The following is a 143,570-nucleotide window of genomic DNA, read 5'->3' as shown; positions in this document are numbered from 1 at the left end:
TGCAGGCTGTTTATGTTTGCAGTTCAGTTCCCAAAGCCTTTGCTGTGTTGCTTTGGGTCTGTGCTGCACAAGCACAGTTCACGGGCAAGCTGAGAACTTGTGCCCATTGATACATAGAATTAGGAGCTCCCCTTCTCCAGCTCTCTCCTCTCTGTGATTCCCTGAACACTCTCTGGCTCCCAGGGGCCCCTTTCTCAGTCCTCTGGCCAGAAATCCAGACTTTCTCACTGAATTTTAGCTGCTCTCCCTGCCACCTTGTAGATCTTCAACTGGGGTTGCTCTCAGGGCAGGGCCTAGAAAGACAAAAGAAAGAAAGAAAGAAAGAAAGAAAGAAAGAAAGAAAAACAGAGATTTTCCCACCCTCTCTGGTTTGTGAGGACCCCTTTTCTTGGCTCTCTGGCCAAATACATAGACCTGCATAGTTCTATGCCTGGGGCTGCCCTCACGTCAAAGCCAGGAAGGAAAAGAGGGAAAACCAGGAGAAACTCACCCCTCCCTCCCACAGTTGGCTCCCTCTCCCAGTGCCCTTCCTACTGTTTACTTTTCACAGTTCTTAAGTGGTTGCCCTTTGTACTTTGATTTCTTCCCTTCAAGATGAATTGTTTGTTAAGAGGGCTTAACAGTCACTGGAGTTGAGACTTTAAAGAACAATCCTGTTGGGCTGAAAACTGATGTTTTCTTCCCTTTTTCTTCATGGATTTCTCAAATAGTAACATTTGCATTCAGAACACAAATGAGTACACCACACACATACTCACTCTTTTGCCCAATTTGTAGACCAGATTCAACCTCTGAGTAGAGACGCTCAAGAGAACAATTTCCTTACACGAACAGTTAAAAAATAACTAAGCCTGAAGAATGAGTCTGCTGTTCTTTTGACCTTTGCAAGGTCAATCTCATGTTTATTCTGCATCCTGTACCTCCTCATTTTGTTGGCCTAAATATATGGGGGAGTATAACTTAATCAATGTTAATTGAATTGCATTTAGAAGAGTAGTGCTTTGTCTGCTTTAGAGTGTAATTACATTACAACGGGAGATTCCATTTCCATTAAATACAACTCCTGATATTATGTGAGGTCTGTATTAAAGTCCTTCTGGCGTGAATGTTGGGGTTGGAGGTTCATTCCCCAAGTCTTCCCCGTATGCAGGTCAGTCGCGTTAATTATTTGGAGAGGCCAAAGTTTTTAGAGGGAAAAGCAGAGACATTGGTTTGAAAATGAGAAATGTCAGGTTGTGGCTGAGGAATTTGATGATTTCACTGAGCCTGTAGGTTTCTAAGTGTGAGTAGGTCTTACAGCTCAATCAAATAGTACATTTTACCTAAGATGAGCCAAACCTGTTATGAAAAATGACTCTAGCGTGCTTTTTTATTCTCTTTCTTCCTCTTCTTTACCACTTAACAACATGGCAAACATTAATAACAGTGTGGCAAACAGTATGGTAAATATTAATAAAAATATAATTTATAATCTGAGAGGCATTATTTTTTTAAACATTTCTTTCTAAGAATCGTAACTGTTGGAACTTGTTTTGTGTAGATTGAGAATACAGAATTCAGTGTAGAATTGTGGTGGAAGCTCAGACTCTGGGGTCTGATGACCCACTAACTGGGTGGCACGGACAATTTCTTAGTCTCTCTGTGCCACAGTTTTCTCATCTGTGAAAGGGAAATTGTAGTTGTACTTGTTATTCTGAGGATTGAAAGAGATGATGTGAAAAAGTGCTTAGCGTGGTGGATGGTGTGCAGCGAGCACCAGGCACATGCCAGCTCCCTGGATGTGGAGACCATCGCCATCATCCCTGTGACAGGCAGTGCTCTCGATGTGCCGAACGCTGGTACCAGCATGCAGAACAAGACACAATCCCTGCGGCATATCCTGGTGGGGGAGACAGGCACATGAACAGATCTTCATAATGCTGCATAGTGGATGCAATCACAGAGGTGTACCTGGGAGTTACAGGCAGCAGTGGGCATGTAGCCTTTTTTCAGTAAGTGTATTCCTGGATACGGTGGGTTCCTAGCCTGGGACTTAAAGGATGAGCAGGAGTTAGTTCCACACTAAGGAGAACTGGGGGAGAGGGTAATACTAAGCATGGGAACAGCATGGTCAAAGGTGAGATGGAGGATAATATATGCAGGGAACCATTTGAAAGAAACTCTGGAAAAGAAAACCAAGTTTTTAATAAAGTAAATGGTGGCAGGCCAGTTTCATCAAGAACTCTCTTTTATTTGACCAGGTCAGGATCCAGGATTCTTAACACATGCTCGTTTTACATTAAGAAGAACAAATAGGGGCCACCCTGTGGCCAAGTGGTTAAGTTCGTGCACTCCGTGTCAGTGTCTGGGGTTTCACCAGTTTGGATCCTGGGTGGGGACCCAGCCCTGCTCGTCAGGCCGTGCTGAGGTGGTGCCTCACACAGCAGGGCCAGAAGGACCTACAACTAGAATGCACAACTGTGTACTGGGGGGCTTCGGGGAGAAGAAAGGAAAAAAAAAGAAGAAGATTGGTACAGATGTTAGCTCAGGTGCCAATCTGGAAAAAAAGAAGAAGAAGAACACATAATGAAAGCAGGTGCTTTGCTATGAAGCTTCCAGAGAGTTGTTACTTTTTTTTTTTTTTTTTGCAAGGATGGGGAGCAAAATAATTCTTTATTGTTCCTTTGTGAATTAGAACAGTTTCAAAACGTGTCCATAAATTCTTTTACACTTTCCCCATTGACAGGTGGGGTGTACATGATCTTCCCTTGAGTCTGGTCTGGCCCTGTGTATTAGTCATCAATGGCTGTGTAACGAGTTACCCTAACACTCAGCAGCTTAAAACAACAGATCTTCATTATCCTAGTTTCTGAGCATCGGGAATTTAGGAGTGGCTCAACTGAGTAGTTTTGGCTCAGGGTCTCAGGTTGCAGTCAAGATGTCAGCTGGGACTGCAGCCATCTGAAGGCTTGATCCACTCTATTGACTGTTTGTATCCCCAAAATTCATATGCTGAAACCTAACCCCCAGTGTGATGTTATTAGGAGGTGAGGCCTTTGGGAGGTGACTAGGTCTTGAGGGTGGCGCTGTCACGAATGGGATTACTGCCCTTATAAGAAGAAACAGGAGAGAGAGAATCTCTGTCTCCACCATGTGAGAATACGGCAAGAAGGCGGCCGTCTGCAAACCAGGAAGCAGGACCTCGCTGGACACGAAATCTGCTGATGCCTTGATCCTGGACTTCTCAGCCTCCAGAACTGTGAGATAGAAATGTTTATTGTTTACGACCCCCAGTCTATGGTATTTTTGTTTAGCAGCCTGAACAGGCTGACAATCTGCTCCCAAGATGGCAGCTCACATGGCTATTGGTAGAAGGCCTCAGTTCCTCACCATGTCGACCCCTCTGTAGGGCTGTTCAAATGTCTGCGTGACATGGCAGCTGGCTTCAGTGATGAGAAAGAGAGAGAGAGAGAGAGGGAGGGAGATTGTGTGTATGTGAGAGAAAGATTGTGAGAGAGAGAGAGGGAGAAACTGCCTTTCATTACCTAGTCTTGGAGGCCATGCACCACCACTTCTGCCATATTCTACTCATGATAAGTGAGCCACTAAGTGTAGCCCATGCTCAAGAGGAAGAGAACTGGGAAGTGAAGCATATCAAAGAATTTGTGGACATACTTTAAAACCACTACACTCTGTGACTTGCAATAAATATAATGTGAGGAAGTGATGCTGTGATTTCTGAGAACAGATCATAAAAAGCGACACAGGGGGCCAGCCCGGTGGTATGGTGGTTAAGTTCGCACATTCCGCTTCTCAGCGGCCCGGGGTTCGCCAGTTCGGATCCTGGGTGCAGACATGGCACCGCTTGGCAAGCCATGCTGTGGTAGGCATCCCACATATAAAGTAGAGGAAGGTGGGCACGGATATTAGCTCAGGGCCAGTCTTCCTCAGCAAAAAGAGGAGGATTGGCAGCAGTTAGCTCAGGGCTAATCTTCCTCAAAAAAAAAAAGAAAAGCGACACAGCTTCTTCATTGTTCACTGGGACAGTCCCCTTTGGAGATCTGAGTGACCATGTGAGAGGTTGACCACCCGAGCCACTGTGTTGGAGGAGTCCAGGCCACACAGAGAGGCCATGTGTAGTTGTGTCCACTGAGAGCAAGCATCAGCCGCCAGATGTGTGAGTGAAGAAGCCTCCAGATGAGCCCAGCCCTGAGCTATCGCATCTCTTCCAGCCACAGAGTCTTCCCAGCTAAAGGCCCAGGCTTTGTGGAGCAGACAGAAATCATCCCCATATGAATTCCTGACCCACAAAATCCACGAGCATATTAAAATGATTGTCTTCCACCACTACACTCTGGGGCTGCTTGTTACGCAGCGTTAGTAACTGGAATGTGGATCAGTTTTCCGTTTGCACAGTCTCAGCTGCCGATGGGTGCCCAGAAGTTGCTCTTCCCATAGATTTTCCCCAGCTCCTTGTCTGCTCCTTTGGCTCTTTCCTTTGTCCCTTCGGATATTTCTAGCAGATGAGCTACATCTAAAGTAGCGACTGTGATAGCTTCTACAATCCATAGAGAGGAAATCTCGCAGAAGCCAAGTTGGTGTTCTGCATACAACAGGCTCAGAATGAATATTGCTAACAGGCTCTAGTTTGACTAGATTCAGAAGTAGTTAAAAATTATTTAACCAGACTAGTTTTCCTTTTTTCCATTCTCCCATTTTTTAACAAACCTGCACACCACCTCCAGGAGTCCCAAAGCCCGTGTGTAACCCTCACACAGGCAAGAACGCTGGGGAAACCAGTCTGCAGCCACAGTGGGCCGGTCCCACCCTGAGCCCAGTACTGAAGCAGCTGTGGAAACTTCTACCTTCAAAGAAAGAGAAGCAGTAGCATCTGCTTTCTTATAGACGTGGAGAAATCAGTAGCCACTGTAGAGATACATGTTTTCATTAAAAGGCAAGGCTGACGGACGAGCTTAGGGGAGCAGGTCCTGCAGAGGGAAGAGAAGCTGATGGGTCACCAAGGACCTATTAGCAGCTGCCCAATAATGAATTAAGTCTTCAGACCTTGGCATTAACCCTGGAGCTTAATTTTTCCTGCGCTTCAGTCCTGCTCTCGCTTTCAGCTTCAGTTCTTTCGTCAATGCAGCCATTACATCATTCAGTAACTCTCGCATGGCTTTTTTTCTTTTAATTGTCAGAAAAAAATTGCAAAACAAAGTTCAAATCTGGCGATTCTTATATGCCGCCAGCCTGTATTTCTTTCTCTCTGTGTTGTCCCCGTTCTTTGGGCCAAGCGGCACTTGGTAGGACTTTGTCAGCATGACTGGCAATATCGCAAAAATCGTCAGGCTAGTTTTTTCCAGTTCTTCAGAGGTTCCATTATGGAATGAAGTTGCTGGAGTGGCCTTTTCCATGTGGGGCACCCTGCAGTGGCCCCTCATGCAGGCAACACCCCATAGTGTGCCTCTCTCCATAGCTCAGGGTCTCATGCGGCAGCAGTGTTAGTATCCAGAGGAAGCCCTGCGTTGCACGTGAACTTGGGCTCATATTTACGATCTGGAGGCTAAAGCAGAGATTAAGGAAGCAGAAAGGTGGAATTCTTCTAATACCGAAGGTGATCACACATAGCATCGAGTTTAAGTCTTTATCTGCCACAATAAATGCATTGTTAAAACACCCTGGAACTTCGATTAGAAGTGAACTTGGGATATTCATCATCACCTTGGGATATGATCATTTCTGAAAAACGAAGTCACTTAAATTGATATTTTATAAGATTGACTGTCGGTTAAGATCACAGGCAAAAATGAGCTGCCACAGGCACAGCGGGGTCTCTTTTCAAAGCCTAAAATGCAGGTGCAGAAGATGTTAAGGATTCTTGCCCTGACTCTAGCCTAAGTGGACGAAGATTTTAGGGGAACATACAAGGAGTGTGCACATTAAAGGAAGTCAGACCTGAAACGCTTCATTCTCTCCATCAGGTGAACAGACCAAACCAGCCCCGCCTCCTGAGTTCACTCATTGCTTCGTTGGGCTGTCCTTAAAGTCGGTCTTTAACTTCTCCGTCTGTGTTTATGATCCACGTCTGTCTCTCTAATATCTTTGTCTCTAACACCCAAACTGTGTTTCCAGCCACACAATTCATTCTCACAGAGATGGCACCTTGCCCTGAAACGCAGCAATTCTAGAAGAGCACTGGCACCTTCAGCCTTTGTCACCGCTCGCTCAGGCTGGCTCTGCCTCCATGCCGCTCACCCCCACCCACCCCAGTGGGACCAGCCTCAACCTTTGGGAGTCCTCTGGGAGTCACTGCTCTTCAGCCAGTGTTCATTCAATGACGAGGTTGGGGTAGCATTTCCTGAAAAATGTCTGTACCTTCTCTTCATTCCTTCTCCATTTTCAGCGCCGTTTCTACTCCAAGCTTTCCCTTGTTGGCAGGAGCCGACACAAGGATCCAGCTGCTAAAATCAGCATCTTGTCCAAGATACGACGTCTAAGACAAAGGCGGTTAAAATGCTGTGCTCCTACCTCACCAGACCGCATATAAAGTGTGAAATTTAGGCATAGCTTTTGACAAACCGAATGCTTTCCGGATGATGGCTGAGTGTCTGGAAACCATCTCTTGGACTGAGGAATAACTGAGGCAACAGCTGGCTGTGGCAAGTTTGGAGGGACATAGCGGGTATTTGTTAACATTTTGAGGGTTGTCCTGTGGATGCAGGTTAGACCCATGAAGCTCTGGGCAGACTTTCTGGGTGTGAATCCTGCCCTGTATCTAACCGGCTGTGAGACCCTGGCCGAGATCCTTCCTTCTTCCTCTCAGGCCCTCACCAACAGATGGAGATAATAATGGTGCCCGCCTCCAGGGCTGGTGTTAATCAGCTGAGGCGCTCACCACTGTCAGATGTGGTAGCGGTGGTGGGCTTTTTGATTGCAAAGAGGCCCCAGCGAGCACAAATGTGTCCACTCAATGGAAGGTCTAGGAAAGTAGATTTCAACTCAGTATAAGAGATGTCCTCTAAGTACAGCCTGCAAAAAAAGTGCCTCTCCCCACCCACGCCCTTACTTCCTTAGAACAGCAACAAAAATGGTCACAACAAACCCAGCCACAAGACAATTTTTTTTAAGTGCCCTCAAAATCTCTCCCAAATCCTTCTCGGTCTCAGTCTGCAAGTACTCAGCCTTTCTCTCTCCTGCTTTAACTGATCCAGCTGACTAATAATCAGATTTTCCTCTCCCTCAAAGCCCTTTCCAGCAGATATCTGAATGTCCACCCTCGTCCCAAGGGCCATGGGGGCAGAGGGGCACCAATACCAGGCCAGAGGGCTCTTCTGTCTTCATGCCAAAATTTGGGAATATGGCTCAAAAAGTCTTTAAAAAGTAGATCATCTTTGGTGCAGCAACTCCACTCCGAGGAATACATCCCGAGAAGATAATCAGAAGGTAAGCAAAAACGTGTTTACGAAGAGGTTTCTGGAAGCATTCAGATGAGGAGGCATATTAACTATTCACATAGAAACATGCTCACAACATAGTGTTAGCGAGAGTAGATTAGATTTAAAAAATCATATTGCATATCTGTTAAACAGTTATACATTTACCTACCATGTGAGCTAACCATTCTGCTTGTAGATCCTTATTCAAAAGAAAATATGTCCAGACAAAGACTCGCACACAACTGTTCATACTAGCTTATTTGTAATAGCCAAAAACTGTAAAAACCCAAATGTCCATTGACAGGTGAATGGACACACTGTGGTATGGCCATATGATGGAATATTACTCAGCCATAAAAAGGAATGAACTATTGATACATGCAACAACATGGAGGAATCTCCAAATCATTTTTCCGAGTGAAAGAAGCTGGGCCAAAAGAAAGAGTACACACCGTACTGTTCCATTTATATAAAACTCTAGAAAATTCAAACTCAGCAGAGTGACAGCAGGTGAGTCAGTGGTTGCTTGGGGAGGGGGTGGTGCTGGAGGAGGTGGAAGTACCCAAAGGGACAGAAGGAACCCTTTGGGGTGATGTGTATGTCTGTGGTCTTGATTGTGCTGGTGGTGTCACATGCGTGTACACCTGCCAGCTCTCTGCCTGGAACTCCCACCCATCCTTCGGGATTCTGGTCTGTGTGGCCTCCTCACAGAGATCTTTCCAGGGGCCTTCCCCGAGCTCGAAGCTCACTGTGAAATAGGTGTGGCTCCTTCGTGCTCTCTCAGTGCCCTGAGCACACCTGTGTGGCTCACTTGTCACACCGTATTGTCATGGTCAGTGTCTGAGTTTCCTGGAGCTCCTGTAACAAAGGACCATGAATTTAGCAGCTTAGAACAACACCAACTGATTATCTTACAGTTCTAGAGGTCAGAGGTCCGAAATGGCTCTCCTTGGGCTGAAATCAAGGTGTCCACAGGGCCGCATTCCTTCTGGAGTGTCCAGGGAAGACTGTTTCTTGACTCATCCAGCTTCGAGGGGCTGCTGCACTCCTTGGTTCCTGGCCCCTTTCCCCATCTTCAAAACCAGCACCACGGGATTTTCAAATCTCTCCCTGTCTCCAACAAAGACTCTCCTGCATCCTTCTTGCATCCTAAGGACCCCTGTGATGGTGCAGGGCCTGCCTCGATGACCCGAGATCGTCTCCCGTCTCAAGAGCCTTGATTTAGTCACATCTTCAGAGTCCCTTCTGCCGTGTAAACTCACACAGTCATCTGTTCTGGGGGTGAGAATGTGGGCATCCTTAAGGGCCGTTATTCTGCCTGCCGTTTTCAGCTTGTCTTGTGAAATCTCAGAGCAGAGACCTTGTTCATCTTCACGTTCTATCTCCCAACACAATGACTTTAGTAAGTTTTTGCAGGCTGAATAAATTGATAAGTGAATAATATTGAATGCCTATACTATGCCCATTTAAATACTTTTTTGTCTCTTTGAATACTTTGTCAGGATCTTGTAATCTTTGAAGAGAGAGTATTGGCTCATAGCAGGAACAAAAAAAGTGAGACCTGGGAGTTAAATACTTCTAGAAATGCCATTCTCGCAGACACGGGTGGTGACACAGTTTGGACCCAACAGCATCGCCAAGTGCGAGAGCAAACATCTGGTGAGGAGTCTGGGCCCATGGGCTGGATGTTTTCTGGCTGGGTCATCTCTGTGCCTGCTTTGATGCTGGTCCTGGAGGGCACAGTGGCAGGAATTGAAGTGAGTGCCCACCACTCAATATTGTCCTCAGACCTACCCACCCTTCGGTTACTTATAATAGGAGTATATTTTGTTCTAGTTTTTAATGTTAGCTTACAACCCACTAAAATGTGATCATCCTGTTATCCTTCACCTTGTATGGAAGAAAAAACCCTTCCAATTACTTGCCCCTGAACTTCTGTTGGGAAATGATCAATTATTTCTTGTCCAAAAGCCACCGAGTGAGTCAGAGGCAAAGCTGGAGGTTAAGTTTGGGTCTGGCGGCCATGATGGTCTCTGCGGGAGATCACAGGCCTCCCCGCCTCCCACCCTTAACTGTTGCTCAGTCACTCCATGGGCAGCCAGAATAAACTGAGATATTTGAACTCTCCCCGTAGACTGGCCTTTCTGGGTTTGTGCCTCTTCTCTGGTTTCTTAGTGCAAAGGCTGATGGAGAAAGCGGCTTGCTGGTCCTCTGCCCGTGTGCTGCAGGATGAATAGTGTGAGGTCTGGAGGCACATGTTCCTCTGGAACCATTGACAGAGGACAGGCAATCTTTTTCTCAATTATTAATTTAAAGATAACGATCATATGATATGGTCGAAACTGAGAATAGTCCTTCATAATAAGAGCCAAACAAGGGCTTGAATTGCCCAACCTCGTTCCTTATTTAAGAATTGTTAGAGTTCATTCAGAAATTTCCTTTTGTAACTGAAATAAGAGTTGAATATACATCGTGGGATGCTCTCTCCACTTTTCAGGCCAGTGTTTGATAGACTAAATCTCAGAGGCAACATAGATTTTTTTTGTATCCGTGCTCGAGATAATGACATTCTGTGTTTCTGTCATCCAGACAAGACACTAGGTGTGGAGAAGTGAATACCACTGTCCCCACTTCAGTTCATTCTGAAAACATTTTCCAAGGGAAATATCACAAGTGCTGAGTGGAATTTTTTTCTAGGCTTTATTTGAATGTTAATGTGTTAATTAAGTGAAAAAACTGTGTTTTCACTTCATCTGTAATTAGTTACTTGAGTTTTCAGGAGTGACATTGCAGATAAGTGGGGAAAGTTTGGTTATCCACGGAGAGGAAAAAATGGAATCCCTACCTCACACCAAACATAAAAATCAGTTCCGGATGAATTAATTAAAACAGAAGTAAAAACTTTCTCAAATTGAACCCTAAACGCTGATGGCTTTACTGGCATAAGGTTGCTCACGGTCTCCTGTTACAGGACCGAGTTCTATCCTACATCGATCACTTTAAATGTCGTGTGGAGCAGGGATGAGAGGCAGGCTGCTGGGAGGCTGGTGGGACAATCCAGGAAAAAAGTAACGAAGGCATGAATTAGGAGACTGCCGGTAGGAACGGAAACACGGGACTGGATTCTGGAAATACACACTGGGATTTGTTGACTAGTTAAGTGTAGATGGTGAAAGAGAGGGAAAGTTTAGGGGTGCCCGTCTGCTTTCTGCCTTGGAGAGGAAGTGGCTTATGGAAGACGACGATACCACTCATTGGAAAAGCTGCCAGTCATTGAGGTGTTCTACGGGTCAGGCGCTGTACTACATTATCACATAGACTTAGTTACATGTATGTTGTCTCATTTAATCCTCAAAAAGCCTGCAATGTAGGTATTACTGTTTTCATTTTACAAATGAGGAAACTGACCTAGAGATGTTAAGTAACTATTCAGCCATCATAGCAGAAGTGTTGGGGTCCATCTGGTGCCGTCAAACCCAAAGCAAGAACTCTTAATTGGTTGGGGATATCTTGAGTTTGAGACGTCTGTGAGGATCCATGCAGATGCAGCCAGCAGACAACGGAACGTACCTTAAATAATTGAAGGAGGTTTGGGGGTTAGGTCTGGGGAAAAAAGTATTCCAGGCAGAAGGAACGGCAAATTCAAATGCCCTAACGCAGGGAAGACTTTAGTGGGTTCAAAGAACAGAAAGCCAGTGATACTAGAGCAGAGTGGATGAGAGGAAGAAGTGGGAGATGAGCAGGGAGAGAGCGCGGGGGGTGGGGGCCAAGGCCATGGGGCTCTGTCCTCCCAGTAGAGAAGACCGCAGGCGGCAGCCGTCCTCCTGGGGAGGCTGTGTGGACAGAGCATTTGGGCCCCAGGCCCTGATGCTGCCCGCCATACAGGGGCTATAAAGACCTGACTCCTTCGTAGAGTTTTGTCCTGAGAGACCGCACACCTGCCTCTGCCCACCTCCACCAGGGCCTTTGAGAGGAGAGCTGGAAACCGTCTTCCCGGCTCCCTGGGTTCTGGGCAGGATGCCCATCTCCTCAAGGCGCCCACCAGCTGGTTCTAAGAGGGAGGGGATCATTCTCTGGGGCTAGGGTTGGGTCAGGGGAAGTCCTGACAATTTTACCATTTTGGTGAAGACCCTGGAAGTCATTTCCATTGACATTATGTCATATGTGCCCACAAAATGGCCTTGGTCGTTAGTGCTGCTGTTTCCCTATTATTTTTCTTTATGAGGAAGATTGTCACTGAGCTCACATCTGTGCCAGTCTTCCTGTATTTTATGTGGGACACTGCCACAGCATGGCTTGATGAACAGTGCTATGTCCATACCTGGGATCTCAATCCGCAAACCCCAGGCCACGGAAGCAGAGGGCATGAACTTAACCACCACGCCACTGGGCCAGCCCCTGCTTTTTCCTTATTTTTATTTCCTGTCCATGAGCATAAATTTTCTTTCTTCTGGTGAGTTGTACCTAATCATCGGGCTACTAAATTATTGGGGAAGGGTGTCTCTAATAAGGTCCCTCCTATTTCATCCTCTTTAATTTGGGGGTGAGTCACCCTTTGAGGATAACAGACTCTGGCGGCCAGCTCTGTGATCTCAGGCTGGCGGCTGAGCCCTGCAGCCGTCCCTCTGTCCGGCCAGCCAGCCGAGAAGGAGATTCCAGGATCTCTTGGTGCCTTTCCCGCCCACTGCTGTCTCCCCTTGATCCCGTCCCAGCCGTCTGCACCGTGTGGTGTTTACCGCCCTCTTGTGGTAGAGGGGTTTGTTCTTTCCAGCTCCTTGTCCGACTTCAAAGGCCCTAATAAAATCTAAAACATCAAGTGTTGCAGGAGCAAACGCCAGTACACGAGCGTTGTTATATTTATATCTGAGTGTCATGCTTAGTGATAGCAAGAGAAAGGAAGGAAGGGAGGGAGAGGGAGAAAGAGAAGAGGGGAGGGAGGGAGGGATGGAAGGAAGGAGACAAAAAAGCCACAGGCTTTTAGAATCTGAACAGGTTTAACATTCTCTGATACTCAAGAATCAAAAGGGCTCCAAACAAATGGATGCCTTGCTTCTCCTTGACTAGAACCCAAAATTTATATCTGAAAAATGAACCTCATGTGTTTCGTTACTCGCTTGATGTACTTTTCACACAAGAATTAGGTGAAAGATGTTTGCTACCCACAACTGCTGAAGTTAGAATTTTAGGGTCTTGTGATTTTTAAAATTCAGATCTTAGAATACACTTTTTTCTAAATTTATATTAGAATTTATTTTCCATCTATTTCATTATAATTTAATTTTTTTGGTTATAATATATATTTTTATATATCTGTTTTTATAGATTTTATACTTGCTTTTTAAGGAATGTGTCTAATGTGCAATTAACTTTTTTTATCTTAGTACTTGATTTAAGAATACATTGTGATTATTGCTATTTACTACTTACTCTTAAATTTGTATGTATTATGCAATATTTAAGACATAGAAAAAGACTTCAAAGAGTAATTTTGATGAATACCTGCATATCTACTGCCTGGCTCAGAAAATAAACACAGTTAACACCTCCGTGATGGGTACTTTTGTGTGTCAGTTTGGTTAGGTTGTGGTACTCAGTTTTTGGTCAAACACCAGTTTAGGTGTTGCTATGAAGGTTTTTTTTCTATGATTAAACATTTAAATCAGTTTAGACTCTGAGTAAAGAGATTACCCTCCATAATGTAGGTGGGCCTCATCCAATCAGTTGAAGGCCTTAGAGAAAAAGACTGAGATTTCCCCCAGAGGGAGAAGGAATTTTGCCTCCAGACGGGGCCTTCAGACTAGAGACAGCGACATCAGCTCTTCCCTGGGTCTCAGGCTGCCAGCCTGCCCTGCAGAATTCGCACTTGCCAGCCCCACCATCGTGTGCGTGTGAGCCGATTTCTTAAAATAAATCTCTCTCTCTCTATTTATACGCACGTATACATCCTATTGGTATGTTTCTTGGAGAACCCTGACTGACACAGGCCTCCTCCAACCTTCCTCTACTGCTTCTCCCTCTCTCCATTACAGAGAAAACATCTGTCTGATACTCACACTGACTTTATAATTTTACCAAGGAGCTGTGTCTGCCTACGTAATGCAGAGTATTAGTTGCCATTTGTAACTTTATGCGAATATATCATCTTGTATGTACTCTTTGAAATGGCTTATTTCTCCTTAGCTTTCTGCTTGTCAGATTACTCCATGTTGAAATACGCAGCCATCGTTTATCCATTTTCACTGTTTATGGTATTTCATTTGATGAATACAGCTCAGTTTATCCATTTTCCTGTAGATGAGCATTTAGTCTGTTCACAGTGGTTCCTGCTTCAAACAACGTGTCCTGGTCATTCTGTACACACCTGCTGGTGCACGTGCACCAGTGCTTTTCTAGATTGTGCAGGCAGAAGTGGAATTTCTGGGTCAGGGACCTGCCTGGCTCCAGCCTCATCAGGTCTTCCTGAATGGCTCTCCAAATGGATTCTTTCTGTTTGTACCCTCACCAGTTTCCACTGCTCCAAATCCTGGCCAACGCTGGTACTGTCTGATTTTGAATTTTTGCCAATTTGCTAGATGTAAAATAACAGCTTTTTGTTGTTTTCATCTGTGTCCACCTTCTGACTAGGGCAGTTGAGCACCTTTCTCGTGTGTTCAAGGACCACTTGTGTGTCTTCCCTGGTGAATTGCCTCTTCACGTTGCTGGCTCACTCCCATTGTTGTGTATCCTTCTCTTATTGATCGCTGGCCAGGACCTCCAGCCCCACATGGGGTAGAAGCAGAGGTAGTGGGATGCTTGTCTTATTCCTGATTTTAAAGGAGTTATCAGTAATGTTTCATCATTGTGCACAATGTTTACTGTAGCTATTTTGGTAGATGTTTTTGGTAAATATTTTTTATTGACTTAAAAGCATCCTTTTCTATTCACAGTTTGCTAAGAGTTTTTATCATGGATGGATGTTGAATTATATCAAGTGCTTTTTCGGCATCTGTTGAGAAAAACATGCTTTTCCTCCTGTAGCCAGATAATTGATAGGTGAATTATCTTAATAGATTTTTTTATATTAGACTATCCTTACATTCCTGGGATAGATCCATCTTGACTGTTCAGTATTGCTTACTCCTAAATATCATTCGAACAGCCTTTGTCTTCTCCTTTCTCATAAAATAACAGAAAAAATTGCAAGAATTAAAAGAGGCTATGCAATGTCTTTAGAGCTTCTGTTCACAAGATATAAAATTCTATGGGGATGGCAAAATAATCCAGCGGGGAGATGAGGTTAGTTTATGGCTGATGTCATTTCCTCATAAATAAATCCTTTCGTTAACATGGACATAATTAGTCTTGTTGCTTTATCTACCTAAATCAATGATTTTTATTAGACCAAGTATTTTTTAAAGGTAATAAACAACATAATATGAACGTTAATGTACTTTCCCATAACTGTTAAAACTTCTGACAAGCAGCTACCTCTTGCCTGTTGATAACCCAATGTCAAACAAATATTAGGGAGCAACTTGGAAATAGCCAATATTTCTTTTGTTCAGTTGTTTATTTGTGTCTGGCCATGCTTGGGGTTGTGACCGAGTTGCATACCGTTAACGCAATTATCATCCGCTCATAAAAGATTTCGCGGTTCACTTAGCGTAAGTGAATATGCTGGGACGACATCAGTGCTTCCCGTTCCATGTTTGCTGTTCGGACCAACACTGCCATGGCTTCTAGACGCCCTTCCACTGAGTTAATTTGAAGAGGCCTGGTTTAGATTAACAGACTCCTGCAGCAGCATCCTTTGAGAACTACATGGGCCTTAGGAGACCATGATAAAGTGTTAGGCAAGCTGAAAGGCCCACGGAAATACAGCCCTTTGTCCACGGCAGTCCGTCTGGCCAGGTGGCCCGGGGTCAGCCTTGGAGCCACTTGGCCAGCCAACTTACAAAAGCATAAACCTTTACGATATCTTATCATGCTGAGACAGATCCTAGTGTGTTACAACGACATAAAAATTAAAATTTTATTTTTCCTGCCGAGTTAATAATTAGCCAATGTCAGTGAACAAAAATAGTAAGAACCCATCAATTTTTTTGTTGTTTTGAAAAAGGGAAAAGGGAGATAGTCTTCCTGTCATAGCACAATGAATATTGCCATGTGATGGTGCTACGATAGAGAGCCGTGAATTTAGAAGTGAGAAGCTCGCGATAGTATTGCTGGTCCTATTTTAGGAATTTAAGAAAGTAAATGAGATCTTTCATTGTATTTCACCGTGGGGCCCTTCCCACCACCCCACGTTGACCCCAGTGCAGTGTCCTAATGATATCGACCCTGATATCAGTTTCCCCACATTAAACCTAGCATATATGGGTTAAAACCAAAACACTCATTCCCTGCTTACTCTCTGGCTTCCTGGCTCCAGAATCCACTATCCTCCATGGAGACAGACACCGTCAAGGACAAGCACCTGGACTATCTCCTCCCACAAAGAGATACAGGCTGGTGGGAAAGCTGCTGACCAGCAAGGTCACGGGCTCCCTCCTCTCTGCAAGTGTCTCAAGGCCAAAGACAGGCTGGTGGGAAAGCTCCGACCAGCAAGGCCATATGCTCCCCCTCCCCTACCTAAAGCCCCAAATAAAAACCCTTCCTTTTAGCTTTTCGGGGAGTTTGGGATTTCAGCGTTAGCCGCCCTCTCTCCTTGCTCAGTGCTGTGCAAAAATAAAATTCCTACTTTCTTCCACCGCCCCCCCCCCCCCCCCCGGTGTCAGAGATTGGCTTGCTGTGCAATGGGTGAGTGAACTCACTTCAGGTTCGGTAACACTAACCCATTACAGCCCCTTTAAGAGTCTGGCCAAGGCTACAGACCCCTCCTCAAAATGACTCATATCCCCGTACAGCTTTACACACCTTGGGAAGTCCATGGGGCTCAAGCCCATCAGGGGATGCCAAGAACCTGGTGCTGACATTTGGTAATGACTCTGCAGGCCCCTGGATGGGCTGCCACTCCTCCCCTTTCCCTTTCTTTCTCTGTTAAATGCACAGCCACAGCCACTTGGCACTCCGTTACAGTCTCTCTTGCTCTTTTTAGAAAGCCTCCCGCAGCCAGGCACTGTTTCAGGACCTGGGGACACAGCAGAGAACAGACAGTTTGCCTTCTCTTATGAAGCTTGCATTTTACTCTGGGAAGATTGTCAATAAACAAATACCGAAGTAAACATGTGTTAGCTGATGCAAAGTGCTTTGATGGAAAATGAAACAAAACAGGGGGATGTATGGTGGACAGAATTCCAAAGATGTCCCCCCGGAATGGAATTAAGCTTACTAATCAGATGACCGTAACAAGGGGGGCTTACTCTAGATTATTGGAGTGTGACCGATGTAATCCCAGAACAATCCCCCATCACAAGCTCCTTGATGTCGTCCCATTATGGGAGGTGACACGTGCTAGATAAGGCACAGAGTCGGGGTTCTGGGGATCAGGATGAGGACATCCTGGAGGGCCCGTTATTCAGCCAGCTAAAATTCTCTTTTGAGTCTTGCTGCTTTTTTCAATGAAATAAAATGGTCATCAGCTGAGAGTGAGAAGCGAGCAGAGGCCTTCTAAAGTTTAAGAAGAGAGGGGAACATGTAAGATGGTCGTCTTGACGCAGCAGAGAGACACTTGACCGGGACAATGTCGGGTGGATGGTAGCGATGAGGGCCCCCTGAGACCGGCGCAGAAAAATGTGGTGAGGAGCAGGCGGCAGGCGGGGCCTTTCTCCAGCCACGCCACATGCTGGGGTGCAGCGCAGGGCGGTCAGCGTGGAGTTTAACTGGGGTGAGACTTCCCAGGGAGTTAGTAGGAAAGGAACATGCAACAGAGAGATTCTCGTGGCGGGCTGTGGACTCTAAGCTGGGCAAGAAAGAACAAGAATGGGTTCTGGACAGGGAGATGTGATGTGATGCGTGGACTGTGGCCAGATGAAGAGTTTTTGGGGTGGCGGCACTAGAGAATGCGAGCTGAATCTGGAGGGTGAGCCGGGCGGCGGGGATGTGGAGCCAGTTCAGTCCACTCCAAACAGAGGCACCGTTCAAGTCAGTCCTGGGTGGGGAAGAAACCCTCTGAAATCGACTTCTGCAAATTATGCTGAAAAGGTTGTGATTGAGATACTTTTAAAATCTGGAAGTTAAACTTCTTAACTCCCTATCGGTTTCCTAGTCCCTCCAAGGATCACGTGGGCAAATCAAAAACTGCGGGCTGGCCAGCCTCGCTGCTGCCTTCTGTTACCGGAGGAGGGGATGCACGGAGAACGAGGAGGGGATGCACGGAGAACGCTGCGTCATAAAAGAGTGTAACTGGAAGAGCGAATCTGCTAAAACTTTAATCAAATGCCATCCTGGGTCGAACAGAATTCAAATATAAATCACTTGGATTCCCACAACACTGCTCTTTCTTCAGTGCAGATAGTCGAGAAGTTCCTAATTCCGTGGGAGAAAACTGCTCGTAACTGTCAAAAATAACCAAAAGTTTAACTGGGCAAATAAATCTTTTCTACTGTAGTGTCCCTTAGGATGAAATGAAAAATTTTCCCCCTCTGTTTTAAAGGAGACATTGAGAATACGCTGGAAGCATTTATTAAGTGCCTACGGTGTACCAGGTCAGTCTAGGAAGTAAAGATTCAGAGATGAGTAAGCCACAGTTCCTGATCTCAAGGGGTTTTCGGCCAGGGGAGGAAGACGGGCGTAGAGAGATGTGCAGACCCCGGGGTGGGGGCGCAGGAGCAGGATCATGGAGGAGGCCCCAGGGGAGCACCCAGGAGGGAGAGGGCGCTCTGGGGAGGGAAGCCAAACTCCTGGAGGAGGCTGCTTCAGCAGACACTTAAGGAAGATCAGGATTTTGTCAGACAGATAAGGGCACTTTAAGCAGAGAAGGAAGCCTGTGGACCAATCTGGAGTCATGAAACAGCATGGTGTTTGCTGAGAACCCTCCCCCACCACCCCACCCCTCCCCACCTCTCCCCACCCCTCCCCACCTCTCCCCACCCCCCCACCCCTCCCCACCCCTGCCATCAGCAGAAGACTGGCCGGCTGCGAGCTTCGATGGGGGACCTGGGATGTTGACCTTCACCCTGAGGGGGCTGGGAAGCCCTTGACAATGGTAGGCAGCACAGCAGGGGCACATCTGTGCAGCTAGAGACATGTTGAAGATGTGAACTGACTTGATGGTGAGGGTGAGGAAGAGAGCCCAGCTGACACCCAGGCTTCTTGCCTGGGAGCGTTGGGGTGGAGGTCTCAGACAGACAGAGAGTGCTGCAGGAGGAGTGTGTTCCAGGCGACAAGATCATGAATTCAGCTTGACATCCAGGTGAAGATGAAACCTTCTGCTATTCAATGGACTGGAGGTTTTATCTAATCCTTCCCTCCATCCATCCATCTTCTATCTATATATCTATGTATCTATGTACATATCTGTGTATTATTAAACAACAAAATTCAACTGAGTAAATTTAAATATCTTATTGGCTTTATTCGATGATTCATGAATCAAGCCGCATCCCTTCTAGCGGATAGAAGGGAGCTCGGAGGATTGTTTGTGGCAAGGTCACCTTCCTTTAGGAGACGGCAGGGTCCGTTGGGCAGGTGACCTCACTAGTGCTGACCAGGTAATTCCTGACTGATTTAAGATTCCATTCCTGTGGGAGGCTGACACTATAATTAAGTTAGGTATTAAATGTTGGTTTGGTGACATGTGGCTTAGCACAAGTGACTCCATTTGGGGCCTGTTGTCTCTTTTTCAACAGTATGTATGTATCTATCTATTTTGAAGTCTGCATTCACTTTTATCTGATGGTTTCATCCTTTTTTTTTTTTTTTTTGAGGAAGATTAACCCTGAACTAACATCTGCCGCCAATCCTCCTCTTTCTGCTGAGGAAGAGTGGCCCTGAGCTCTCATCCATGCCCATCTTCCTCTACTTTATATGTGGGACACCTACCACAGCATGGCTTGACAAGCAGTGCATAGGTCTGCACCCAGGATCTGAACTGGTGAACCCCAGGCCTCCAAAGCAGAACGTGCACACTTAACCACTGCGCCACCAGGCCAGGCCATGATGGTTTCAGCCTTGAATGGTCTTTGTGTAAATTCATTATCTCATTAAGGGCCATATAATGATGGGCTTTTTCTAATGTCGTAACTTGCCTCCTCAATCAGGGGTATTTGGTTGCTCTGAAATATGACATGTATGAGACACGCAGGATAAATGTGTAATCCTTCCCTTTGGGATTGGAAGGTTTTTTGTTTTTGTTTTTGTTTTGGTGAGGAAGATTTGCCCCAAGTTAACATCTGTTGCCAATCTTCCTCTTCTCTGCTGAGGAAGATTAGCCCTAGGCTAAAATCTGTGCCAATCCTCCTCTATTTTGTATGTGGGATGCCGACACAGCATGGCTGCCACTGAGTGGTGTAGGTCTGCACCCAGGAACCGAACCCAGGCTGCCAAAGCCGAGCGCACTGAATTTAACCACTAGGCCACAGGGCCAGTCCCATGGTATTGGAGGTTTTTAATTCAACATTTAAATAGTTTATCCCAGAGAAAATTTAAAAATATGAAAGATATTTTTTCTTCTCTCATCAACAGTGATAGGGAGATGCCCAAACTGTTACCGAACCTGAAGTGAGTTCACTCACCCGTTGTGCAGCAAGCCAATCTCTGACACCGGGAGTGGTGGAAGAAAGTAGGAACTTTATTTTTGCACAGTGCTGAGCAAGGAGAGAGGGCAGCTAACGCTGAAATCCCAAACTCCCTGAAAAGCTAAAAAGAAGGGTTTTTATTTGGGGCTTTAGGTAGTGGAGGGGGAGCATATGGCCTTGCTGGTCGGAGCTTTCCCACCAGCCTGTCTTTGGCCTTGAGACACTTGCAGAGAGGAGGAAGCCCGTGACCTTGCTGGTCGGAGCTTTCCCACCAGCCTGTCTTTGGCCTTGAGACACTTGCAGAGAGGAGGAAGCCCATGACCTTGCTGGTCAGCAGCTTTCCCACCAGCCTGTATCTCTGTGGGAGGAGATAGTCCAGGTGCTTGTCCTTGACGCTGTCTGTCTCCATGGAGGATAGTGGATTCTGGAGCCCGGAAGCCAGAGAGTAAGCGGGGAATGAGTATTTTGGTTTTAACCTCATATATGCTGGGTTTAATGTGGGGAAATTGATATCAGGATCGGTATCAACTCCCCCCTCTTTTATGTCCATCCTTCAATCTTGAGGGATTTGGGGTGATGACCGATCTAGCTACTTCCTGCTGAAATGGGGTGTAGGTTGTTTCATCTCATTGAACCAGTCTTTAAATAAGGCAGTGATGCTGGTGGGCTCCTTAAGTTAGGCCTGTATCATATAAGTAAGTAACCAGTTATTTAATAAGAAGTTTTTCTAAAGAAACAAAAAGAGAAAAACAAGGTTAATGGTTGGAGCAAATTATAAACCAGCTTTTGAGCCCAGGGGGCAGCCAATCAAGATTCCTAGAAGTCAGGGTCAAAGCATCTTTTGCAGTTTGAAATGTCTCTGATGGTGTCATTGGGCACTCAGGTAGCTTTTTGAGTGGCTTACACAGCAGTAGACATGAATCTCTCTTAAGTTTATATTAGGTCCTCCAGCTTCAGTTTGTAAGGCTTTAGGAAAAAGGGCAGATTTAGTTTTCAATGACTCCAAATGAAAATAATGGGGAAAAAACCTGAAAATGTTAGTTTGGACGTTTTTAGCCAGATATTTCAGGAGATGAAGAATTCAAGATCCAGTCCAGTTAACAGAAGTAAAACAAAAATTTCAAAGATAGTTGAAAAAACTAAGATCCAATATTTATAAACATGTATTATAGTTTCTATTGAAACATAATTTTCCTCCTGAAAATCACCCTCAATTTTACTAGACATAGCCAAATTAAGACTAACTGATTTGAACAATGTTTAGTTTTAATAAATTTGGCATAATTATTTACATAAGTACAGCAAGAATAGTAATTGATCACACAGGCTCTTTTAAATCTGCTTTGCTGGAATCTTATAACGAATCTCAGGTTGATCTTTAAAGGCCTCTCAAGGAAAGCCAAGCAAAGGACCTGTTATCAGATTCTGCCTGCAGTACCTGCAGATTTGGGCGAATCCCTCTCTTCATGAGGTTCCCCAAAATATTGAGGTTCCTTGTACCTGCCAAAAGGAGCGACATTCTTTGCTCAACCTTACCAGGTTACAGAACCCATAAGCACAGTACCAGGCCAATATTTTCAAGTGGCTTTATTCCAGAATGTCAACCTTCATTCCTCAAAACCTGTCTTGTTATATTTAAGCCTGTATGTTTTTTCAAATATGATGTTCCAGTCAATGCCTTGGTAATATAAATAGTGTTTCCAATTGTGTCCTGTTAAAAGAAGAACAGATTCTTATTGTACTTATGCAAACAACTATATTGCCATAAGAATAAGAATACTTACTCATCAGGGGTTTTTACGTTTTGGAGGGCTCAGATAGGGAGGAAAAGACAAATGTTTCAATTTTGTTTATGAATTCCTGTAAGTCATAGTTCTTTAAGAGAATAGAGAAAAAGGTTTTCTTAACTCTGAAAAAAAGCAAAACATCAAAAATCAGCAATATCTCAATCAAAAAGTCATAAAAATTATAATCATCCCTATCAGTTTATTCTGTCCTGTGTAATTGATTCTTGATCTTAATCTTCTGTCAGCAGTTTACGAGCTCATCAGTTTCTCTGTTGGAGTTCTGTAATTTTTACTCAGTTTGTTTTTACAATCTGAATGTTTATTAGAAACCTGTATTCTAGAGTGTCAGAGTCCTTTCCATGAATTTCTCTGCAGATGAAACATATTTGCAGAAACATCAAAGTAAAACAGCCACTATTTATAAATAACAAAACATTCAAAAATGGTAATTGAGAAAGGCATTTGACCATGTCTGTGATATGTAACATTTTGAGATAATAACCAGCATTATAGCCGACAATCAGAACAGATCAGATCATTTTGAAAATACTTATATCAATAACACTAATTTACATAATACCATTTAAGAAAGTTTATGATTACTTATTTGACAACGCTTCCCATGTAATTTAACATACAAAATAAGCCTTATTAGTTTAGCATTTTTTTTTTTATAGGAAGAGAGCAAATTTCTCCGAGAAGTCTCAGGGGCCCTCTGAAAATCCCCAGAGAAACTTTCCCTTGTCTTCCAGGTGAAAAGAAAGCTTTTATTCAAGACTTCAATATTTGTGTGTATGGGGAAGCTTGTCAAAAATATTAAAAGCTTTAAAACATTTGTTTAGATAGGAAACAAAGCTCACTGCGAGACCATGCTCAGGTATCTATTCAAAGTGACAACAGAAACAGTCAAGGGGAAACAAGGTTAAAATAGTCAAAAAAAGCCTTTTTATAATCTTTTTATCAAGAGCAGATTAAAAATTTAGGAAAATTAACCTTTTAAGAAAAAGGAAACCAAGTTTTAATTTTGTACCACTTTACCTTTGACATATAAGTTTATTTACTTAATTGGATTTACTTTAATCCTGGGCAACTTGACCATACATAAATCTCTTTAGGGCTTTACTTTTACAAACCTTTGGTTACTTTTTTTACCTTCAGAATTTGTCCCAGCACTTTAGGACAAATTTATCTTTCTCAACTCAAGAAACGAAAGTATTTCCATTCTTTATATCTTTTTATTGAAAGCATATATTTTACTCTCTTTGTATACAGACCTTTTAGAAATATATGTTTTCTCATAGAAACTTTCTCAGCATACATATAAGATGTTTATTAATAAACCTAAGCACTTTTCAGTCTCTTTGATATAAGAAACCAAAGGCAGACAAATATATGCTTAGTAGTTAACCTTTAATATTTTATCTTATGTGGAAATGACCTAGATACCCAATAAACTGTTATTATTTAATTTAATTTAGTAAAGCTATAAAATTTGTTTCCAAAAAGATTTTGGAAGCTGTTTTTAAGTATGCAGCCAATAAGACATAATTATTGTACTTAAAACTCCTACCCAGTTTTAATAATTACTCTTAAAAACTTCATGTGACACTACAGCAGTTAACTATCATCCTCAGTTGTTTTAAGTACATATATCATAATATAATTATTATACATATAATTACATATATAATGATTGTTAAAAAGTTTTTCCAAAAACTTTTATTTTTTTACATTTATTTAATTTACCTGTTCTTAACAATTATATTTAGATCGTCTAGAAAAACTCCATGAGACATTAAACAAAATTAGCTATTATACTGAGTTATGAGTTTTATTGATAAATTTTGTAACAGAGATGACATGAGCTCATTTGACCAGTAAACCCAGGCTGTATGTCTGCATTATAGCCAATGCTGATAACTTTGAAGACATGTTCATTTTAAATGAAACCAGCAAACAAACAGGCTTTCATTCATCAAAGATCATTTTATATCATGTTAAATAACTTTGTCTCAGAAGTTTTTGCATATTCGTTAAAGACTGCATTCCATTATGAGAGATTTTGAATGCTCTTCTGAAACACGTTTTCAGAATGGCCATTACAATTCCAAATTATCTCAAAAGTTTACTTATTTTTTCTCGTTCAATTTTAGATCAGGAATTTTGGGGGAGTTGAAGTGAAGCTCAGCTTGCTGGGAAGCTCAGCAAGAGAGTAGAAAAAAGCAGCAGATTTGGGTTTGGCTGCTGGCATGTTTAATTATTTAATTATTTTCTCTTAAAGAGGCAGTAAAGTATTTCTAATTTTATTTAGAAGCCTCAAAAGATTAAAACAGGCTCCCCGTTGTTGCAGCTGGCTTTTCCAATTGCATACATCAGTTTGGGTGAACTGAAATTGGCCTGTTTAAGTATATCAATTTTTACAAAACTTTATCTTAGTTTTACTAACCCTTATACTTTTAATTATAACTTACATTAGAATTCTATTAACAAGTTTTGGTATTACAATATTGTTCAGGGGAAGCATTCCCAGTTAGACATAACATTTATTCCCAAAGAAAACATCCAGGCAAAGTTGACATAACCTCTTCATATAATATTAGCTTAAATACTTTAATCTTTATAATCTTATTAATCTTAGTAGGCTAACTGTTGCCCCAAACAACTGTTGGTCAGGTGTCTCACTCTGACTTTTGCCTCCTGACCTTTTAAATGTTTCCAACTGGGGTAAATAGAACAGATTTGTCTGATGTCCTTTAATATTGGGGAGCCAATAGCCCATCCAACCTTAGGCAGTATTTTATTATAACCTTTGTTTTAACTTCATTTATATCTGTTCCATTTATCCCATTGGGATGAGTCCTGTGACTCTTCCTTTCTGATTTTTCTTTGTTAACTTAACATTTTCATTAGCATCTGTAAGACTACGAGAAGCTGAGACCCCAAGTTTGATTAAGTTCTTAAGACTAGTCATTATAATTTCTTCTTAATTTGGTATTTACATAGGTACTGATAAAACAGTTGCTTATCATAAGAACTCTCTAAAAAGTTTCCCAACTTGAGGATCCATCATTTGGCCATTTTTTTCTCCCCGGAGTCTAAAGAATATTGTGGCCACGTGGTGTTACAAAAGAAAATCATCCCTCTTTAGACATTGCCTTATGGCTATAGGTCGACCATCAGCCAAAGTTTTTCCCAATGGGCTCTTAGGTGGAATAAATGAGCATCTCCCATGTTAACACTTTTGAAAGGACAGACAAACAGACAGATAACAACAAATACCAAACAAGCGCACATTCCCAAAAACCCGCGGCCACAAACGGAAGCCAAAACAAAGACCAAAACTAGAAACCAAAGTGCTTCCAGTCCCAGCTCAGTCCGTGCCCTACACTCGGTGGGCGCCCAACAAATGAACATCTGCCATGCAGATCCTCCCAAATGCGCAAGGACAAGGGACCTCGGTTGTGCACACCCAGGGGACTTACCAAAATTTGGCCGGGGCGTCGCGGCGACTTCAAAACAAACAGAGCCCAGAGGGCTGCCAAGGTACCCATTATTTCCGGCCGGTCCTGTTGGAAAAGGTTAACACAAAGACAAAGATAAAAACTACCAGCTACTTACAAGAGACGTCTTCCTAAGTCCTAAACCCAGTTTCTTCCACCACCAGAGCAAAAGCGCCATGGGCCAACGATATCTGGTTAGCAGCCAGTCGCTTGGGGCTGTCCCTGAGACAAGGGGCTCAGGCAGCTGCAGGACAGCTTCCAAGAGAAGCCTTTAGCCAGAGGCCGGTGTGCCACAGGCGAGACGTCCACCTGGGACATTGTCCCATCTGGGTCGCCAAATTGTTACCGAACCTGAAGTGAGTTCACTCACCCGTTGCGCAGCAAGCTAATCTCTGACACCGGGGGTGGTGGAAGAAAGTAGGAATTCTATTTTTGCACAGCGCTGAGCAAGAAGAGAGGGCAGCTAACGCTGAAATCCCAAACTCCCCGAAAAGCTAAAAGGAAGGGTTTTTATTTGGGGCTTTAGGTAGGGGAGGGGGAGCATATGGCCTTGCTGGTCGGAGCTTTCCCACCAGCCTGTCTTTGGCCTTGAGACTACTTGCAGAGAGGAGGGAGCCCGTGACCTTGCTGGTCAGCAGCTTTCCCACCAGCCTGTATCTCTTTGTGGGGAGGAGATAATCCAGGTGCTTGTCCTTGACGGTGTCTGTCTCCATGGAGGATAATGGATTCTGGAGCCCGGAAGCCAGAGAGTAAGTGGGGAATGAGTGCTTTGGTTTTAACCTCATATATGCTGGGTTTAATGTGGGGAAATTGATATCAGGGTCGGTATCAAATCCACATGGAGGCGCTGCACGTGGATCGTCTTTAATAGACCGTTCCTCTACTCCAAAGCCGTGTGGGTGAAAGGAGGGTTTTATTATTTTTTAAATTTATAGGTATTTCCTAGTTGTCTACAAAAGTTACTTGTGCAATAAAAAATTAAAAGTTATAAAAATAGAGCTATGGCCATAAAGAAGCCCCTGGCAGTGTGGCCCAAGGCCCCCGGGGAAGGGCAGACGGCTGAGCTGGAGGCTCGAGGGCAGCGGCTGCGGAAAGATGGACAAATGGCTGGTGGGCGAGGAGGCAGGAGGAGGGGCAGGCTCCTGAAGCGAGAGTAGACAGGTTCCCAGCCGGCACGTATTTTTCTTGAGTTTTTCTTCTGTGTAACATGTCAGAAAAAAGTGTCCTCTGACAAGCTGGATAATTTTTAGTGATTTCTCCTGAGCACCGAAGTAGAAAAGAAAGTAAACGAAGAGCACAGGATGTGGGGGCCTGTGCGGCCAGGTCACTGGGTTTCCTCTGGCGCCTGTGACTCCCGCGTACATCCAGTGACGTCTTCGTTTATCTGTTCCTCACGGCGTTATTGAGCACCCACCGTGTGCCAGACACTGGGCTGGGTGCTGGAGACCCCGCAGAGAACAAAGCAGTCTCCGTCGCTGCCCTCATCGGGTTTTTTTTTTTAACTTATTTATTTTTAAAAATTGTGGTAAACTATACAAAACATAAAATTTACCATTTTATCTGTTTTTAAGCGTGCAGTTCAGGGACGTTACGTACACTGACCTCGTTGTGCAACTGTTATCTACCCCCGTCCACAGAACTCTTCTCATCTTGTAAAACTGAAACCCTGTCCCCCAACACTAATGCCCCCGCCCCGGCAGCCTCCCTTCTGCTTTCTACCTTCATAGACTTGGCTCCTCCAGGGACCTCCGCCTTCATCAGGGTGTGCATTCAAACGGGGGGAGGCACAGGCCACGGGGGCTCACTCCCGCGCTCCCTGCACCCCCACTGAGCCACCTGCCTTCGAGGGCTCTGCTCCCTTCCCGACCTTCAAAACATCCTCCAGCATCTGGTCTCTTTAAGACATTGTCAGTAACAACAAAACCTAAACAGCTCACAGACAGGGAGTTCCTCAGTGACATGTCAGAGATTTTTGTATTTCTGAGACTCCCTTAGGCTTTTAATTCAACAACTCTCAACTCAGAGTAGGGGAAAAAAATACGTGAATGTTGTTGCCTCCAGAATATTCGATTTTCGAAGCCTGAAGTCCACCTGTAGCGAGAAGAGAAGCCAGGAGAGCTGGGCACTGGCCAGCTCGGACAAGCTGCATAACCTCGAGAGAACCACTTCCTCCCTCCGGGCCTCGGCTCTTATTTTCTTTCCAAGTTAAAAATTCTGTGACTCTACATTGTTGGTTGGCGTGGAGATTGGCATATCTTTTTGAAGGGCAATGAAAAAAAAGGTGTTTTTTATTGTGGTAAAATATACATAACATGAAATTTACCATTTTAACCACTTCTAAGTGTACAGTTTAGTGGCATAAAGATCATTCACAATGTTGTGTAAACATCACCACTGCCTATTTCCATAACCTTTTCATCACCCTCCCACCAGGCCATGTTAAAGGACAATTTTGCAATACCTATAATTGTCCTAAATTCACATACCCAGTTTCACGTCTAGGACTCTGTTCTATAAAAACACTCATAAGCATGCAAGAAGAAATTCATTGCTGTATTAATATTCCATTTTATAGTTCATAATTGTATATCGTAGAGTAGTATGGACTAATTTTTAAGAATCATTGCAAACGTATCATTGAAGATAAATTTGTTTTTACTAATTATCTATAACAATTTAAGCATTTATCATTTGAAACAGTTTTAACACTCTTATTCCATAACTTTATTTAAAATTTACATCTTAAAAATTATTAAGGCCAAGCATTGATACCTAAAACTTATAATAAAGCATTATTTCTCCATAGTATTGTTTATGAACATTTAAGTTTATTTATTTTAGGAATGCCTCATATTTGAGATCTATAGGCCAGAAGCAGAATTCTATTTTTAAAAACATATTCTTCAAACAGTGCTCTTGTGGCACCAGAATAAGCACAGTATAGTGTAATTTCGTTTGCAAAACATTTTTATTTGTTAGCATAAATGCCATGCAGGAATTTGTCTTAGAGTAGAGAACACTGTTTCACTGTCAAACATATACGCAGAATTCATTTGTAAAGTTCAATACATGGAATGTTTTACATTAAAGGGAAGCCTATGCTAATTTCAACTTCTGTATTTTTTCAGTGAATGAGGAGGAATCAGAAAACAGTGATGGTTATCAGACTGCAACGTCGCCCCGTCAGTGAGCAGGCATCCCCACATGGGACGGCATGGCTGAGACTGATTTTTGAGTCCTCTTAGAACTAGCCCAGCCAGTGTCTATATTTGGAAAAATCACAATTGCAGGATGTGTGATTATAATTACACTGAGTTATCAGCATTTGTTGCAGTCAGAAATGTTCAATCACTTAGTAGAAGCGAGTGTTACTTCGCTGAGCATGGCTGATTGTGTTGATCCTGCTTCTTTAATAAGAACAGGACGAGATCCTTTCTTGAGCACCTGGTTTGTGAGGGCGCTGTACTAAACAGCTCATTTATTTCATCTTTGCAATGGTTCCATGTCATGTTACAGAGGAGGAAACCAAGACTTAGAGGATCATGTAAACTCCGTCACAAACGGGTGGTGGCAGTAATTAAGCCTCAAACTGGCTGTCTCCAGTGCCCATAAACTCAACCTGGATGCTATATGGCCCCAGATGGTCTTATTAAGATGGAAAGTTTTCAAGAGATTCTGACTTGTTATCCACCTTTACTAAATAACAGGGCTGAAGAGAACTTTTGAAAAAGTACAAACTGGGATTTCTTAAGCATGTGCCTCATCTGACCTCTCTGTGTCTGACAGGTTCAGTTGTCTCTTCCATGTTGGAGCAAATTGTTTACTTCACAGGAGATCGCCAACACCAAGAGCAGAAACTGAAATCCCGCCTCGTCTCAGATCCGCTCAATAGAAGCAAAGTAGGAACATGGAGGGAATCTGTGTTTCCCAAATGGAAGGAAACATCCTTAACTTCCCCCCACACTACCCCAAAGTGGAAAATAACACTTACATGGTGCTCAGCCTTCTCAGGAGTCCCTCTCCTGGTATGACCAGCAGTCATTTTGAAAGCTGGAAGAAAATAAACCGCTATCAGGCTTAAAGCTCCAAGTAACCATGGTGACCAGCTCATCCAGCCTCAGCTTCACCTGGTAATAGGTAGAAGAGAAGTTGGTAGAATCTTATTGTCATAAGTGAAAAGAGTTTGTGTTGCAGAAATATTTTCTTACCACATAGGCCAAAATTGGATGGCTACCAGTGTGTCTTCTTGATCCCACTCCTTCCTTCATTCATTCAACCCAGAGTTACTGGCACTTTCCAGGGTTACAGCAGAGAATCTGACAAACCCCTGCTCTCAGTGGTTGGCAGACAGCAAAGTAGGAATAAATATACAATGTAATCTCAGGTTCTGGTGCGGGCATCTGGTTACTGTGAATTCTCTGCAGTATACAATGTGTACAACTGTCTGCATAGCCCTGTCTTTGTCATTGTCGAAACCATTTTCTGGTAACAAAGCCTCTGTGCCTTTTCTTGTCCCAAAGAGGTGGGGGCAGGGAGGGAGGTGAAGAGGGAGCACATTTCGGCTGACATCTGCCCTTCGTTGACGTCCGTCCATTTCCTCTTTGAAATTCTCCTTCACCAGAACAGGTTGTTTTAGAGGGTGTTGCTGGTGCCCTGTCATCACCCCAGGCATTTGTCCAGTGTTACGGTTAACCTGTTTTCAGAAAGATTGAATAGTGTATTAAAATGGCTTTTATAGTAAGTACATAATTCACGTGTAAAATCTGAACTTGGAATCCTTTTGCCACTCTCTTGCCAATATATTCAACTTCCTCATCCCACTGACGTCTGTCCTTCCCTTCTGGAAAACCCCAGCCCAGTGGCAGTCCACTCCACCTCATCTGAGCTCTTGCAGGAACCTGGGCCTCATAGTGAATCTGGACCCACACTCCTGCAGGGTGAGAGACTCAGCTGGAATAAGCAACCTACAGTTCCGTTTGTTAAAAAGGACAACAGGCCCAAAATGGAGTCACTTGTGCTAAGCCCCGTGTCAGCAAACCAAGACTTCATACCTAACCTAATTGCAGCCTCAGCCCCCCAGGAGTGGAATTTTAACCAATGGCTCTGGAATTTCCTGGGCAGCACTATTGAGGCCGTCCACTTGACAGACCCCTATCGTCCCCTAAAGGAGGGTGACCTTGCCTGAAACAATCCTTATCCTGGCCCCTTCTGCCTATAGAAGTCTTCCATTATGTACAGCTCCTCGGAGCTCCCTTCCATTTGCTAGACAGGATGCTGCCTGATTCATGAATTGTTGAATAGGGCCAATTAGATCTTCAAATTTACTCAGTTGAATTTTGTTTTTTAACAGGTTCTGTCCAATAAAATGAGTTCTTTATTCCCCCATCCTCCATCCCCTCCTCCACTCTCCATGCCAGCAGAGGACACCAGGTACCCCCTCTCCTTCCGTCCGTCAAGCCCAGCAGTCTACCAGCATCTGCATTCATCTGGCCTCATCTTCCTATTAAACTGGAAACTTCCGTCCTCCTCCTCCTGTGCCCTGGGCCCCATCCTCTCTGCCCTTCAGGCACTGGCTCCCCATGATCCCATTCTAGACTCATCTTTAACATCTGAATCTAAATCTTTAATGCCTTGCTCAAGTCTGTCCAATTAAGAGAGAACCCAATACTTCCCCTTAACTAGGTTTGTCAGATTTAGCAAATAAAAATAAGGGACGCCCAGGTAAACTTGAATTTCAGATAAACAACAGATAAATTTTAGTAAAAGCATGTCTCAAATATTGCATGGAACCTGTTTATACTGAGAAATTACTCATTGTTTATCTGAAGTTCAAATCTAACTAGGCTTCCCATGTTCTGTCCTATGACCCTACCCCAAGACTCCATGTGGTCCCCCAGTTCCCACACCACCTCCTTTCTTTCACTGTCTAACTTTGGAAAGGTTTGAGTACACTCACTGTCACTTCCCATGCATTCCTAGGTTCCCATGGTCTAGCTTTTGTAATTAGCACTCCCCTGAAAGGGCTCCCGTTAAGGTGACTGCCTTGTTGCTAAACCCAGTGTACATTTTATTGTCACCTCTCTGGATTCCTGATGGCCTTTGGCCATCTTGACTCTACTCTCACCTGCTGGATTCCAAAGACCCTGGCCTAGGCCTCTGCGATGCCAGTTTCCCTGTCCCTCACCCCCCCGCAGTGTAGCCCCTCTGCTGGGGCATCACATAGAGTCATTCACCGACCCTGGACCAGCTCCTTCCTCCCTCACCTCCTCCTCCCAGGGTTTCTTGGCTTCCCCAGTGGTACCACTACCCTTCAGCTGCCCAAGCCAGGAACCAGGGCCTTATGCCTCACCCCAGATCAGTCTGTCTCCTGGAGGAGTGCCCAGTCTTTGTAATCCATGTTCCTCACTGTAGTCAAGGAGACCTTTCTAAAATGCAAATCCAGTCAGATCCCTTCCCTGGCTCCCCAGTCAGCGTCCACAGTTCAAAGTCTGAGCTTCTTAACTGTGCTTATAAAATGTGGATATCTGGTCCCTGCTGACCTGCAGCTTCCTTCCTCCTCTCCTCTCCATCCCCAGCCCCCAGCCCTCCCTCCCATTTGCCTGGGCCCTTTGCTTCTCCAGGAAACACACAGCCTGAGTAGATACCTGCTCCTCATCCCATCCGTCCCCATCATCCCCAGGAAGGCCTCCCTCGGCCCCTTCCAGCGTGAGCTTCTCCCCCAAGCACACAGGCCCCTGGCGCTCAGCTGTCCCTTCACCAGCCTGGAGGCTCCAGGGTAGCACGCTCACCCACTGCTTCACTGTCTATTCCTGGCATATAGTAGGTCCTTGGTAACATTGTGTCTCTTATCTGGTTGTACTTAGTCGCCTGGACTGAAAGCCCTCAGGTGGGAGTGGGTCCTTCATCTTTGTGTCCCAGCCTGGTGCCTGACGCAGGGGCCCTGCAGCCACGCCAGCTCAGTGAAGGGGCCGTTTGTATTTCAGAGCCAGCCCCTGCGATAGGTTTGTCAGAATCAGCCTCTTCAATGAATTTGTAAAAAAGACATGTTGTTCGAAAGCCTTTGATGACTTAGTTAATTTGAAATACAGCTATCGGAATCACTATTGATATAAAAACAGTATTCATTTTTCTGCAACTAATAAGTAAGTTGCTGGGAGCAAAAGCAATCCCAAACTCTGACTCTTTCACATTCCTTGGCACTAAAGTCCAAGTTTCCATGGTTTCCAGAGAATAGCATGTTATTTCACTGTCACCCTTTATGATTTGACGTTGCAATAGTAATATGAAGTTTTTAAACAATAAGCTATCTTTTTTCTTATTCTTTTTTTTCTGTGCAGATGATAGATTTGTGTTTTATTATAGAGCTCTTTCTAAAAATATCAGTTAATGATCGCTCTCCTAGCCCTACCACACGCAGACCACACATACCTCATTCGAGCTGTGGTCCACGGGTACGTCCCACCCACAAATGGAAAGACCTGCTCTGCAGAGGAAGACACCCACTTTAGTAGCCTTATGCCCCTCATATCAAAAGTTTCCATCAGAGTGATATCTTCCACCACAGAAGAAAATCAAAATTTGTTTCAGAAGTAGCCTAAGCTTGTTTTTAAGCATTTAGAAAACTGTTTCCAACTTGGATAACCCTAAATGTGTTCATTTATTTTGAGCATAGAAATTTACATTCATTTCTAATAAACAATTATTGGATTTCCTAAATTAACCCCCAAAGGGGATCATTTTATTCTGTCTTGATTTTCTTTCTTGTTAACTGTCATTTAGGGGGAAAGATGACTCATACTCTAAGTTCCTGTGTTTTTCATATAACTTTTACACATTATACCAAAATTCACTATGATAAAGTGTCATACAGTCTGTGTGATAAACACAGCCTCGGTCAGATGAATACAATAAACTGGATTTTCTGTGGTTATAATCTCGGACAAATGAGTTTAGTTGAGTTACCATGGGTGACCCAAGTCTATGGGGCACGACCCGTCCCTTCGTGTGTGTGGATCGTGGATGATGGAGAATTAAACACAGGTGTCCGAAGCCGAGGGGGGAAGCTGCATTAGAATGCATAGGATCGTGGTTTGGAAGGGAAAAAAAAGTTACACCTCGCCCTCTTCCTGCAATGGCACTGGGAGCTCCCTACGCTTTGCTTTGCCTCCTGTTTTAAATGGATTGTACCACCAGTGATCATTTTCTTATTCTTGCCAGAACACCGGGTCCACAAGATTAAAAGCCAAATGAAGGTACTACATCTATTTAAATTAAAACAACAACTTTTTTCTGAACACATATAATTATATCATACACCAAAGCATAAAAAAGTACATGCTTTAAAGAGGGGAGGTAAAAAGGAATACCTATGATTCCATTAAATTTCTTTCAGGCACTGATTTTCTTGGAATACTGCTGAAGTTTAGATCCCAATCAAAGACAACAGAACCACTGGCTGAGTCATCTGCAATCAAATGTTTTTTTTCCTTTTTTCCAGAAAGATTTCAGATAAAATTCAACACCCATTCATGATTAAAAAGTAAAAACTAACCCTCTTCACAAATCAGGAATAGAAAGGAATTTCCTTAACCTGATCAAGTATATTTACAAAATCCTGAAAGTATCCTCTATAAATAGGATAAAAAACAGACTATTACATTGTACTGGAGATCCTAGCAATAAGTCAAGCAGTACGTCAAGCGAAAGAAGTAAAAAACAAAGGAATAGAAAAGGAAGAAACTAATATTATTGCAAATAACAGGATTGTCCATATAGAGAACCCAAAAGAATCTACACACATATTGTTAAAAATAATAGGAAAGTTTAGGGAGAAAGCTGGCCATAAACTAACATAAGCAAATCAGCAACATCTCTATACTCCAACAACAAACAGAACCATCTAAAAAAGCAACACAAAGCAAAATATCTAGAAATAAACCTAATAAGAGATGTACACACCATTTCTGGAGAAACTTTACAGAACTTTGTTGAAGGACGTTAGAAAGACTTGTCCTACCAGGTATCAAGAGCTATTATAAAGCTACCAGAACAAAGACAGTGTGGTACCAGCAGAAGGACAGACAAATTGAGCAACGGAGCAGAACAGAGCCCAGAAACAGACACATGGTTGCGTGGAAATTTGATAAATGATGAGACGGTATTGCAGATCCATGGGAAAAGATGAATCACTGAATTAAAATGGCACTAGATCTAGTGGTTATCCACATACAAAACTCAAAACTGGATCATTACCTCACAACACACACAAAAATCATTCCCGATAGATTAGACTTCACTATGAAAGACAAAACTTTTACAATAAAATGTGAGGAAATATCTTTACGATATTGGCACAGGGAAGGATTTCTTTAACCAGGAAACCAGGTAAGAAAGCAATGTAAATTTAACCAAATTAAATAAGAGCTTTTCCACTTACTACCAGAAAGACACAATGAAAAAGAGAAAAAACAAACTGCAAACAAAGCAGATACTTATGACACATATAAGTGACCAAAGATTATTACCTAGAATATATAAAGAACTTCTATGAATCAATAAGAAAAAGATAAACAACCAAGTTTTAAAAAATGAGAAAAAAACATGAGGAAGCATTTCACAGAAAAGAAACACAAATGGTATAAAAACACGTGACAAGGGGCTGGCCCCGGGGCCGAGTGGTTAAGTTCGCGCACTCCGCTTTGGCAGCCCAGGGTTTCACTGGTTCAGATCCTGGGCACCGACATGGCACTGCTCATAAGACCATGTTGAGGCGGCATCCCACATGCCACAACTAGAAGGACCCACAACTAAAATATACAACTATGTACTGGGGGGATTTGAGGAGAAAAAGCAGAAAAAAAAAAAAAGATTGGCGACAGTTGTTAGCTCAGGTGCCAGTCTTTTAAAAAAACAAAACATGGGGCTGGCCCTGTGGCCGAGTGGTTAAGTTCGCGCGCTCCGCTGCCGGCGACCCAGTGTTTCGTTGGTTCGAATCCTGGACGCGGACATGGCACTGCTCATCAAACCACACTGAGGAAGTGTCCCACATGCCACAACTAGAAGGACCCACAACAAAGAATATACAACTATGTACTGGGGGGCTTTGGGGAGAAAACGGAAAAAATAAAATCTTCAAAAAAAAATGTGACAAGATGTTCGTAAGTAATCAAGGAAATGCAAATAAGGCCACAGTGAGCTGCCATCTTAAACCCACTGAATTGGCAAAATTAAGAGAATCTGATAATACCAGAGGGTAGCAAGGATGGGGATCAACGGAACACTATGCACTGCTGACAGGAGCATATTAGCACCATCTCGAAAAGCGTTTCAGGACTGCAGTAGACTCTTCATTGATCAGAAATGTTTTCTGCCCCTCCCTGTGTGAAAATTGTACTTTCTGCCCTATTGATGCCCAGCTTGGCTTCGTGACTTGCTCTCAAAGTTGGAGTCTAACCAACTACATATGGGCAGAGTGACGTGAATCCCTTTGCCATGAGACAGCCAATGTTCCAACAGAAGCTGCTCCCTCCACCTAAATCCCAGAGTGAAACAGCGAGGAGCAAAGCCACAGCCAGCCTGCAAGGGGCACGTGGTGACAGCAGGAAAGGCGCCTCTGTTGTTTGGTTGTAATCTGTTAAGACTTGGGAGGTCATTTGTTACTTCTGCATAACTTAGCATATCCTTATTGATATGAGTACTGGCTCATAAAGTTGAACACTCATCTGCCCCAAGAGCCAACAATTCCAGTTCTAAAGAAGTTTCCCTGGAAACACTCTTGCCCAGGAGACACGTAAAGGAACATTCATAGCAACATTGTTCATAACTGCAAAAAACCGGGAAACACCACCAATGTCCTCAGAGAATGGATGATAAATTATGGTATATTTGCAAAATTATATAGCAGTCAAAATGAATGCATTCTAGTTGCATATAATAACATGCATGAGTCTTATAAATATAATTTTGAGTGATTAAAGCAAGTCATAGAGGTCTCCATACAGTATAAACCATTTTCATAAAGCTTAAAAACAAACAAAACTAAATAACATAATTTTAAGGTACATAATTACAAATAAATGACTTTTTTTTTTTTAAGCAAGAAAATGAGAGACAACATTCCCCAGAAAGGTCGCAGGGTGGGTGGTGGTGGAGGGAGACGGAAGTTGAGAGAGGGAGCAGCACACAGATGGATGCACTGACCTTGACTTTGACCCTATAAAGGGTCAGATAGTAAATATTCTAGGCCACACAGCCTCTGTCAGAGCTGCTGACCTCTGCTGTTGTAACGCAAAGGCCGCCTTAGACAACATGTAAATAAATAAGTGTGGCTGTATGTTCCAATAAAACTTCATTTATGGACTCTGAAATTTGAGTTTCATATAATTTTACATGTCGGGAGATATTATTCTTCTTTTGATTTTTTAACCATTTAAATATGTCAAAACCATTCTCAGCTCCTAAGCAGTACAAAGGCACGTGGCGTCTCAGAGCTGGCCCTTGGGAGCTGGTGGCTCCCACTCTGTTGCTCTGGTTGGGCTCTCGGCTCTTCGTTCCAGGACGCGCTTCATACCTATTTCATGCATTAGTTTATGTGCATCCAATACTATTATTAAAGTTTTTAAGGATAAAAAAACATAAGCCCTGGCTCATGGGGAGCAGGACAAAAGCAGACAATGTGAGGAGGGAGGGACCACGAGGTGTGCAAGGACATCCGAACTCCTTCCAGAACTCTTCCACAAGGTCCGAGATTTTTGTCCTTGACCCCAACCTTGGGCCGTCGTCATTCTCCCCCTCACGGTGGGAGAGGTCACTGTGTTGAATGGCTGATCCAGTAGATAATTTGGTTGGGGATATTTTATGCATCTTATGGCTTATTGTCATATGTTATATTAGCACACACAAAAAATGGAATTGATTTTGATTATAATTTTAGTCAGACCACTGGCCTACATGATTAAATTTAAAATAGAATTCTCTTTAGATTTAACTGAAAAGCTAGCTCAAGCCTGTTAAGCAGTGTCTTGAGCATGCCCCTCTCCTATGAGCTCTGTTTCCTACTTCTCTTCTGTTAGAAGCGGTCGTTTTTAAAGGCCAATTCATTAGCATTTAAAAAAAACTTGTAGGGGGTTCTCCTGGGTATTACGCAAGACGTGTTTTCAATTGGAAAGGTAAGACGGCGCGTCTGGCATTCCTCCTCGGATCCTCCTCGAGAGCCCCAGCGTTTCCCGGATCCCGCTCACAGTCCACCTTCTCCCTCTTCTTCCTCCGGAAATCGGCAACTACAGGCATCTTCCTCTTGGGCAGTTTGTGCTGGTCGCATAAACGCTAAAAAGGAATTTAAAAGACACTTATCTTTTGCTGTCTTTTGTTTTAATCATTTGGCATCTATTTTCCATAAATCACAGTTGGAGAACATCTCTAAGTAGCAAACGTCCTCAACTTTAATTTGAACAAACTCACTAAAGAGAGCGGTAATAGCACGAACTTTTTCTCAGGCTTATTTAAGATTTTTCTTTTCACCAAATACTTTTATTTGTCCTGAAAAACTATTTTCTTTATTTCCTACAATGGCTAAAACAGTCTTGAGCGCGCATCACCACAGCATAAAACTTGTTGTGTCTGAAACGTAACTACAGTTTCAACTCAGCTGCACGTATTTCAGTCTTAAGGTTACTTAGCTTACACATTCCACAGTTTCTTTTGAATGCTTATGGATCCAAGATATTAAAGATACTCACATCACTTCCATCTATTAGTAAGTGAAGAAATGATTGATGCATTAGCTTCCAGGTTTTCTTTTACATGTTAGTGTGAAGTTTTTGTGTTACTGCTGAACAACTTTTAATCCTAAGCAGATTTTTTTTATAGCCTGACAATGCAAAAGGCCCTACCCCCATTTTACATGCTTGTTACTATAAAAAATAGCCAAAACCCAACAACCGTGCTATCTCCAAGAACTTATGAAAAACTGGCAAGACATTCAGAAATACCAATAGGATGTCTTTTTCTTTTGAAATAGCATCAAGGATTAATTTCAAAATGGAAATCTGCTTCCATAAAGATAGAGTAGTCACATTTTTTCCTATTCTTCCTGCTAGGTATTGCTGAAGACTCTGGACATTTTATATACAACAAACATAAGAAAAATCGGGAAAGTGGAGAGAAGAAGGCAGACCAGCTAAGGATCTCAGGATCCAAGAATAACATAGACTTGAGTTCCCTGGGTTTTCTTTCTGCCTGATATGCCCCAGACTGGGAACTGGAAAAGTCAGCAACCTAGAAATGCCGATGAGCATAGACTAAAACAACGTCCCAAGAAAAGTCTGCTCTCTCCAGCTACAAAACCAGGAAAGGTTAGCAAGGCTTGCAGCATAGCAAGACTGAAAACTTTTAGGGAATCACTCTCCTCTAGCAAACACCACAGAAAAAACTGTGGCCCCACACCCAAGCCAACCAGTAAAGGCGAAGTAGAATGCCCAGAATTCCACTCTCACCAAGCTGTTTCAAGGTTCGGCTCCCTCTCCTCACGGGGATAGTGTCAGAGGAGGCCTAGTGGAGAGCAGAGATTTCACTGCCACTCAGGAGTAATGAGGTCACCCCCACCCCCACCACTTTGATGTTGCTGGAGGCCACCCAGGGAGTAGTAACAAAGTGTCTTTTCCCATTCCAGCCAGAGTGGTATCAGCAGAAACTTAATGGGGTGCCTGAACTCCACACATGTCTAGCAATAACAAGGAGCCCCTCACCCCCGGGGACAACACTTGTAGAACCTGGTCTTCCAACCCCGCCTAGCAGCATCCTCCTTCCTCTGCTGGAGCAGTGTTAGAGGAAGCCTGAATAAATACAAGCTTCCAGTTAGATCCAGAGTCTGATGACATCATATCCAAAATGTCTGGGTTGCAACAAAAAATGACTTGTCATTCTAAGAACCAGGAAGATCTCAATCTGAATGAGAGAAGACAACAGATACTTGCATCTAGATGATATACATATTGGAATTATCTGGCAAGGATTTTAAGGCAGCCATCATAAAGATGCTTCAATTGGGAACACATTTGAAACAAATGAAAAAGAAATAGAAGACATAAAAAAAAAGAACCAGGTGGCAATTTTAGAACTGAAAAATTACAATAAGCAAAATTTTAAAAATCAGTGAATGGGCTCAGCAGCAGAATGGAGAGGACAGAGGAAAGAATCATTACCTAATCTGAACAACAAAGGGAAAAGACTGGGAAAAAAATGAACAGAGCCTCAGGGATATGTGGGACTATAACAAAAGACCTAATATTCATGTCATTGGAATCCTGGAAGAGGAGAAAGGGAGTACGGCTGGACAAGTATTGAAGAAACAATGGCTGAAAATTTCCCAAATCTGGAAAAAGGGATAAGCCTACAGATTCAAGAAGCTGAGTGAATTCCAAATAGGATAAATCAAAGAAATCCACACCAAGACACATCATATTTAAAGTTTTGAAAACAAAAGACAAAGAAAGAAATCTTGAAAGCAGCCAGAAAGAAACAGCACAATACTTACGGGGGAAAACAAATAGAATGAAAGCGGATTTCTTGTAAGAAATCATGCAGGTCAGAAGTGGCACATTTTTCAGGTTTTAAAAGAAAATAACTGTCTACCCCAAATTCTATATCCAGTGAAAATATCTTTCAGGAATGAAGGGGAAATCAAGACATTCTCAGATGAAAGAAAACTAAGAGAATTTGTCACCAACAGACCTACCGTACAAGAATGGCTAAAGGAAATTCTGTAAACAGAAGAAAAATGATAAAAGAAGGAATCCTGGACTATCAAGAAGGAAGGAAGACCAATGGAATGAACAAATACATGGGTAAATTCAATAGACTTTCCTTCTCTTGAGTTTTCTAAATTATGTTTGACAGTTGAAGAAAAATTATAACATTGTCTAATATGGTCCTAAAAGTATATAGTGGAAATATTTAAGACAAGTATATTATAAATTGGAGGAGGTTAAGAGGATGTAAAGGGTGGTAATATTTCTATACTTCATTCAAACTGTTAAATGTTGATACTATGATAACTTATGCATAATACCTAGAGTGACCATTATAAAAGCTATACAAAGACATACATTCAAAAAACTATAGATGAATAAAAATTGAATTCTAAAAATTGTTCAAGTAATCCACAAGAATGCAGAAAAAAGATAACAGAGAAATGAAAACCAGAGAAAGCAAACAGAAAACAACAAATAAAATAGCATCTTAAATCCTAACATATAAATAATTACATTAAATATACACGGTTTAAATACACCAATTAAAAGACAGAGATTAGTAGAGTGATACCTATACCCTGCTTACAAGAAATTCACTTCGAATATTAAAATGTAGGAAAGTTGAAAGTAAAAGGATGAAAAAAATACTACATATATAAATATGCTATATTTTCTATATAGTATATATACTATATATATAAAGCAGAGTGGCTATACTAATATCAGATAAAGTAGATTTCAAAGCAAAGAAAATTATCAGACACAGAAAGTAACTTCACATAATGATAAAAGTCAATTCATCAAGAACACATAGCAATACTAAATGTGTATACACTAGTCCCCCCTTATCCACAGGGATACATTCCAACACCCCCAGTGGATGCCTAAAACCATGGAGAGTACCAAACACTATATAAACTACCTTTTTTCCTATACATACATACTTACAATAAAGTTTAATTTATAAATTAAGCACAATAAGAGATTAACAAGAATAACTAATAATAAACTAGAACAATTATAACAATATACTGTAATAAAAGTCATGTGACTATGGTCTCTCTCTCCCAGAATATGTTATTGTATTGTACTCCCTCTTCTTGTGATCAGGAGAGATGGTACAATGTCTATGTGATGAGATGAAGGGAGGTGAAGGATGGAGCAGAAGGGCATGGGATTTCATCATGCTACTCCCTGAACAGTGTGCAATTTGAAACTTATAAATTGTTTATTTCTGGAATTTTCCATTTAATATTTTTGGGCAGTGGTTGACCACGGGTAACTGAAACCATGGAAAGTGAAACCACAGGTAAGAAGGGACTATTGTACACCAAACAACAGAGCTGCAAAATAGGTGAAGCAAAACCTGATAGAACTTAAAAGAGAAATACATGAATCCACAATTATATTTGGAGAATTAAATGGCTGCCTCCCAACAGCTGATAGAACAACTAGACAGGAAATCAGCAAGGATAGAACCTGACAACATCATTAACCGATAGGATCAAATCAACATTTATAGAACACCCCACCCAAGAGCAGAACACATTCTTTTCCAGCGTCCACAGAACATACGGCAGGACAGACTGTGTCCTGGGCCATGAAACAAACCTCCACAAACTGAAAAGAACTGAAACCATCAGGAGGGTGTCCTCTGACTATAATGGAAGTAAATTAGACATCACTAATAGAAAGAAAACAGGAAAAGCACCAGACACTTGGAAATTTAAAAACACACTTTTAAATAATCAATGGGTTAAAGAGGAAATCTCACGGGAAATACAAAAACACATTAAACTGAATGAAAATAAAAAAAGCAACATATCAAAATTTATGGGACACAGCTAATTAGTATTGAGAAGAAAATTTATAATGTTATATTCTTATATTAGAAAAGAGGAAAAGTCTCAAATCAATAATATAAGTTTCCACCTCAAGAGAAAAATAAGTCCAAAGCAAGTGGAGAGAAGGACATAATAAAAGTAAGACCAGAAAATAGTGAAATAAAAACAGAAAAAGACAGAGAAAAATCAATGAAAAGAAGAGTTGGTTCTTTGAAAAGATCAATAAAATTGACAAATCTCTAGTAAGACTGATACGGAAATAAGACAGAAGACACACATTAACAATATGACTAGGTGGCATCACTACAGACCCTGCAGATAACAAAAGGAGAACAAAGGAATACTGGGAATAACATAAACACATGTGATAACTCAGACGAAATGGACCAATGCCTCAAAAACACAAACTACCACAGCTCACTCAGTAGGAATTAAAGAACTTAAATAGTCCTATAATTATTAAGGAAATTACATCTGTAAATTTAAAATCTCCAAAAAGAAAATCTCTAGGTCCAGTGAGTTGCACTAGAAAATTCTACCAATTGTTTAAAGAAGAATTAACACCAATTCTATAAATCTCTTCCAGGAAACAGAAGAGGGACCATGTCCCGACTTATTTGATGAAGCTAGTATTACTCTGATACCAAGATTAGACAAAGACAGTACTAGAAAATAAAACCACAGACCAATATCTTTATGAATATAGCTGCAAAAATTCTTAACAGAATACTAAGAAACAGAATTCAGCAATATATAAAAAGAATTATATACTATGAGCAAGTGGCGTTTAGTCCAGGGACACAAGGCTGGTTCAATATTCAAAAATAAGTCTATGTAATCCACTATCTTAACAGGCTAAGGAAGAAAGATCAGATGACCTTATCAACTGATGCAGAAAAAGTATTTGACAAAATTCAACACCCATTCACCATTTTTAAAAAAACCTCAGAAAACAAAAAACAGAGGAAGAACTTCCTCAACTTGATAAAAAAAAATATCTACTAAAAACCTACAGCTCACATCATACTTACTGGTGAAAGACTGAAGCTTTCCTTCTAAAATTAGGATCAAGGCAAGGATTTCACTCTCATCGCTGTTATTCAAGACAGTACTAGAAGTTCTAGTCAGCACAATAAGGCAGGAAAAAGAAGTAAAAGGCATACAGATCGGAAAAAAATAATAAAACCATGCCTATTTGCAGATGACATTATGGTCTCTGTAGAAAATCCCAGTGAATATACAAAATACTCCTAGAACTACAAGTGAGTTGAGCAAAATCACGGGACACAAAATCAATCTACAAATATCAATCGTATTCCTATATACTAGTAATGAACACATGGAAACCAAAATGATACAATACCATTTGCAATTATCAAAAAAAATTAAATACTAAGGCCTAAATTTAACAAAACATTTACAGGACTTGTATGCTGAAAACTACAAGATGGTGATGAAAGAAATCAAAGAAAATATACATAAATGGAGAGAGATCATATTCATGAATTGGAATACCTAACAAGGTAACAATGTCAAGTCTCCCCAGTCTGACACACAGGTTTAACACAATCACCATCAGAAGCCCAGCTGACTTTCTGTAGATATGCATAAGATTATTCTAAAATTTATATGGAAATGCAAAGGTTCTTGAATAGCCAAAACAATTTTGAAAAAAGAAGAATAAAGTGGGAGGAATAATTCTCTTCTCTACCCAATTTCAAGACTTGTTTTATAGCTACCATAATCAAGACTGTGTGCTATTGGCAGAAGGACAAACACACAGATCAGCGGAATGGAAGAGGGAAACCAGAAATAGCCTCCACACAAGTACAGCCAGCTGCATTTTGACAAAGGCGCAAAGCAATTCAATGGAGCAAGGATAATGTTTTCAATAAATGATGCAGAAGGAATTGGATATTCATAGGCAAAAAAATCTTGACCTAAACTCTCACATCTTATACAAAACTTAACTAAAAATAAACCATAGATTTAATGTAAAACATTTAGAAGATAACAAGGGAGAAAATCTAAATCTTTGAGACCTAGGACTTGGTGGAGTCCTTAAACCTGACTTCAAAAGTGGAAAAATTGGCAAATTGGACTTCATCAAAATTGAAAACTTTTTCTCTGCAGAATACCCTGTGAAGAGGATGAAAAGGCAAGCTCTAGATTGGGAGAAAATATTTACAAATAACATATCTGACAAGGGACTTATATCTAGAAGATATAAAGAACTCTCAAATGTCAACAGTAAAACAAACAAACAATTCAATTAGAAAGTGAGCAAAAGACATGAAAGAGCATTTCACTGAAGAAGATACACAGATGGAAAATAAGTACATGAAAAGATGTTCAACCCTTAGGGAACAGCAAATTAAGACCACAATGTGCTATTACTGTATACCAATTAGAACAGCTGAAATAAGAAATTGTGGCAATGCAAAATGCTGGGATGAGGAGAAACTGGATCTCTCACACATTGTTGGTGGAAAGTTAAACGGTACAACTCCTCTGGAAAATAGTTTGGCAGTTTCTTGAAAAAATAAACATACACTTGCCATACGACCCAGCAATTGCACCCTGGACATTTATCTTAGAGATAAGAAAACTTATGTCCACAAAAAACCTGTACATGCTTATTCATAGCGGCTTTATATGCAACAGTCAAAACCCGGGGGGCCAGTCCAGTGGCGTAGTGGTCAAGTTCATGCACTCTGCTTCAGGGGCCAGGGTTTGCAGTTTCAGTTCCCGGGCACGGACCTATATACTGCTCATCAAGCCATGCTGTGGCAGCGTCCCACATACAAAATAGAGGATTGGCACAGATGTTAGCTCAGGGACAATCTTCCTCAAGCAAAAGGAGGAAGATTGCTAACAGATGTTAGCTCAGGGCCAATCTTCCTCACCAAAAAACCCACCTGGAAACAACCAAAATGTCTTTCAGTAGGTGAATGGTAAAACAAACTGGTATAACTACACCACGGGATACTAGTCAGCAATAAAAAAAGAGTGAATTATTGGAACACAACTCTAATGGGTCTCAATGACATTAAACTAAGAAGAAAAGCCAATCTTAAAATTTATGGACCAAAATTTATGGATCATATTTATGACCCATTTATCTATTGTATGATTCCATGTATATAACATTCTTGAAATGACAAAATTGTAGAGATGGAAAACAGATTCATGGTTGCCAGGGGTTAGGGATGGTAGGGGGAGAGAGAGTAGGTGTGGCTATAAAGACCTAACAGGAGCAGATCTTTGGGGTGATGGAATAGTTCTGTATTTCAACTGTGCTGGTGGTTACACCAATCTACACATGTGATAAAAAAAAACATACATTATACACACACAATGTGCCAATGTCAATTGCCTGGTTTTGATATTGTACCATACTTACATAAGATACAGCCCTATGAATGGCACATGAGAATTTTCTGTACTCTCTTTACAACTTCTTGTGAATCTACAATAATTTCAAAATAGAAAGTTTTAAAAAATGACCTAAAAATGTTTTTAAATGGATTACAGTTCCATTGCAACTCACTAATTACTCATAAATACTTTTGGAAAGCATTTTATGAAGAACTTTACTGTAGTTTGGGGTAAAGATGGGAATGATAGTTCTTTAAATCAGAGGTTTAAGTGAGAGTTTCCAGGTTTAAATCAGAAACTTAGACCTCAAAAAGAGAATCAAAGAGTAACCCATAGAGCAGAAAAAGCTATTTGCAGCAATGAACAATAGACTAAAGAATACCTATAGATTAACATGAAAAGAACGGACAATCCAACGGAAAATGCTCAAAAGCCTCGATCAGGCACTTCACAAGAGAGGAAATCCAAATGGCCAATATAACATGAAAAGAAGTCCAATCTCACTAGTAATCAGGGAAATGCAAATTAAAACCACAACGAGATACTACTATCCACCCACCAGACAGAGAAAAATTAAGTCTGGTAGTATCAAGTGTTAGCAGGGATTGTGGCAAAAGGAACCCTCATATGCTGCTGGGGAAGCGTAAATGGGGTCCCACCATTCTGGAAAACAGTTTGATATATCTACTAAGGACCAAGACTCACATTCCTCACACCTCAACAGTTTTATTCCTAGGTTAAAAAAAACTAAACAGAGGGGCTGGCCCCGTGGCCGAGTGGTTAAGTTCGCGCGCTCCGCTGCAGGCGGCCCAGTGTTTCGTTGGTTCGAATCCTGGGCGCGGACATGGCACTGCTCATCAAACCACGCTGAGGCAGCATCCCACATGCCACAACTAGAAGGACCCACAACGAAGAATATACAACTATGTACCAGGGGCTTTGGGGAGAAAAAGGAAAAAATAAAAATCTTTAAAAAAAAAAACAAAAAAACTAAACAGAAACATGGCCTTGCGTGTCCCGAGACACATAGACAAAAATATTCAAACATCACTGTCCGTGATAGCCCCAAACTGGAAACAACCCAAGTGTCCACCAATACTGGAATGGATAAACAGACTGCGACAGTCCTTCAGTAGAAGAGTATTCAACAATGGAAATCAACTAAAAATAAATGTAGCACATGAATGAATCATACAGATACAGTGGCGAGTGAAAGAAGGAAAATACAGAATAGAAACAGTGTGGTTCCACTTGTATGAAGTTCACAAGCAGCCAAATTAAACGGTGTTGTTAGGTAGCAAAACCATAAATAAGAGCAAGGAAGTGAGTACCATAAAGATCTAGATGTGGTTAGTGCTAGCGGGGAGGGGGGCTTTCATCTGGAAGGAGAACACGAAGGGCTTCCGGGGAGCAGATCCTGTTCTATTTCTCAACCCGGGTAGGGTTACACAGGTTTTCATTTTACAACGATTTGTTAAACTTTATATGTATGCATTTTTTCTGTATATTTCACAATGTAAAAAGGTTTTACATTGTTTTCAAAGGAACCTTTATACAAATTAGTGTAGTGCATCTTTAGATAAGACTTTACTAATAGTTTCCCTCATGTATTTTAACAACCTCCAAATAGACACTCTCCAGTCTTATTACGACGTTTCAGGTTACATCACAGCGCTAAGCGCTCCTCCTGTATACGAATCCCTCTCAGGACGTCTAGCCTGTTATCCGTGGTTCTGTCCTCCAGGAAGACCAAAAACAGATTGCCCCCATCTATAGACTTTTTTCAATAAATATTCATTGCTTTCGTTTAGTGAGTGCTGCCTCTGTGCCAGGCAATTGCTGAGTTCTTTATTATTTAGTGTCCTGTTTAACGAATAGAATCCATTATTGAAATTTCTCATTTAATTCAGATTGTTGTCATAATAACCCATTTCTTTAAACCCACTTCAAACTCCCTCCTAGTTCACTATGCCTTCCTCAAGTCGTGGATCTAGCTCAGGTCAAGGCCATTTATCAGCTGGAAGAGCAGTACTGGATGGGGCAACCATTATTTTCTGATTCCTCTTCGCCAGTATCCTGGATGCACAGTGGACTGGTGTGCACACACACACACGCACACACACACACACAGGGTTATCCAAGACTGCAGTATACTTAAATTGTCCTTTTTCTAGAACCCTTTGGTTATATTCTTCTACCAACAGCTCTCTCCACCTGAGCACCATTGACACTGGGGGCTGGATAACTCTGTGCTGTGGGGCTGTCCTGCACACTGCAGGATGTTTAGCAGCATCGCTGGCCTCCACTCACTAACTGCCAGTCGCACTTCCTCCCCACTCACCCGGGTTGTGACCACCTAACCCATTTCCAAATGTCCCCTTGGGGGCAAAATTGCCCCTCTTCAATACCACTGTGCTCTACTAACCTAGTTTCTATAACTTAAAAAAATAATCATAGTTTCCTTTCTACTACAAATCATAGTTTCCTTGCCTCCAAACACTAATATCTAATACTTTTATGTTGGTCTTACGTTGTTTGAATATATATAGGAGTTTCTTTCTGCTCTGTTTAACAACAGAGAGACGGAGCACGAGGAAGAACACCAGGAACAACGCTGCCGTGGAGGTCAGTGCGAGAAAGAGGATGATGATCCGGGGGTTGTGACCTCCTGCAAAAGGAGAAATGCATGCAAACATATAATTTTGCAAATACGGTTATATTTATATTTACATTTGTAAACTCCTAAGCACGAGAAGAGGTGCCTTGGGCATCTCCAACCAGTTAACTTAGTAAACTTTCCTGCTTGGTAGGAAAACTTTACAAAACCTCCATAACTTTGCTAGAAGCCCACGAAAGTTAAGTGTTTTGGCCCTTCTAGGATATAGGAAATATGGGACTCTATAATCCCCTTTACTTGGCGTTAGCAAAGGTGTAGTATCTGCTTGGGTCAAGCCTCACCTTGTTTTGCTTACTAATGTGTAACACAGACTGGGTGACAAACACCTGAGAAAAATTGATGGGTCCCTTGATGCCAGGGTAAAGGAAGGGAGGGCATGCCAGAGGTGCCTGTTGTAGGCAGAGATGTAAGACATCAGGATTTAGATTCCAATTGTAATGGCCATGGTACATTCACTTCGATTAAACAGCAACAAATCAGCTACCTCGCTCTCTCGCAGGGGCAGGCATAGCGATGAAGGATGTACCTGGAGAGAAGTCGGCCAACGTTGGTCCACACACCACATCACTTTCCTTCGTCCCATTCACAAGCACAGACTTTCCATCCAAAGAACAGCTTAGACAGTCCAATGAAAAGAGTTCATATAATTAGTTCAGGTACAGCTCATTCTAATTAAAAACACTGACATTTCCACCAGGAAAGCAGCCAAGTGGCTGAATGTGTCAGTCTAGGTTCATAAAGATAGATTTTTTTAAAGATTTTCTTTTTCCTTTTTCTCCCCAAAGCCCCCCAGTACATAATTGTATATTCTCAGTTGTGGGTCCTTCTAGTTGTGGCATGTGGAATGCTGCCTCAGCGTGGCTTCATGAGCGGTGCCATGTCCGCGCCAAGGATTTGAATCAGCGAAACCCTGGGCTGCCGAAGTGGAGTGTGTGAACCCAACCACTCGGCCACGGGGCTGGCCCCATAAAGATATTTTGAAAAACTTCCATTTGACCCTCTCTCTCCCTCCAGCTTTCATAGCTCTCCACAGTCTGCCCAACTCTATCAACCTAACTGGATTCTTCTTTCTTCCCAGGCTGGGGAGCCTTGCTCCACGACAGCTCAGTTCAAAACTATTTTGCCCAGTTAGTCTCTCACCCCTAACTTCTTAAGCGTACTTGACTATCTCCGGCACACAGAAAGGACAGATGACTTAGCATAAGGGTTGGAGTTCTTAACTCAGTGATGTTTTGGCCTCAGACAGACCAGGGTTTAGCCCTGGGTCTGTCTCTTTGCAGAATGACCTTGGGCAGGTTAGGAAATCTCTCTAAGCCTCAGTTTTCTCATCAGCAAAATAAGACATACACCTCCAAGGACTGTTGTGAAGAGCAAATGAATGACCCTGGGGACACACTTTCACATGCCTGACTCACTCCCAATAAGTAGTAGCTATCACCATCATCATCGTTGTCGTCACCATCACCATCATCATCATCGTTGTCCTTATGTCTTTTCCCTTGTCCCCTTACCTAACCCAAACCTACCCATTCTCCAAAGCCCAGTTCAATCCCACTTTCCATGCAGACTGACTTTGTACTATTTGTGTTGAAAGACCTTTTCTTAAAAAAAAACAAAACTTTCCAATCTGTTATGAACTAATACTTCTGTAAAACATCATAAGAATGTAAATGTAAAATGATAAGAAAAATGATTTTCTGGTAAGAAAATCAAATGAAAAAAGAAGAAAGGCATACAAAATACAAGATCTAAGTTTTTCTTATTAGAGTCAACAGACACATACGACTGTGCCAAATTGCCTTGACAGTTCTCACCGCTTACTCTCCATGTCTGCACTGCTCTTGCTGTGGACAGACAGCAAACCGCTCGTGGGCCAGCACCTATCCACAGACCACACTTTGATAGCTCTGCTCCAGGTCGCACAAGTCAACAGGAATATTCCTATGCGCACTGTTGCCTGTTTTACTACCCATGATGGTCTTGTTTTCCCAAGTACATGTTACATTTTTGAGGGTAGGAAACATATACTTCCTCCTCATTCTATATCATTCTCAGTGCTGGCACTGCACACTCCAAGATGGGCTGATCGATTGGGAAGGTAAGAGGCAGCAAAGAGACGGGAAGGAAACAAAAGAACCCTGTGGCAGACAGTAACAAAGTTGCACCAGCAAATCTGATCTGGATGCTCTGGGCGTTATTTCTGGAGAAGATGCCCACTTTGCATGTCAAGTCACTATTACCTCATACTCTTCCCACACTGCCTATTAGTTTGTTATTCTGTGTCTGCACTTGATAGATTTTAACAACTTCATTATAACATTCCTTGCCTTTAAAAAAGTTAACCCAGATTCTTTATTTTGTAAGCAAAAGGAAAGTATACATACTTTGTCCAGGGTCGACAGATGCCACTTTTCTGATCATTAAATGTCCCAAAGCAACAGTCTTTACAACCTTGCATAAAAATTAAAGAATAATAAAAAAGGAAGCATTTTTGTCATTTCATAACTTTCCCTGTGATGAACATAATCACATAATAATAAAGTTAACACAATCTACACAGATTGTTCAACAATTCTTGAATTTTATTAGTGATGAATAATTCTTTTTAAATATTATTATGTGATGAACATAATCACATAACAAAATCATTAACTTAAGACAATCTACACAGATTGTTCGAAAATTCTGCTTGAAATGAAACCCCAAGATGACTAAAGTTTTTATTCTAATTGTATGTAGAATATGGTATATATATATATATCTATACATTGTATGAAAATGCATGGTCTTGGTGAATAGCAAATGTTGTGACTTCAAATTATTTCCATCGATTGAAAAATAATTTCGTACATGTCATATACTTGACTCAGTAGCTCATTGCTTGTTACTTTAAGGTTCTACAAATAAATGCTTTACTTTGTATTCAAAGGACCAAGACCTAAGCTAATGACTTATGTCTAGACAACAAACTTGTATTGGATTGAGGAAGAGCAAACCTACCCTCTTTGGTTAATTCTTGACCTTGTTCACAATCCTGTTCACACATGGTGCATCCTTCCCCGAAGCAGTGGAACCCCGAGATGCACTCACATTCTGCATCGCTGGTGGGGAAGCATATCTTCTTGGTTCTGAAAACACCTACAAAGTCCCCCCAACATTACATTACACTTGACCTCCGAATCCAGGAAGCAAATTCGCATTCTGCAGTAAAAACCATGCTCACTCTACTTATTATGTTCCTAATGATCTTAGAGTTTAAAGTTTACTTTTAAATCTCTATAAAAGACAAATTTACATTTTGCAAATTAAAAACTTCTCTCTTGTCAAACGAATGTTTCCTCTAATATTTAAAAAGCTCAATCCACAAATAATTCTACTATAGTAAATTATGTTACTGGACCTGCCTATTGACAGAGGAACCAGTATCTCCGACACTCAAGACTTTCAGTAGAGATGAGTAGACTAGGAAGCTTGTCTTCCCAACACGTATCCAATGAAGACATCTTGTAAATCATACCTTCACACTTCTTGCATATGTCACAGGCCTCTTGTCCACTTCTGTTGGAGAAACTGTTTGCAGGACAGGGAAGGCAAGTCTGATTGTTGTTTTTCCCACAGTAAGTACCTAAAGAGGGTAGATAATAGCTGTACATGTTTGACAATGGACAATCATCACCTAAAGCATAATGAAGGTCATGAGATGAGAAAACTAGAATAGGAAACAGTGATTGGTTTCCAGGTGTCTCAATGATAGACTTTATTTTGTTGATTGACTTTTAAAAATTATACATTTGCAAGATTGCCCTTAGCATAATCACAGAATTAGAAATAAGAAAGTGTAGATAGTGCACCAAATAAACCAACAGATAAGAAATCATTCCCTTTATTGAATAAAATAGAATGATTTCTCTTGATTGATCCAGGAGATCAATATGACTGGATTCAGGAGATCAATCTCCTTCATTCATTAAAATCTAAATGTCTGCCCTTGCCCACTCTGTTAAGCCTCCTGCCACCTATTTATTGCCTGCTGTGCCCCCAGACTGAGCACAGGTCCACACACACAAAGCTAACATTTATTAAGGTCTTGCCATGTGCCATGCACTGTTCTGAGCCTGTCACATGATCCTCCAAGAAATCCTATGAGATAGGTTCTCTCCTATCTCTCCTATTTCATTCCCAGATGAGGAAACTTGAGCACAAGAGATAAAGTGATGTGGCTTCATTCACACAGATAGAACGCAGCATCCAAGAAATATTTGTAAATGAATGAACAAAAGATCATTAAAACAGGGCTCATTAGCCCTGACTACTAGACTACCTGAACCATGTTTTCAACAGAACAGATCAAACACACACATTACTTTGGTCCTTACCAGCTGGACAGTTATCACAGGAATCCTGCCTTATTGATCTTGTCCTCTCAAAATTCATGACCAATAGCACAGTAGCCACTATGTTGTAATAGCCATTTCCCATGATGAAATCTTGCATCGATATGATACTAGCAAAGTAGACTCCAAAAGAATTTAATCAAATTAGCTGGTTTCACAAATACCACTCTGCAAAAAGTGGGAAAAAATTTCCAAGAATGAGGTGGTTTCTCCTTTTAGAATTATCTATATTTCAACCATTACCTATACAATCCCACAAGACCGTATCATAACTAAGGGTTTTTCGGGAACAATTAATGATGGAATATTATGGAAAAGGTAGCAAATTCATAGAAACTTTTCTGATAAGACAAGCATGACTAAACACATAGCTTTGTACATGGTTGCCAAAGCCTGAGCATGCACTTTCCAAGATGTTCTGCCAAAATGCAGAAATAACAATAGCCAGAACTTTTGGGGACTTCCATAGCTACCAGCATTTGCATCCAGATTTCAAAACTGCCAGTTGCTTGCTGCCCCTGAAATACAGTCCTTAAAAAGAGAATCTGTCAGTGGAAGCATCCGACAGTTCAGCTCAATGAGAACACATCTTATTATTACTATTTGTCTGAAGAGCTGGTGGAAATTTCAACACCTAATTGCTAAAATGTCGAAACAACTCTCTGCTCAATTCATTATCACATTTTCTTAACAGACACGTATTTGCTCATTTGGAGATTGCAAGCTCATATAGTAACAAAACTGAGGAGGGAAAAAGTCTCTTTAGCCAGGTTCTTGATCTTTATTTAATGGGTGATGGAATGAAAGTTATTAGAATTAGAAGGCAAAAAAGTCCAGAAATGTACAAAGGGAATAAAGCTTATATCCTCACTCCAATTCAGTTCCCCCGATCTGCCCCAAATGAACAAACCTTGAGATCTCAGGGCTGGTGGAGAACTTTCCGCTCCTCGATCTTCAGAGCAGTGATGGATCAGCAGCTCGAGGACAGCAGATTAAACCCAGGAGTTTCAGTGACTCAGCTGGGGGCGGGGCCTCATGGGAAATCCCCGCCACAACTCTGTGGTAGCTCATTTGATATTTGCTGACCCCAAAATCCCCCAGAGCCCCTGTCCCCACTTGATAATGGCACTTGAAACCACTTCTTGGAATCAGCTCTCTACTCCTAGGACATTTCTCAGATGATTTTGGGAAAAGGACTTTGTTATTTAAAGTAGTGACCATGCCAAAGATTTTAACACGTCCTTAAAATATTTGACAGTTGAGGGATGAAACCCACTCCTAAATCAGTATCAGCACTTTTGCCATATGCTGCCCCCAAACTTGATAATAATAGTGATGCTAGAGCTATAATTTATTGAGTGCAGCTGACGTACCAGGCATCAGATAAGCACTTTATTGAATATCATCCTCGAAAGAACCTTAGGAATGGATATTATTATTATTATTATTTTCTGCTTTATCTCCCCAAATCCCCCCGATACATAGTTGTATATCTTACTTGCAGGTCCTTCTAGTTGTGGCATATGGGACGCCACCGCAACGTGGCCTGACAAGCAGTGCCATGTCTGCGCCCAGGCTCTGAACCCTGGGCCGCCGCAGCAGAGCACGTGAACTTAACCACTCGGCTACGGGGCCAGCCCCTGGATATTATTATTGTAACAACATTATGCAAATGACAACACTGAGGCTATGCCTCTAGCCAGATGATCAGCAGGATGGGGAGCTGGGATTAGAGCCCAGGACATCCTGACTAATTTTTACTGTGCTTCTCGCCATGTGGGTGAGATGGGAGAAGGAGGGAGAAATGGAGTGACATGCAGACAAGAGAGGCATAGAATTTGTATGGTGGGGTGACATTATTGGGTAAAATTGAGGTCTGTGAGAGCTTTTTAGAAAACCATTATTTCAATTTTTTTTTTTTAAAGAGGAAGAAGAAGAGAAGGAGGAAAGGGAGAGGAAAAGCAGAAGGAGAAGAGAAAGAGGAAGAGAGGAGGAGAGAGCAGGAGGAGGAGAGAGAAGAGAAAGAGGAGGAGGATGCTTTAGAGAAGCTAAGATGAACCCGTCTGGCATGGAATGGCTCAGAACCCTCAGGAAGTCAACCAGGCAGCCTAATAGCAACAGTGGTTTTGACTAAGACAGACGGTCTTCCATTAGGGACCAAACAGAAAAGAGATATTTTTCCACAGGAGGCATAGCAGCTTGGTCTTGAATTGGGGGATGAAGGGAGAGGAGAAGGGAGCTAATATTTACTAAACACTTGCTATGTGCCAAGCACTTTACATGTTTCCATGACATCTAGCATGCCACCATCCCCCTCAGAAACTTTCAGTGGCTCCCTGTTGTCCACAAAAGAAAACCTGGACCCTATAGTCCAGTATTGAAGGAATTCCCAGATCTGACCTGAAGTTGCCTTTTTTGAAAATTAAGATATAGTTCACATAACACAAATTTCACCATTTTAATGTGTACATTTCAGTGAATTTTAGTATATTCACTATGTTGAGCAACCATCACCGGTATATAATTCCATATTTTTATCAGTCCAAAAAGAAATCCTATACTCATTAGCAGTCACTGCCCAGTCTCCTTCCCCCCAAGTCCCTGGTAACCACTAATCTTCTTCTGTCTCCATGAATTTTCCTATTGTGGACATTTCATATAAATGGGATCATACAATATCTGGTCTTTTGTATTGGGTTTCTTGCATGTCACATAATATTTTCAAGGTCCATCCACGTTGTAGCATTCATTCCTTTCTATGGCTGAATAATATTCCATTGTATGGATAGAGCACATTTTGTTTATGCATTCATCAGTTGACGGACATCTGAGCTGTTTCTACTTTTTGACTATTATTAGTAATGCTGCTATGAACACTTGTGTACAAGTTTTCATGAGGGCGTGTGTTTTCAGCTCTCTTGGGCGTACACCGAGGAGTGGGACTGCTGCACTGCATGGTCATTCTGTTCCACTTTTTGAGGAACTGCCCATTTTCCACAGTAGCTGCACCATTTTACATTCCCACCAACAATGTACAAGAGTTTCAATCTCCACATCCTTGCTATCACTCATTTTTCCATATTTTTAAAAATTAAATTGTTTTGGCGCTGGCCCCATGGCTGAGTGGTTAAGTTTGCACGCTCCACTCCAGGCGGCCCAGTGTTTTGCTGGTTTGAGTCCTGGGCGCAGACATGGCACTGCTCATCGAGTAACACTGAGGCGGCGTCCCACATGCCACAGCTAGAAGGACCCACAACTAAGAATATACAACTATGTACTGGGGGGCTTTGGGGAGAAAAACGAAAAAATAAAATCTGTAAAAAAAAAAAGAATCATAAAAAAAATTAAATTGTTTTATTACAGCCTTTCTAGTAGGTGTGAAGTGGTATCTCATTGTGGTTTGATTTGCTATCCTAACTCCAATTTCATCACCCCCTCCCCACCATGTAATGGGAGCAGTGGAGTATGGCACACGGTAAAGCGCCCAAGTTTGGCAGAACCTAGACTCTGCCATTGATGGTCATGAGACCTTGGGCAAATTTCTTACCTCCCTAAGTCTCAGATTTTCCACCCGTACCTTTCAGATACAGTAACACTGTGCCTTATCCTCATTTAGTGAGGACTAAATGAAACAATGAACATGAAATAGTTAATTCAATACCTGGCACATAGTTCCGAAGAGTAACTTACTATGAGACATTGTTTTGAAATTTGCCTTCCCTAGCCTCCCACACTGATCATCAGTAGAACAACCCAGAGCAGGTAGCAACTGAGGAGAAGAATGCATGGGCTGTCTACGGCATTTACTCCAAATTCTGAGAGTCATTTTACCTGTGATAATTGTGGGATCCCCTCCAACAGCTTCACCGGAGCTGGCCAAATGCAGGAGTATCATGCCATAACAATCACACTGCTGATCACTTTCAAAGTCATGATCTAACCAAGCAGCCTCCTCCTTTACATGTGGTACTCTGTGTTTAACATTGCAGCATGACATTTAACCGGATTATATTTTCATTTAACTAAATGCTACTTAGTAATCTACTTTTTGCTCTTCTGTGGGCAGAGCAATTACCTCCCCTGAAAGTGACGTATGTAGTTTCCCAGCACAGAAATTAGCTCATTCTTTTAAGCTGAGCCAGTGACATAAAAGTCTGTACTGACCTAGAAGATTCTCAAGATTAGTTGCACCAGCCTACAATTAAACAAAATCAACCACTTCAGAATTGTTGTGCTGAAGGATATGCAAAGTTTTATTCGGGTGTTTAAAGAGTTTTATAATGTTCCTGTTACTGCATTCTTGTTTAATAAAAGCATCATAGGAAGCTAAGGCAAATTCTAAAGTTAACCAGATGCATATACTATTGAAGCTAGCCAAAGGTGTAATACTCTTTTAGTGCAATTTTCATTTGCTTTAAAATATGCATCACATTGCTTTATCCATTTTAGCCTCCTAATCTTTCAAACACAAACAAACATTCATCTCTTGCAAAAAACAGTCTTCCCAAACTAAATCAGAGGTGATCCCAACAGAACATCAACATTTTAGCAATATCAGCAATAATATTTGTTCCATCACATTCTCAACATCTCATTCCAAGCCAAGGAATAGATTTCCTTTTATTTTGATGGACTCTGGATCTAATATTGAATATCTCAAGTGAATATGCTTTGAGGCTAAAGCGCATGAAAGTTCAACTACTCTAAACAAGATAAAGACGATATTTAGAAAGAGAAACAGGCCCTCAAAATATGCTTCCTATAAAATATGTCCCCGTCCTCCCAGGACACATCTTAGAGGCAATCTCATCCAGGGAGTATGCACTATTTACACTCGCTATTTCCTGCAAGATCGATTCTTACAAGATTCAGCGTCCCCACCCCTACCCCAAGCATCTATCCAGTCCAGGCAGCTGCTGCTGTTAAAGATTTCCACTGCTTGTGACGCCAGTAGTTCTGAGGCATAAAAGAAACAAATTAAAAAGGAATTAGAAAACAGAAAATGAGTGTGAAATCAGAGAAAAGGAAGGAGGTAGGGTAGGGGAGAGAAGGAAGCACACATTGTAAGGAAAGATGAGATGTTAGCAGTTATCAAATTTGCTCACTATTTCTCCCTGGTCACACTATCTCTATGTGATACCCACTTATATGTTAATGACTCATAAATACTTACCTCCAACTTCAAACCACCTCTAACACCATGGAGCACACAGGGCAAGAGTGTAAATGGCCCCTGTGACATACGTCCAAATATTTAGAAGTTACCCATCAAGCTAAATATACTGTTAAATAAAATATGTTCCATCCAGGGCAGAGCCCCACAAATCACAAACACACACAATTAACAATTGGTTGTCTCCGTGACAGGGGATCTGGTGCTTCACGCTAACTTAGAGGATACATAACACAGGCAGTCCCCAGGTAAGCACTTCCCACAGCTCTTGTTCTGTGTCCTACAAACATAAGGTGACAGCACCTCTGTGCTGTGCTACTGCCAAAGAGAGAAGTGCGGCCTCAGAGCGCAGGGAGAGTATAAAGCCACAGAAGGGCTGGGACAGGGAAAAGGCACATTAATCTGCCAAATCCTCCTCAGATACTTCGGATGTAACAGATTCTTGCATAATCTATTATTATGTAAGAATATTACAGAAAGTATAGTTTCCCAGAAGTCCCAATTGTCCATTTTCTTCATCCTATTCATGTTCCCGCTTGCGGTTCTGGAAGTCCTTGTGAATTAGCATGGAGTTCACAACAGTTGCACAGGAAGTCTGAGGAACACCTTGCAATGTTAAACAATTTGTATTACTCTTAAATATGCATATAGGTAGCATGCAGCATGAGAACTCTAATACCTGTTCTTTACTAGAATCAACCAGAAGGACATTGAACCCAGGATTGCAAACCATTTTAATTTTTATAAAAACATTTAATTAAATTTCAAAAATTAAAAAGTCTCAGGTATATTTAAACAATTTTAGATATTTGATATTTATCAATTACGCTTTTAAAATTTGAATAGATAATTTTGAAACTTTTAGAAGAAAAACAACTTTTTAAAAAATTATTTTATTGGGGTCATATTGGCTTACAACACTGTGTAAATTTCAGTGTTCACCGACAGTCCAGTTTTTATCTGTCACCATATCTATATATATATATGTCCCTTTCCCCTTTCCCCCTCTCTCTACCCTCTTCTCCTCTGGGAACTACTAATCTGTTCTCCTTATCTATGTGTTTTTATCTTCCACATGAGTGAAATCATATGGTATTTGCCTTTTTCTGTGTGACATTTTACTTAGCATAACATCCTCAAGGTCCATCCATGTTGTCGCAAATGGCACAATTTTGTCTTTTTTATGGCTGAGTAGTAGTCTACTGTGTATATATACCACATCTTCTTCATCCATTCATCCATTCATGGGCACTTGGGTTGCTTCCATGTCTTGGCTATTGTGAATAATGCTGCAATGAACATAGGGGTGGACAAATCTTTTTGAATTAGTGATTTCATGTTCTTCGGATCAACATGCAGGAGTGAAATAGCTGGATCATATGGCATTTCTATTTTTAATTTTTTGAGAAATCTCCATACTGTTTTCCCATAGTGGCTGCACAAGCTTGCAGTTCCGCTAGCAGCAAACAACGGTTCCCTTTTCTCTATATCCTCTCCAACGCTAGTTAATTGTACTTGTCTTGCAATTGTCTTGTTAATTAAAGCCATTCTAACGGGTGTGAGGTGATATCTCACTGTAGTTTTGATTTGCATTTCCCTAATAATTAGTGATGTTGAACATCTTTTCATGAGCCTGTTGGCCATCTGTGTATCTTCTTTGGAAAAATGTCTGTTCATATCCTCTGCCCATTTTTTGATTGGGTTGTTTGTTTTTTTGTTGTTGAGTTGTACGAGTTCTTTATATATTTTGGAAATTAACCCCTTGTTGGATATATGATTTGCAAATATTTTTTCCCAGTTGGTCGGTTGTCTTCATTTTGTTGATGGTTTCCTTTGCCTTATAGAAGCTTTTTAATCTGATATAGCCTCATTTGTTTATTTTTTCTTTTGTTTCCCTGGCCGGAGCAGACATGGTATTTGAAAAGATACTGCTAAAACCGATGTCAAAGAGTGTACCGGCTATATTTTCTTTTAGGAGTTTTATGGTTTCAAGTCTTACATTCAAATCTTTAATCCACTTTTTTTTTTTTAAGATTGGCACCTGAGCTAACAACTGCTGCCCATCTTTTTTTTCCTGCTTTTTCTCCCCAAATCCCCCGAGTACATAGTTGTACATTTTTTTAGTTGTGGGTCCTTCTAGTTGTCACATGTGCAATGCTGCCTCAGCATGGCCTGATGAGCAGTGCCATGTCTGTGCCCAGGATTCAAATCAGTGAAACCCCAGGCCACCAAAGTGGAGTGCGCGAACTTAACCACTCAGCCACGGGGTGGGCCCCCTTTAATCCATTTTGAGTTAATTTTTGTGTATAGTGTAAGATATTGGTCTCCTTTCGTTCTTTTGCATGTGGCTGTCCAGTTTTCCCAACATCATTTATTGAAGAGACTTTCCGTTCTCCGTTATATGTTCTCGGCTCCTTTGTAGAAGATCAGGTGTCCATACATGTATGGTTTTATTTCTGGGCTTTCAATTCTGTTCCACTGATCTATGTGTCTATTTTTCTGCCAGTACTAAGCTGTTTTGATTACTATAGCTTTGTAGTATATTTTGAAGTCAGGGATTGTGATGCCTCCAGCTTTGTTCTTTTTTCTCAGGATTTTTTTGGCTACTAGGGGCCTTTTGTTGTTCCATAAAAATTTTAGGATTCTTTGTGTTATTTCCATGAAGAATGTCACTGGGATTCTGAGCAGTGTGTAGGTCCACTCCCGGGATCCGAACCCACAAACCCCAGGCTGCCGAAGCAGAGCACACCAACTTAACCACTACACCATGGGCCAGCCCCTAAAAACAATAATTTTTGATTTTGTCATTTTGAAGATTTTTCTGTTGAAGTAGGAGAACAGAACACATTTAACATTTCTTTAGTTTGATTTGCCACTTTTAAATATGCAGACATATATGATCTCCATTTCTACACTTGCTTCAGGCCGCACAAGTGTTAGTGAAGGTGTTGAGAGGCATGTAGTGGGCATTCGAGAAACCATTATTGAAGAATGAATGAATGAATGAATTTGTTAACTCCAGTCTCACAGTCTGCCTACCTCAAGACCTACTGTTTTAGTTCTTGCCCTCCTCCTTGGGAAATCACTGGTATGTATACCCAACCCAAGCTGTGCAGTTGCCCTTTCTCAGGCCTCACATAAAACACTTCTCTGCTAATGGTGACAGTACTAGGGGTTTCCTACGTGCAAGGCACCGTTGCATGTGTTTAGTTTCCTCAGTCACACCTTACAACAGTCTTCATCCCTGCGATGAGGAAGCTAGAGCACAGAGAACCTGGGCAGCACGCCCAACGTCACCAGGTTGGTGATGAGGAGAGAAAAGGTTCCAACTCACCTGTCTGGCCCCAGAGCCCATACTCTTCCCAAGGGCTCTCATCGTTTCTGTGCCCAGGACCCTTCCTCTTGTGGACCGCTTGCAAAATAATGTCTTAAGTTTGTAAAACATAATACAAAGGATTACAAAGGAAACCAATTGTATTGAAATACACTTACCAAACATTTAAAAAAAATTGTGATGTGGGAATATATGTACTTCTTCATTAACACATACCTGTCATAATTTCAAATTAATCATGAGTATAAATGATATTTCAGAGTACCTGTGAGAACTGTAATGCGATACAAAAATAACTGATTTCTATTGGTGCAACACCACAGGTACTGTGCCTTCGGCCAGGCTTTGTAAATTTTTAAATTCGAGATTGAAGGAAGTGCTAGCTGTCCATTAGAGGTTAGTGAAAATAAAAGATGTAATTTTCCCCATCCAAGTTCACTGACCTCTGAATTTTATCTGTGCCCCTTGGGCATCTGTGGACCCCAAGATCACAACCCCTGTACCAAGTTTCTTCGCTGCCATTCATGCATTCATGCTAAGATAAATGTCTTGTTTTGAGATATATAATCAATGCTTAAAATCGTTTTAGCTCTGGGAATTTGCTTTTACTCCAAGAAGAGCTATTTGGACTTTGATTATTTCTTCTTTTGAATCTTTCTATTAGATCTTGTCACTTTATCCTAAGCAAAAACGCTATCTATATAATTTCTATCCCTCATCATCTTCATCCAGATGGCACATTTTTAAGGTACACTGCTTTATGTTCCTCTCCGTGGGCCCTTCATCACTGAATTAAACAGATTGTGACTACTGATAAATAAATGTTTCTCATACAGTACTTAATAATAGTTAATACTCATGGGTTGCTTCCTGCACTGGAGATGTTATGCTTAGCACATTAAACATTTTATTTAGCCTCTTATCAATTCTATATGGTAAGAAGTATTGTTACTATCCTAATGTTAAAGAAACAGAAGCTGAGAGAGTTCAAGTAACTGAGCCAAGTATTAATGGCAGCATTTGAGTGTTTACCACAGGCCAGTGTTCTAGCTTCACCTCCATTAACTCCTTCCATCCTCACAGTAACTCTTTGAGGGGACCCCTGTTTTATAGATGGGGAAGCTGAGGCACGAAGCATAAGTAATGTGTTCAGGGTCTCTTAGCGAGCATGCGGCAGAGCTGGGCTTAAACCCAGACAGGCCAGAATCACTGTGCACATATCTTCCCACCACAAACACCGCCACATTTAAAGAACAGAGAAAGCAGGGATGGAACCCAGGTCTGCTTATTCCAAGGCCACCTTCACATTTGGCCAAGTTATGACTAACTGAGGAGCTACTCGTAATGGAGCTACTCATGCCTGTGAATGAATAACAAGATGTGTTGACTCAGCAGCCTAGAGTGAGACCGCCAATTAAGTGGTTTGAGAGCTGAATCGGAAACCACATTCGATCTCATCTACGTGAATGATTGCCAAGAAACTGACAATTTAAACTTTAAATAATTTAAACTTTGTAACATCAACAAAAGTTACGAAGAGCAGAACGATAGCCCATGGTAGCCACTTTTTCCAGGGAGGCCAGACTAACTAAAAAGAAATTTTTTTAAGAGCATGTAATAAAAAACTATTATGTAAACAAGTGTTCTGTATTTTTAAGTTCTGTTGGACAGAGATAGCTGCCACATGCCACCAAGGGGAAAATGTTCTTTGGGCTGCAAGTACAACTATGATCAAAGCAAAATCACCCCAAAAAGTAACATTACCCTGAAGTTTATGACTTCGTGCTGAAGGCCAGGTTCCGCCTGGGGGCCTACCGGCTCCCTATCCCTAGCATTCACCTTACCCCTTGGGAAGGAAAGTGCTATTAAAATTAGTATACAAATTTATCTGATTATTTCATAAACTCAACTTTTGTCAACTAACATTCAAGTATTTTTCCTCCAAATAAAAGGAAGCAACATCAGGGGATGGATGTTCTTTCCTTCTGGACTTTTTAATAGTGGTCAGTATTACTTACCAAATAATTCCACTCATGTGTCAATCCATTTCTTCCTCCACAAAATCTGCCCCTTCTTCTTCTGGGTTTCCATTATAATAAAACATCCCTGCATAAAGCATTGGTTTTCATTAGGATGTTTTTCAGTTACATGTCACTGCACTAAATAAGGTTTCCAATGCACATGCGTGTAAGTTGTGAACATATATGCCTACTGGGTCCATCCCCCTCAAGCAATTTCCAACTTTCATTGTCACTCTCATTAAATTATTCTCTATCGCTTATCAATTCAATTAAATCCAGTTCCACAAGCATTCACTGGCTGGCGAAGACAAGTGTGTACCTGACCTGCCCCGTGTACTTCTCCCATTCTGCGTCCTACTCTCCCATCCAGCCTGAATCCCTTGCTGTTCTTTAACATACCAAACACACTCCTGCTTCAGCCTGGTACTTAGCTGCTCTCTCATCTAAAACACCCTACCTCCCGTTTCTATGACTTGTTCCCTCCTCTTATTCAGGTTTCCTCCTCAGTAGGAAGCCTTCCTTGCCCACTCTCTAAAGAGCACCCCCCCTCCCCATTATTCTCCATCTCCTTTCCCTTCCTTCATGGCACATATTACTACCTGGCACGTAGAGCTATTTCTGCATCGGCCGATTGCTGTCTTCTCCCCACTAGAACATAAGCTCCAGAAGAGGGGACATGGTTTTTTCCCTGCTGTATCCCCGGCACGCAGAGCAGGGCTGGGCACATGACAGGCACTCTGAGTGCTTCCTGAATGAGTTTTCTGTCTTGCGAGGCATGTATAGATAATGCGCCATCCTGACAGCCTTCACAGCCTAGGGAGGAATGGAGAAGTTATACAAATAACTAAGATAAGGCCTCACAGCCTTACAGATGCTACAACAGGACAAAGTGCTCTGGGAATAGTTTCCTGGAGGGACTGGCACTGCAACTGGGTTTTGCAGGATGGATAGAACAATGAAAGGCTGCCATGGAAGCAGAGGGCATTCCAGTTAGGGGAAGTGCTACGCCCAAGCAGGAGGGAGCCAAGGGACAGGTGTGTCCCAGTAACCCAGGAAATGAGGGGGGGGGGGGGGGAGTAAGAGGCAACAAGTGGAAGACAGGGAGGAGATGTTCGAGCCGCAGGCTGGAGGGATCCGAACGTCCGTCCTTGGCAGGGCGGCCGTGGATCTTAACCCCACAGAGGAGGGCACGGCCGAGGCTGGCACATCACGGAGCCACGCAGACCTGCAGAAGGCCTCCGAGAGATCCTACTCCCACCGTGGGCGCAGCCACCGCTTAACGACCCGCAGGGTGACGGGGCCTCAAGGAAAGACATGGACAGGACAGACGGCCACAGGGCAGGGGCGGGGTCAGGAGAGTCCTGCGGCGTGGGCGTCGCCATGCAGGCTGGAACACGGATTCCTCTGCCCAGCGAGGGCACTGCGGGGCGGCTCCCGGACCACGGCGTGTCCCCAGGAGCACCGGAACCTGCGGACATCGTGGGAGCAGAGCCGGAGCAGAGGGTGCCGGCAGGAGCAGCCGGGAGGGCCGCGACCTCCCAGGCCCTCCGAGCCCGCCGTCCACTGAGGCCACAGGCCCGCTCGCACAACGAAAGGTGTTCTGAAGCCCTTGAGAAGCCAGGACGGAGCGCTAACCCGAGGCTAATTTCTGGAATCAGTGCCGCGCGGGGCACCAACACTTTTCCGCAAAACACCTGCGGGAAGCGAGAAACCAACGAGGCACGCGGAGGCTTTCCCAACCTGCCACCGAAGAGGCGAGGACCATACTGGACACGGCAGAGACCGGACTGAGATTCTTCCCAACGCCCAAGGCGCGGGGACCTCGGGCACGGTCACTGTCGTCGTGCCCTCGCGCATCCCTGTCTTCGGCCACCAGCCAGCCGGGAGGAGGAGGTGGGCAGCGGCCACTTCCTGCCTCGCACTCGCAAGCTTCCCCGGAAGCGCGCAGGGTCGCTGAGGTGAGGGGGCGGTGGCCTCAGGACGGCGGGGACCCTGACGTGACTGGCCGGGTCGTTCCACACTTCCCGTCGCCCACCAGGGGGCCGCTCCCGGCCGCCGCGAACGTGCAGCGGCGCCCACCGCGGCCTGCTCGTGCGCGGCGCGCGGACGGCTGGGAACGCGCCTCGCCCCGCCCCCTGCGCCGCGGGCGGCCAATCCGGTCGCCGCCCGGGGCCGCGCGCCCCGGCGGCGAAAGGGGCTCTTACGTCACTGCGGGTGGGTAGGTCCACTTTCGGCGCCCGGCCGCCCGTGGGAGTGGTGCCGGGTGGCCCACGCTTGGGGGGCTTTTCGCACGGGGTGGGAGCAGACGTGAACCATCCCCGGGGCCCCTCACGGACGTCGGTGTCAGAATTTCCCTCCTTGCGCCCGCCCTGCCTCAAATGTCAGGGTTCGCCCACTCTTCTCCTGTCTCACCGACCTAACCTTTCGGGGGCTCCGGAGGGGAAATTCATCGTTTCTGCCGGACCTCCCTAGAGCGTGCCCTGAACCCAGCCCTTTAGTGGATGGTGAAAAATACATTCATTGAAGGCCCCAGACAGCTTCCTTCTGCCCAATAACCTCAATTTATTCTCCCCCCCCCCCTTAGTAAATAGAAAACAAGTGAAAATAATGTTAACTTCCCTGCTGCACATAAAATTGCTCATTCACCGCCTGGTGAAATGAATTTGATGTAGGCAATAAGATTAAAATAGGAATAAGAAGGGCCAGCCCGTGGCCGAGTGGTTAAAGACCTGCATGCTCCACTTAGGTTCGGATCCTAGGTAGGGACCTACTCCACTCATCAGCCATGCAGTGGAGGCATCCCGCATGCAAAGTAGAGGAACACTGGCACACATGTTAGCTCAGGGCAAATCTTCCTCACACCCACAAAAAAAATAGGAGTAAGAAATTGGTTGAAATCACATGGTAAACTGTAGAGTTCTACAAATGTAAAGTATTAATCTATAACCATAGAGGAAGGAACATCTTATAGGGTGATATCAGGATAATACTTAAGTATTGAGCACCTTCTGTGTGCCAAGGACTGCAGTAGATGCCAGGGATTCACCAGTGACCAAGACAGGAGGGCCTATCATGGAGTTCACAGGATTAAGGGGAGACAGACAGTAAATAAGTAAACAAAAGACAAGAAAATGCTAGAATAAGTGCTATCAATGAAATAAAAGGATATATCCATAGAAAATGAATTCGTTAATAACATGAAATGCAAGATATAAGTGACCCATAAAAAATAATAAATAATCTGATAGCAGTTTCTTTGCTATTTATTGTGATCAGGCTAATTCTGTGGAGAATTGCTTTCTGGGACCAAGATCAGAAGGGCCATGGGTGGCTGCTGCCAATGTAGGGGCGGCAAAAACTTTACCTCTACCTTCTTAGGGTCTTTGGCTGGGCCTGAGAATTCAATTGACATAAAAAAGATTGACAGGAGAAAAGCATGGACATTTATTTAATGTGTTTTACTGTGACCTTGGAGTCTTCAGAAGGAAGCAAAGACCCAAAGAAGTGGCAAAACCTAAATGCTTATACACTGGGTTGAACAAAAAGTGGCAATTGCAATTGTGGAAAAGTAACTAAAATAAAATGAGGAGACTTAAGGAAGATGAGAGTTATTTTAACAAGGTCTCTTTGTACATATTCTACCAGACTTAACTCCCTCTCTGGTGATAAGAATGTTTCTTTCCTCCCGGCATAGGGAGGGCAGTTCTCATATGAGAGTTTCATGTTCTGCTTTCAGGAAGAAAAAGTGGGAATCAGAGTGCCCTGCTTAAAGATGTTGTTTTCCAAATGCCTTTAACTCAAAATAATCAATATGCTAAGGCGGCATATTTAGAAGTGGCATGTCTTGAACTCCTTCGCTGACATTATCAACAACATTTCTCCATTGTTGAATTGTGAGGGCCACAAGGCAGAACAGTACCTCTTAATGAAATGTTGCAACTGCTGCAAGAAACTGACAATTTTAAGCTCCTTGAAAATAGTCTTTTAGTTTGTACTTCCCACAATGCCCAAAGACTTGTCAAATATTGAATATAAAATGTAGTGGTTGGATGGGGTTGTCCGACATGGAAATAAGGGACTGAACTAAGAGGTGTCAATATTTTCTGGTAAATGGTTTAACTTTTTGGCTTTGTTCTATAAATATGTGATGAGAAATAGGTATGAACTCTCAAGTTAAAAGAGTGTCATGACTTGTTAATAAGTAATACTGATAGACTCTATGGTGGGTGGAGTGTGAAATTTGGCATCAGAATATCTGAATTTGACCAAGACTCTGCAGGACTTCATACAGTCATTTCACTCCTCTGGACCTCAACCTCTGCATCTGTGAAATCAAAATTATGTTCAGACCTGCCAGGAAGTCAATCTATAATGTCTACAACCAACAGATGGAAAATATATTTATGTACAGCATTAGCATATTGTTTAAAAACACTGAGAAGATGACCAGAAGCAATAATTTAAAGAGTTGAAAATATTTGCTTCTGGAGAGCAGGGCTGAGGGATAGGAAGGACTGAGTTAGAAGGCTGCTGTTTTTCATTATGAGCCTTTTGATGCAGTATCAGTGAGCTATTGCTGTGTAACACAATCTGAGTACTACAGTCTCCCTTTTAGCTGTGATGATCTGCTTCAGGTACAGGTACAGCTTGGCTGGGGCAGCTCTGTGCCACGTGTTCGTTCTGAAAACCAGGTTGAGAGGGCGGCAGTAACTTCCCTGGGGGAAAGGTCTTTCTTTCCAAGAAGGTGATACAAAACTACAAGAGAGCAAGCCCAATCATCAGGTCAGTGCTTGTCAAAGCTTTGATCAGGTCATGTCTGCTAACATTTCATTAGCCCAAACAAAGGCAACCCCAAAGTCAAGGTGCAGAAGCACCCTTCACTCTTGCAGGTGGAAGAGGAAAGAGTATTTCTGAAAAAATAATCCCATCTACCAGAGTAATATTCGAGTTTTTAAAACTGTGTGCAGTGTATTCATTTGATAAAAACTAACGCTGACTCAGGTCCATTTCAGATCTTGACGGTAATGCAGCTGTCTCAGGAATGTTAACTAGGCTCATTCTTTCACTGCTAAACCATCTGTCTCACCATTTTTATTTTGCTGTGGCTATCTCCTGCTGCAGCAGGCCACCAGCATGGCTGGCTCCTTACAAGAGTTTATTATGGGAACTAGAGCAGAACAGCCTGTCTTCTCTTGGGTTTCCTTCCATTTACCTGAATCCCTCCTTGGTTCTTGAGGTGCACGTCTGACCACTTGCCTCCTCTCCCTGTCTGTCTCTTCTATTTCCCATGCTCCTTCAAAGCTAGAAGGGGGCGTTTTTTGCCTGTCACCTTTGCAAACAGCCAAAGGTGAAGTCATTCCAGAACTCCCAAAACGTTTTCTTCTTAAAATGTGAAATGATTAAAGACATTTAAAATTTTTGCACGAGTGCAGATTATTGCATAAATGAATGTACTTACAATTTTTAAAATTAAATAAAAACCATCTTCACCACCATTGTAAGGACCACGATATATGAAAGTCCTTTGTAAACCAACAAAGAAAATTAACGTTATTTCTTGAAAATAAACGTGTTTTTAATATCTAAATTGAAACTAAACAGTTGAGGGGCTGTGCAGTGGCGTAATGGTTAAGTTCATGCTCTCCACTTTGGTGCCCCACGGTTCACAGGTTCAGATCCTGGGCGTGTACCTGTACCTGAACCCACCACTGGCCAAGCCACGCTGTGGCAGCATCCCACATAAAATAGAGGAAGAATGGCACAAATGTTAACTCACCGCCAATCTTCCTCCCCCACCAAAACAAAACAGAAACACTTGACATCTGCAAAATACTGTTTGATCTCATGTATTACTGGTGAGAGTGCTTGTATGGAGTCGCTCAAATGTATTTCCCACTGGGGAATTTTCCCTCCAGTTATACCTGCACAAGGACAGATGAATGTCATTCAATGCTGTGCTGTCTGTACAGAAAACGACCGGAAATAACCTGTTATCAGTAGGGCACCAGTAAATAAACTGTGAAATATACTCATAATGGCATACTATCTATGGGGGGGGGGGGGGTGGAATGAGGAAGTTCTTTTTGATATGAAAAGATCTCCAAGATCTTCACTTAATAAGCTGGTGGCGGCGGGAGGGGACGTGCGGAACAATGTATACAATCTACTACATTTTTATGAGACAAGGAAAACAAGAGCACGTATTTGTATTTGCTAGTGCTTGCATAAAAAATACTGGAAAGATACCCAAGAAACTAATTATCTGTTACCTGTAGGTGTAGGGGTGGCACTGCATGGAGACAGACAGGAGCCGGTCTACACTTACCACTTCGGTTTTCGAAAGTGGTGCTAGTAGCAATATTCGAAAACTGCTAAAAATACAATTTGAGATTATAATTTCAATAGATTTAATCAAGTACTTGTTAGATTTACGTGCTCGGCACTGCGCCAGCCATGTGGATGCAGAGACAGCACTGGGATCTTTTTAAACTAATACACGTGAAACTACCGCGCCTAACTAATGAGGCGCAAGGGGAGCGGGGCCGACCGTGGGGGAGAGAAGGCGGCGAAGACCGTGAAGAGAGAGTCCTAACAGAGCGGAGGCGAAGCGGAGGGGCGTCCAGGAAAGAGGATCAATGCAAAGGGAGACGATGGTGCACAAAGGAAGCGTTAAGGAACTACTCTGGCTCGTGACAACACTTGCTTAAGGGAAGCCGCCGCGGGAGACGCATCACACCTCTGGGTTGTGGCAAACAGCAGGTTAAATCCAGCGGGCGCCGGGGCCAGGCCGGACCGTGCCACTGGCCGGGGGGAGATTTCGTGAGGATGCATGAGTCCACGGGATTCTCGTGGTGATGGGTGTTCCAAGGAACTATCCTAGGCGCACCGTCCGGACGCCGAAAGGCAGGCCGTCCCCCGCGGTTCTCCGAGGTGGGTTCGGCCGGATGTGACGTCACGGACGCGAGCGGTGTGCGTCTGCGCAATGCGGGGGGGTGGGGAGACCTGAGAGCTCGGGCACCGCGCGTCTGCGCAGTGGGGGACTGGAGAGCCGGGCGGGGCGGCGCGAGTCTGCGCAGTTTAGGGACGTGAGGGAGGCGGGGCAACGCGCGTCTGCGCAGTGCGGGGCTGAGGGCTGCGACTCGGGCGGTGCGCAGGCGTGGTGCCGTGCCTCGCTGTGTAGGCCGCTTGTGGTTCTGCAGTCCCAGGCGCAGGAGGAGAAGGGTCGCGTCTGTGGGAGGAGAGACGAGCTTCAGGTCGGGCCTGGGAAGCGCGGCGCGTGCGCAGGCCGTGGCGCTGCGGGCGGCGAGGGGGCGCCGGGCTTCCCGGCTGGACAGCCGGTGGGAGGGCACCACCCTCGGGGCTCCCCGAGCCCGCGCAGACCCGAGCCGGGGCCGTGATACTGCGGCTTCCCGCTGCCAGCGCAGCAGCGGCTGTAAAGCTTCCCACATCGTGCACAGGGCACCCCGCCAGATTGGAACTGCTGGTTAAGCGTGTGATTGTGGAAGTGGACTTATTAAAATCGATTTTGCATGATCGGCAAACTCCAGAAAATAGTCTAAAAACTATTCAGACCCTGGTTTAGCAGCTCTTGTTTACGATGAGGACTAAGTGTAAAGAGAGAGAATTTGGTTGGGTTGAGTTTGGTGAAGGGAATTCCCGTCTTTCTCCGTTATAAAAAAAAGTGTGCAGATATTTAGCACTGTTAACTCCCTCCAAATTTTTAGTACCATTATTGGAACTAAAAAAATCCCCTCCAAAAATCTTACTAAAAAATTGCTAAAAATTACTAAAAAAAAATTGCTAAAGACCGTGTATTTTGCTTTTTGCCCATGAAATTGTTGAGTCGTTTCTGTATGAAATAGTGCTTCAAAAAAGACGATTTTTTATCTCCCCGCATTGTGTGAAATTCGAGGCCCATGTACTTGTGTTTTAGGAAACCTCATTTGCGATATATTATTAGAAATTGAATTTTAAGAAACATGGTAAAAGGAAATCTAAACAATACTAACACGCCTTAGCAACCTGTGTTTTCATCTCAAAAGTACAGCGGTTGAAATTGTACTTTGTAAGCCACTATTAACCTAAAATGCTTTTTTCAGCTTCAGTTGTGTTGTCTATCAGGACCTTTTCCCTGGGAGGCACTTAGTTACTCTGCTTAAAAATGTTCCTCAACTTAAATTTTGGGCCTCTTCCAGGGTTGCAGTGAAAGTGTTTTGAAAATCCTTTTTTCTTTTTTTTAGTAAGTCTTTAAAAAGTGCAACATCAAAATGGCTTCAAAAAGAGCTCTGGTCATCCTGGCTAAAGGGGCAGAAGAGATGGAGACGGTCATCCCTGTAGATGTCATGAGACGAGCTGGAGTAAGTCCCCTGACATTTTCTAGCCCTCCTCCCCTTTACAACATTCTTGGGTTTTTAAAAGTCATTTTGAATAAAACATTCAATGTACTTTGTGAAATATTCAAACGTACACAAAAGTAGAGAGGCCATATAACAATAATTACTTATTTATCCATTGTCCACATGTAACACTTGCTAACATTTTGCCGTATTTCTTTCAGATCCATTTCTTGAAGAACAAATGCTTTAAAGAAGTAAAGCATTGCAAAGCCCTCTTTGTAAATGAAAAATCCTATTCCCCTTCTTCTGGCCCAGAGATAACTGCTGTCCTCACACTGATGTGTATCCATCCCATGAATGTCTTTAAAGTAGTATTAGACTGTAGTTCTCATTCTGCATGTCTGTATTATATATCTCTATATCTGTCTGTAACCATAGTGGAGACTTAAATAGCACATACTAGTGGCATTCTAAGCACTTATATAAACTTGTTTAAATGTTACAACAGTCCTATGAGTTATTGCCATTCTCATTTTACAGTTGAAGAAACTGAGGCACAGAGGCACCCAATAAAGTGCCCACACTGTAGAGTTAGTGAGTAGAAGAGCTGGTACTCAGACGTGGCACTCTGGCCCCTGAGTCTGTGAACCTGACATTCCTCTGGTTCTCATAAGTGGAGATTTGTGTAGATCCAGTTTGTGTATTTAAAATTGCTGTTTAGTATTGCACTGTGGGGATATGCCACAATCCATTCTTCTGTTACATTGTTTCATGGCATTACAGTACTGTAATAGTCTTGTGGAAGTTTTTCCAGGCTCTGTGCCTAAAAGTGGAATTGCTAGGCCAAAGGACAGTCCATAATTGGTATTACTAGATTTTGTCAAATGACTCTTCAAGAAGCTACCAACGTGTGGCCCATCAGCATTGTAGGAAAATTCCCCTTTTTCCAGTACTGGCTCTTGGTACTGTCAACTTTGTAAATTTTTGCAAGAAAAAGTAATATATTGCTGTTTTAACTTGCATTTCTGCCTTAAGAAAATACCATAAGGTTTTAATAGCAACAATAATTTTGCAAGATGGATTATTAGTAAGATGATCATGTTTTATTACCCAAAGCAGAACACGTGGGGGAAAGGACACTAACCAGACAGGGTGCCAGGACAGCATCTGTACGCCAGGACTCTCCCAGGCAAATCGGGACAGACCTAGTTATTAAATATATTTAGCCGACTTATTAGCTTAAAGTCAGCGTGGTTTTGTTACAGTATTTCCTGCCAAGTTATTTTAAAACACAGGACAGCTGTGAAATGTTACTCTAAACTTATGTTTCAGTGTTCTTAAATATCATGATGACATCTTTTCCTTAGATTAAGGTCACCATCGCGGGTCTGGCTGGAAAAGACCCAGTACAGTGTAGCCGAGATGTTGTCATTTGTCCTGATGCCAGTCTGGAAGATGCAAAGAAACAGGTTTGTTTTCCATACTTGGAATTATTCATTCCTGTGGCTTTATCAGTTTCTTGAAAAGTCTTTTGACTGCCTCTAAGGCTGTGGTGAGCACAGACTTATTTTAAGAAAGTTACTTTGCTTAGATGTCTTCCCCACTAGACGAAGCCCTGGGCAGTTGAGGATTTTGCTTTTCCCACGCTGTGTCCGTGGAACCTGGCAGTTGCCTGATAGCACACGTGCTCAGTGAGGGGGTGGGTGGGTGTGGATGGGGCACTTCATCAGGATTCTTCTGGCTTACGCAGGCAGGCTTGCCTCCTGTTATAACTTGGTTACCTGCTCTGAGAGAAGCAACTGCCACGTTGCCCATTCATTTCTTGTTTTTTATTCAAAAACTGCTCTTTACTTTTTCTTTTTCACTGACACAGACGGAGTTGTGTGACTCATTTTATGTGGAACACTCATACTTGATTAGTGGTTGGATTAAGGGAGGAGTAAGAGTTCTACTTAAATTGTGTCGGTTTTTCAGTATCTTTAGAATTACGGTTCTCACCTTTGAGGGTAACCAACACTTTTGGGGATCTGTCAAGAGCTGAGGTCCGTTTCCTCAGAAGCATGCCCGCCCACACACACACAGACACTTTTGCACATGCTTTCACAGGGTTCAGGCTTCCCGGGCCAGTGTGACAGGAGTGTGGGCCGTGCCCTTTTGGAACGGAGATGTGGCAGGAGAGGAGGCAGAGCCAGCTCCTGGATGGCCATTTGTGCCCTGCTGGGGAGCCCCAGAGCATGATTCCCCATGCTTGGCTGTCCTCATGCATAGAAAAAAGTGTATCCTTTTCTAGTAAATTCAGGTATTTCAGTGCTACATTGTGGAGAATTCAAATGTTGATAGTGACATAAATTGTTGAAATAGTCTAAATAGTGTGTTAAAAGTGAGAGATAGAAGTAAATATTCCTTCTCTGTTCTTTTTCGTCCTGTGGCATCTGGGTATTTTAGAACAGTAGTTACCTTTTGTGTCTGTTTATTGTTCAGTTCAGATTCTAAAAGGAATGAAAGAAATTCTATACTTAACGTATTTTCTTTTTTTTTTTTAAGATTTTTAAATTTTTCCTTTTTCTCCCCAAAGCCCCCCAGTACATAGTTGTGCATTTTTAGTTGTGGGTCCTTCTAGTTCTGGCATGTGGGACACCACCTCAGCATGACCTGATGAGTGGGGCCGTGTCTGTGCCCAGGATTCGAACCGGCGAAACCCTGGGCTGCCAAAGCGGAGCACTTAACCACTCGGCCATGGGGCTGGTCCCCATATTTTCTTTTTAGTTTTTAGTTAGGCTTGGTTTTAAAGCAACAGGATGGGGGCTGGCCCAGTGGCACAGCGGTTAAGTTTGTATGTTCCGATTCTTGGTGGCCCGGGGTTCATCGCTTTGGATCCTGGGTGTGGACATGGCACCGCTTGGCAAGCACCATGCTGTGGTGGGAGTCCCACATATAAAGTAGAGGAAGATGGGCACAGATGTTAGCTCAGGGCCAGTCTTCCTCAGCAAAATGAGGAGGATTAGCAGTAGTTAGCTCAGGGCTAATCTTCCTCAAAAATAAAAAGAAAACAGAATGTTTGTAGTCTTTAAAAGTAATTCTAAATAGTATATGTTGCACTAAGTATGTACTAAATTTTTATTTTGTAATTTTCTTATTATTTAAAACTTTAACTTCTTAAAGGATTGTTAAACCAATTTCCGTTTTGTAATTTCAGCAAGCTTGAAATCATTAGATGATGATGATGATGTTTTGGTGTTTGAGATACTAAAGTATTGTGTTATTTTTCTCTCCGAAGTTCCATTTTTCATAAAGTTAAAAATTTTTTTCTGTGCCTTTTACTTAAAATTTGTTTTTCTTTTGGGGCTGGCCCCGTGGCCGAGTGGTTAAGTTCGCGGGCTCCGCTGCAGGCGGCCCAGTGTTTCGTTGGTTCGAATCCTGGGCGCGGACATGGCACTGCTCATCAAACCACGCTGAGGCAGCGTCCCACATGCCACAACTAGAAGGACCCACAACGAAGAATATACAACTATGTACTGGGGGGCTTTGGGGAGAAAAAGGAAAAAAAAAAAAAAATTTGTTTTTCTTTTGATTGTTTTTCATTACTATGTACATTCTTGTTGAAAGATAATTTATACAGAATAGACATACATGAAGTCAAAATGCTAAATGTCCCCTCTCATTCTCCCGCTGTCTCCATCCCACACTGCCACCCATTAGCAGTAGGGGTCTCCTTTGTCTGTCAGGATCTGTATATGCAGACACATGTGGGGGACTTGTATGTATAATATATACGTGTATCTACATAAACGTGCGTTTGTTTTTACAACAATGAGGTCATGCTACGCCTACCATTCTGCCAGATGGACATCTTTTCATGTTTCTATATACAGATTTTCTGCGTATTTTGCACTTATGACAACATTCCGTCATAGTGGTACACCGTAATTTATTTAGCTGTTCTTTGAACAGTTTTTGCCATGACCCTCATTTAAAATACGAAAGTATTATTGGACTATCACTTTAATGCACTTTTCAAATGAAGTGTTTTCACTTTTTTTTTTAACTGTTACAGGGACCTTATGACGTAGTGGTTCTGCCAGGAGGTAATCTGGGTGCGCAGAATTTATCTGAGGTAAAAACTGCATAAAGAAAGTATTTCAGCATCTGCTTGTGTTCTCTTGCTTTTGTTATTAAAATGTTTCAGAAAGGTGGCTGTGAATAAAATAGGAACAGGTGAAATTAACAAAATAGTGTTCTAGCTTAATTAAAAAAAATTCTAATAACATTTACTGTAGGAGTAAGCTGAATTGGTGGAACAATTATTTATGAACAGATTCAGTGAATCGAGTCCAAAAAGACTGCTTTTTTTTCCCTGCAGCAGCAGCAGAATGACCTAATTTTGTGTTTTATGAAGGATTAAGCATAGAAAGATAAGAGATTGGCTGTCCACTCAACAGTCGGGGTTGCGAGGGTTGCAGGGGCCAGAGCTGCCAGTTTGAATGAAAAATGGCCTCAAAGGAAGCCACTGCTGCTTCATCTGAAGTGTTATGTGAAGAGTTGGCCTCCAGGAAGAAGGTGGGGGAAGGGCCCCGCAGACAGAAGCTCGTGAAGCTTCCAGTCAGGTCGAATCACACATTTGGGACTGCCAGACTCTGTTCCTGACTCTCCCATCTGAAAACAGCCGAAATGCCGCATTCCCTCCCTTCTGTTTCTTTCTCCCTGGAGTCCAAAATGGCAAGGGTCAACGTGCCCAAGGGAAATTGCTTTTCTCATCTCATCTTTAAACATCTTTAGGAAAAGGATGCTTTTCTCTTACAATAAAGTCCTTGATTGGGTTTAAGAACGCACAAAACATTATAAATTTGATAATTTTTGTATTGATGATTTAGAAATATTGTTGAAGAATAGTCAGATTGAAGATCGTGTGCTTTACGCTAAAATCAGATTCTACCAAAGTTTCTAGCCAGAAATTGGCTTGTGGCTTAATGATAACTTGGTGTGTTTTTGGTTTTCTTTGAATAGTCTGCTGCTGTTAAAGAGATACTGAAGGAACAAGAAAAGAGGAAAGGCCTCATAGCCGCCATCTGTGCAGGTAATGTCAGAACCAGCCTGTGTTAAAATGTGGTGTTGGTTTTTTCAAAAAATATGTGACGGGGTAGTCTGTAATCATAAGGTTTTGTTCCACATACGTCTTCCCCTTCATAAGGCACAAAGGACGTCTGTATTGATGTTTTTAGTTTGGGTGGCATGAAGTTGCTGTCGTTTCAGAAATGAGTCCAGTTGTTCTGTTTTCTGCTTCTCCGTGCCTTTGGTCTACATTCTATGAAACTTAGTGTTTTCCATGTTTAGTTGACCTCGGAGGAAATAAGACCCTCTGGAATTCAGAAACAGCTTGTTCCAGCAAATCTCTGTGCCAGAAAGTATTTGTGCCAGCACGCAGTCAGCAAGAATCAGTCAGACATAAACATCGCAGCTCTGCCCTGTGCTTGCCCTGGCTTCCGAGGCCTCGGGGTGCTTTCCGTCCGATCTCCAGTGTGGAGTGCTGGGCCTTAGGCATTCTGCTGTCTGCCACAGGATTTAGAAGAAGGTCATTGGTGCTGTGTAGATGTCCTCACGTCTTTGAAATTTAGTAGTATTTTGTTTTCTGATACCGTTTTTAAATCCATTCTTGTTGCTCTAATGTCATATGATGTTCTGCCATCTTGCACTTTTTCCCTAGTGTCATTTTGGCCAGTGTCTTCCTTGCTACAGATCTTTATTAAATGTCTGTCAAAAGAGCAAATAAATAAACGAATGGATGGGTGAGTGGTTTGATGAAATGACATGTTGATGTTTTGTTTCCTACAGTAGACTCTAGAAGTACAGCCTAGGGATCCTGGGGACTCTGCTTCAGAGCAGTGGTTCTCAGAGTTCTTTCAAAGGGCTCGTAAGGTCAAAGCAGATGCTACTAATACGTTGTTTGCCTTTTTCCTCCTCGTTCTCACAAGAGTGACATGAGAGTGTGGCAGTGCTGGCATTCGGGCATGGTGTGTGCTCTAGTATTCTACATAGTAAAAATCTCCCAGTTTTGATTTCTAACTTGGCAGTTGGTAGGTGTAATCCACATAAAAGCTAAAGAGGTGCGAGGACCTGAATGTTTGAGAACTGCTGCATTAGAGCCGGGGAGGGCCCCAGGGACCCACCACCCCGACAGGCCCTGTCCTTGGGGTCCGGTCCACACTAGCGTCTTTGCCTGTCCTGGGGGCGCGGGGATTTCTCTCTGCAGAGGTCGCTGCGGCCCAGCAGCTGCACCCCTTGGGGAGGGAGCCGCAGATCCAGTAGTCGTACAGTCGTCCTGCCCCCCATTCTTAGGTCTCTCACCAAAGGAACAAAGGAAGGGTTTGGGCTGGCTTTGTTCCTTTCTGACTGCTGAAAGTAAACATCACGTCAGTGTGTCCCCTGTGTCACTAAGTTAGCACAACTTATCAGCCACATCTGATCACTGTTGTGCTAGGCGAGCTGGAATGCCAAGCTCGGGAACTCAGGCCTTAGCGTCGTTTAAATCGACATTAAAAATAAACACACTCTAACGATGTGTTTGTGTTGTTGAACATCCTGCACTGCGCTTCTGGTTCCTGCAAAAAATAGGAAGAAGTGCAATAAGAAATAAGATGATTCTTAAGTGCTGTGGTTAGGAATCGGGAACTGTTGATTGAACTGAAAGAATATTAACTTTGCCCCTAACATTGAGTGAGTGAGAAATTGGAAGAGACTATTCTGAGCAGAAAATAAAATGAGATTCCCCCTGGGCGGGGGAGAGGGAAGGAAGCCTGGAGGGAAAGGAGCCAGCAGTCGTCAGGTGCCTGGGGCTAGGACACCTGGAGGGGCTGGGGGTGGCCCTGCTGTCCTTCCTCTAAGTGACCGCACGGTGGCGCTGTTGGCTTTGTCCTCGTGGCTGCCCAAGGGGATTCTGTCCCCTGTGGCCTCTGCTCCCATGCAGAGCTGCATCCCTGCTGGGACTCGGCCAAGCCTCATCCGCCAGGTTCAGGCAGTGGGAGGAGTGAAGTGTCTCCTCTCCAGTCTTCCAAATAGGTTTCTGAAGCCCCAGAAAGCAGTAATTATGAGCTTACCACCACAAGTGAGTAAGTTCATCAGTAGATTCCTACAGTCAACTGTAACAGAAATCCACTAACATTACTGTGGGCCGCAGTTTGATGACCTGAAGGGAGCAGGTGCAATCGCGGTCCTCGCTGCACGACCATCTCTTGAGGTTTGCTTTAAAGTATAAGATGACGTGAGTGATTATTTCTTATTTCCTAACATCTTACAAAATAAGAAGAGTAATACATGAATCCATTCAAATAAAAATTGAGTGACACTTATTCATTTTTATGTAACTCCTTTTCCCTTGGAGTCGGGCTGAACAGTGGAAGGTCAGTGGAGCGAGTGCTGAGCTTTGCTGGAGCTGAAGTGTGGGGCCCTGTCCCAGGCCTCCTCGCCCTGGCAATATGGAAGGCGAAGGGCTGTTCTAAAGCACGTTCCTGCAGGTGTGACATGAAGCCTTAGAAAGTGTTTTTTTGTGGTTTAGAGAAAAAAAGGTAGACTAACTACTTTTTAAAAAGTTTTAAGTTAATATAATAAAGGTATAAAACCTTGATTTTAGTTCTTTTTTTTTTTTAAAGATTTTATTTTTTCCTTTTTCTCCCCAAAGCCCCCCGGTACGTAGTTGTATATTCTTCGTTGTGGGTCCTTCTAGTTGTGGCATGTGGGACGCCGCCTCAGCGTGGTTTGATGAGCAGTGCCATGTCCGCGCCCAGGATTCGAACCAACGAAACACTGGGTCGCCTGCAGCGGAGCGCGCGGACTTAACCACTCGGCCATGGGGCCAGCCCAATTGATTTTAGTTCTTATTTGAGGACCATTACATACAAAATATGCTTGCGATTATCAGTGAATTGACCATTTTCAGCGAATATATTTAGATAAAAATCTCAAGTTAGCAACCGCATGTTTTTAAAAACTTCATTTTAAAAGGGAAGACTAGTGGATCACAAACTGACACTTGCGCTTGGTTCTTCTCTTAAGTAGTTTTAGGGGCCGGCCCCGTGGCCGAGTGGTTAAGTTCACGCGTTCCGCTTCAGCGACCCAGGGTTTCGCTGGTTCAGATCCTGGACAACGACGTGGCACTGCTCGTCAGGCCATGCTGAGGTGGTGTCCCACATGCTACAACTAGAAGGACCCACAACTAAAAAAATATACAACTGTGTGCTAGGGGGACTTGGGGAGAAAAAGCAGGGGGAAAAGAAGGTAGTCTTAATCAAGAAACTCTAGTGCCTTTGTATCTCAGGCTTGTAGGCATTTCACAAGTATCTCCTTCAGGGCTGGACGCTGTCCTCTTCATTTTGATAACCTTCTACCTGGTGTGTTTGGATGGATGAATGGATGAGCGCTCATTGTTCATTTTCAAGTAGAATATAAAATTAGCCTGTGAGACAGCAGTCAAGTCCAGAGGTTTGGAGAGTGCCAGGTGCCTCTAATGCGTAACTGCAGCTTTTATTTGCTAAGAGTAAGGCAAGCCCTCAGTGGTGCCCCCTCCTTTGCACCCCTGACATCCTTGCTGCCTGCTCCTCGGGGCCACAGCCTGTTTATCTGTATACTTGGATATCAAGCTGGATCTTTCTGAGTAAATGTTGTTGAAGTATTTTGAGTTTGTACACTTTTGCCAGATGTGCTCAGCAGATGGTTTATTATAGACATTTTACCTCTCATACCAAGAAGTATTTAATTTCAGAATCATAAGTATATTTTAGGTAAGAGCCTCCTGATTTTGAGGAATACTTTTCTGTTGCAGTTTTTAAAACGCGGGTTTTCCATATCTCCACGTAAATCTTTCTATTAATCGTCTTTTTAGGTCCTACGGCTCTCTTGGCTCATGAAATAGGTTTTGGAAGCAAAGTTACAACACACCCACAGGCTAAGGACAAGATAATGAATGGAAGTAAGTATATGCTTAGATTTTCATGTTGAAAAGCTCTCATTTAGCATTGTTTCCCACTCAGTATAATCTAATCCGTAGAGATCCTGTGTGGCTTGAGGTGTGGCGTGTCCCTCGCTCTCTTTGCACGTGTTTCACTAGACGGGGGAGCTGACGTGGGGTGGAGAGGTGGTGTGTGCCTGTGTCTGTACCCTGATGGGCGGCGTAGCGGCTACGCCGGAGGCCAGCCAGACTCCTGATTGTCAGAGATGGAAGTGATTGCGAAATGTCAGTTAACTAGTATCCTTACTAAAGGCTTTGCCGGTGCCCTGAGGGTAAATTTGAAACCTCGACAGCAGTTTCAGAAAGTGCCCTTTTGCCCACAGTCCGGAGTACAGTGAGCAGTGCTCCCTGCCTTCAGAGAAGGCCTAGGTGGCAGGGCTGTTGGCTTCGGTGACTTGTTTCTTTCATAAATATCAGCTAGACCTTTAACTTCTTTTAGACTAGCCCTGAGCTAACATCTGCCAATCCCCCTCTTTTTGCTGAGGAAGTCTGGCCCTGAGCTAACATCCGTGCCCAACTTCCTCTACCTTATGTGTGGGATGCCTGTCATACCTTGGCTTGCCAAGTGGTGCCATGTCCACACCCGGGATCCAAACTGGCGAACCCCGAGACGCCAAGAAGCAGAATGTGTGAACTTAACTGCTGCGCCACTGGGCCAGCCCTGACCTTTAACTTTTATTAACTTATTTTTATAAAAAAAGTTTCTATTCATGGTAAAAAAAAAAATGCAAACGGTATAGAAGGCGGTGAAATAATTAATATTCCTCTTCTCCAACTTCCCTCCTTTGTATTTTTCAGAGATGACTTCTGTTAAAAGCTTCTTGTGTAACTTTAGAATTTTCTCTCTACATACTCATTGTCCTTCGTAGTGTAATATTTTTACTCAAATGAGATCTAAGTACATTGCTCTGCAGTTTGCTTATTTCACCTATTTTTTTTTTGTAATTTATCAAATATTTGTCTAATTCTCTTGTGTTGCTCCTTGTTTGGAGGCTGTAAAAGAAGCATGGCATCGTCTCTGTCCTCTGGGAGTTAACAGCTTGCAGAGATGTATACATCAAATTTAAAAATACAGGGCAGCCTATAATTAACAGAAAACCGTGAAACCGAGCACCTGCACGTACAGCTGTGTGGGAATGGCTGCTTCCTCGGTGGCAGCTCCTGCTGCTCAGTGGGACATTCTGAGCGCCAGCCAGGTCGTGCCTTTGGTCAGGCAGGTGGCACCTTCCTCTGCCATCTGTCCCTGGAGTGCATGTAACAGAGAGGCAGAGCCCTGGGACTTGCAAAGAGAAAGAAATCACACTAGTGTGGGTAATTGCAAGAGCATCAGCGGTTTCCAGTCAGAAGCCAAAAGTGGTTCAACCAGCGTTCAGCCAGTGAGGAAACTGAGTGGCTGGCTCTGCGTAGAACATGAGCCACCCAGAGACCAGTGAAGGAACAGAAAGTCAAATGATAGTAACTAGTCTGATTTGAAGACACCTGTGCAATGGGAACATTTTCTCCCCCTCAGTCCTGCTCTCTGCTTATTCTGAACTAAAACAAAACGTAGGACAGTTATGTTGTCTTTTCACAGTCAAGTAAAATGATGCATTTTTCATTATATTACTTTTTTAAGAAAATTAATAGACCTTATTTTTTTAGCAGTTTTAGGTTCACAGCAAAATTCAGCAGAAAGTACAGCTTTCCCGTATACCCCCTGTACCGGCACATGTGCAGTCTCCCCCCACCAGCTTGTGTCGCTGCACCAGGTGGACATGTTACAGTTGGTGAACCTGCGTTGACATGTCACCAGCACCCAAAGTCCGTAGTTTACGTTAGAGTTCACTCTTGGTGTTGGACATTCTGCATATTCTTAAATTTGATCCACAGTAGTATTTTCTTGAAAATTTATAATTTTATTGTAGTTGTTAGAAAGATAGTAGATTGTCAATAAAAACATCTGTGTGAAAATTGATTTTAAAAAAAGGCTCTGGCTTCTGGGCATTTTTTAGTATAGGCATTGCATTTACTCTGAGCCATGGAGAGGTTTTGGACGGTGGGAAGGAGCGGGCTCAGGTTCCTTGAGTAGTTGTGGTGTGTTAGCAGGAAGACCCCAGTAGAACACACTCCTGTGTTATCTGAAGGTGTGTCTCTTGTGTCTGTTTTCTTGTAATGCCCCAGGAACACTGAGGTTGATCAGGAAGAGAAAAAGATGAGACTGTGACCCCTCAGGTGTTTGCATAGTACGTTCACATGCGTTATTTCCACGGCGGCCCGCAGTCCCTACTGCCCGATAAGGTGGGTGCTGACTTCACCGATGGGGCAGCGGAGGCTCAGGAAGGCGAGGCCACTAGCCCAGGATCCGTCCGGAACCCAGGCCCAGCCTCTGTCCTTGTCAGGTTCCCACATACAATTAAGTTACCAGGCATCAAATTTAGTCACTAAGTCCTATTTTGAGAAAAAATGTTTGAAATGTCTGCCCCTTCAGAGCATTCTGAGACGTGGAGCTGTGATCGCTTCTGGGCATCTGGTCCCGTGAGGCCCTTCTGCTTGTCCTCATCCTGAGCTTGATAGGTCAGGGTGACATTGTCCCCTGAGATGAGCAGGCCAGTCTGAAGGGCTGTCCTGCCATTTCTCAGTGTTTACTGTAAGTGAGTTGTGACTTTCGTGGTTTTTTCAGTTCTCATTTGTCCATTGTTTTAGTAGGCATCTAAATGCCTGGTCATGTAGATGAGTAGTGAGGAGCAGGGTCTCGAGCCAGACAATGTGGCTGTGGCTCCCAACTCCACCACTCACTGTGTGACTGTGGGCAGGTTCCTTAACCTCTCTGAGCCTCAGTTTCCTCGTCTGTCATCTGAGGATAACAGTAGCGCCTGCCTCAGGGTTGTTGACAGGCTCAGTGAGTTAATATGTGAAACACACTAGAACACTGCTTGGCATGCAGCCCGTGCTGGAGAACGGCGAGCTGGTTGGTGCCCAGCTCTGGGCCAAGTGCTGGGAACACGGCAGTGAACGGGCTGCCCTCCACTGGCCACTGTCCCTGCTCATACCACCACTTCGTACTGGTGTTTGGCTTGATTGATTCCCACGATAGCCCTTTGGGGCTGGTATCATCCCCATTTTACAGACGAGGAAAGTGAGGCTCAGAGGTCGGACAGTTCCTAAAGGACAGACCTGGGGTTTGAACCCCGCTGCTGTGCTGGAGGGTGGGGGTCGGCGACTCTCCCTAAGGGGCCGGGTAGTAACAGCTTGGGCTTTCCGGGCCTTCGGGTCTGGCAGCTCCTCAGCGGCAGCTCTAAGGAGCCACAGACCAGGAGCTGACGTTTGCGCCTGCCGGACGACCCCCGTTTGCTGACCCCTTTCCCCCAGCCTCACCACTTGCTTTGTCTCTGAAGAGACTTCCCGGATTTGGGTGTTTGTATAAAGTTAAAAGAAGTTAATGCCTCGTGCCCGATGGCACGTGGGGTGTAAATTTGCTGAGTTCCTGAGTCCCATCCGCTGCCGTGTGCGGCGCCCTTGCTGGTGGGCTGCGCACGCGTGGTTTTTCTTCGCCATCGCCACTAGGTGGAGGTAGTCGATCGGGGTGGACCTTTTGTTCTTCCTGGTTGAAATTTTGAAAACTCTGGACCTTCTTTAACCAGTTGAAGCTCTGTTGGCAGTATTTTACCCACAAAGAGCTTGTTACGTGAACTGTTTAGAATGGTGCCTCGCGCTGTGCGGTCCAGGCAGTTGGTCTCAGCGCTGAAGACCCGGCCCAGCCGGTTTTCTAGTTGAGCATTTGAAATTATCTCAACCTGGCTTATCCATCAGTAAATGAGGCTGGATTATGAAAACCTTTTCCCCTCAAACCAGGGACCTCTTTTCCTCTACAATGGTGTAACTAGGAAATTTTTGATGTACTGTATTCGGTTATTTCAGTGGGTGCCTTGGTTTTTAATGAGGACAGTAAGATGTATACTGTGGTTTTGTTTATCCCCTTTGAAAGGACATCAGTATGTGGTCTCTAAAGATCATTCATACAGCAGAAGGATGTTGCTTCTGCTTTAAGGGGGTCATTAGGTGATTTTTTGTTTTTCAAGGTTGGCCCTGAGCTAACATCTGTTGCCACTCTTTTTTTTTCCCTCCTCCTTCTCCCCAGAGCCCCCCCAGTACATAGTAGTATACTCTAGTTGTAGGTTCTTCTGCTGTGTGGGACACCTCCTCAGCATGGCCTGATGAACGGTGCCATGTCCAAGACCAGGCTCTGAACTGGCAAAACTCTGGGCCGCCAAAGTGGAGTGTGCAAACTTAACCACTCGGTCCCAGGGCCGGCCCCATGTGATTTTTTTTTAATGTATCTGTTGAACAGGCATTTCCTGAACACTTGCTTAGGCTCTGGCAACAGAAAGAGGACCAAGACAGAGCCGTGCCCTCAGGCATCCTCAGGTTGGTGGGGGACACTGGTGTGGCCTCACTGAATTTAGGGGTGGGGAAGAAAGGTGGTCAGAGGTGGTGTGTGTGCCTGACTCAACTTGCAGTGACAGGATGTCGCAAGAGGAACCTCGTCGGCCTTAACCCCTCCCCCAAATCTGTTTGTCCTTCACGTCCATGATGAGTGGCAACATCACCCACCCAGTTGCCTGGGACAGACAGCCGGGAGTCATCCTTGACGCCTGCCCACGGCCCACCCTTCACCAGGTTCCGGCAATCTTATCTCTAAGACACATCTCCAACCTCCATTTCCCGCCTACTGCCACTGTCCCCGTCCAGGTCACCGTGAGCGCCCACCTGGACAGCAGGTTCTTTTCTGTCTCCCTTCGGGTTCCTTCCAGGCCAGCCTCTGTGCAGGCCAGACCCAGGGGGCTTGCACACTGTGACGTGGAGTTGAGTCACCATTAGGTGCTGGAGAAATTTGGCAGAGGGGAGAGAGCTGAGTATGCTCTGAGTTACACTCGGGAAAGGTTCCTGTTTTGGGGGTGCTGAGCATGGAGTGGAGGGGGGAGAGCCAGAAGGAAGGGCTGTAACGCAGACATCCTGCTGAAAGGTGGTGGACGCGGAGAGGAGAGAACGGGAAACGTTCATCCGTTCCTTCCTTCACCTGATCCCTGGGGACGCCTCCTGGGTGCCATCAGTTTTCTAGGCCAGACGGGGGCAGATGAAGGCCCAGCCTCTTAAAGAGTAGAGAGTAAACACGGAGACAGATTGTTTACAGATTGTGTCACTGCCGGGGGGGGGGGGGGGGGGGGGGAGGGCGGGCTGTGATCGAGTGACTTGGTTTAGAGAGGGCGGTCACAGATAACGTCTCTGAGGGGTTGGTGCTGATGCTGAAACCAAGGGTGAAGAGCTGAGAAGAGTTTCCTGGGCAGAGGGAGCGGCCTGCGCAGCTCTTCCTGGGGCAGGAAGGGTGATGTGCTCAGTGACCGAGAGCTCCAGGTGGGAGAGGGTGGGGACAAGCTGGGGTGGGCGGAGGCCAGGTCCCATGGGGTCCTGCTGCACCATGAGGAGTTGGAGCCTGGTTCTGTGTTCAGTGGGAGGTTGATGGCTGCCTGGTGTGGGCTGAGAGCCTGAGGAGACCCCAGGCCAGAGACATGCCCAGAAGCCGTGTCATTTCCTAAATGTGAGTATAGGAGATGCACATTCTCGTTACTCTGTTTGCACACACACAGCTAGTTGGGGACGCAGGAGTCGCCCCGCCCGTGGGAAATGAATGCGGCTCTCCCTCTCCCCCGCCATATGTTACGTGTGATTTTCGTTTGTTTTTGAGACAGCAGAGAGCGCGTGCCCCCTAGTCTGCCCAAACAGGTTGTTTCTACCTTCAACACCGTTCCACCCTCAGCCTCCTTCCCCTCAGCATTTTGTAGGGAAGGAAAAATAATTTTCTCTCTACCCTTCTGAGTTCTTGGCTGAGACCCTTGTAATAGAAGACAGATCAACAAGAGGAAAAGACAGGGAAGGTCATTAACATCTCTACCTAACGTTTTCATGGGAGAGACCCAGGGAGGCATGAGGAGCTCCCTGAGGGGCTTGGAGTTCAGACTCAGCACCAGCTTTGTAGGGAGGGGGGAGCCAGGCCTCTGGAGGGTGAAGGATTTGCCGGGAAGGTGAATGGGCCCTCAGGGAACAGATGGGAGGAATGACAGTTTGTGACAAAGTTTGGGTGTGGTGCCGCCTCTGGTTTCCTCTCCTGTGACAAGAGTCCCTCCTGCCAGTTGATGAAACTCTGGGAGGAGATCTGTGACAACTGATCCCTTGGAGGCTCTGTCCTCAGGCAGATAAGGTGCCTTCAGCTCAAAATAACCCGTCTGCCGAAGCTGCGTGTTCGGCGGTGGCGTGTCCTGAACTCCTGCAGTCGGCTTTTGGGGCGGCATGTTCCCTTCCGTTCATGGAATTGACACTTGAGCATTCGTTGTATGCTAGAAATGTGACTGATTAGCATGCATTCCGACCTCTCCCTCGTCACTGTCGAGGTCTAACGCAGCAGCATTAGCTTAGTGTATTTATTGGTTCCGTCTAAACAGGTGTCGTTTCTCTGGTGCTTCACAGACCGCAGCTTCTTTACTGTCTTCGTGCTGTGTGTGGAACAGCTTGAAGTGCCCAGTGGATGTTGGAACGGCCGGCCACAGGGTGGGTGGTTGGTTGGTTTGAGTTTCTCTGAGCCCAGTAACATGCAGTAACAGGGACTTGAACTGCTGGATGATGCTTCTTGTCCAGCGTAGCCCATTAGGATGTAACCCTTTTTTATTTTTACATCGAAGGTCATTACAGCTACTCTGAGAACCGCGTGGAGAAGGACGGCCTGATCCTCACCAGCCGAGGGCCTGGAACCAGCTTTGAGTTCGCTCTGGCCATCATCGAGGCGCTGAGCGGCAAGGAGGTGGCTGATCAAGTGAAGGCTCCCCTTGTTCTCAAAGATTAGAGCAGAAATATTTGAAAATGGGTCAGAACTGGGCCGTCTGTCATCCCTTCTCGCCATGTTCCCTGTAAACACAATGGGTGGTTAACGTGCGGAGAAGCCGTCGTCACTGCCCTCGTGACGTTTAGTTGTGAAGTGACAGCCACACAGATTCCTGGACCTGCAGTTGTGTCCCCACATTTCTGAATGCGGAATAAACAGCACATTTAGCAAACTACTGATTGGTCCTCCTTTTGTCTCCTGTTTCTCTTGTGAAACCACATTCCTTATGAGCTTCTTTTGCAGCTCCTGACTGTTGATAGAGCGACTGAAATAAGTGAGCAGTGAGCACATTTTACACAGCAAGGAGGAAAAGCATAAAAACAAAGATTTAGGAGGCTTGTGGATTCCCTACCTTCATTAACTGTAGCTTTTTTTTTTTTTGAGCGAGATTCACCCTGAGCTAACATCCATTGCTCTTTTTTTGCTTGAGGAAGATTATCCTTGAGCTAACATCAGTGTCAGTCTTCCTGTACTTTGCATGTGGGACACCGCCACAGCTTGGCTGATGAGTGGAGTACGTCCGCACCTAGGATCAGAACCTGTGAACCCGGGCCGCCGAAGCGAAGCACTCAGAACTTGAACCACTCGGCCACGGGGCCAGCCCCACATTAACTGTATCTTTAATGTGCTATTAAAACATACCAATAAACTTGGCTGCAATGGTGAATTTTTGTAAACTATTTCCTTTTTCCATTGCAGAAAGAGTCCTCAGATGGAATTGAAAAGTTTTCAAGACTGGCCCAGCCTCTATTTTCCCTTCCTTAGGTGAACACCCAACTGCCTCGGGCGGTGGGTAAAATGCACCCCAAGGAGGGGCGGCAACCCAGCCCAGCCAATCAGAGCCCAAATGCTCTGACCACATGACCCAGGTGAGACTAGTCAGCTGATGAGACTCAGTTGGGGGCCTCTGTGTACCTGCTGGTGTTCTCTCTGTGCTGGGTGTCAAGAGCACAGGCGGTAAACCTGGAGCCACGGCAGCCACCTTGTCACTGTGAGGAAAGAGCCCGTCCAAAAATGGCTCTAACATGAGAGAGGGAATCCCAAGAACAGGACCTGACCCAAGGTCCAGCTGCACCCGAGCAAGAACAACCAGACTTGTCAACAGGAGCCAGCAAATTCCGCTTTTTTGTCTCATCACTAACAAGTGACTGACCCGATGGCAGAGGAATCCAGTGCTGGTCGGGCCTCTGAAAACAGCTGGGCTGCTAAGTAAGACTTTAGTGCTTAGTGGCACTTTGCTCAACGGCCTGCTCTTTGGGTATCCTTTCTGACTCTCCTCTTCCTTTTTCCCTTCCCTCCCATGGCATAGAACAAGTGTCAGCAAACTTTCTGAAAAGCCCAGTGGTAAATATTTTGGACGCGGGGGCCGTGAAGTGTCTGTCACAACTACTGAACTCTGTGGCACAAAAGCAGCCCCAGGCGGTGGGTTGGGAGTGATCGCAGCTGTGTCCCAAGCCAACATTGGTAGCACTGGGCAGCAGTGGGGCGTTGGCCCTTGGCCCATGGTTTGCCAGCCCCGGACCAGAAGGCAAGGCCAGTGTTAATTTTTTAAAATGCGTACATATGTAATTGAACATTTTGATAAGGACTACAAAGATGTGGAGAGAACAGGAGACGCTTGCTTTACACAGTGGGGGTGTGGACCCAAGGGGAGGCCTCTTGGGAAGTGATGCTGAAGCTGATGCTGTCCCTACTGTGTGCCAAGCCCTGTTCCTGGTGCTGGGAATAAGCCATTGAGAGACACACAGTGTGTCCTCATAGATCTTGTGTTGTGGGAGAGGGAGAGAGAGAAAAACAAATATAGGAATATTTACATTCTGTGAAGGAAGGTAGAGTAAGGAGGCAGTGCCTGCAGGGTGGTTAGAGAAGGCACCTCAGGGGAAATCTGACGAGATGGGTGTGAAGGAGGCAGGTGTCTGTTAGGAGTGGTCCAGGAGGAGCAGCAGGGGCCAAGTTGAGGGGGCCTCGCAGGAGATGGAGGTGGAGAGGTGGCCTGAGCCAAGACTTTGGAACCGATCCCGAGAGGAAACTGTTGGAGGAGGGGCGCAGCCCTCTGTTCAAAGCCTCACTTTGCTCGCTCGCTCTGCTGAGTCGGGAGCCCACAGGGGAACAAGGGTGCAGGCGGATGCGGGGTCTGTTGCCGCAGGTCTCAGGGCGGGAGGCGGAAGGCTCGCAGAGGATGCAGTGGCTGAGGATGCAGTGGTGGGTGCCCATGTGGCGGTGCGAGGGAGACATGCCCAGGACAATTCCCACGTTTCAGACCTGAATGCAGGTCAAATGGAGATTCCACGTCCTGAGCTGCAGAAGAGCCGTTGGAGGTAGGAGGGGTGAGTCTAGAGTTCAGATTGATGAATTTGAGATGTCTATAAAATACACTTTTAGTAAAGAGTTACTTCAAAAGTACTGACCTGGGGCTGGCCCCGTGGCCGACTGGTTAAATTCGGGCACTCCACTGCAGGCGGCCCAGTGTTTCGTTGGTTCGAATCCTGGGCACGGACATGGCACTGCTCATCAAACCACGCTGAGGCAGCGTCCCACATGCCACAACTAGAAGGACCCACAACGAAGACTATACAACTATATACAACCGGGGGGCTTTGGGGAGAAAAAGGAAAAAAATAAAATCTTTAAAAAAAAAAAAGTACTGACCTGACCTGACAGTGCTGGATTGCGAACAGTGAAGGCTGCTCAACTCCCCCAAGTTCCTGAGGCCTTTCCCCAGCAGCCTCTACCTCGGAATAAACTCCTTGGAATTTTAGATCTAGAGGAAGGGAACTATTGAAAGAGATTAGCTCTTTGAAGTTTTTTGCCTTTAGGGCTGCCAGAAGGTGGTTCTAGAATGGAAGACAGTGAAAGAGCGATTCTGGGAGAATCCTTTATCAGAGCCCAGATGTGGTAAAGATTTTCCCTGACGGTGTTTGAGGCAGGAAGGCCTTATCTAAACCTTGGGCCTTTTCTGGCCAGGTCAAGAATTACTAGCTGTGGGCACATTGATAACATTTAAAGCCTCACCCTCTCTGTGGGCCTGCTTCTTTCCTATGCTAAACACACCAGCTCTCTTCCTTCTAGGAAGGGTGTATGTGTGGGGGGAGGGTGGGGGGTGGGGGGAGGGTTATACAAACAAAGAAAACTTGGGAGCTGAAGTGGGTGGGGGGCTGTCGACATTTGAATGTGACCTGGAGTTGGAATTTCTGTGTGTGGTCCTCCCCCAAGCCTGGGGTCACCGGAAGTCCAAGTTGGAGGACATGGGACATCATTTCACTGGGGACAGTAGCTGTAGCTCCTGGAGCCCCAGTGGTTCACCCAAGGCCACTTGGAGAGCCAGGGAGGAGATCGCGTTCAGAAATCAAGTCTCTCGCCCAGAGCTCGGCCTCCTTGACCAAAGGAGAAAATTCCTCTTGCAGGACGGGGCCAGCTCCTGATTGTGGCTTTCCCAGCGCGCAGGAGGCGGCCGCTCCAGTCCCTGAGGCCAGGGTCAGGGTGTTGCTCTGGGGAAGCTGCGCCTCTTCCGAAGGGAGATTTGGCAACTGTGTCTTTCAGATATTACTGTGAAGCAGGCGAATGAAGGGCATAGAGCCATTTGTTTCCAGATGCTAAATAGAACGGGGAGGGGGCCAGGGCTTGTTGAGCAGCCACTGTGACCCCAGCTAGGTGGCTAATTTCTTTCACACTTCATACAAAAGAGATCCTATATGGTACACTGTCCTGCCTCTGCTTTTGCCCTTTGATAACTTAGAGAACTTTTTCTCTGCCAGCATGCGGACATCATTCAACTCAATCTTCCCAACAACCTCACAAGTGGCTGCTGTTGTCATCCATTGTAAAAAGAAGAGAAAACCGAGTTTCTTTAGAGGGCAGGAACGTGTCTGTCCTGTGCCATAGGTTGTTTGGAAGAATCAAAAGCCACAATAAGGGGGAAGTACGTTTCTTAAACTGTGAAAAATGAAGTGTAAAGTATTGTAGTCTAGCAACTGTATCATCTTACAGTCTGGTTACGTGTTCTGTATTCTAGAGTGTTGGCTCCTTAAGGAACGAGAACATTAAATTTTCCTGCAGAATCACCTCCTAGTTTTCTTTTAGAAAATTCCCTGCCTTTGCCGTTAGTAAGGGGACTCGGGCACCCAGGGAGCAGTAGTAGGTCAGGGCCACTCTCATACACCTGCGTAGTTATTAGCCACAGCATCTTCCCTCACAGGTGTGGGATCGGAGTCAGTGTGGTGCACAGGAAGGGGCCACAGGAAATCCTGTTTGCATCTAGGCTGAACACACCCTGCTTGTTCCTAGCGTGGGGTCCTTCTGGAGCTGGCCCTTCTTCACGGATCTCAGCTCCAGCCTCGAGGTACCCAGGGCCAGGGCTCCCATGCAGCCACGCACTCAGGAAGGATTCACCATCATCAACACCATCACTGTCACCGTTGCCATCATCACCGTCACCATCAATACCATCACCACTGTTGGGGAGGAAAAAAATTGTCCTCTAACCTTTCAGGTTCTTCTTGCTGGTCTAATAATCAGCTTGACATGAGACAGATTAACAGGAGAAAACCAGATTTAATTTCGTATGTACAGAAGCTCCATAAGAATGTGAGGCCCAAAGACAGTCAGGCAATTGAGGCTTATATGCCTGTCCTTAGCTAAGGGGATGGGGTATGGGTCTGGACTTCAAAGGGAAGGAAGACAATTCATAAGAAGATGAAAAGAGCATTGGTAAACAAATGTTTGCTGGGCCATGCAAAAACAGTGGGACACAGAGAGGAATTTTAACAAACAGGCTTTGCTAGGTTCCTCTCTGTCTACCAAAGCTAGTCCGTATTATACTGCAGTTATTTATGGTCGTAGCTCTCTTCCTGGAAGAGATCCTTTATCTAAATTCTTTTAGGCAGTTAAGGGGAAGGTAAAAAGGAAAATTTCCTGAGTCTTGTTTCTTAAAAATAATCAGCCTAAAATAATCCTCATGCCAAAGAGACGCATTTTGGGGGGGCAAATTTTGCTCCCCTACACTATCAACATCATCAGCATCAGCATCACCATCCCAGTCATCATCATCATCACCACCGTCACCATTATCATCATCACCATATAGCCATCATCACTATCACCATTGCCATCACCATCATCATCATCATCTTTGCTTCCTGCAGCCTGCAGGGGCTGCTTCGGGTTCCCAAACAAGTCCTGGGCCAGCTGCAATCGATTGTCAGATCAGATGAGATCTCCCCACCAGGCCTCACAACTCAACTGCTTTATTTTGCTTTTTTAATTCTGCGTGTGATCACATTCTCAGGTTTTCTCTTCAAAAGAAGTTTTTTTGTTTTGAATTCAGCCTGCTCTTGGAGATTTTTACTTGGATTAAAAATATCCTTAGAATGAAAAGTTCATGTCTTAAAAAAATAAAGAAGAAAAGAAAAAAATTGTGGGTAATGAGGTGCAGTCTACAGACACAGATGTTGGGTTGGCGTTGATAGACTCCGAGGCGCTGTCTTGCAAGAGATCAACCAGGATCAGGGCTCTGGGCTTCACTGGATCCACATCTTTGCTTGAGTGGTTTTTTTTAAAAGCCAAGCAAAGGTGAGTATGCCATAAAAAGCACGCTGGCTCAGGTTTCTTCTTTCAAAGGGAGAATAATATTTCACAAAGTTTACCAAACAGAAAGTTGTGCTTTTTTTAAAACCCAAATGGAATATAGCCAGTGTCAGCCCTGAATTCCCTAGTCATGAGGGTTTGTCCTTCCAGCCCAGCCCTTCTCGGCCTACAGTGGAGGCCTTGGGCCTGGACTGCCTTGAGCCCCAGGGCCCCAAAGTGGTGGTGCTGGTCAGTTTCACAAAAAGCAGAATTCTCTCCATCCGTATTGCCGAATGACTAGCCCTGGGGATATAGGACGATAAGGTGGCAGACCTGTTATGGACAACTTGCCAGGTAAGAAGCAGGTAAAAGACAGCGATACCTGAACTGATAGTCATGCCTTCGAGCCTGAGACCGTCCCCTGGATTCACCTTAAGCTGTGAATCAATGCCAGGATAAAATGTACAAGTTCACCAGCTGGAATGAGATCATCCTCTTTTCTAATTCTTGGTTACGCTTCTCCATCGCTCCTCCAAGAATGACAGCCACTCAGCATACTTACGACAGAGTAAATTATCTCCGGATTGCGGATAATACTATGTCATTAGTCCATGAGGCATCTAGTTTAGTGCCGCCTGAGTCTTAAAAGACTTTTTAAAAAATTTAATTACGCAATAGTTACGTCAATACCTGCTCCCTGGAAGAGACTCAAGTGAAACACGAATGCATAAGGCAGGACTTGAGGTTCTCTTTCACGCCCTCTGTTTCCCCAGTCTCCCTGCCTTTCCCCAAAGTCCCACTGTGGGGGTCTTTCTTCCAGTCTATTTTCTGTGAACTTAGAAATACGCAATCATACACATCCATACCCACACGCATTATATTATGTTGTACATACACATAGATATATGTACTTTACTGTTTTAAAAATCATTTTAGAATAAATGTATAGAATCGTCCTGTGTACATTGTTTTGCAAATTGAATATTTTAAACTTAATATGTCTTAGAGATCTGCCATGTCAGGCCGACCTTATTTATATAACAGATGATCAGGCTTCCACAGCACCGATGTCTTGGAGCTTATTTAAACATTCCTCTACCAATGGATTTTGTTCCCAATATTTTTGTTGTGGTAAAATATACATAACATAAAATTTATCTTCACCTTTTTTGTGTACAGTTGAGTGGCATCAAGTACATTCACATTCTTGTGCAACCATCGCCATCAGCCGTTCACGGAACTCTTTTCATCTTGTAAAACTGAAACTCTGGCCCCATTCAACGAAAAACTCCCCGTTCCTCCCTCTGCCAGCTGCTGGCAACCACCCTTCCACTTTCTGTCTCTATGAATTTGACTACTCTCGGTACCTTACATAAGTGGAATCATACGGTGTTTGTCTATTTGTGACTGGCTTATTTCATTTAGCACAATTTCCCCAAGGTTCATCCATGATGTAGCATGTGTCAAAATTTCCCTAATTTTTAAGGTTAAATAATATTCCATTGGGTTGATAGACTGCATTTTGTTTATCTATTCATTTGTTGATGGACATGGGTTGCTGCAACATTTTAGCTATTGTAAATAATGCTGCTATGAATATGGGTGTACAAATATCTCTTCGAGAGCCTGCTTTCAATTCTTTTGGGTATATACCCAAAAGTGAAATTGCAGGGTCATATGGCAACTTTATTTTTAACTTTTTGGGGAACTGCTAAATTGTTTTGCACAGTGGCTGCACCATTTTACATTCCCACCAACAGTGCACAGGGATTCCGTTTCTCTGCATCCTTGCCAATACTTCTCTTTTCTTTCTTTCTTTTTTTTAAATTAGTAGTCATCCTAATGGGTATGAGGTGATATCTCATTGTGGCTTTGATTTGCACTTCCCTAGTGGTTAGTGAGGTTGACACATTTTTACGTGATTATCGGCCGTTTGTGTCTATACTTTGGAGAAATGTCTGGTCAGTCCTTTGCCCATTTTTGAATTAGATTGTTTAGTTTTTTGTTGTTGCTATTAATGGATTTTTAAGGTTGTTGGGATTTTTTACAGTTATTCAACATTTTAAAAAATGTTTCTGGGGACAAATTTTTGCATACATCTTTGTGCAAATCTGAATATTTTTAGAGAATTTTTTGGTCAAAGAGCAGACACACCAGTTTGATAAAGACGGCCGAGTTGCCCTCAAATTCGCCTGTTTCTCCTTATGCGCAACAGTACAGATTGTTATCCACGTTTTTATTTAAAAATCTTTATTGTGAAATGACTTACATACAAAGATCGGATGAAAACGTGCATGTTCAATTTTAAGTGAATGGCTGTTTTACCCACCACCCATGTTACGAAAAGGAATTTTACCACTGTATTATTGGATGGCTCTCGTCAGTCATGACTCCCACCTAATCCCCACAGGTAACCGCTTTCATGAATTCACTGCATGTATATTCCACAATTTATCTATTGTTCTGTTGGTGAACATTTGGGTCATTTCCAATATTTTGCACGTGTCCCCTGATGCACGCGTTTCTCCAAGATGGGTACTTCGTTACGGACTGCTCATGCCTTATTGCAGCAATGACAGGGCTTCTTAACCGCTCTTTGCTTCATGGATTCCTTTGGCACAGTAGTGGTCTTTGGATGACTTCTTAGAATAACATTTTACAATACATAAAATAAAATACATGGGATTACAAGGGAAACCAATTGTATTGGAATATACTTTTCAAAATATTAAAAATATACATTTGTTATAAAGCAATATATCCTATTATTAAATGGTAATATTTAGCAATCAGTCTAATAACTACCATAATTTTGAAGTTGTGATGAGCATAGACGATATTTTGAGATACCTGCAACAAGTTTAATGTGATAGGCCAAAATCTGTATTCTGTTGGTGGAAGGCACAGGGACTACTAACAGTACTTTGGGTTGGTTCCTAATAGAAGGAAACATTAAGTTTTGGTAAGAGATTAGTGAAAATACAGACATAGTTTTTTTCCCATTTAAGTGCACAGACTTCTGAATTCTATCCTTGCACCCCAGGTTAAATCCCTTGCACCCGGAAATGCTAAACCATTTCCCAAGTGGTCATGGCAATTTATACTCCACAGACAGGGAATAAGACCGCCTGTGGTTCCATATCCTGACAGCACTAGCTGTTGTCCAACTTTTAAATTATTGCCAATTTGGTGGGTATGAAATGGCATCTCCTTGGGGCTTTAATTTGCATTTCCCTGATTACTCATAAAGCATCTTCTTCTGTGTAAGGACTATCTTTGGTCCATTTTTCTGTTGGGTTTTGTCTTTTTTTTTAGATTTGTAGGAATTCTTTATATATCCTGGATATTAATCACTATTACTTTTTTTCTCCCCAAATCCCCCCAGTACATAGTTGTATATTTTAGTTGTGGGTCCTTCTAGTTGTGGCATGTGGGACGCCACCTCAACATGGCCTAGTGAGCGGTGCAATGTCTGTGCCCAGGATCTGAACCCTGGGCCGCCGAAGCGGAGCTCACGAACTTAACCACTTGGCCAAGGGGCAGGTGCCAAATCACTATTATTTATATGAGAAGAAATGAGGAGAAATGGGTGAACTGTTTTTGTTTTTAGTTTAATAAATGAAGGAAAAACAACAAAAAACTATTACTAATATGTGATGCAAATATCTTCTGGATTGTGGCCTCCCTTTTCACTCTTCATAGTATCTATCATAAACAGAAATTCTTAATTTTAATTTCGTATAATCTATAAATTTTTGTCTTTATAGTTTGTGTTAAATTCTTTTCTAGCTCAAGATCGTAACTATGTCCACTTGTATCGTTTACTAAATTATTTACAGTTTGTCATTCCACATGTGTTTGATCTGTCTGGTATTAATTTTGTGTTGTATGTGAGGTAGGGATCTGGTTTCAATTTTTCCCATAGGGTTAATCGTCCCTGCGCCAGCTGGTGGATGGTCCATCTTTTCTCCACTAGTCTGCAATTCTAGTTCTGCCCTAAATCAAATTTCCATAAGTGCTGATCTTTGTGTCTGAGCTCTGTTCTGTTTCATCAGTCTCTTGGTCTGTGCCTGCATCAGTACCACACGGTCTAATTTCTTATCTGGTGGGGGTGATTCTCCCAACTTCTTCAGAAGGACGTTGGCTATTTGCAGCCTCAGCTCTTCCAGATAAATGTTAGAATCAGCTTATAAAGTCTCACAAAAAATTGTTGGAACTGTTATTGGGACTGCATTAAATTTGTAGAGCAATTTGGGGGAAATTGACATCTTTCTGATACTGAGTCTTCTTATCCAAGAATATAGTATCCTTTCCATTCATTGAAGTCTTCTTTAATATCTAATGTCTTTCAATAAAATTTTCTAATTTCTCCATTAAGGGCTGGCACATCTTTTGTTGGATTTATTATTAGGTCTTTCTTTCTTTCATCTGATATTGCAAATACTTTTAAAAAAATTGTTTCCTGATTGTTGCTGGTATATAGAAATTCAGATACTTTTATATATTGATCATGTATCCAGCCTTTTTAAATGCTCTTATTCTAATATAATGTAGCTATAAATTATTTTGATTTTTAATGTAAATATTCATATCATCAGCAAAGAGTGACAATTTCTCTCTTTCCAATCCTTAAGTGTTTTATTTCTTTTTCCTGCCATTCTGTCCTGGTTAGGATCCCTAGTACAACACTAAATTTGAGTGATCACAATGGGCATCTTATGTCATGTTGGATTTTAGAGGGAATGAAATATAACATCTACTGTAGAATTTTTAATTTATTTTTAATTTTTTGGTGTATATTTATATTAGGCTTCTATTGTTATTCTAACAAATTAACCACAATTTCAGTGGTTTAACAACACTAATTATTACCTTACAGTTCTGAAGGTCAGACATCTGACACAGGTCTCGGTGGGCTAAAATCAAGGTGTGGGCAGGGCTGTGTTCCCTCTGCGGACTCTAGAAGAGAATCCCTTTCCTTGTCTTTTCCAGCTTCTAGAGCCTGCCTGCGTTCCTTGGCTTATGGCCCCTTCCTCCATCTTCCAAGCCAGCAATGTTGCATCTCTGACTATTCTTCCATAGTTACATCTCCCTTTCTCACAGACTGCAGCCAGGAAAGATTCCCCATATTTAAGGACTCATGTGATTATATTTTGCCCACCTGGATAACCCAAGATAATCTCCCATTTCAAGGTCTTGAATCTTAATCATATCTTCAGAGTCCCTTTTGCCATAAACAGTAAAATATAGGTTCCAGAGATTAGAACTGGAATGTCCTGCGGGGCAGGGGAGCATTATTCTGCCCACGGCAACATTCTTCATTAGGCTAAGGAAGTACTCTTCCATTCTTTGTTTGCTAAGTTTTCATCATAAACAGATGTTGAAATGTATTAAATGCTTTTCCCACATCAGTTGAGATCTATGGTTTTTCTCCTCTAATCATTAATGTGGTGAATTATGTTAGATTTTCTAATGAGCTACCCTTGCACGCCTGAGATAAACCCAACTTGGTCATCATGTTTTATCGTTTTTATACATTACTGAATTCTATTTGGTAAGTATTTAATTTAGGGTTTTCAGCAACTCGTGTAAGGTAGAACTGGAATTTGCTTTTTTTCTATGATTTTGGTATCAAAGTTATGCTAACATCATAACGAGTTGGAGAATATCCATCTTTTTCTTTTCTGGAGAAACATTTGTGAATGGTTAAAATTATATACTCTTTGAATGTTTGATGCAATTTGCCTCTAAATCCATCTGGTTTCTTTGTGGTGAGATTTTTGTTTTAATTAAGCTGAAATTCATGTAACACAAAACTAATAATTTTGAAGCATACAGTTCAGGGTCATTTAATATATTCACAATGTTGTGCAACCATCACCTCTATCTAATTCCAAAGCATTTTCATCACCCCCAGAGGAGACCCTGTACCCATTAGCAGCCACTCACCATTCTCCTCCCCCCAGTCGCTGGTAACCTCTATTCCATATTCTGTCTCTATGGATTTACCTATTCTGGATATTTCATATAAGTGGAATTATGTAATACCTGACCTTTTGAGTCTGGTTTCTTTCACTTAGCATCATATTTCAAGGTTCATCAATGCTCTACCATGTGTCAGAATTTCATTCCTTTTTAAGGCTGAATAATATTCCATTGTATGGATCAACCGTATCTTGTTGATCCATTTATCCATTGATGGACATTCAGGTTGTTTCTACCTTCTGGTGGTTGTGAATAGTGCTGCTACGAACATTCATGTACAAGCACTTGTTTGAGTACATTCCTGACTTTCAGCTCTTTTGTGTGCACACCCAGGAGTGGAACTGCTGGGCCACATCGTAATTCTATATTTAACTTTTTGAGGAACCGTCATTCAAAGTCTTTACAGGTGATAGGATTATTCACAGTTTTTATTTCTTCTTCAAATGGTTTTGGTAAGTTGTATTTTTTCTAGGAAGTTATCTATTTTATCTGTTTTCAAGTCTATTGGGGTAAACTTGTGTATAATCTCCTCTTAGGGTGTTTTTAATCTTGGCAACATCTGTAATTTTGTCGTTCTTTTCGTTCTTATTGTTTATTTGTGCTTTCTCCTTTTATTTTTCTACATTAATCATGCAAGAGAGTTGTCTATTAGTCTTTTTAAAGAATCAACTTCTGCCTTTGAAAATACTTTCTATTTTATGTTTTCCCTACTTTTCAAAAATTTCTACTCTATTCTTTCCTTTCCAGACTTCCCAACTTCTAAAGTTGGATGCTTGGCTCATTAATTTTGAGATTTTCTTCTTTTCTAATGTGATCATTCAAGGTTATGTATTTTTTCTATATATTGATGTCAGCTTGTGTTAGTACTCAGTTCTGATTACTTCCAAGTGTATGCACTTTTTTTTTTCAATTTATCTAGCTATATTTTTGTTATTGAATTCTAACTTAATTGCAATGTGGTCAGAGAACCTGGTCTGTATGGTACCAATCCTGCAAAATACGTTGAACTTAACAGTTGGTCAGTTTTTGTAAGTATTTCGTGTGTGATTGAAAAGAATGGGTCTTCTTATACCCATCAGAATGGTTAAGATGAATAAAGCAGAATAATACCAAGCACTGATGAGGAGTGGAACAACTGGAACATTCCTACCCGGCTGGTGGGAATATAAATTATTCCAACCACCTTGGAAAGCTTTTTGGCAAGATCTGCAAAAACTAAACATCAGCTAACCATATCCAACAGAAACATGTACACATTATCATCAAAAGACACGTACCAGAATGTTCCTCACAGCACCATTTGTACTAGCTATGAAGAGAAAATGATTGAAATGTCCATCAACAGAAGAATGGGTAAATATCTTGTGGTTTATTCATGTCATGGAATGAGAATGAAAAAGATATTTCTATGTGCATAAATCTCACAAACATAATATTGAGCAAAAGAAATCAGACACAATGAGTACTACTGAATGATTCCATGTACATAAAGTAAATATGGGCAAAATTGATCTATCGTGTTAGCAGTCAGGATGGTGGGACCTTTAGCATGGATTGTGACATGGGGGCGTGAGGCAGCAAGAAAGGGGGTTTCTGGTGCCGTACAGTTCCGTTTCTTGATCAAATCCAAGTCTTGATTCTATAGAATTCATTGTCATATATTTTTCATTTGTGTACTCTTCTCTATGTATATCATTCAATAAAAAGTTTAATTAAGAAAAGTGTGTATTCTTTAATTGCTGAGTGCAATGTTTATATATTCATGAAATCAAGCTTGTTAATTGTGCTGGTCGAGTCTTCTCTATTTTTACTTATTTCTTATATTCCTGATCTGTCAATTACTAAGAGAAATGTGTTAAACTTTCCCACTTAATGGTGAATTTGTCAGTTTCTTCTCATAGATCTGTAAATATTTGCTGTACAAATCTTGAGGCTGTATATTAGATGCATGCAAGTTTAGAATCATTATTTCTCCCTGGTGAACTGAATTTTTTATCATTGTGTAGTCCTTTTTATCGCTAGTAATGATTTTCACTTTAATATCTATTTTGTCTGATATTTAATAAGGTGTCCCAGCTTTCTTTGGGCTACTCCTTTCTCTATATTTTCAATTTTTTAGCGCCCTTATATTTTTTTGGAAGCACCTCTTGTGCATGGCACATAGAGGAATTATTCTTTTAAATCTGGCCCGACAATATTTCTTTTTACGAGCATCTCTCTCCTGACTCTCATTGCAGGTGAGAATTTCCTCATCTAATTGTTATTCCTTTGTAGGTGATTTATTTTTTCTCCTGTTCTGGCTGCTTCTAAACCTTTTGCTTTTCTTTCGTGTTTTGCAGTCTCACTGCAAATCCATGATTTGTAGATCTGTTTTCCTCCTTTTTCCCCTCCCTCCCTTCCTTCCTTTTATCTGTTGGGATTTATTAGGATTTCTGGATTTCAGCCTTAGTATATTTCAACAATTCTGGAAAATTCTCATTCCATTATCTTTTCAAATCTTGCTTCTTCCTCATTCCCCCTGGTCTCTCCTTCCAGAATATGTAACTGAGGTCCTTTCATTCTATCTTTCATTTCTCTTAATCTCTTTTTGCATATTTTCCATCCCTTTGTCTTTTTTTACTGCATTGTGTGTAATTTCTTCAGATCCATTTTCTAGTTTCATTAATTCTTCAGCTGTGTCCAAACTGGTGGTGGGCACATCCATTGACTTTTTAATTTTCATTATTACATATAAATTTTATTTTAAATGTTTTATGTTTCATTAAATTCTTTTTCAAATATATTTGTTCTATGCACATATTTATTTATTTAAACACAGTAAACACATGTCTTTTATGTTCTGTGTCTGATAATTCTTAAATCTGAAGTCTTTGCCATTCTGTTTCTGCTGTCTGCGATTTCTCTGTTCTTATTTATGGTTCTTTCCAGGTGTGTTTTGTGGTTTTTGCTTGGGAAGCGTTCCTTGTCCTTTATTTTTCATTCTGTGGGAATTCTTTAAGGTTTGGACTGAGGGTGAGTTCTTCCAGAGAGGGTTTGCATTTGCTTCTGAAAGTCACCCGAGGGCCCTATCGTTCTAGGACCTGGAAGGGGGGTGTGTGCGCACGCGTGTGTGCATGTGTGTGCGTGTTTGGTACCAGAGTTCAGTGCAGGAAATAGAAACCGCTCAGTGCATTTTAAGCAGAAAGGGAAATTAGGTGCTGATAAAATCACTGGAAAAACTGGAAGAGTGGTCATCAGGAGGCCTCTCCTAGAACTTTGAGTTGAAGACCACATCACCTGAGACTGGATTCTGGGGAATCCAGCATTAGGAGGCTGCTTCTGCTGCTGCAGCTGTTACCATAATGACTAGATCCACCCACAACGCTGCTGACACAACCCTGAAATGCCGAGCCTGGCCTCTGCCACAGACTGTTACAGTCAGCTCCGTGACTTGGTTGCCAGCAGAAAGACAGCCCTTCTGCAAGTCCATTTACCAAATCTCATGCAGGTTCCTGCAATTGGCAGAATGTGATTCACATCTGGAACCTAGCTGCAAAGGAGCATCAGAAACATTTTACTTTCCAGCCTCTGCAATACAAGAGTTGGAAATGTGTGCTGAGTCCCGCTGACCACATCGAGCGTAGAACTACCAGGCAGTTTTGCACTGCTCTGTGACTGCTTGGTTCTTGTTAGCCTTTTGTCAGCATTTGCCTAGTTTATTCTTCCCATCCCCTTATTTTGAACCTGTGGGAGACACTGTTCACTGGCTTTTCAACACTCCTTTCTGATTCCCTTCTCTCTTGCCTGCTTTTGCTATATAAGCTGAGGGCAACCGTCCTCTCTTGCCAGGTGACAACAGTTTTGATTAATGAAACACAAGCAGAAGTCTGTTGAGAACTCTAGGAAGGCTCTTGCTTTTCCTGGACAAGGAAGCAATGTGATCAGTGTTGCTTCTTTCCTCTTCCTGCCTTCAATGTGAATGTGATGCCTGGAGCCTTGGCAGCCATTCAGTGAGGATGAAGAAAGACCAAGAGGATTGCTGAGATACCATCCCTAAACTGCTGAACCAACACCAGCAGCTACGTATGTACAGACCTCTACAAGAAAAATAACCCCACTTTGTTATGCCACTGTTAGTTGGTGTTTCTGTTATTTGTACTCAAAAGTAGTTCCAACCCAATATATAACTTTCTTTTTACGTATGTCTTCTGTAAGTAACATAGATTTTGTCGTTGTTGTTAATGTAATCTGAAAGTCTCTGTGTTCTTAAATGGGAATTTAATTCATTCCCCTTTTGTGAAATGTTTTGACTTATTCCTGCAATCTTATTTTGTTTGCTTTTACCATGTTTTTAGAGAAAATGTCCCCTATTTTCTTACCATTTATTGGATTGATCACTTTTTTAGAGTTTCATTTCCATTTTCTTCAAGCGGTTTAGAAGTTTGTTGTACATCCAATTTCTGCTATCCCAACGGAGACAATTTTCCAATCTTTTTTCTCTTTGTGTGCTGTAGTTTGAATACTTTCTCCTTATCTGTCTTTATGTTTGCATTACGATCCTTTCATTTGCGGTACCCAATCTGCTGTCAATCCCCTAAAACAAATTTGTTTTCAGATATAGCATTTTTCAGGTCTAAGCTTTCCATTTCTTTCTTTTTTGTAGTTTCTATAGAACTCCTAAAAATTCTCTTTATCTTCACTCATTATATCCTTTTCCTGTAAAAATTTTAACATTTTTTACAATAATTTTAGAATCTTTGCTAATTCTAGCTCCCGAGTTATCTATGGGTCTGCCTTTACTGACTGCTTTTTCCTCTTGATTTTGGGATGGGTTCTCCTGCTTCTTTGTGTGTCTTGTAAGCTTTGATCGTATGCTGAACGTTAGGGAGGATGCACTGCAGTATGATGGTTTCTGCCATCTTCCTCTACACAGTGATGAATTCTGTTCTAGAAGGTAGCTGAATTACTGGCAGAAACCTTGATCTTGTGGTGGCTTGGTTCTGGGCTTTGCTAGGGCAGGTTTATTCCAGTTTTGCCCTCAGTCTGGATGTGGCCCTCACTTCTAAAACGTGGCCTTTCTGGGGTCAGTAGAAAGCCCAAGGGGTTTAACCAAGCATCTCTAACTTGGTTGGACTCGAATTCCAAACTCTGTGTCTACCGCTGGGCAGCTGCTAAAATCTCTGCTCAGTTCCTTGGCCTTCCAGCTGTCACTTTCCCCTGGGCCCTGGGGAGGCATGACCCGCACCTGCATGTTCAGGATTCAGCCAAGGACTTCAGGGGTGTCTGTAAGCAGGTTTGGGCGCTTCCTCCTTTTCCGGTTCTGCTCTCCCTCAATTCCCAGCTACACGACAGCCCTGAAATCCAGCTTCTGTCTTTTCAGCCCAATAAGACTGCCACTTTCTGTTTGAACTCTCTTTCCTGTGTTCTGAGAGAATTAAGGAACACTCTGCGCGGGAGCTGGTTCCATGTGGTCTCTCCTTGTTTGTGTCGCTTCTTTCTGGGGCCCTGGTTGCTCTCTATCACCTTCACATGTTTCTTTTCATATTTTGTCCTGACTTTATAATTGTCATAGGTGGGATGGTTAATCTGATACACGTTTCTATGCGATTACCTGAATTGGTATTTATCCTCTAAATTTTTAGCGTACACTTAATACTGTTCAGAATTAATCAATAGCCAGAATTAATCGGTTCCATTCTCTCCCCCAGAAAGATAAAAACCTTAATCTGTTTTCACTTCCCTCCTCATTCTCCTTCTCCTTGAATTAATCAGAGATCTTAGTTCTCTGTTATTAATTTTTTGGTTATGCTTAAAAAATTATTCAAACTTCACTTTAAGTTGCGATGGCTGCCCTGCTCGCCATTGCCCGCTGGATTCCATCTTCCTCCTTCTTGGATTCTCTTTGTTTGTCTTGCTGTGTTGCAATCCTTGAGGAATTCTTTCAGAGAGCAAATCTGAGAGTGACAGACTTTCTGAGGCTTGTAGGCCCCAAATAGTCTATTTTGACCTTTCACTTGGATGCTAATGTGGCTGAATACAGCACTCTGGGTTCAAAATCATTTTTTCTTAGAATCTTGCCACTATTACCCCATTTTCTCCCAGCATCCTGTGTTGCTGGGGCTCACATAATTCTTATTCCTTTGTAGATAGTTTTCTCCTTTGGAAGGTTTATTTTTTTATCCTTGGTATTCTGAAGTTTGGGAAAATGTGTCTAGGTGTGGTCTTATTTTCAAGCAAACCACTTGGCATTCAAATGGCCCTTTCTACGTGAAGACCTGTATCTTTCTTCAGATCTGAGAAATGTTCTTCTCTTATATTTTAATTATTTCTTCTATGCCACTCTCTGTTCTGTCTTCTCAGGTTCTAAATGCCTCTTAACTTTCCTTCCCACTTGCTATCGCTTGGCGTTTTTTTTTTTTTTAAAGCTTGGCACCTGAGCTAAGAACTGTTGCCAATCTTTTTTTTTTTCTCCTGCTTTTTCTCCCCAAATCCCCCCAGTACACAGTTGTATATTTTAGTTATGGGTCCTTCCAGTTGTGGCATGTGGGATGCCGCCTCAGCGTGGCTTGATGAGCGGTGCCATGTCTGTGCCCAGTAGAACCTTGGGCTGCTGAAGTGGAGCACGTGAACTTAACCACGGGGCCGGCCCCCCTTGGCTTTTTTATATAAGAGGCTCTTTGTGTCTCATGAATGTAATGATATTCTGTGTAATCTCTGAGGATTATGTTAACATCTGTTTGCTTTCTGAGATGTTTGCACGAGTGCTGGTCTCTGTTTATTGAGTTTTGCATTTTTCTTGATATTAATTTTCCCCAAATGTTTGGTGAGTTTTAATTTTATGCTCATATTTGTGTTTGAAAATGCCCATTCTCCTGCCTGTGGATCCAGGTTCTGATGACATGAGCTTGGAAGAGGAAGGACCGTGCTTGTGGACGGAGTGATCGGCAGGGGTGGTTGCTCCCCTTTGGGAGGGGCTTTCCGTTCCACCTGAAGATTTCTTGCCTTGAGGAGTCTCTTGACAGCAGTGCTCCAGCCTGCAGGCGCACACTCACTCACACAGTTTAGCACAGGGGAAGTGGGGGGAGCTGGCTGGCTGATCCTCTGAAAGTGGCTCCCCAGATAATCACCCCAACGAATGTCCCAGGGCCCCTTCCTGCTCCATCCCATAAACGCAGAGCTTCCTCGGAACTCTTGGAACCGCCTGCACAGGAGTCATCTCCTACCAGCATTTCAGCCTTTCTTTTCCTTTGATCCTATTTCTCCATCAAACCACACCCACCTGCTCTGTATCTTTCATGAATTCCTGAAACAGTCTGGTATGCCAATAGAAGTTTTGGTTTTTACTCATGGATTTATTCTTACTTTCAGGAAATTTCAGGAGATGTTTCGCTGGGAGGCAGGAGGTGTGGGTGGACCCTCCACGGCTCTGTTGCATCACCTCCTGGCTGTGGACTATAAAAGGGGAGAACGGCTCCACTCCGAAGAATTTAATGTAGCTTGTCCAGGTTGAGGTTCAAACTTACAGGAAAAAGACCTGTCAACATCAGGATTTGTAACCAGAAAAGGAGCTGAAAGCAAAAATTAGGCTAGCAAATTTTAGAAGAAAACCTTTCAGTGAAATTTCCACCTAGAACCAGGGATGGAGAAGCGAGGTGATAAACAATCCCAGAAAAATAGAAATCGACTTTTTCTACGTCAGCCACCAACTGCGTCAAGAGACACTCAGGTATAAATAATATGGCAAAGTTTTATGTGCAACTGAGGGTGTGGCATTTATGTATGATTCAGAAAGAATAATACGAGTTTGTATAGATGGAAATGGGCATTTGGGTGGGGATTAAGAAGGACAGAATTATAATGCGTGCCGGGTGGATGGTAACACCTCTTTTTGCCTATAAGGCTGTTCAGAGAAAACTCTGTGTCCAGAAAACTGTCTTTTTGGGATTACTGCATACACAGAATCTTTAAGAATACGATTTAAGAAAAAATTACATGAATACAAGTGTCTATAGACTGATAGCCCAGGTTTAAGAGGAAAACGTTTTAAATGAGCATTTCAGTTCGGTAAATTAATTTCTTTCTGAGATCCTTATTAATGACCAGATGAGAAATGGCAATCTATTTATTATTGTTAAAGTTTGTAGATTCTTGCCAAAGGAACAATTGAACTCATTCAGCATCCACTAAGCTTGGAAGAAAAAAAAATGTAGCTGCAAAAGCAAAAACAAAAACAGATTTCTGGCTGCTGTCCTCGAAATCCTCCTACACAGCTGATTAACGACAGGATCAACAACTGTTGTGTTACACTCTCCCACAGCACAGCCTCCTCAATACCCCATTGACTGGCACGTACCAGTTGCAATTTTGGTTCCAATGACACTGACTTTCTCGCTCGGCTCTATACAAGCGTCCTTTTGAACGAGGTCTCTTGGTTCTAAGGCTGATTCTGATGACGTCACACAACAATATTTCAGTGTGTCCAGGAGAGCGCCTGGCAAACAGCAAGTTTTTGATGACTGGTGGCCCTTCAAGCTGTCAGACATCTGCAAGCAAGTGCCATCGGCCAACGTTCCACCACATAGGACACCTCGCAGGCAAAGCTGCACTGTGTTGAGGAAAACACGCCAGCCCGGGGACCTGATATTGTGCTTTTTTGCACACCAGCTCTGCTGAGGTGCCAAGCAGTTTTCTGCTGTCCTAAGTTAGGGGGCAGGTGGAAAGTTGAGATGTAAAACCCAAAAAGGTTGGGCTTGGAATGTTGATGGAAAGATAAAATTGTGGCAATGCTTTGAGAAGAAACAACTGCCTGGTTAAATGGACTCCTGTTGTTTTTGGAGTGCGGTTATTATAATTTGTACTGAAATGACGCACAGGGCTTAAGGTGCCTCCCCCACCTGGCTGCGCGGGCAGTGAGAACCCAGCCCGCGCTATCTTCACAGTTCTGGGATCATGTGAGCCAGGCCACCTGGGCTCCTGCAAGCCCCAGACGTGTAATTAGAGGCTCCCGGCCGGGATGATGTGCAGACAAGTCTTATCATGTGTCTGGGCTGCTCTGGGTGCGCGAGTTCCCTCCGCAGTCTGGAGCTGGTGATCCCGGCTCCTGGACCTCCCTGAACTGCAGGAACTGTCCAAGGCGTGTGCTCAGCCAAGAACTTGGATGGGTTACTAAATAGAAAACTGTGCACAAGGACGCTAATTCATGCAAGAACACCAGGACAGCCGGGGATTTGGCACATACAAGATGCAGCTTCCTGTGTGCCGCGCCCGAGGCCGCTCACGGCTCAGGCCAGAGAGACAGACTCATCCAACTTACACAAGAGGGGAGTGTACGAAAGTCATGCAGTCCCAGGGGAGGCACTGGGCTAAACCCTCATGACTATAAAATGAAATACACACAAAGCATGTGATTAAAGTGTTTATTTGACGTGGATCCAAAGTGACTTCCAAGAAATGAAGGTTCTGCCCTTCTCTGTAGGAACACGGAGTCAAGGTGACTGATAGACGAACATTCCCAAGGACTGGTCCCTCCGGTTACAACAAATTGCCACTTCTCCCTCGCCTTTTTACTTCGTGGGGGAAAAGAGCAGGTTCGCACGTCATCATGAATGCTGTTTTAGTGAACTGGCTGTAGGCTGACTAGCTTGGGGTTCCTGGCAGTTTTCTGGAATCACGGGGTGGAGGATGATGGCTTTCGAGAGGCCACTTAAGCCCAATAGCCTGAAAGCAGCAGTACCTGACCGTCCCAACCCCCGCCCCCTCCCCCAACCCCACTGCTGCCAGGAGGTGAGGACGTCGAGGAACAAATGGTCGTTGCAGGGTCGCTGTGACGTGAAGCCTTTACTTAAGTGCAGAGAAACGTACACGCCAAGGATGTTTGCCGCTGAATTCTGGGCAGATAACATGAAAGCAGAGGTGAGCCTGTTTAAACACGCTCTAGTAACAGATTCTCAGCGGCTTGGGCAGAAGTACCCTGACGTTCGATACACTCAAGCGCAAAGAAAGCATGAAGATTCGCCCCCTCAAATTGTATTAGATAGGCCTAACTCATATCATTTCACTTAGTTGCGAGGAGTAAAAGGCGAGGCTAACCAAGTTCAGACGCATCTGAACCTTCTCTCCTGTCCGACTGTCTTCTCCCTTCTTCTCTCTACTTTCTCCAAATAAACCCCAAAAACTTCTCTTAAAAGTTGTAATTTGCATGCGAAGAGGTAAAGGGCCAGAACGTTTGTCAGATGAACTAGTCTGCAAAGAAAACAAGACTCCAAGTTTATTTTACTTTGAAACAAACTTATTTTCTGAAGGACAAGAATACCCAAGGTGGGCCGGCCCCATGACCGAGTGGATAGGCTCGCGCGCTAAGCCTCGGCGGCCCAGGGTCTCGCCAGTTCAGATCCTGGGCACAGACCTAGCACTGCTCATCAAGCCATATTGAGGTGGCATCTCGCATAGCAGAACCAGAGGGACGTATATTCTGTATAACCAGAATATACAACTATGTACTGGAGGGCTTAGGGGACAAAAAACCAAAAAGAATACCTCAAAGCTTTAGTACTGGTTTAGAAATCCAGTTCGTCTCCTGTTACACATTTCAGATTCAAAGACGTGGAACCTCAAGGCTGTGTATATCTGAAGGCCTTTAAAGGAAAAACTATTCATGACTCCTCCAAGTTTGAAGTGATATCTTGACTAGAACTCATACAAATTAACGTTGCAGAAAATCTTGGCAGATCAAAGTTAACATGCATCAGTCTTATCTTCTCAATTACCATTACCATAGTGTATACATATTTACGTGGCAACGTTTTTTTAAAGCTTTATTAGCTTTTCACAAAATGCCTACCAGAATGCCAAATTAATTTCTAAATTAATTTTAAAAAGCAGGACCTAAGTCCATTTTGATAGTAACTATTTCTAAATAAAATAGTATATGTGAGCATTGTGATGTCAATTTCCTGGTTTTGATAACGGAGTATCATTACATAAGATGTTATCATTGGAGGAACCTGAGTAATGGGTACAGGGGACCTCTCTGTACTAGTTTTGAAACTTCTATGATCTATGATTATTTCAAAATAAAAAGTGAAAAAAAAATACACGCTAGGAGCTTATTTTTAAGAAGCCTTCATATACCCTAAGACTCTAAATTATGTGATGTAGTGAATAAAATAGAGAATTGCTTAATATATATTTTGATTCTTGAATCAGTAGACATACGATGTAGTTCTCTTTTCTCCAAGTATGAATTGCTTTAGAAGAATCTACAGGCCTTTTTTTTGAATAGGACCCCTAACAGTGAAGAAACATCCTCTTAAAGATAGGTCTTTTCATAACATAGTTAAGACATCCCTTGAGACCTAGAGAGAAATGAGCAACACATAAACAAGATTAAATTTCCATTAGCATGCAGAATTTAATAAAAATAAGACAGGCAATGCATACTTGATTATTGTAACCTAGAAACGCTTAAAATTTAGGATTACCCAGACTTTGAGCTGACTTCAAAATGAGTCCTCTTGACCTAGCTTCTGCCATGAAACAGTCCCCAACAATAAACCCCTTCCGTTTGTGTGGTATTGTGCCGTGCTCTGCCATGGCCTCACATTGATGGGAAAACGAGGCACAGGGAAGCTAAGGGAACCTTCACCTAGGATAGGAGAGGTTTAGATCGAAACATACGTTTCCTGACTTTAGGACGGTACTTTGTTTCTAGATATTACCTGCCTTTGAGAGAGAACTCAAAATGCGTAAGTGGCAGCTGACAGACAGCTGTTTTCCCACTGGTACGGGTCTTAGCAACAGCTAACAGTGTAGGACCAGGGCTGGCTTATGCCAAGAGAAGTCTTGAGAGTTCAATTTGCTGTGTGCTGGTTGAGGACCGAGCTGGCAAATGGTGCTAAGGACAGTGTTCTAGTCGTGTGACATTAGCACGATGGCAAGCACATTTACTTGGTCAGGAAAAAATAATACTCTTACAAAGTCAAAGAAAAACACGAAAGTAAGAGGGAAGCAAATCTGGAACGAATTAAAGATAGTCTTGACCACAATACAAAGGCAAGGCAGTGGAAAGACGCAAAGAATGGGAGCTGCAGATCAAGAAGTGGGAGTGCAACGTTCAGGCATTCCACAGGCGGTATCTGCGTGGCTGGAGCTCACCCTCTGAGGCTGGAGCGCACACGTGCCGGTGCTCCACATCCCACCTGAGCTCTCCAAATGCTGTTTCTACCGCTAAGTATCTTTCAAAGCCAGTTTTTCTGCTGCCAGTTTCCCCTGCTTAGATCTTTGAGTGGCGTCCACTACCCTTTCCCGTTGTCCATCCCACCACCATAACAACTTCTGGCTTCTAGAAAATGCCCAGCTTTTTCTTTCCTGCATCAGGGGCTCACACATTCTTGTTTCCTCCTTATTCACACCACCTCCTTCAGCTTAGATTCCAACCCTTCAGAAATGATCACCTGGGAGAGGCAGGAGCCCCGTCATTCTGTCGCCACCACTGCTCATCCTTTTTAGCATTTATCATAAATTATAATTATGGACAGCTTTAAATTCTATAAGGGCAAGGGATGTGTCTATTTTCCCAGGATCTAGCATGTGGTTGGTATTCAACTAATGTCTGCTGAATAAACTCCCCCAGCCCATTTCTTCATCTGCAAAATGTCAGAAATAAGACCCAACTTTCAGGGTGATAGCGAGTAACAGAAGTTCATAAAAACAATTCATGGGGGCCGGCCCCAGGGCTGAGTGGTTAAGCTCGCGTGCTCCGCTTCAGCGGTCTGGGGTTTTGCTGGTCCTCGGCGTAGACATGGCACCGCTCATCAAGCCATGCTGAGGCAGTGTCCCACATAGCACTGCCAGGTCCTACAACTAGAATATACAACCGTGTGCTGGGGGCCTTGGGAATAAGAAATAAAAGAAGATTGGTAACAGATGTTAGCTCAGGTGCCAATCTTTAAAAAAAAAAAGCAATTCATGTATTGGGTGTTCACCACATACGAGTTACTGTGGCTTCTATGCAGCTGTCACAGATAATTCCCTATCTTAGGGACCAGCCCCCCACCCGCCGCCCATACTAACAATGAGAAGACTGATGTAGAGAGATTTTAAAGAATCTGCCCAAGACAGTTAGAAAGAGGTGGGGTGAGGATTTCCTGCCCTCACCCCTGACTCTGGAGGGTACCAAGCACAGGCAGGTGCTCGGTTCAGGTCCCCGTGACCTTCGCCATCACCCAGGAACCAGGGGAGTGTTGAGAGAGGGAGCAGGGACGGCAGCTCGGCTTTAGCTGGAGGGCAGAGGACGTGGGCCAAGCGACATAGGACCAGCACCCTCACAAACAGCACCCCAGCTTCCTCCTGTATCCCGAGCTGTGAGGAGCACATCTGCCCGCTGTGGACTCGCCACCTCCGAGAGAGGCCAGGGCAGGCTGGCATTCCTTTGGTGGCCTCACATGAAGCAAGCAGCAGAGCCTCCCAAAGGGCCCAGAGTCATCCCAACCTAGTCCTCAAACTCAAGTCGCTTCAAGGCCCTCTCAGAGCCGGTTTCTTCTGATATGCTCCCTCGACAGGGAGGCCCCGCCAGACGATGACCGTTTTGACAGTAACATACCAACATCAGTTCGCGCTCTTCATTGTTAACGGTATAAGAACAGCGCATTTTCACTGCTGCATGTGTATAGTATTTAAACATAAACCGCTCAAATTACTTGTCATTTTAGGGAATGACAGTAAATTTCAAGCATCTATTAAACTGTGAAAGATCTTCCCTTGTGCTTGAAAACAGTAATGTTGTCAAAGTACGTGAGACATAAAATTTTATAAGAGTTTAGGCAAGAAACATTATTAACGGTGTCATAAATAAGTATTATAACTTTATTAAAATGAAAAGACAATATTCAAAATAATGCAACAAAAATGAATAAAATCCTTTATCCAATACTGTACACATAATGCAGAAATCAGTGCATTTTTCTAAAGCATGTTTTAACCTTCATTAGTTCATACTAAAACATAAGCTTTAAATAGCTCAAATCATATCATTCAGCAGTTTAAACTGTAAACAGCTTGTTTAACTGTTAAGAGAACATCGTAGTAATGTACCTCTGTTAGTGAGCACCTTCTCTTCTGTGCTTATCTATACAAGATAAATACATGGAAACATGTGAAAACAGGAACACGGGCTACGTGTCTCACTGAAGCTAGGGGAAGCAGCCAGCTGGCAGAGCTGTAAAAGCAGAAAGATGCTGATGTGACCTCTGGTATTAAGACATACTGAGCTATTGGTCAGAAGTGTTTTACTTAAAAAGCAAACAACCCCCAGGAAATACTGAATAGGAACCAGCAACACAAGGCCAGCTTGTGTTGTATTTGTTTATTAATAGTCTAAAAAAACACAAACAAAAAAACACAACACACATCCCCACACAGTAACTCTCAATCACATAGCTAATGGTTTCATTATTGCTTAAAACTGACATCCTAAACACTGGCGAACAGTTTGCTTTTCCATGTGATTCTAATGCGTCCCACTGTTTCTGGAAGGCGCATGCTACAATGGGCCATTTTAGTGGGTGGAACAAAGCAGGAATTGTAAGGAAAAATTTACTAATTCTACTATCTTCTCATTTTTCAACATGTGAGACATGTACAGGTGAAAATATGGTCGCCACATAAACTGCTATCCCTCCCCTCAACAACACAGAAAGCAAAACCTGGAAGTATTTAGGTCTTGGGACAATTTTTAAACTAGGTAGGTCGAGTCACGGTGAGGATGGACACCCTGCCCTCAAGGGAAAGGACTGCCTCCAAAAATAAATGAAACAAAATATAAGAGGGCCTAAGAGCCAGAAATCTTCAAACTTATTAAGCAAAAATATTTCTTTTTATGATTCTGATCTAAACAATACTGTTTTTTCTTCCATTTGCTTAATTTTCAGTCTATCCGGAGTCATTCTCCAGCTTGAGTTTTTATCATTCTGAATATATATTACTCTAAGATAGTAGCTAATTGGTTAACCTGCAACTATGGTCTATGGTTATGCCACAAGTTTATATATAGGTATATAATGTTTGCATATGTAAAAGTTTCCCCATCCTTCCCTCCCCACCATCACATCTTTAAATTATAGGCTTGGAAAGACTTTTCTCCAATGCTAACAAAATTGGGGATCCTCAGCATGACAGCACCTCTCTACCGCTCCAAACCTTTCTCTTTAAGACAGAGTTCAACTACTTTATTCTGCAATCTGAAACGTTTTCCTCTGAACCTCAAACTGCAAAGTTGCTTGAGAAGCATCTGCTCTTATGGAACCTCTGCTGAACCATGACCCCAAAGTCTAAGGAGAAACCACATAGGATAAATGTTTACGCTTCACATGGCCGCCTAGATCCATTTTTGTTTTAGAGTCCAGCTTTTCTGTGGCTGAAACCATACTGCAGTCAGCAGACAATGGCTGGATTTGGGTGCTTGCATTTGTCTCTTCTGCTTCCCTAAAAAATTTTTCGTATTTGTCCAGGTATGGTGGTCTCTCAGGTAGTAGGTAATAATGGGTTGAACTAACCTTCTTCCCATTTTCAATAATGGGCAGAATGCAAGGAACCTTATTGGCAGATCCTTCACTGTTCTGTCTTTGCAGAGCTTTGCTGCTGACATACTTAGGATCAGGGGCGAAGCTCTGCGTAGGGGGCATGACCCCATTGAGGTAAGACGGCAGGCTTTTAGGACTGGGGGTGCGGGAGTTACTCCGTGATAAGGGTTCTCTTGGTGGCACTTTCGGAGGCCTGTCTTCATCACTGTAGGTGCTGGAAGTAACTTCGGCTGACCACCTTCTATAATCGGGCTTCACTGGCCTGGGAGGTATGGGGACCCTGGGGGGGACCTCGGGTTTGTCTTCATCGGAGTTTGGAGAAGCTCTGTGTACGTAGCTGGATATCCTTATGGCCGGCTTGTGAAAGGATCCAGCGGGTCCTGAATGAGACCTCCTTAATCTTCGGTGGCTCTGAGGGGGAGGCGGATCTGAGGTTTGCGCACCTCCATTCTGGTCAGGTGCCTGGTTGAGATCTGCTGCAGAAACAGCTGGGGTATCAAAATAGGCATAGTTGATCTGTCCACACCCACGGAAGCTTCGCCGGCCAGGAAGATCGGACTTGAAGTCAGAAAGCCCACAGTCTTCTAAAAGGAAGTCTGTATCCGAGCTGGTTAGGAATTCCACCTCACAGTCTGTCTCGTCCAAAGAGAGGTCTTCGGAGATGGGCAGTGGTGGGAGGGGCCGAGAGCCCCGTTCACAGAGCGCCGCACAGGGGAAAAGGGCAGGTGAGTTTTTTATGGGTGTGAGTGGAGGAGTAGAAGCACAAACCCCATTTACTGAGAGTTTCTTAAAACCACATACAACTTGATCCTCTTCATGTTGTCCCAAGCTTTCACTCGAGGGAATAATCAGAGGGGGCAAGCTGGACTTCTGAGAGGGACTATTTTTTGCAAAGTGGTTGCCATTCATCAGAGCAGATTTCGAAGTGGGCCCTGGAATGAACAAGAAACGTTAACAAAAGACCAACAATGCTCTCCCCACCCAAGTGAGGCAGAGCCCCCGCTACCTGGGCTGCTACAGCTTTCTGCCTCAACTGCTACTGAAATACCTGACAGCTGTAACCCCGAGAACGGCCGTGCAACCACCACAGGTGTAATCAGGGACCACAAGATTGTTAACGCACATGATCTGGTTCAAAGAACCAACTACCTCTCCTGTCTCCCTCGGACATGTGCATGGTGCACACCCACGCATCTCAGGCTGGTTTTGTGACGTGCAAAATTTGCAAAAGATGAACAGCATACAATTTACATGAATACAAGGCTCGCAGGGCACAGATGAGACCAAGTCCTCACTCCTAGTGCCGCCATAATACTGTGAGTGAATGGACTTGCTGGCAATGTGGTAAGTAGCTCCTGACAAAATCTACGGAACATAATGTTCACATTAAAGGTACTACATAGCGTATCACACACTTTTCTAAGTTTTTATCAACATCTACACTACTATATCACTTCCAAACATGCATTCAATACTAGCAGGAAAGCTGAGAGATTTTGTCCAAGGTTTCTAGAAGTATGTACCACAGCTGGGATTCGAATTTAACTCTTGATTTTGAAAGATCACACTTCCACGAGCAGCTCTCGTTAGGAGGCAGTGAGTCAGGATACAGGCAGCACGGTGCGAGCGTTTGAGAACACGGTTATCTGCAGAATCTGCTGCCACTAGGGGTCAGACTATCGTTGGAAATAGTTAGGTCGTTTCCTCATTTAAAAAATAATGCTGGAGGACAAGCTAACACAATCCAGACTGCCAACTTCCTCTCCAGGTGCTAACTTCACCAGGATTTTCAGAACACGTACCAAGAGACGTCAGGTGCTCCTGAGCAGTAGAATTCAGACTGTAGGCCATGGTTATTGGGTCAATATTTAAAAAGTTACTGGAAGGAAAGGACAAACATCTTGGTTATGTTGCAGCATATTCTCTGTCCCACTCCCAGGCCACACAGCGACGACTGCAGCGGCGCTACACCCTGACTTACTTCTCAAACTCGCTGCGGCTGCCCCAGCACGTCTTCATTTTCCCCATGGCGTGGCCATCATGCAGAAATCCAGTTTTTAATGGGACTCGAATCTCCTGAGCAGCAACTCCTGCTATTGACATTGTGCCTTATTCTGGGATGTCTCCAAACTTGTGAAGCCAAGGGATTTGTAATCAACCAGTAGCTTTCATTCCCTAGAGGGGACAAAGAATAGATGGGAGAATAAAGGAAACAATTCAGAAATACCCATAAATAGCTACTATTAGAGAATTTTGGGGGATGTTGAATTGAAAAATTTAGTTACAGACTTTCACTTAATTTTCACGTTAACTAAGTCTTACTTCTTACTAGGGTACTTAAATGTAGGCATTAAAAGTAATTTTTTTGGTAAATACTAATCAAAGATTTGAAATATTTTCAGCAAAGCAGGAATCTATCGCCAGCAAAAGCAGACCTCCTACTGCACAGCCTGACAGTTGCACAACCAACCCTGCTCACCTGCCAGAGCACACACACTTCTCTGCGCTCCTATAGACCGACCGGCCCATGGCGGCTGCGCTGGGCACGGAGCTCAGTTCTCCCTAAGCTAAAAGAGCAAGCTGAGAAACTACTGTAGCCGGTACTACAAAACTAGTATTCACTAAAACCCCACACTTCGATTAAACCAGAGATTCGAAAGTTGGCACCTGGTTACCCCACAGCCTAGCATTTATTTGGATTCTGTATATCAGGGTTGGCCAAGGGAAGGCAAATTCTCCAGTTATTACTTGTTCAAGAATAAAGAAATAGTCACATATGAAGATACTAATTTACATTATCTTGTAAAAATCAAGTTCTGCAAGATTACCGGCTTCAGCGGAGGCCGGGAATAGCTTCCTCCTCCCTTTTAAAGACAAACTTAAAGGTACATTCTTCACATTCTCCTTTATGAAGGGCCTAGTAAGTCGTGTCTTGCCTAGCTGCAAGGCATGGATTACAAAGGCTAAGGACAATTTTTCTTAATCTAGTAGTTCCTCAACTTTAGGGACCCCCCCCTTCCGCCCACATCAGCCATTACATGTGCAGAGTCTTCAGTCCCCAAAGCCTCTTTTTCACTTTTATTTTATTATTCACTATAGCATCAGTGTTCACGTTACCCTGTTACTTAACACCAATCTCTGCTCTGTCTTCAGACGTTCACAGTCACCTCAAGTCAGTTTAGGACATAATTTATCAACTATCTGTGTAACGCCGACCCCTCTAGGATGTGTACACACACAGTCTCCTCCTCTCAGCAAGTATGTGCGCATCCACCGAGAGCTGAGTACTGTGCCAAGGACTGAGGATGACACAAAGATGAGTAAGACAAGTGTGCTGGGCGGGGGGAGGGGACACACAGGTTTTCTGTTTTATGGACAAATCTGTCACCTCCTACTAGACTGTGAGTTCAGGAAAGAGACTGTGTTCCAATCATTAATCACCATTACCTGGAGCATTAGCAGGCGCTCAAAAAGTGGCTGTTTGTACACCACCACCTAGTTATTATTACCATCACTATCCACTGAATGCATGCAATGTGTGCAGCATAGGGGGTTTTTAGCTAGATATCTAAAAAAATATATATTCTGCAAGTGCTTGTTATTATTATTTTATTTTTTACCTAAAAAGAAATGGAGAGAGAGTAATGTTTCAGTGACAAAGTAAGGACGATGGGTCCCAACGACTGATTTTCTCCCAAAGTCAGCTGTTTTGATACAGTAGGCAGAGATTTAAACAGGTTTAAAATATTATTTCAAATAGTCAAGCATTATTTTTCTTTAACAGTCTCTCAAAGATATGCGATTAAGAAGAGTTTTTGAAAAAACCCATCATTCAAGAAATCTAAGTTACTGGAAGGTAGTCTTTTTTTTTGAGGGTTGGGTTTTAGATTATTGAAATGGAGCAAATGTGTTTTTACTTTACCTGAATCAAGTAAAGCTACAAAAAAAATTCAAAAACTAGTATTTAGAAGAAAGTGCAAGGCACTCGCTCTGCACGCAGCCAGGTGGTTTCTGGCGCCTTTTCTGAGCTCTCTGCAGGCACTGGCAGGACCACGGGGAAAGCGGCTCCGGTGACACAAAAATGAAAGGCCAGATAGGAGGGAGAATATGGTATCTAAGTAGTTTGAAAGCACACGTTTGAAGATCTTTCATCCAGATTACAGGAAAATGCTGCAGGGGATTCTGGAGGCCCAACCCCCACCTGTCTGCAGGCCAACAAGTACTACTAGTAATTACTGTGTGTCAGCCTCCTAATGCCTTCTAAATCTTAGCTTTCAACAGAACGATTGTGTAACTATCGCTTCTGCCGAAATTGCCTTGGAATTCTAAACTTACATTTCAATGGTCCCTTAAAATTATTTATACGTTCTAGAAAAAGTTATTTTTTATTCATTGTTTCCATCACCTACTTGTTAGCTTTCTTAAGAAAAAAATTTTTTTAGTATAAAAAGAATTGTGTTCACTAAGCCAGCTCCCTTCTGACCACAATAGTGTCTTTGTGTATTCATAGAAGGTGACCTGCCTCTAAATTTCAATGGGGAATTGTGAATGGGCCATGTTATGAAACTGTCCGAACTTCCTACTTGCTCGCATGGGAGAGGAGAGGAGGGCAATATAATCGCATGTTCTCTTCTTTTGGAAAATAACTTCAAACTGTGGACTCAAAAAGGGCAACCTGCTATAGTTTTGGAAGCAAACTTTTTAAACCTGTTCCAGATTGTAAACTGAGGGCATCCAACCACCTGAAATTCCTTTTACGCCTCTCTCAAAACTCGCCAAGTATCCAACAGACACGCTCCTTGGGGAAAAATAACCAATTTGGTCAACTTCAAGTTAAAAAGAAATACACTGCTCAAGTGAAATTTAACTAATAATGCAGTGCTTCAAATTTTGTTTCTTTAGAAGTGTAAAACTAGCTCTGCCTTACAATTCGTTAGGAAAAGAACTGCAAAAATATACCTATGTGGGAAAATCAGTATCTAAGTACAAGACAGCATTCTGTTATGCAAAGCAAAAAATATGAAAGCCAATGTTAATTCAGGCAGCCCAGTATAGACCAGGATCTAAATAACCTCGGGCATAGTAACTTCCTAAAAATTCATGAACTCACCTTTAGCTTTTTAACGGGTCAAAAATGCAGTTAAATACCAATCACAGATACAAACTAATTTTTCCTGTTAACATCACCTGATTTTTTTAATCAAGGAAAAAAAATCACCCTAAAACCTTCTGTTTCGTGAACTGTCCTTTTCTTTTCCCTCCTTAGAACCTCTGCCCCAAAGTTCTGATCTACTTCTACAGCTTCCACTCTACATGGACGGCTCCCGAATCTTGAGGGCAGCCTGGGCTCCAGCTTCCTCCCTGTGCTTCCCATTGTCTGATGATTATCTTTCCACTTGGATGGACCTTTGGCATCTGGAACTCTACAAACCAAACTCCTCCTGTCGCTTCACACGCCATCCCCCTTCCCAAGCTAGTTCATGGTCTAAGAGGATCACACTTCTAAAGGCACCGTTTTAACCTGAGTTAAGCCCGTGTACAGTCAATTACCAAGTTCCACGGCCTGTTTCTACATTGTTTTCAAATATCTCTTCCTTCTGTTCACTGGCAGACTTCTGCCTTGGTCTGAAAATACCCAATGCATCCTACACACAGTACCAGAGCAATGTTCCTGAACTATGGCTCAAATTAAGACCCTCCACTGCTCAAAGATCTTCACAGGCTTCTAACTGCAAGCTCCTCGTCTGGCACTGATGGCCTCCACAACAAGGTAACACTCTACCTTTTTTAAGCTCTTGCTTCTCCTTTCCCAAAACCTGACAGAATTCAACTCACCCTCGAGGGCCATGTCCTACCCCTTCTCCCCGAGCCTGCTCCCTTCTGAGGAGCCACAGCAGCACCTCTGCGTTCTTGGGTTATTCTGTGCTGTGCCCGCTTCCCCCTCCCGTCCTCCAAATCTTCTAGGACAGGACTTGTTTGTCCCCCGTGTAGATCTTGGTATCATTCATTTCTAATAAATATTTACTAAATGGATACTGAGGAAATAATCATCTCATTTTCTAAAACATAATTACTTGAAAGATTCATGTATCCTGTAAATCAGTGAAGAATTCGGGACAAAGCAAAGGTTTGTAAGGGACAAACGTGTGCTGAGATTGCCGAATAAGAATCCAACAAGCTTAGAATGCGTTGTAGGCAAGGAATTTTCATTAAATTCATCTCCACAATCCAAAGTGGACAGTTTGCAGACTGGGTAAAAACCGTAAGCTTAAATGGTTAACAATGTGACTTTCTAAATTGGTTCCTGTTACTGTATGTTTACTTAAAGCAACCAGGAAAGTGCTTTCTGAAAACAATGAACTTCACCTTCTCTTACACACCATTCCTCCTGGATGATAAGGCACCTACTGTGTTTTTGCTGCTAAGTTTAAGGTCCCTAAAAAAAAAAAAAGAAAAAAAGAAAGCTACACCAAAAAGCACATGGCGCATTCTTTAGTAAGGTGAAATCATACAGCTTTAGCTTGAGGATAGTCTCTTTGAAACTGTTTTTTAAAAAAATCAGGCTACCTTAATACAGTAACCTGGATATGCCTACCTTGCCACCAGATCTCATTAATAAATTTCAGAAGCAACCCACAGGAGGAGGAGGGGCACATTTTTGTCATACAACTCATCCAGTTCTGCCCAGTGCTTCCTTATTTAAAAGTGTGATGTAATTTCCTTCTTTCAATCTGGTTTTAGAACCTGATTTCTGTTTATTCAGGGTGATAAATGGTCTTTTCAGCTGCATTTAACAATTACCTACATAACTATTTCCATACCCAGGGAGATATAAGGTAACTATATTTAGAGCCAAAATTTGTAAGAAGAAACTGATTTAGGAACATGACAAATTCCATGATTTTAGATCCTCCCCAAATAAAACAACACCTGCACATTTATCTTCATTTTGAAAATGTCTAATAATCACCTTTGGGAAAAGGAAAAAGAAGATGGAATCCCACCATTTTTCTTGTGATTAGAGTCTAAAGCCCTGGCAGCCAAGCTCTCTGACGCACTGACATTCAGTTCAGCTGTTTCACAGAATTCTGTTTTATTAATAGGAGAAAACTTTGTGAATTGCTATTTATCTCACACACTCACTTGTTTATGATAGTTACAGTGTTGTGTGACTTGAGTTTATTTACTGAAAGCAAAAGATTCTCCAAAATCAAAAGCCCTACTTCAGGGTTTTTTTCCAAGGTTTTTTAACAGGCTATGATTTGGGGGAAGAGGAAGAATGGGGAAGCAAGTTAGGAAAACTTCCTTCATTGCGCCCTGCGACCGCGGAAGGTGTCCACAGCCTTCCCAGTAGAAGCAGAGATGTCTTCAAAAATTTTTATATTAAGTTAATAAGACGTAACTAAAATATTCCTGCGTGTTTTTTTTTTTTTTTTAAAGATTTTATTTTTTCCTTTTTCTCCCCAAAGCCCCCCGGTACCTAGTTGTGTATTCTTCGTTGTGGGTTCCTCTAGTTGTGGCATGTGGGACGCTGCCTCAGCGTGGTCTGACGAGCAGTGCCATGTCCGCGCCCAGGATTCGAACCGACGAAACACTGGGCCGCCTGCAGCGGAGCGCGCGAACTTAACCACTCGGCCACGGGGCCAGCCCCCAATATTCCTGCGTGTATTCAAGCTAAACTTGACAGCTTTAGTAAAGATGAAAATGCAGTTCACTGTGCTGAAGATGGACATTTTCGCTGGGTTTGCAGCTCCATTCCTCATTCCTCTTCAACATGCCTAAGATGTAAAGGCCCATCTGTAGGTGGTAAAAACTGAGGCAACAAGCAAAATAATTTATCTTCACCGTCAAAATCAAAGCCAAGTGGCATAATTTCTTGAATAATTCAGAATATTTCCTAGCTAAGTATTTTAAGAAATGGCAAGCTAACAAACAATCTATTCGTTCAACCACCACGGCCATCAATGGCCTTTTGATCCACTGAGTGTCTCACAATCTTAGTGCGACAGCAGGAATACATTCTGTTGGCCTTTGTACTTTTCCTACGGAGTACTACAATCAGCAACACACAGGACAGAAAAATATTATTCCTTTCAGATATACACATGAGATTTCTAATTGTAAAAGATACATGAATTCTATCCTAATCTCAATGACAACGAGCACAACAGTCTAACAATGGGAAGGCAATCTTTAAAACTTCAAATTTACTTAATAAGCATTTAAAGTCATCCAGCGGTTAACCCTAGATTGTTACAATGAGCACAACACCAGTAAGAAGAATAACTAATTCCCTGGACTCCTAGCTGACAGGCATTGTTCTAAATGCTTTATATGTATTAATTTATTTAATCCTCTCAACAGCTCTATGGGGTGGGTACTATTATCACTCTCATTTACGGATGAGGAACTGGAGGCACAGAGTTACGGAACTTGCTCCAGGTCACGCATGCTGAGTGGTGGGCCGAGCCTTACACCAGGCTCTCACCACCACACCACACTGCCTCTCCAAGTCCTTCAGGTTCCTGAACCAGGATAAGCTTTGACCCACTACAACGCTCAGGTTTTAAAGATGGCTCAGACAGACTTTTCTGGGGATTTACTGCTTGGTAATAGTTTTTCTTGGATAACCATTAGCCTATGAAAGTTCCTGTTTTACTCAACTCCCTCAATTGTCCTCTAAGAGTTAGTAACTGCAGATCTGGCCTATGTATCCTCAAAAAAGAATGGCTTAGGGTAACAGATTTTATATTCTATGACCACTTCAAACAATTCTTTTGAAGCCTCAATCTTTAATAATACATTGATGCGCCACCATCATAGAACCCATTATAACATGGTATTTGGTACAACATATGCCTGTCCTTACCCATGAAAAAGGTTACTACATACATCTAACGGGCCTCCTTTAACTTTCGAGGCACGGATCGCAGCCATGGCATTACAATCAGGTTTTACTGTAAACTCTGGAATTTAATAATAGAATATCTTGTATTTGTAAACCATTCTACAAATTACAAAACACTTTCTAACACGTTCTCTCACTTGATCCCCCAGCATCCCTCAAGAAAAGGCAGGGCTTTTAACCTCCAACTAGCAAATGAGGAAATGAAGCGAGGTTAAACATCTTCCTGTTAGCAAAAAGGCCATCAGAGCTCTTCTGCCCTATGCGCCAGCTTTGTCCCCACTACACTTTCACTGCCTCTCCTTTCTAAAGTATCTTCATTTTAGGCAAAAACCTTATTTCTCCTCCTAACATTCTTGTTTATAAACGGGGAAACTGATGCAAAGGATGGCCAAGTGAAATGCTCCAGACCTAAGTGCTAGTCAATTGCAGAGATAAAAACTAGAACTCAACTCATAGTGTTTAGTTCACCAATTCCTGGAAGGCAAGGATTATTCTCACAAATAGTTATCAAATGCTTATTCTGGATGAGATACTAAGTGAGGTGAAAAACAGACATGGCTGCTGCCTGATGGAGCCTCAGTCCAGTGAGGAGAGACAACAAGTAAGCAAGCCAACAATTTCAGTCTGTGGAACTTCCGAGGAGACGAGCAGGGAACAGCAGCAGGATAAGGAGGCAGGAAAACATATTTACACAGGTGGTTAGGGAAGGCCTCTCTGAGGTGACTTTTTAAATTGAAATGTAAAGGATGAATAAGAGGCAGCCATGAGAGTCAGGAGAAGAGCATTCCACACTGAGGAAATAGCATTTTTTAGGACAATCTGTAACTAGTCACGTTTCATATTCCTTGGGTCTTTAATAAGAGCTTTTGGACAATGTCTTTAATCCTTACCTTCCTACTGTTTCTTCCGTTAAACTGTAATGTGTTGTTGGATCACGGCACTTTGGAGTTGAAAAAGGATTAATTCGTGTAGCCAGAGCCTCAAGTTTTAAAGAGAGATTCATCGAGGCGTGGAAGACTGGCCTTTTAGTAACACTGCCCAATGCTATGGCCTAAGGAATTGGATTAAAGTATCAATAATGACTGCAAACCACAGAATCTTTTTTTTTCCCTTCTGAAATCCGAATCCCACACTAACTTTTCCCTTAAAATTAACTTCTCTATTAAGCTAGCAACACACATTTGGAACCCCGAAACTCACCAGTTTTATCTACCTTTACAAAGCATGTGTTTATACTGTGCGAATAATGCCAGGACGCCACAACTGGATTTTGTTTGTCTAGTGAGCCATTCATTAGCTTTTATAAAGCATGGCCAAACACCAGCACCAAAGGATGCTAAAGGAATCCTGAGGATGAAGTACCAACTCAAATCTATTTAGATGAAGGAGGAGAGTCGGTTTCTCTGGTAGAGGGAGCCTATGACATTCAAATTCCTGGAATTACCCTTGGCACCACCTTTTCCCTCCTCCGCTCACCTTCTAAAGCAACCCAATGGTATGCAGACATTCAGGTCAGTTTCCAGCATGTTAGATTGTACCTGTAATTTAGGCAACTTGCTTTCAAAAGCTACCATTAGTCTTAGCAGAAAGGAAGTATTATCTGGTGCAACTTCTGAGAAGCAGCAGTTAAGAGTTATTTTCACACAAAAACTCAAGTCTACGGTACAATTAAATGTCACAAAAAGAGTAACCGGTATCCACTGTGAACTAAAAGTAGGAAAAAACAATTCTTTGAAACAGTAATTTTACCTGGCAAAAATATGAATAATTCAGACATCTCATAACAGCCATAAAAAACCAGTTTTGCTTTCTGACCCTTATCAGTGACTGGTCCAATCCTGCTGAGCTTGAAAATGTAAAATCTGCTTTCGTGCAATTATTTATCAAGCATCAACTACGTGCAAGGCCGTATAAGATAGAAACTGTACAAGGCAGAGTTCCTGCCCTTAAGGAGTTTACAATCTAATATACGTTAGGTTATAAATTGTTGGTCCAAGACCTCTATCACTATTAGCGAGTACCCACTGGAACACACAGGTGAAATGAACCTGTGTGTGAAATGAGGGAAAAGACAGCAAGTGTCTGAAGTCCACACTAAAACCTGTATGTGGTTCTCTTCAAATCTGCTAATATCTGCAAAAGCCCCTGGCTGATAACACGCTGGTAACCAATCACAGAAAGCATGTTAACAAGAAACCAACTTCTTTTATTCTGGTCTTAGCAAAATTTGGCCATTTCCTGAAATGAGCACCTAGCCTGTCTTCGGTCTAAGTAAAACTTCAATTAAAACTGTATAATTACAGAAATGTACAAAAAAGAAATCCAGTTTTTAAAGAAAAAAAGCAAGACTAGATCTGGTGAACTTAGATGCTTCAGTGTCCTCGAAAAACACATACCCACTGCATTCTTACAGATTTATAAAAGCTTAATACTCTGCAGAACACTTGCTCTCCAGGAGGAAAAAAAAAAAAAAAAGCATTTTAACCTCACCTTTCTTCACCCCTGACAGTTGCCTAGAAACCGGTCCTGCCCTACCTGTGTTGCAGGTGTACCTGAAGTCACCAACACATCTCTTTTAAAGCTACAGTCTCTATCCCGACTGGACTTAAGTTTATGACTAACAATCTATTCATATTTTTTATCAGGTAAGAGACTAGTTTCTTTCAAGCAGTGACGAAATCCTAATAAAGACTCAGCAAGCACCCATACAGCACCAATCATGGTGAAGGAGTCATCTAATTTGTACAGGAATATGATATACGTATAAACACACACACGTAGACACGAGAAACACCCAAGAAGCGCTCACGTTGTGCACACACAACGCGGCGGTCCCACTCCCCGGGAAGCAGGGTTTGGGCGGGCGGAGCAGAGTCGCGTTTCTCAGCGAGCAGGAGGCGGGCGCGGAGCCGCTCGGATGAATTAAAGGACTGGACTGCGGCCCCGCAGCGGGACTGCGGCCAGAGCCGCAGCGGGCACCGGCCAGCAGCGCCCCGCAGCAGCCTGCCCGCAGCTTCCAGGGCTGCATCACCGGCACACGGTGGGTCCCAGGGCACCGCGGCCCGCGCCGCCAACAAGGGGAAAGCGCGAGGCCGCCCCCGGCGCGCCGCCCCGTCCCCCCCAGCGGCCTCGGGGCCGAGACGTGTCCGGGCGCCCGGTGCGCGGCCGGCCAGGCGAGGGGCGCCCCCAGGCCCGTCCACGCCGCCCGGCCGGCCCCTCCCTCCGTGCGTCCCGGGGACTCCGCGTCGCCGCGACCCTCCAGCGTTCAGGGGAGCCGCCCGCGCGTCGGGACGCCGCCCTCCCCGCCCCCGGCCCGCAGGCCCCTTACCCCCGCCGAGCCGCGGCTGCCCCACGGCGCCCTCCCGCGCATGTCCGTCCCGGCTGGCTCAGCGCCCCGGGCTCGGGGGCCCGGACACCGCGCAGGCGCCTCGCCACTCGCTCGCCGCTCGCTCCCGCTCACGCTCCCCGTTCGCACTCAGCCGCCGTCGCCGCCGCCGCGGCCACCGCCTCGCTATATAGCGAAGGGGGCGGAGCCGTGACGTCCTCGCTCACCGCCCCACCTCCCCGGCGCAGCCAATCCGGGCCGCGAGCCCCTTAAAGGGGCGACGCCGCGGCCGAGGTGTTCGCGTGGGGTCCGCCGGCGTCGTGCGGCCCTGCGGGGAGGCAGCTTTTGTTTCCCGAGGGAGATGGTTCTGGGCGCCGCGGCCTCCGCGGCCCACCTCTGCGGGAGCCGAGCGGCGGCTGCCGAGCCCCAGGACCCCCTAACACGGAATTTTCCTCAGAAGTGTGTGGGCAGCGGCCTTGGCCGCCTCCCTGCCCGGGCCAAAGGCGGCGTCGCGCCTCGCGCGAAATTTCCCGTCGTTTCCAGCCCCTGGAGGGTTTTGGCGTGGCCGCCGCCGCGTGGGTGGGCCCAGGACGCCGGGAGAAGGCGGCGGTGGAGGCTCTGCTGCCCTGCAGGCTCGAGCCCACCAGGACGCCCGCGGGCCTAGGCCGGGGAGGGACAGTGAGGGACAGAGTGGGGCATCGAGGGACAGTGTGGAACAGCATGGGACCGAGTGGGACGGCGCGAGACAGTGAGGGACAGCAAGGCCATGTTGGTGAGGGCCTTTCATGGGAGAGTTGAGAGTGGGTCTGCCCGGCCACCTCTCCTCTGACCACATGTTTGGCAATCAAGGCCAGGCCCTGGTGGCAGTTGACCCGGCCAGGGCCACCTACCGGCTTCCAGAAGGAGCGCTCCCACCCCTACCCTGGCGTCCCCTTGAGTTCCCAATCTCATGTTTACCTAGACCCACTCCGACCTCAACATCTCTTGGCGTTGGGGCAGCCACTGATGCCCAAGGACAGCACGCCAGCAAGCCGCGGGAGGAGGTTTCTCCGGGCGCCAGTGATGCAACTTAGGCTTATAGTTTAACCGTAAGATAAATAATACAAATGATAACAAACCAAGAGTAACTAAAGTAAGAAAAAAGCAAACAGACAGAAACCCTCCAGTTTTAAGTAAAACAAATCCCCTGAATGGTACCGTCTATTGAGCAGAGGCCGGAGACCTCCGGCTGACCTCTTTGGTCTGGGTAGAGCCCCTTCTTGCGTTTCAGCAATAATGCCCACTGGTTACACGTTTAGCACTACCTAATTGGGGTAGTTTAACATATGGAAGGAGATTCCGACCTCATTACCAGGTTAACTATTAACTTTGCACTCCATGAAATGATTTGCCTTTTCTCCCCTATTATTTACTTACATTCTTTTAAATTTAATTCAAAAGCCTAATTTTGAATCCAAGGCCTTAAGCACAAAAAAATCTGAAGTATCCCTTTGCCCTCTTATTTGCAAGATAAACAAATGTTTAGCAAAGAACTGTACCCTCCTTTCTGACGGGCTCCTGCTGGACTACAAGGGCTCTTGGTCATTCTCATGCCTATGCCACCTAATTAGTTATTCCATCTTTCTGTTGACTTACGTTCTTACGTGTTGCCATTCATTTAGGATTATTTTGGGATGATGGAAATTAGTCACTAATTGCTGGTTTTCTTACCAAATTGCCTAGGTTTTTTGATTCACAGAAAATCTATCCAGATTTTTTCCCCATTCTGGTTTCACTTATGTGTATGACTTACCCATATGCTGTTATCAGTGTAAAAAAAGGATCAGCCTGAGACCTTGCCAGAGACCATCTTTTCATGCCTCACAGTACAGCATTTACTGAATGGGGCCCTAGATGAGCTCAGGTTCCATCCAAAAGGAACCCTGCTTATGCTATTTCAAGTCACTACAATACAGCTGTAATTTGTGCTTTGGCCTTATTGGCATGCTTTTACATTCCCCTATTCATAAAACAGTGATAATCACCAGAGCAACCATCAAACACACCCCTTCTTTAGAGAAAGAAGATCAACAGGATACTCACTGCATCCTGTCTGGTTGTGAGCAGGGTGATGTGCTAATATTTGGTAAATTGTCAAAAATCATAAGATCACATGAGTAATATGTGATTAATCCGATTTTTTGTCCTGTTGTATTTTAAACTTGCAAAATAAATATGATGATTTATTCATTTTTTGGGAAAAACTAGTTTTAGCTGACAGCTTACTGAGTTTTGCTTACAATTATGTCCATATAATATGGCTTTCTCAGCTGTGGATGAATTACATGAGAAAAACTATGCCCTGTGAATCTTTTATCTAGTAGTCTATTAATGATCTTTTGGAATAACATTGACATGTCAATAGTATCATAGAGAATTTTGGGAAGAGTTTAAAAGGAAAATGTTAAGCAACTTGAAATAATATTAGCATATTGTGTTTATCAAATAATGATTCACTGACTGTTAACAACACTAGTCTGCAGGTTTGGGGAAAAAATAGTCTCTTTGTACTGAACCCAGCTTGTTTTAAATTGTCTCTAGTAAGAAAGAAATTTAAAGTCAGATGATGTTTTTTTACATCTCTCACAGTCTATTTAATTTTGCTGCCACTTCCCAAGGAATTTGTATTAGCTGATTGTTTTTTGATATGAAAAATCTAAGCATAACATCTAAAAGGTTAGACTTCCATTGCATTGACTGAAGTTGCCACTTTGCACTCGCCCTCCTTTCTGTGTAGGAAGAAGCTGTCCTTGGAGTGAGAACAGGGGAGGTTCTGGCTCGGAAACCTTAGAATCAGACACTGCCTTCCCAAAGATGTTGGTTCTGTCTCTCCTCTCCCAGTAATACGAGTCATGTGTAAGCATAAATATGCTGGACAAGGGGCCTGACACCCCTTCCAAATTTATATTTTTATGTTATTTGAATCCTACAGAAGAGTATATACATTTTGGTGTGCATTCTTCTTGATTATAGATGTTTTTGTGTTTCTGCTTTGTTTATAAAGAAATATTTTAAAGTGAGACACTTTCTGCATTACCCTCTTCGTCCCGGATCCTTTACTTTTGTCTATTCATGACATAAAGTTAACTATGCACTTTTTAAAAAAAAACTAATTTAGAGATAAGCACACAATAGAAAAAATACATGACAATGGAAGAATTGCACTTCTTACAGGTCATTTGTTTAATATGCCACTTTGTGTTTTAGAGACATCCTGGCACAGATATATATATTTATATATCCAATAAACTTTGTGGATTACTTTAAAACATACCTGCTGATACGAACCAAGATTCGTCCATGAAAAGTGCCACCTCACAATTGAAGTCTCCACTGAGCTTTCAAAGTTAGCAGCCATTTGAAAAGTAGCACAGAAAAAGATTTCTTCACAATTTCCATTTTTCCCTTATGTACTTAGGGATACTCCTCCCCGTTCCTAGTTTTTCCCCTAAAGAAAAAAGGAAAAATTATGTATACTCAGCCTGTGAGAAGACCTTGCAGGCTGGTTTTAATTTATCGGTCTGTTGTTTTAAGTGTTAGGGCCACGGCTTAACTACTGCTTCTTAGTATGGGGTTTAGAGAGGCTATTTGTATAGTTGTTTATTTATAATGGAGCCACTTTTCGGTTACCTAATGCTGCCTTAACAAACATTTGATGCTATTGGTGGTGGTTGTATTTCTAATTCTCTCATTTTCAGAACTTATAACCATTAGAAATTTTTTAGTGTCCTATAGCTACATTAATTTAATATTGAGACTATTTACAAGACAGTTTTTTCAAGTTTCTTTTAAACATTAATCTGATTTTATCTTCAAATTTTAGCGTTGCATTTTCTCTGAACTCAATGCTGTATTTCCCATTAGCTGGCCAGTAGGGTGTGCTCTAGTCCCTTGCCAAATAAATTAATTAATTAAAAATATTAGTGTAAACTCTTCATTAAGAGATTTCAGAAATATATTTACTCCTTCATTGCCCCTAACACAGATGAGGTATATTTACATGGACACATGAATAGTTCAGCGTATGCAACATATATGGCAAGTAAAATGGTTATATTAAAAAAAGAAAACTCTGAGATGTTTACCTCTTTGCATTAAGTTCTAAAATAATTTGTTGTTATTTTTCCCAATTGGTCCCTTGGTAACAGATGTGTTCTTCTATTCTGGATGAAAGAAGAATGAGAAAAGTGATGTGGTGACGACAAGCCTACACTCTGCGGTAAGAGGGTCTGGGTTTGAATCTCAACACTAACACCCACCAGCTCGCAGCTAAGGCAAGTGACTTACTCTTGTAAGATGGGGTTAGAGTGGTTCCTCCGCAGGGCTACAGGACGGATAAATGAGATTGTGCATGTAAGTGTTTAGAACATGGCCTGGTCCTGTCAGAGTTCAATGATGTTAGCTGTTTTCATCATTATTGTCATTCTCATTGTTGTTATATATTCTTGGAGGGATTTTTGAACACCTTTCATTGCAAGATTCCAATATTCTCTGTTGCTTATTAGTGTACATGATTTAATTTGTCCAGGAGGTTGTTTCATTAAATTCCAGGAGCATAAATGATTCATAAGATAAAATGTCTTTATCTGCAGTGTTTCCACTGAGGAGCCTATACAACCTTGAGCCAAAGAAGGGGATCTGGCACAGTGCAGTTTCAGACACCAGCAGTTCTTGGAGAGAGACGCTGCTGGCAGGGAGCATCTTCCCAGCATCTCTGAAGGGAAGGTAGCAAGTGACCAGAAGTCTGTGAGCATTTACTTGTGAGCCCATACTCATAAACATCCACAGGCATGTTTCCTTAAAAAAATAGACTTAGTTTGTCCATAAACTTAAAGTCCCTACAGAACTTTTAAATCTGAACAGCTACACATTTTCTCTGGAATGCAAAGACAATGGGGTATCCTCAGTGACTGGGTCCAGTAGCATTGTAAGAACTGAGTGAACACCAACTCTTCTTGGAATTTCTAACTTTATTCATTTTTTCATTCATCCATCAATAAGTATCTATTGAACTCCTACTATGTACCAGTCCATACTAGGTACCCAATAGTGAGCAAGAGAGATACAAACACTCCCCTCAGAGAACTGTCAGTGTGGGGGTTATGGACAAGCACACAGGATGTTGTGATGAAATGCTGTGATGGGGGCCAGCAGGGTGCTATGGAAATAATAAGAGAGGCACCAGCCCAGATGAAGGGAGGTCTACGCTGAGAACTGAAGGATGCTTCAGCAGTGAGATAAAGGGGGAAGAATGTTCTTGGCAGGGCAAACAGCAAATATTCAGAATGTGACGTTTGAGGAGGTCAAGTTCACTGTCAATGACAAGAAGGTAAGAGATGAGGTTGGAGAGGTTAAGGAGGGGCTGGGTTTTACTTGACTGTACAACCCATGTTAAGAAGTTCAGACTGTTCTAAAATTGGGGAGCCGCTGCAGAGGTTTAAAGTGGACAGTGAAATGTTTAAATTTGCATGTTAGAAAGGTTACTCTTGTTGCCATAGGCACTGTGTGACCAAAAGAGTTATAATTTGGGGCTGGGAGTGCTAGGTTATCTTCTGAGTTCTGACTTATCGTTTCTGGCTAGGGCGTCAGTTCTTCTAACTCTGGGACATGAAGACCTGTACCTATCCTTGGCAGTAATTATGGCTCAGACAGGAGACAAGAAGGCAGGCAGAGAGAGAGAGACAAATGCAGAGTTTTGGTCAGCTCCTTGGTCTTCACCCACTCAGGGTAAGAGGAATGGTGTCTGTGGCTCCTTTGGGGAAAATACAGGTCGATGTTCGTGGTCTTCTACAATAAATCCTTTGATGTCTACAACATTGCAAAAGTTACAAAGATCTAGTGGAGACGCCCCTAGAACTCAAGGCTTTAGGTTTAATACTCCTTTTGTAGGAGAAGATATGAACTTCAAATCCATTATAAAGATTAGATGAATGTTGGTTGATACTTTAGTTAAATTTGCCAATATATTTGCCACCATAATGTCTTTTGGGTTATTTCTGACTCTTCCTTAGTCAATCTAAGATTGTGGAATTAATGTTCCAGATTACACTTTTCTTGAAATAATGATTGTGAATGAGTGATATTTTAGAGGAAGCTGGTTTTTTTTTCAATAAAAAGGCATATTTGACTGTGTCATTAAGACAAGTGACCGTTCCTATACTTAGTTTCTTCTGTTGTAAAAAACGTGTGATTATATCATTAACTTTAGGGTGTTGTGATTAATGAAAGCTGTTTGGGAAAGAAATGTGACAAAAATATAGTTTTCACTGATTTAGAAATATAATAAAATGTACTCCCTGTTAATGTAAACCATCCTGATGCAGCAGAAGGCACTTCAGGACATCTGGGGTTATCATTATATTCATTCAACAAACAAGTCTCTACTATATATACTTTTGCTGGTTTCTACTTTTTCAAAGTAAAATTCAGAAAAACTTCCTTTCATTTGGGCTTTCTGGTCGCTTCTATTTTAAGTGTTCTTTAATACTTTATAAGCATTTGCTCCATCTCATTAATTAGAACATATGATTCTAGTAAGAGGATTATTTATTTTACATCTCCTATAGTACACAGCACAGTTGTTGACTTTTTTGATCATAGGTATAAACTTAAATTATAGGAAGGAAGATTTGAGTGAGCGCAAATGCCTAATTGATATAAAAAGGCAAAATAAGAGTGTTCAGAGCAAGGCTGTAGATTCTACCTCCTAAAAAACTTTGAGAATCAAATTGACCCTTTGAACCAGTGTTTTCACTAGCACTGTAAACTAAGGAAATAATAATAAAGAGAAAGCTTTGTTCAATGCAGTGTTATTCATAATAGTGAAAAACTAGCCTCTTAGTGGGACAACTACCCAAGTAAAATATGGAATATCTGTTCAGCTATTAAAGTGATGCTTGATGATTTTATAATTAGGAATAGTAATAATACCTAATACTTTTATAGCATTTACTAAGAAGTAGGCACTGTTCGAGGGCTTTATGTATATTAATTAATTTAACTTCCATAATAACCCTATCAGGTACATGCTCTTACTACACCCAGTTGATGAGCAGGGTGAAGCAATATGCCCAGGATCACACGGCTGGTAACTGAGGATTCAAACCTAGGCACTTAGTTTGCTTTTAACCGCTACAATTTCTTCCATTGTGTTTAGTGAAAAAAGTAGAATAAAAGATTGAATATGGAGTATCTATCCTCATGTTATCAGTTAAGATATTTTAATTTGCTAGTGACAGAAAATTCAACTCAAATTCATCTTTTTAAAAAAAGGAATTCAGTGGTTCAGTAATGGGAAAGTCTAAGGGTGTGTAGCCGCACGCACTGCTTTTCTCAGGTGCTCAAATGGTGTCACCAGATCAGGACTTTCTCTGGCTTGGGGCTTTGTCTGCTTTTGCGTTGGCTTCATCTGGAGGTTTCTCGGCAGCATGCAAGATGGCTGCCAGCAAACCCTAGAGTGATCCAAATGAAAAAAAAAAAAAGAAGAAGAACTTATTTAATGGTTTAAAAACCCTGGGCCTGATTCTCACTAGCTCAAACTGCAGGCCAGGGAGTGCAGTGCTCTGACTGGCCAAGCTGAGCCTGAGCCCACTGTGGGTAGAATCAGCTCCATCTGGAGCTCATCAACTAAGGGTTGAGGATGGGACAGTTTCCTACAGTAAAATTAGGGAATGCACTAAGAGAAAAGGGAAAGGAATGTTTTTAGTATATGTCAAGTATCCACAACAACAATTTTCTTATCTGCAAGGTAAGCATTTAACACTGTTAACTTACAAATTTCTCGAATTTCTTGACTTTGATGACACTACACTGTCCTACCTTTTTGATGCCTCTCCTCAGTCCTCCTCAGTCTTCTCTTCTCTTCCCTGATGCTTAGCTGTAGGCATCCTCTGGAGCTGTCTCTATTTGTTCCTGTCTTAGCCATCTCACTCAATTCCTAAACTTTTATGATCACTTCTATATGAATTCCACCAAAATCTAATTGTAGCCCTATCTTCTTTCCTGACTTTTCATTACATATTTTCAGTTTCTTGCCGGTGCTTCTCCCGTGGATGTCTGTTGCAGATTGACTTCCTTGGGAAGCAGGCTTTGAGATGGAGGACATTTATTAGCGTGTGCTCTTGGGATGTGTTGAAGGGAGGAGGAAGAAGCAGATTTGAGCAGGAGGAGAAGTTGAGCTGTGATGCAGGCCCAGTGTAGGCCTCAGCTGATTCTGTGGAAAGGTCTGGAGCAGAATTGGCCCTTCAGAGGGAGCTGGGCCTTTATTCCTTCCACTCTCATTGGCCAGTCATGGATGTGGATTGCCCTTGGGAGAACAAGTTACCTTGGGCAATATAATTTTCTTCAGCTGAGTCAATTTCCAAAGAAGGTTGACAGCTAAGGGTCATTTTCTGGCAGCAATGCTAGAAATATGAAGACTAATCCTAAAAGTAAAGCTTTCAGTCCTCAAGGAGGATCTGGGTAACTCATCATAGTAGCTTCTTTTTGTTCTCTCTGCTCTTTCTCTATCTCCCCTCACTCTACTCTTCTAATAGTTTTGGTGATGTTTTTACTTAGATATTTTGAGGCTATGTTATTAGATGCATACAAGTTTGGAGTTGTTAAACCTGTCTGGCAAATTGAACATTCTGTTAATATGTAATGAACCTTTACCTCTAGTAATAATTTTTGCTTTAAAATTTGCTTTGCTTGATATTGCTGTACTCACACTGGCTTTCTTCTAATTAGTACTTTGGTGAATCTTTTTCCAAAATTTTCTTTTTAATCTTTGAGTTTCCTTAAGTTTAGGTAAATCTTGTCAAAAGCATAGAGCTAGATTAAAAAATATTTTTGGTCTTCTAACTAGAGAGTTTACTTATAATTATTGTGATTACTGATATATTTACTGATAATTAGAATTCATTTTTACCATATTATTCTGTACCTTCTATTTGTCTTGATTTAAGGAATTTCTTTTCTCTTCTTTCTTGGTACTCATTGCATATTTTTCTCATCCTATTTCCCCCAACTTAGAAGTTATGCCCTCTATTTTTCCTTTTTAGTGGTTATCTAGAAATTGTGAAGTGCATACTTAACAGCAAAATCTAAAGCTATTATCTTTACCCTCCTGAAAATTCAAGGAACACTTTAAGAACATGTTAACTCACATCAGTATCTCCCAATTTTCATTTTCTTGTCTAGAATTTTACTTTCTCTCTCTTTAGCACCACAAATTGGGCATTGTTATTGTTGTTCATACAGTCAATATTTATTTAGATTTAACCATATGTCTTTTTTGTTCATCATTCCTTATTATCCCTCAGGTATTATTTTAGGGTTAGTTTTCTATCTTCTTACAATACATTTCTTTTGAAAGTTCCTTTAGAGATGATGTGTTGGTTGAAAATGCTGTCAGTTTTTGTTTTTTTTGAAAATGTCTTTTTTTTTTACCCTCCTTCTGGAAAAATAGTTTCATGTATATACAACTCTAAGTTGACAATTTTTTCCTTGGAACTTAGAAAGTATTATTCCACTGTCTTCTAATATTATCATTATTAGTGGAAAATTAGTCGTCAGTCTAATTGTCCTTTTTTGTAGGTATTATCTTTTCTCTGTGTCTTTAAAGCTTTTCTCTCTGTTGTGCATTGCAGTTTATTTACACTTGGTCTGTGCAAGTTCTTTCATTTATATCTGAAGATTATTGTATTTCATCAGTGCTGGAAAATTGTTGGGCATTATTTCTATTGTCTCTTCCTCATTCTTTTCTTTCCTTCTATAACTTTGATTAGAGGAATAATAGACCTTCTTTTCTGTCCTTTGTGTCTCTTATCTCTTATGTATTTTCTATTTCTGTCTCTCTGTGCTAGATTTTGTGTAACTTCTTCAAATCTATCTTCCAATTTGTTATTACTTTCTTTAACTGTATCTGCTACTTAACATTAATTGATTTTATAATGTCAATTATTATATTTGTCATTTTTAGATGTTGTATTTGGTTCTAATTCAAATATGCTTGGTCATTTTTGATAATCTCTTTTTCCTTCTTTGTTATCCTCTTTTATTACTTTAATTGTAGTAAACATAATATTTAATATTTGGTATCTAATAATTCCAATATCCACAGTCTTTGTTGGTCTACTCCTGCTGTTTGTTTTTTCTGCCAGTTTTCCTTTTAGTAACTTGTTTCCTCATGAATTTTGCACTTTTTGATGTGAAACTTTTATTCTTTGGAACTTTATCTGTGAATATTTAAGGATTGGCATTTGTTTATGCTAGACACCCAGAGGTGTTAGAGGGCCAGGATTACTTGAATAAACTGAATTTTGGGCTAAGACTTTTTTGGGGGCACTGACAGATAATGTGGGTTCTGACCTGTGTGAGCATGGGCTTGTGGTAAGGAATTCTCAGGGGAAACTTTTTTTCCTTTCCACCACAACTGAATATGAACAAGTAAGTATCCTCTCTATCTCCCTCATCAGGACAAATATTTCCCTAATTCATCTATTGAAGGTGTCACCTTTTAGGGTCCCAATTTTATGCAGTCTTTCCTATGGCATCCCACTCTATGCAGGTACCTACCTGGCTTTGTCTTCCAAATTCCACAAACAACTCACTAGAAATCAAGGCCAGGAGTCAGAAAACTTGTTCCATAAAGGCCCAGATAGTAAATATTTTAGGCTTTGCAGGCTGTATGGTCTCTGTTGCAGCTACTCATCTCTGTTGTTGCAGTGAGAAAGCAGCCATAGACAATAAATGAATAGGTGGGGCTGTGTTCCGATAAAACTTTATTTACAAAAACAAGCGAGAAGCTAGATGTGGCCCTTGGACCATAGTTTCCTGACCCCTGCTCTCAGCCATCAGGAATTGGCAGATGCCCTCAGAGCAGATGCCAACTTCATTGTTTTCTTACGTATTTGGAGTCATGCTTTCTTCCTCTGTCAGGTCTCTGAGGATTTCACTTACCATTTTGCCAATCTGGTCATGCATTTATAAAGATGTTTTAAAATATTTTGCTTGTGACTGAGTTGTTCTGCCTCAGGAGGGTTTCTCTGGATGTCTAGTCCACCTCACTGCCAGAAATGGAAGTCAAATTCATCTTATTAGTACAGATTTTCTTACTTCTCTAATAACCACACTTGCCTAAGATATTAAGCCTGAACTTCTTAGATGGGCATTTAAGGCTTTTTATCCTCTGTCTTTAGCCTATCTTTGCAATTACTGGCTCCCTCTACTTCCTTACAATTACCATGTTTTCAGTCAAATTAGGATACTCATGCTTTTTTCAAAAAGCCTTTTTTTGCCTACCTCTCTCCCATTTTCATGCTGTTCTCTGTACTATCCTTACATGTTTCATTCCTAGTGTTTCCCTTGGCAACAGCAGCTGGTTAAAAGATGATTCTATCTTCAGATCTCATCTCAGATACTTTTTCCTTTATTTTCATCTCAATTGGATATACTTTCTCCCTCCTCCAGTGTTCTGCCTTATATTATAGCTATTTGGTTACCACTGCTAAATTGTAAGCTCATTTAAGACAGAGAACATCCCTTACCCAATTTTGTAGACTTCTCTCCTTCCCTCACAGGGCACCCAGCATAATATTTTGAATACAGCGGGTACTTAAATATTTGCAAAATGAATGGATACATAGCATTTTTTTAAGTTGGGAAAACTCAGATTTTATTGTAAAGCCCATGCCATTTTCAAAGGTAGATCTTCAGCTCTTCCTTAGGCTTATCAGTCACTCACTACAGCCACTGCATTAGGTCAGAAATAGAATCACAGCTGTGCTCATGTCCTACAACTCATGTAGAATCTCTTTTCATGGGGTCTGAAGGTTATTATCAGCAAAATAATGACACCACCCAAAGATAACTACTGTTAACAGTGTACATATTGTTAACATTGTCAACAAGCACTCTTTCACGATGTGATTTTTCATGGCTACTTAGTAATCCATCATATGGATATAGCATGAATCATGTGTGACCAGTCTTGACTATTAGAGTTTCAACATAATGTTATTATAAATAATATTGTAATGAACTGCCTTGTATGTAATTTTCCATCTCTCTCCTTATTTCCTCAGGATAAATTCTACCACATAAAGGAAATGCTGAATCAAAGGGACTGAACATCTTTAAAAACTTTTTCAATTGCCAAAGTGCAACCAGATTATTGGACCACTTGGGACATCCACCAGCAGTACAGTGCCCATTTGATGACACACTCTCCAACTTCAGATTTTTTGGTTAGTTTCAGATCTTTTTCTTTGTTTATTTGTTTTTGAGGGTCAGTTCATTAGGCAAAATTTTATCACAGTTTTAAGAAAATGCACATTTCTCTTTATATTGATACTGAGGTTGAATATGTATGTATATATATGTATGTCCACATATGTGCATACACACATACAGATACATCAATGGTCCTTATACTTCTTCTGTGACTTGCTTGTTCATTTGTCTTTTCTATCGTGGCATTGCCTTATTCTTATGATTTGTACATCAAGGAATTAATTCCTTGTCTATCACATATGTTACAGACATTTTCCCCTGTTAGTGTATGTCTCTTCTTTTTGTTTATGTCAATTTTTTAGCTTAGATTTAAAAAAATTTTTTTAACATAATGTCAAACTTACAGAAAAGATGCAAGATTAGTGCAAAGAATTCTCAAATACCTTCACCCAGAGTCCTCAAATGTTAGCATTTTATTACATTTGTCTTATTCTTTTCCCTCTCTATTTCTCTCTATCTGTATAATTTTTATTTACAACAATTTACAAGTAAGTTGTAGACATGAAGCTCTGGCATTTAAAAAATAGCCGTATAGGTTTTTACAATAGGCTTAATTTTTAGGACAATTTTAGATTTACAGAAAAATTGAGAAGCTAGTACAGACTTCCCATAGACCCTGCGCCCAGGTTCCCATATGATTAACTTACTTACAATTAATGAATCAATATTGATACATTATTATCAACTAAAGTCCATTGTTTACTTGAATTTCCTTAGTTTTTACCTAATATCCTGTTTGTGTTGCAGAAGCTCATCCAAGACATTGTATAACATTTGGTCATCGTGTCTCCTTAGACTTCCCTTGACTGTGACAGTTTCTCAGACTTCCTGTTTGTGATGATCTTCACAGTTTTGAGGTGCCTGGTCTGGTATTTTGTCGAATGTCCCTCATTGGGATTTATCTAATATTTTTCTCATGATGTTATTGGTTTTGGGGAGGAAGACCATAGAGGTAAAGTGTCATTTTCATCACATCATATCAAGGATACATGCTGTTACCATGATTTGTCACTGTTGATGTTGACCCTGACCTGAGGAATACAGAGCCTTTTTTTTTTTTTGAGGAAGATTAGCCCTGAGCTAACTGCTGCCAATCGTCCTCTTTTCGCTGAGAAAGGCTGGCCCTGAGCTCACATCCGTGTCCATCTTCCTCTACTTTATATGTGGGACGCCTACCACAGCATGGGTGCCAAGCGGTGCCATGTCCGCACCTGGGATCCCAACCGGCGAACCCCGGGCCCCCAAAGCGGAACTTGCACACTTAACCACTGAACCACTGGGCCGGCCCCTACAGTGCCTTTTAAAGCCCATACAAACAAAATCAGTGATGTTGAGGTCAGGTCAACTATTCTGAACAAAATTTGGAGGTTCAAGTAATCTTTGAATCCTCGTGAAAACTGTGCAGTAGCTGGAAAACTGTTGTGTTCGTTGCAGTTCATGGACCTGGATGATATGCTGATGGGAATTCCCTAAGTGTAAGGGTAATTTTATTCACTGTGTTTTTGGTGATGTCACGAGTTAGGAATTAAAGTTAGAACAGAAAGTCTTAAGAGCAGTTCTTTAAAATATTTATGTAGCATATTGTTTGAACTACAGACATTTTTGCTTGCATCGCCATGGGGGTAAGAACATCTGTGTGTGTCTGTATCCCAGATGTAGCCTTTGATTTTCTCGAATTGTTCTGCAGAGGAACACATCTTATCTAGAAACGATTCAGCTGTCTTGTTTCCATTATTCTTGTTTCCATTCAGTGGGTAAACCTTTTGAATGCCTGAGCAGTTAAATTCCCCACATCCTACATTTATCATTTCCAGGAGCCAATAAGAAAGGTTAGTAAAGTGAATCTGAATGATTTATTTGTACAGAACGGATGAATTTCCTCTTAGTCGTACATCCGACACCCACATGATACCTCATCTCTGATGCTGGGAAGGAACATTTTCAGGAGAAATTTGATGCCCAATTAGTGTGTTTTAATTTAGTCAGTGGAATTTCCATCTGGCTCTAATGTGTATTCTGGAGGGTTAGACTAGAACAGAGTTGAACAATTTATTGGTTTGTGAGGTGAGGTCAGTAGGTACAAAGAACATTTCACACAAGCAGGATTTTAGACATGCTGAGGTTTTCACCTCTTTTTGTTAGTTACAGGATAGTTGGGGACAGAGAAAGCACATGCTACTTATTTTGTGATTAAGCACTTAATATAAATAGTTTAAAATAAGAAACAACTTCACAAAAATAGATGATAGATGTCTTCTCTTCTAAAGAAATTGGAAATTTACAGATACATAGATATCTGGAAGATAAGTGACTGTTTCCTCGTTTTAAGATATAGGGCACAGAACTTTACTTTAGATAAGTACATTTTTCATAAATAACAAGTATGCTTTTAAAATGTTTTATTGCTTTTTATAGAGAAAGAGAGGGAGTAAGAGAGAAAGAGAACCTTTTCAACTTAAAAACTTCCCTACTTTGGGTGCATTTACACACTAATATTGAAATTAATAACTAAACTCAACCACCACAGAAAAATCTAAGATAAAATAGGTCTATTATAAAAGTGAAGTTTAATTCCTATTATATCTAAAAATAGAGAGGATTCCAGATATAAAGGACCCTGGTAAAAAAAAAAGCTGTTTTCCGTTTTGTGGCATGTATTTTTTTTAGTCCATTTCAAGCAGGTGTGTATTGTGCCCCCGGCCTTTGGTGGTTCTGTCTCCTTGCGCTCGAGTGTGATCTGAGATTGCTGATACTGTTTACGTTCTTTGCTTCCCTAAGAATTATGCTCCTTTCCTGGGATCCCTCATCTCTAGAAGTTTTGTCACACTATTGAGTAATGTCCATATTTGGTTATCTCTTAACATTTTCCCCATTCTATATTTAGGCAAAAAATTAGCACTTATTATTTAGATTTTCTGTCTTTCCACAAAGGTATAATAATACAATCTCAAATGATTGTGGAATGTTACATTTGAATAGGAAGTTATAAATGTGTTTCTTTTGACAGTTCTGGATTTCAGATGATTACAGATTCATTATTTTTAGGAGAGAAAGGTGATTGTGTATCTATAAAACTTTTGAACATTGACCTTTGCTAGCGTGAAATTCCGATTGTGTTTAATCATGACTACTAAGATATACCCGAACAAGCCCCAGGCAGAGTTTACAACGAAAACATTTAGTCCTTCCAGGAACAGGACTAGAAATTTCTCCACATGTCTGTAGACTCTGAACCTCAGGATGTCTGTGAACATTTTACTGTGTTCCACTGTACCCTCAAGTTCGTTTCCCAGCCATGGAAAATGCCCATGAGAAAGAGTTGTGCAATTGCTAACTGTTAGTCACTTATATTTCCTGAATATTCCCTATTTAATTTCCCTGGTAGCTGGCAATAACATCTAGGATTTAAGTTGCTGAAGGGAATTCGGGAAAACCCACATAAATGTCTAAGATGAGGTTTGGCAAGCTGTGTGTCTTGGTGACATAACAATGTCATAACTAGAGATTTCATCAAACAGAAGAGACAGGAAATCCCTGCCGCTGCCAGACACCCACTTAAACTCACTGGAGTCTGAGGATCATCGTTTGTTAAAAATGGATTCTACACAGTTTTTAATTTGATTATCTTGCTGCTGGAATAAAAATTTGGACCTGAGGTTTAGGTGCAATGAAATTTCTTTAAAAATGGGCATCTTAAGGGAATTTTCAGGAAAACAAAGGAAAACTTAGTAAAGTTTCTGTAAGGGGAACAACAGCTTCTCCATGAAAAGCCCAGCCTGTTCCCTCCAGATGGGCCTGAGCTCTGGGGAGGGCCCGCTGGGCCTGAGCAAGCCACCAAGCCAACCACGAGAATCAGAGGGAAGATGGAGCCCTGGGCTGACTTTTCTCACACCCAAGAACCTAATGGACGTGATTTTTAACTTAAGACAGCATTCTATAAATTGAGGTATTACACTTATCTTTATCCCTGTAAAAGCGGTCAGACGTTCTGAAGGTTGTTCCGTCCTTGGTGTTGTTTCACTATTTGTAAGTTTTGATTGCTTCAGGGTACTTCCTCCTCTTGTTCACTTTTTGTTTTTATTGTGGTTTGGGTTTAAGGATACGACCAAGTTCTGTTCTAGAAGGTGGTAACGTTTTATTAGACAGAAGTGTACTTGAAAAGGAAGTTCTACTCCTATTGTTCTACTCTTCACTTTTCTCCACTCACACCTGTTAATTCTATTGTGCTTATTGTATCATCCTGGGCTACTTTCTTTGTGTAATTCTTTGATATTTAATTCTATTGCTTTGGTAACTATTGAGGTCATTGGTTACCATTATATATGTCTGTTTGCTGCATTTCCTCCATTTAAGACATCTTTATTACATTCGTTGGATCATGAATTGAGTGTTATTTTTTATTGTCTGCCATTATATGGTGACTTTAACTGCTAATGCTTCTTGTGTGACATTGACTTAATCTGATAGGATGGTAATCTGCTCTGCTCTTCTTAAATTTGTGCAGGTGTCTTAGAATGTAGACCATCTTGTTACTTCAAAGGTTGACGTCTGTTCAGTTTACATAACTCCTGTAGACAGCAGATTGCTGGATTTGGCTGTATAGTGAAGTCCAGTCTGTTTGCTCATGGTGTTAGAGTTATATCTCCAAATTGCATCTTCAGCCCCCAACTCTCCCCTCACTCCTGACCTTGGGTATCTAGTAGGCATCTGTGTTGGTTTCCTGGGGCTGCTGTAACAATGTACCA

The 143,570-nt window shown here is 42.7% G+C and overlaps 3 protein-coding genes and 3 long non-coding RNA genes across 16 annotated transcripts; 3 read left to right on the top strand and 3 right to left on the bottom strand.

The window, feature by feature from the left end:
* Positions 1 to 20,102: 20,102 nt before the first annotated feature.
* Positions 20,103 to 25,865, bottom strand: LOC106844367 (uncharacterized). Its single transcript, XR_011503667.1, has 3 exons — positions 25,729 to 25,865; positions 25,341 to 25,424; positions 20,103 to 20,798 (listed from the first exon to the last, which is right to left on the bottom strand). It is a non-coding gene; the product is annotated as an uncharacterized lncRNA (long non-coding RNA).
* A 10,355-nt stretch (positions 25,866 to 36,220) lies between these two features.
* Positions 36,221 to 69,902, bottom strand: TNFRSF9 (TNF receptor superfamily member 9). 7 transcript variants are annotated; one of them, XM_070511171.1, is made up of 11 exons: positions 69,666 to 69,902; positions 63,529 to 63,742; positions 62,927 to 63,014; positions 60,909 to 61,001; positions 52,384 to 52,569; positions 51,525 to 51,632; positions 51,008 to 51,145; positions 50,392 to 50,458; positions 48,492 to 48,622; positions 47,861 to 47,998; positions 36,221 to 37,682 (listed from the first exon to the last, which is right to left on the bottom strand). In XM_070511171.1, the coding sequence occupies exons 5-11, from the start codon at positions 52,499 to 52,501 to the stop codon at positions 37,594 to 37,596; spliced, it is 789 nt and encodes a 262-aa protein (XP_070367272.1). In that variant the 5' UTR covers positions 52,502 to 52,569; positions 60,909 to 61,001; positions 62,927 to 63,014; positions 63,529 to 63,742; positions 69,666 to 69,902; the 3' UTR covers positions 36,221 to 37,593. The 7 variants fall into 7 exon arrangements, with proteins under 7 accessions (XP_070367272.1, XP_044625538.1, XP_044625541.1 ...); XM_044769603.2 differs by lacking the exon at positions 69,666 to 69,902 and adding an exon at positions 64,670 to 65,065; XM_044769606.2 differs by lacking the exon at positions 69,666 to 69,902 and adding an exon at positions 64,670 to 65,065 and having other exon boundaries at positions 48,534 to 48,622.
* PARK7 (Parkinsonism associated deglycase) lies at positions 69,901 to 87,351 on the top strand. 2 transcript variants are annotated; one of them, XM_070511174.1, is made up of 8 exons: positions 70,002 to 70,182; positions 71,170 to 71,286; positions 71,487 to 71,543; positions 72,633 to 72,734; positions 75,320 to 75,379; positions 76,270 to 76,339; positions 80,138 to 80,224; positions 86,977 to 87,351. In XM_070511174.1, the coding sequence occupies exons 2-8, from the start codon at positions 71,197 to 71,199 to the stop codon at positions 87,135 to 87,137; spliced, it is 627 nt and encodes a 208-aa protein (XP_070367275.1). In that variant the 5' UTR covers positions 70,002 to 70,182; positions 71,170 to 71,196; the 3' UTR covers positions 87,138 to 87,351. The 2 variants fall into 2 exon arrangements, with proteins under 2 accessions (XP_070367276.1, XP_070367275.1); XM_070511175.1 differs by lacking the exon at positions 71,487 to 71,543 and having other exon boundaries at positions 69,901 to 70,182.
* Positions 87,352 to 112,544: 25,193 nt separating this feature from the next.
* ERRFI1 (ERBB receptor feedback inhibitor 1) lies at positions 112,545 to 126,678 on the bottom strand. Of its 4 annotated transcripts, none has more exons than XM_070511170.1 (5): positions 126,517 to 126,677; positions 121,761 to 122,093; positions 116,262 to 116,455; positions 116,083 to 116,159; positions 112,545 to 115,212 (listed from the first exon to the last, which is right to left on the bottom strand). In XM_070511170.1, exons 3-5 carry the CDS (start codon positions 116,381 to 116,383, stop codon positions 114,029 to 114,031), a joined length of 1,383 nt encoding a protein of 460 aa, XP_070367271.1. In that variant the 5' UTR covers positions 116,384 to 116,455; positions 121,761 to 122,093; positions 126,517 to 126,677; the 3' UTR covers positions 112,545 to 114,028. The 4 variants fall into 4 exon arrangements, with proteins under 4 accessions (XP_070367271.1, XP_070367270.1, XP_044625543.1 ...); XM_070511169.1 differs by having other exon boundaries at positions 116,083 to 116,180; positions 126,517 to 126,675; XM_044769608.2 differs by lacking the exon at positions 121,761 to 122,093 and having other exon boundaries at positions 116,083 to 116,180; positions 126,517 to 126,678.
* On the top strand, positions 126,005 to 131,312 carry LOC139045377 (uncharacterized). Its single transcript, XR_011503666.1, has 3 exons — positions 126,005 to 126,228; positions 130,701 to 130,771; positions 131,145 to 131,312. It is a non-coding gene; the product is annotated as an uncharacterized lncRNA (long non-coding RNA).
* Positions 131,313 to 132,133: 821 nt separating this feature from the next.
* LOC123285647 (uncharacterized) lies at positions 132,134 to 142,478 on the top strand. The gene is made up of 3 exons (XR_006527424.2): positions 132,134 to 132,279; positions 138,618 to 138,779; positions 139,573 to 142,478. It is a non-coding gene; the product is annotated as an uncharacterized lncRNA (long non-coding RNA).
* The last annotated feature ends 1,092 nt before the right edge of the window (positions 142,479 to 143,570 follow it).

The sequence above is a fragment of the Equus asinus genome, chromosome 5 (genome assembly GCF_041296235.1).
Source record: "Equus asinus isolate D_3611 breed Donkey chromosome 5, EquAss-T2T_v2, whole genome shotgun sequence".
In the NCBI taxonomy this organism is placed as follows: domain Eukaryota; kingdom Metazoa; phylum Chordata; class Mammalia; order Perissodactyla; family Equidae; genus Equus; species Equus asinus.
The sequence above is the reverse complement of the archived record's forward strand: the minus strand, read 5'-3'. Positions and strand labels throughout refer to the sequence as shown.

Excerpts from the sequence above, each read along its gene's own strand:
- ERRFI1 (XM_044769608.2), bottom strand. The coding sequence starts at position 116,383 with ATGTCAATAGCAGGAGTTGCTGCTCAGGAGATTCGAGTCCCATTAAAA. Across the intron at positions 116,181-116,261 it reads AGCCGCAGCGAGTTTGAGAA|ATGTTTGTCCTTTCCTTCCA; the intron begins GTAAGTCAGGGT and ends AACATAACCAAG. Across the intron at positions 115,213-116,082 it reads GGAGCACCTGACGTCTCTTG|GGCCCACTTCGAAATCTGCT; the intron begins GTACGTGTTCTG and ends TGTTCATTCCAG.
- PARK7 (XM_070511174.1), top strand. The coding sequence starts at position 71,197 with ATGGCTTCAAAAAGAGCTCTGGTCATCCTGGCTAAAGGGGCAGAAGAG. Across the intron at positions 72,735-75,319 it reads TGGAAGATGCAAAGAAACAG|GGACCTTATGACGTAGTGGT; the intron begins GTTTGTTTTCCA and ends TAACTGTTACAG. Across the intron at positions 75,380-76,269 it reads GTGCGCAGAATTTATCTGAG|TCTGCTGCTGTTAAAGAGAT; the intron begins GTAAAAACTGCA and ends TTCTTTGAATAG.
- TNFRSF9 (XM_070511171.1), bottom strand. The coding sequence starts at position 52,501 with ATGCAAGATTTCATCATGGGAAATGGCTATTACAACATAGTGGCTACT. Across the intron at positions 51,633-52,383 it reads CTGTGATAACTGTCCAGCTG|GTACTTACTGTGGGAAAAAC; the intron begins GTAAGGACCAAA and ends TACCCTCTTTAG. Across the intron at positions 50,459-51,007 it reads TCAAGAATTAACCAAAGAGG|GTTGTAAAGACTGTTGCTTT; the intron begins GTAGGTTTGCTC and ends TTTTTATGCAAG.